This window comes from Myotis daubentonii, chromosome 3, assembly GCF_963259705.1.
Source record: "Myotis daubentonii chromosome 3, mMyoDau2.1, whole genome shotgun sequence".
Lineage (NCBI taxonomy): Eukaryota > Metazoa > Chordata > Mammalia > Chiroptera > Vespertilionidae > Myotis > Myotis daubentonii.
Genome location: NC_081842.1, coordinates 28,864,227 through 29,002,071, shown reverse-complemented (window position 1 = coordinate 29,002,071; position 137,845 = coordinate 28,864,227). Strand labels below are relative to the sequence as shown.

The following is a 137,845-nucleotide window of genomic DNA, read 5'->3' as shown; positions in this document are numbered from 1 at the left end:
CCCTTGAGGATCAGAACTGTAGGAGAATAAAGTTGATGAAAGAAAATTACTGTTAGACATTTCATGTCAAACAAACCTTGCAACCCTTGTTTTGTGCATCCCAGCTTGAGTGCATAAGAGAAAAATGCAAATTTTCCAATTGAACTACAACTCTAACAGTGCATAAATCTCAAGAAGACAGTAGGACACACTTATTAAAACTTGGCAAGAATCAGAAATGAATGACTTTCTTTCTGAAGTGCCAGCTTTTTTTCTTTTTAAGATGAGCTTTTTCCTAAAGCCGCATCAATTATAAATAATTGTCTACTAGCAAAATTGGTACAGCTAAACTTAAAACTAAGGAATTAAACTGATTAAAAAATAAATAAGAGGTTTTAGCTTTTTTTCTTTGGGGCTGGGGGATGACTTCAAAAGAATGTCAGATGACTTTTTTGTCTTTGTATATGTAGGGACATTAAGTTAAGTGACCAGATGCATACTAATGTTCTGCTGTTGTTTAAAAGAATTCCCCGTGAATCTGTAGTTTTGACTTGCCTTATAAAGAAAGTTGTTTTATATTACAATTCTTTTGGCAGCCATCTTAGTCAAGATTCTTTGTTCTGCACAACTGAAACTAAGTCATGCTAGTTTAAGAAACAAAGGTAGTCCTGGCCCATGTGGCTTCATTGATTGAGCATCCTCCCATGCACAGAGAGATCAAAGGTTCCATTCCTGGTAAGAGCACATGCCTGAGCACATGCTTGATCCCCAGTGAAGAGGTATGCTAGAAGCAGCCAATCAATGTCTCTCTCTCTCTCTCTCTCTCTCTCTCTCTCTCTCTCTCTTTCAGGTCACTAAAAACATATTTTTAAAAATAAAGAAAGAAACAAAGACAAATTTATTTTAAGTATACAGGAGTATATCTTGGAACCCAAGGGCTGGGATGTAGTTAGACCTCAAGAAATGGAAACTTTCATAAAATTCCCTCCCTTCCTCCTTTTTATTCTTCTTTTCATCATTTCTTTCTGTGGCCCACATGGCAGAATTGTTAAACCAAGAACCTCTCAGTTTCAATTCTGCACTCTCACAAGAGAATCTAACTGGTCCAGTTTGGACACCTGTCCAATAAAACATTGCATGAATGGGCTGAGTCATACAGGAAAACATTTCTGTCAAGACACACAGATTGCTTACAGGAGAAGGGAGGGATATAAGAGCCTGGTTACCAGAGACCATTATAGTTGGTTATCAATTTGTGGATGGTGCCAAGAAATACTAGTCTCACATTAAATTAGAGAGTGTAGCAAACACACACACACACACACACACACACACACACACGGTTATGTTTGAATAAAGTGTCTTTCTAAAGACCCAATCAAACAAGTTCTACCTTCACCTCTAGACCTGTTTACATGAATTGTATGTAGGTGAATGGATATTGGTAACAACTATTTTCAGGGACTGATGCCAGTTCATTTTTTATCACTGCATGTGGCACCTGCTTCCTGGCTGTAAATGACTGAATGACAGAATAATTGAGGACCACATTAATTAATTCATATCATCAAGCTCATTTGGTAGGATCTTGCAATAAATACTGCTGAATAAAATAGGCCGAGTAGGGGTTTCATATTGGTCTACATTAGGAATTCTGGGTCAATGTCTCTCTCAAAATCACCTCCTCCATAGTTTTTGGATTCTCCTCGGACATTTTCAATTCTTCCTTTAGCTTTGGTTACTCTCTATATGCTGATGACACCCTAATATACTAGTACAGGCCTGGCCTTCATCACTTTCTCAATAAGTAGGCCTATATTTTATTTCTATCATTTCCTATTGCTGTCTCAAAAGTAAAAACTTCAAAACTGAGCTCATTTCTGGGTCACCTCCTTGTCTCCACTCTCTGTGAACGGTTCCATATTCCTTGACAACCACATTTTTTCAGTCTTCAAGTCCTGGTGGAGGTTAAGAAATCCCCTTGAATCTATTTCACTTGCCCTCTGACTTGATTTATTCCAGACTCATCATTTCTATCTTGGACCAAGATAACCATATTTTTTTATTATTTTTAAAATATATATTTTATTGATTTTTCACAGTGAGGAAGGGAGAGGGTAGAGAGTTAGAAACAGTAATGAGAGAGAAGCATCGATCAGATGCCTCCTGCACACCTCCTACTGGGGATGTGCCCGCAACCAAGGTACATGCCCTTGACCGGAATCGAACCTGGGACCCTTCAGTCCCCAGGCCAATGCTATATCCAGTGAGTCAAACCAGCTAGGGCAAGATAACCATATTTTATTTTTATTTTTATTTATTTATTTTTTTAATTTTTATTATTTTTTCAAAAGCAAAGAGTCTTTATTCGAGCTAGCTTGGCTCCCCGACCACACTCACTGACGCAACAGCAAGCCAAGTGGCAGAGAGGGAGAACTCTGTGTGGAGAGAGGTTTTATAGGGGGGTTGGAGTAAGGGGAGGAGAAAGGACTATGGGCCCTGCCAATTGGCCAGGTGCAAGTCGGTGTCTTGTTACACAGGATGTGGTATATCTATGGCGCGTACTTCCCTTGATTGTCATTGGTTAGTTTAAAGAAGTCCTGGGTGTGCCTAGCAGAGGCTTAGGCTTCCGGAAAGAAGCTCCTTGCTGAGCACATGGCTGCCCCAAAATGGAGGATCCAGGGTAAGATGGAGGGTGTAGCCCTTACCCTGGGGCAAGATGGAGGGCGTAGCCCTCGCCCTTTCATTCCCCCCTTTGTCTTGGAACTTCCGGCTCAATCATGAGGCGGCCGCTTCTTGACAAATTGGACTAGTCAAGGGCCGGAAGTCCACAGCATTAGGAGGATTACAAGGGGTCCGGCGAGATAACCATATTTTAATCTTGTTCCTTTGTCTCCACCTTCTCCTTTTGTTCATTTTCATATTGCCCCCAGAATTAACTTTAAATGATGCTGCTATAAGTATACTGAGGTGATGATCTTCTGTTTTAAAAACAATTTTGGAGTTTTCATTGTGAACAGTCTAATGTCTAGGGTGTCTTTAAATTTGTCCTTCATATAACTTTTCATCCTTATCTTCATGTCACATATAACATGTTTGAACTGTATAGAATTCTGACCATGCTACAAACATGTCATGCTCCTATACACTGTGAATATATAGTACCTGCTACATTACATATTAATTTTTTTTTTGTAAATCCCCTCTTCCCTCAATAGACAGTGGGTTTCTCAAGGGCAGATATGTAATCTTTGTTCCTCTTTGTATCCATCTTAAGGGCAGAGCCTGTGATGGAACAGGTGTTGGATGGATTCTGGTTCAATGAAGCTACACCAATCCAATAAGCCTATACATTTATTTTTCAGCTGAGAAAGAATTACACATTATAGGGAGCAGAAATTTATCATACATTGTGATGGTTTTCCTACACTTGTGAAACATCAGTAATAATTGCCTTATGTTATGGAAATTTACTTACTGAAGAATTCTGTGTCATGGATGACAGCCAGAAATTACAGTGCTGAAAAATATTACAAAAGGACACTGTCACCTCCTAACTACAAGTTTCTCCTTTTTCCTTCAAGTTTAGCCCTTCAGACACATTTAAATATATTTATATCATACTAATTTAGGTTTTTATGAAATCTTTTTGTAATTTTATGTTGCCGCTAAAGCTCAACTATCCTTGATAATTTGAAAAATCCCATACATATGTAATAGGATGTTATATTTAGTACCTGCCAAGGCATGAAAGAAGTAGAGGCCCTGTTTCAAAGTGAGGGTACATTCCAGGGCTTGTAAAAAGGAGTTGCTAGTGAACTTGTTTTACAATCCTGCACTGACCACCAACTTCAGCCTATAAGAGAATTTGAGGAGCCAAGAAATGAAGTGGATATTAAAAGAGTCCTTTTGGGAAGCTGTTGGAATACTATGTGTCCCATCTCCCTTCAAAAGAGTAAGGCTTGGTACCATCAAAATAATGTCAGTAGTTAAGAACATGGATGTTTATACATGTAGAATGTACTTGTTCCAGAGTTCATTTAGTTCATTAAGGAAGGAACTATCAGAATGGTCATGCTGGTTCAAAAACATTTATAGGCTGACTACATAGGGACATGTACAAAAAATATTGGTGCATGACTTCCAGTTAGATACAAAACTAGTAAATGTGCTATAGGGCAGTAAAACTCGAAGATCTGGGATTATTTTCTCTAAAGGACAGTTACATATAAAATTTCAGAGACTTATGAATAGTAAATATCATCACAAAACTGCACATTTTCCTAGAGAATAAGGTAACCTTTGAGTGGAATCTTAGAGTAAACACTGAAAAGTGATATAGTTACTCCTTATCTTATGTTCATGCTTTGAACAATGTCAGTTAACAGTCCCTGACTGTCATTTGAAGCCTGGTAGGACATACATCAGTGGGTCCCTGCAACTGGGGACACCGTGGGCTAGCTTTTGACTCCCTTCTGGGGAATCAGAAATGCAATTGGTAGGCTGGCTTGTTGCCAATCTCTGAGCTAAAGAGAGGCAACTGTGTTGGCTGTCCCGCACTCCCACAGCATGGCAGGGCAAAGTACGCAAGAGCATTTCCTATATGTCACACATGGAACATGCAAACATGTAAGAGAAAGTGGGTTCTTTAAAATTCTGTCCAGGAGGACCAATGAGACCCTGCAGAGAGAAGTGAGAATGATCACTTGATGCCGGAGACATCATCTCATCTAAAGGGATTTAGGGAAGAGGTCCACTGTGGGTGGGTGGGTGAGCTCTAGGTAATAGACAGCTTCATTGACATAAGAATGCCTGACCCTATAGAGAGGCTTTATAAAAACTCATTGATTCAAACAGAGGATATGCCTGGAATGAAGATCTTAACAGACTGAGAAAAAAATGCTTCTTAAAGTGTCAGTTTGCAGCTTCTTCTATGCATTTGAATTAAGGAGGAACTGGAAGGTGGGAGAAAGCAAGGCAGGGATGGGATTATAGGATAGTGAAGATCATGAGGTCTCTTGAGGAGTCTAAAAGAGGGTATTTCAAAGGTGTGTTAACCTAGATGCACAGAAACAATGAACAGGGCTTGCTTAAGGCAAGGATGAGTCTTTAACTAAAAAGTTACATGCCTAGGGCATGACTATCCTATCTAATAATAGACAAACATGGTAATTAACCATACATCCGCTACGCTTCCTATTGGCTAATCAGGGTGATATGCAAATTAACTGCCAACCAAGATGGCGGCTGGCAGCCAGGCAGCCAGGCAGCTGAAGCAAACATGAGGCTTGCTTGCTCCAGTGATGGAGGAAGCCAAGGTTCCCTGCCTGCCGCGGCTGGGCTCTGAGCTGCACTCTAAGCAACAATGTTGCAATTATAGAAGCTAAAAATCCCCAGATACCTGCTTTCAGCCAGCCGGCCTCGGAGCTGGAGCCGCAACAAAATTTCAATTACAGAAGGTAAATAAATCCCAGAATAAAAAAAAAAAAGAAAAAAAGGAGAGACTGGGAGCTTCAGTTGCAGGCTTGGCCCACCTGAAAACAGCCCTCAGCCCTCATCCAGGCTAGCCAGGCACCCCAGTGGGGACCCCCTCCCTGAAGGGAATGCGGGCAGCCTGAAAACAGCCATCATCCCCTCATCATGGCTGGCCAGACACCCCAGTGGGGACCCCCACCCTGAAGGGAATGCGGGCAGCCTGAAAACAGCCATCATCCCCTCATCATGGCTGGCCAGACACCCCAGTGGGGACCCCCATCCTGAAGGGGATGCGGGCAGCCTGAAAACAGCCATCATCCCCTCATCATGGCTGGCCAGGCACCCCAGTGGGGACCCCCACTCTGAAGGGGATGCAGGCAGTCTGAAAACAGCCATCAGCCCCTCACCCAGGCTGGCCAGGCACCCAAGAGGGACCCCCACCCTGATCCAGGACACCCTTCAGGGCAAACCAGCCAGCCCCCACCCATGCACCAGGCCTCTATCCTATATAGCAAAAAGGTAATATGCAAACTGACCCTAACAGCAGAAAGACTGGGAATGACTGGTCACTATGACACACACTGACCACGACGGGGTAGATGCTCAATGCAGGAGCTGCCCTCTGGTGGTCAGTCAGCTCCCACATGGAGGAGCTCTGCTTAGTCAGAAGTCAGGCTGATGGCTACCAGTTCAGCAGTGGTGGTGGGAGCCTCTCCTGCCTCCTCAGCAGTGCTAAGGATGTCTGACTGCAGCTTAGGTCTGCTCCCCGCTGGCAAGTGGACATCCCCCGAGGGCTGCCAGGCTGCCAGAGGGATGTCTGATTGCCAGCTTAGGCCCAATCCCCTGGGGAGCAGGCCTCAGCCAGCAGATGGTCATCCCCCGAGGGGTCCCAGACTGTGAGAGGGCATAGGCCGGGCTGAGGTACCTCCCCCACCAAGTGCACAAATTTTTGTGCACCGGGCCTCTAGTTCTATATAATAAAATGGTAATATGCAAATTGACCCTAATGGAAGAACTACCAGAACGACTGCTTGACCAGTCACCATTAGGTGCACTGACCTCCTCTCATTCCCTTTTCCCAGCTTGCAGGCTCCCATTGCCTGATGGCAAATGGGGAACTGGGGATGGGTGGCTGGGGAAGCAGGCGGCGCCAGGCCAAGGCCCCCACCCAGCCAGTCGCCCCCCACACAGAGGGTGACCTAGAGGTGGGTGGCGGTGGGGACCGGGGCCGGCTGTGGGCAGCCAGGGAAGATGCCAGGCCTAGGGACCGTACCCGCGCACGAATTTCATGTGCTGGGCCTTTAGTTTACTATAAGATCTGCCCAGTTAGGAATTTATGATCATATCACCCTGTGAGGTTGTTTTCCGTAGAACTGCCTTTCATTCACAGCTTTAAACACCTATCAGGCACAGTACCAGCCAAGATAGGACTTCTCTGCTTTAAGCCTTATCCTTTACTGTCATCTTAATATAGGCAATAAATTAGACAGAAGCCAGAATGCATAATGCAGAATAGGAACATAAGCCTTTTTTAAAATTAAATTTATTGGAATGACATTGGTTAATAAAATTGTATGGGTTTCAATGTCCAATTCTATGATACATCATCTGTATATTGCATTGTGTGTTAACCACCCAAAGTCAAATCTTCTGTCACTACATAGTTGAACCCCTTTATCCTTTACTACCTCTAACCCCTTCCCAATGGTAACCACCACCGTATTATTGTCCACATTTATGAATTTTTGTTTGTTTTCCTTGTTTGTTCACTTGTTGCTTTGTTTTATATCTTACATGTGAGTGATATCATATATGGAGGTTCCTCAAAATAATTAAGAATAGAGCTACCATATGACCTCTTCTGGGTACCTACCCAAAAACTGTATTCACAAAGATATATGCACCCCTATGTTCATTGCAGCATTACTCACGGTGGCCAAGACATGGCAACAAGTAAAATGTCCTTCGGTAGATGTTTGGATAAAGAGGATGTGATATGTATACTGGGTGTCAACTGATAGCTCAATTTTGAAAGTGGAATGTATTTTAATAAATACTGCCTTTATAATTATTCAAAGTATATACACTTTTGGAATATATATATAATTATTCAAAGTATATACACTTTTGGAATATATATATATATATATATATATATATATATATGCATATATACACATATGAATACTACTCGGCCATAAGAAAAGATAATGTACTGCTGTTTTGTGACAATATGGATGGATCTGGAGAATATCATGCTGAGTGAAATAAGTCAGAAAAAGTCAAGAACCCTAAGTCTTTCTTAACAGGTCCTTTTCATGCTTGCCTGTCGTCAGCAGGCCTGATAACCGTGGAAGGAAGAAAACCTTAAAGCTAAATCATTTGCAAGGTTTTGACAATTATCTGGGACTGGACATTTTCCTTATCCATCTACTTTTATTACCTGTGAGTGACCAGAAAAAGTCTTGAGGCCTGCCACAGTTGTCCTCTAGGCAGCAGCCTACCAAGTACAAAATAAGGTTACTTAGTGAGTTGGCTGGCTTAATGGGTGTGCGTGTGTGTGTGTGTGTGTGTGTGTGTGTGTGTGTGTGTGAGAGAGAGAGAGAGAGAGAGAGAGAGCGCAAGAGAGAGATTTAAGCATGACCTTGCAGCTACCCTTTACATTCAATGTCTGTGCTCTCAATTTCTTCCTTGTGGATAAGTTTTATGTCTTTAAATGGAATATCCCTAGTTCAGAAAACTTGTGTTCAAATTTCGTCTTCACCTTGGCACAATAAAGCATGACTTTGCAAAAACCCTCAGGAATATTGTGCCTCTGGTACAGATGTGGAAAACTATTCGCGGAATCGCTGGTGTGTCAGTTAAATGCACTCTGCTTCCGGACATTGGCTCTCTCTAGAGGTGTCTCGGTTTTTAGATGTTTCATTTCATGTTGTCACTAATCACGGTCCTGAAAGGCAAACACTTCATATTTTTTCATTTTATTGCATAATGTGGCATGGGCTTAGTTGCTTTTTTTTTTTCTTTCTCTGCTTTGTTTTGCATAGCTGTGCATGAATTAAAGTATTTTCCAGAATATAATATAATGTTCTTTTAATGTTTTTGAAAAGTTCCAGAATATTTTATTGATTATTTTTATGAGCTTAATTTTACCAGTAAATGCTTTTTAACAATTCTTCTCTGCAGTAAAAAAAAAAAAAAGTGCTGTACAAAAGTGATCAGAGGTTTTATGTAAAATTCTGCTCTTGATGAGGTCAGAAATGAAGTTAGTTTACTGTTCCCTGTCTGGAATATTCCTTGCCCTGATTACCCCATGTCTTACTCCCCCCCCGAATTCAGAGGCTTCCCATCAATCGTTAATTAGCTGCCTCCTGCATGCCCACACTGGGGACCAAGCCAGCAACCCAGGCATAGTGCCCTGACTGGGAATTGAACCATGACCTCCTGGTTTATAGGTCAACACTCAACCACTGAGCCACGCCTGCCAGGATATTTTGTTTCTTTATTCTGCTCTGTCTTTAAAACACCTGGCATATACTTATGCTTATTTACTGACTTTCTGCCTCCATTAAAATATAAATTTGACAACAGGAGGGGCTATTTTTCCCCCCACTGCCATATTTTTGAACAGTGATGGCGAACCTATGACACGCGTATCAGAGGTGATACGCGAACTCATTTTTTGGTTGATTTTTCTTTGTTAAATGGCATTTAAATATATAAAACAAATATCAAAAATATAAGTCTTTGTTTTACTATGGTTGCAAATATCAAAAAATTTCTATATGTGACACGGCACCAGAGTTAAGTTAGGGTTTTTCAAAATGCTGACACGCCGAGCTCAGAAGGTTCGCCATCACTGTTTTAGAACCTAGAATGGTGGACCCCTAATAAAAATTTGTTGAATGAATGAATGGATGGAGCATGATGAAAACCTTTCCTGGTAATTTGAAGGGCACAGCTATCAGGGAAATGCAGCCCTGAACACGAAACTTCTACGAGTGTCATATCCATTTAAAACTTGTCACTGTATAAGATTTAAAGGAAAGACTCCATGAATTTATACTTTGAGCACTAAGATAACAAAAGCCACAGCCATACCACCAACCATCACATTTAAGCATTTATTAAGTACCTACTATGGGCCTGGCTTAGTGCTTAAAGACTTAATGGAGATTATTCCATTTACTCTTCCATGCAGATCATGTATGGACTAAGTGTAACATTACAGATTAAACTGGGTTTTATACCACGTTCAAGGTCACACAGCAGGTGAATTGTGGCAGCACTAGAAGTCAAACTCAGGTCTGCCTTAATTTCAAAGCCCAGAGTCATGACCACAGGCTATTATTGTTCTTTCTTATCTATTCTGGTTATAATCTGATACAATTGAATCTGCCAAGCAAAGCATTGTGTTCTTAAATGAGTATTGGCAGGTGCATTAGTGTGGAAAGCAGTGGTGCAGAGGGTAGCATCCTAACCACAGACATTATTAGTCCAGAAATAAAGGAGGATTCGGTGTGGATAAGCATAAAAGATTTTTTGACAACTGCCTGCAGAATCAGCCATGCATCCTCCTTGCAGAATATAAAAACAGCGATGAAAAACTACAGCATATTTCGGAAGCCAAAAATTAAGTTCACCTCAGGTGATTCTGGGAAGTGTGGGTTTATATTCTCTCTTTCTCTCTCTCATTACACCTATCCTCCCTCCCATATATTTGGTGTAAAGAAAAGAGTTCTGAGTTTGCCAAGAGACCTGGGTTCTAGTCTTGACTTTGTCTATTGTGACTGTGGCTAAGCAACTGAACAGGGCATATATGTGGGAGTTCTGAACTAGTTTGGATTAATTCTTCTAGGGTCTTTCCTTTGCTGGCTTTGTAATTTTGGGTTGTTATTCAAACTCTCTGTGCCTTAATTTTCTTGGCTATGCCTTAGGCTGCGGTGAGGGTAAATTAAATATCACAAATAAAACTCTTAAAATAGTGCTTGGAATACGGTGGGGGCTCAGGGTTAGCCAAGGGTTACCCATTCCAGCAGAACGTCTCCTGACCTGCAGTTTCCCAGCCCTTGATCCCCTCCCTCTCCTTTCCTTCCTCTTCTCCCTTCTCCTCTCCACAGATCCCCGCCCCTGTCCCCAGCCGGCATGGCTCCTTAGCTCCCTCTGCCGGCCGACAGCGGCAGGACCCAGCATTCCGGTTGCTATGGGTACTGAGGCCACGCGGTAACCAAGGAGACCAAGGCGGAAGCTGTGGGCGGCTAGCTTGGGCCGGCGGCTGTGACGCGTAAGGCTGGGGTCTGCAGGTGGGTGGGCAGGCGGCGGCCGGGGGCTGGGGTCTGCGGAGCGAGGGAGCGCGGCGGGTCTGCCGGTGAGGGGAGCGGGGTGGGACGGCGGGGAAGGAGAGTGGTGCCGGGCCAGAAGGTATTTGCTGGGCCCCTGCCGAGTGCCCGACCCCGTGTCAGCCCCGCAGGCTGCGCGAGGAGGCCTTGACCTCAGGAGGGGAAAGTCCTCTTTTCTGCAGGCAAACGACTTCTCAGCCCAGGATGTAAATGGGGACCTGAACCCTGGAGAGCCCCAGGCAGGAAACCGGGCCTTCAGCTATGGCACCCCTTCTACGGCCGGACCTTTTGAAGTGCCAGCCTCTTTTATTCTTTGAAGTTGTTGGCGCCTTAGGAAAAACCTGGTGCCTGAGAAATCATGATCACCTTCCCTCGCCTAGCCTTCTTTCTGCCTGGCGGCCTCCTGCGCCCACCTCATTCCTCCCAAGTAGAGGTCACAGAGAGGGATGCCAGATTCCCGATGAATCTGAAGCTGTGGAACTTTTTCCCTCCTTCGCCAAATCAGCATTTGAGGGGCTCAGTATATCGGTCTAGTTATGGATTGTTTTTTACCCTGATATTTAAAATCCAGAGAGAGCAAGTCTCAAAAAAGAAAGTCATATAAAGTTGAAACTTCACAGGATAAAATTATGCAAACTGTATGCTAATGGGAAATTAAAAACAAAACAAAACAAAAAACCACCCACAACAAAAACAAAATGGAAGACTCCAGCTCCCTCTGGCATCTGATCTTAGAGGTTACATAGAGGCACACCCTGACCTACCATAAAATATGCCAGTTGTATCACAAATTAAATATTTGAAAGTACCTCGGTCCTTGGTTTATTTCCTTCAAAACCCAATACTTTCCACAATTATTTTATTTGTTTTCAAATTTTTCTTAATTCCTTCAGCAGAGTGTAAGTCTAATGAGGATTGGGTTCTATACCTGTCTGGTCCACCTTGTTCAACAGTGTTGAACCTGATACCTGGCACAGAAGAGGTGTTTAATGTGTATTTGTTGAAAGCTTATCACAGTCTGGTAGGATACTGGGGGAGAAAACCCAGATATTTGTTGAAGTGGGAAAGAGGGTGGCGTGTTCATTTAATTTTTTTTCCCCCCATCGGGTTGATTGTGCAATTAATTCAAAGCAGTAGAGAAAAATTAAAACGTAGCATATTATTATTGGCAGTGCACTGTAGGCAAGCCTTCTACTAATTGCTGGGGACTCGAAGACCAAATATGAGAGATACTTGGGAAACAACACCTATATAAGGGAAGCAGCAAACAAGTGACAGGAGACAGTGTATAACAGCAAATGAATGTAATACACACGACATCCTCACAGGATGAGAATCTCATTTTTGATGGAAGAAATCTTCATGGTAGAGGTGGCCTCCGAACTGGGCATTGAATAGAATACAACTTGGTGAGCAGAGTAGTGGAAAATTAAGCATAAGGGTTAGGAAGATTGGGATGCATAATGGAGGATCTTACTAGTAAGTTCCCAGTGGAGAAAATGGGTATTTGTTGTTTTCCTAGGGCTACCGGGAACTGTTTAGAGGCAAACATTTGGGACCCCAGATTACATGGGAACAACCTGACACTCAATACATTTTCAATGGTGTTTGAATATATTGCTGTAAAATATTTGATGTCAAACAGTTCTTTTTCTAAATGTTCTTTTTTTATGGCAGATTAAGAGTATGAAAAGGGCAAGAATCTGAATGATATGAATGAATCATTTTAAGTAAATAGAACCATATTTAGATTTTGAGTCTTAAGAGGAGCCAGTAGGACTGGGAATAAAATTGTAATTCCTGGCTTTATTACCAATCTTGGATAGATGCCATAATTTGCCCATTCCTAAAATATTTGCCAGAGAGCACCTAGGGTATTAGTGGATTGTAAGAGTATGAGTAGGAGATATAAAATATAAATACAGGGTGTCCCAAAAACATGTATACACAGTTTAACAGCTGATGTTTCTTTCTCCTCAGCCAGACTAAGCTTTGGACAAAGGAAATGGATCCTAAAATGCTACTGGAAGTTTGAAAACGCAGCCGAAGTACAAACACTGCCTTTATAATTACTTACAGTGTCCCCGCCAAAAAAAAAAAAAAGTACACACACTTTAACAGCTGATAACTCATTTAATTTTCACTCTTTTCAAATTTAACTGATTTGAAATAATGAGTGAAGCCATACTAGGTTTTGAACAAAGGAAATTTATCCACTACACTTTTTTTAAGGGGAAACATAAAAGGTAAAGTTTACAGCACAAAACCGTCATCAGTTAATGAATTGCGGGGCACAAATACCTAATGAAATGATTCTTGATGTTTGTGATTCTGTTGCTTCATGTTATCAGCAATGCCTGGCCAGAACCCTCATCAGTTTGAAAAAAAGGCATTGGCAAAAAAGAAAAATCATTTCTGTAGATTCTTTTAAATTTTGAAGATGAACTATACGTTAATGTACACTGACTTTATAATCATTCAACGTGTGTATATATATTTCTGGGATACCCTATATATGAAAGCTTTTTTTTTCTGAAAGTTATGGTTTATAAATTTAATATTTTTATTGCTATTTATAATCAGATATTTCTAGTTAATACAGGATTAATAATAATTGTATATTACTTTACTGTCATGCCTTTCAAAATGTTTTTAAGCTATAAAAGAGTTTCTTTATATTAAATCTGACCCAGAGGTTCATTATGTAAAATAGATAAAATCAGAGAAGTTGTGGGTAAAGCAGAGCCTTTAGTGATCCCCCCATTCCCTTTGCAAGGTAGTTTCTAAGGTTACCCCCCTCTCTGTACCCCAAGCTCCCTGGAGGTTCCTTAGGAGCCCACTGTTTTACAGGCCACAGATATCCTGGAAATGGGGGCTGAGGGGTGGGATCCTCACCATTTTCATCATGTGGATAAAGCAAAGCTCAGAGATCACTCTGACACAAAGTCTTCTGAACTTAAACACAGTATCTTTTAATATTTTCATTTTTAGTTGGAAAGTATTTTAAAATGGTATCTTGCCCCTTGCTGTCTAAAGAAACTTTCTCAGTTGTTCTCAAGGGAGCCTGCACATAGAATATGAACCATGGGTGACCTGGGTAACATGAAGCCCTGAGCCAAGCTTAATACTCAGTTGGGTGGGCTGGTGGAAGGAGTGAGTGCAGAGAGAAAGTCAAGGCTTGTTTTGCTTTCAGGGCCTGTGCTAGAAGGAAGTGCCATGCATTCAATTAGCAGTACACGCAAGCACAAGTTATTATGCTAGGGATTACGTATTATCAGCTTTTTCTTTAGATTTTTAAGAAAATATTTAAAATATATATATCTGGAATAATGGTATCAGAGAAAATATTAAAATTACAACTCTGTTAACAGTTTAAAGCTACTATTTTTAATATGTATTTTCATTTAACATTTCTTGCTTAGGTCTCTGATTTCTAAGTACATGCTAAACATGTTAATCCATCCAAAAGAGCTTGCTTATTAGACCCTTTTAGAATATGTGCTAATATAAAAAAAATCCTGATTTATTGGCTTTTAACCTTTCGGGTTTAAGATTATCTGAATCTTTAGAAAAAGCAACTAATCTTATGTTTTCAGTTATGCAAAATGGCCCACCTTAAAAACAATGTTTCCCTAAACCTCCCATTCCGCCAGTGTCCTGATGGTAAATTCTTGGAGACCAGGGCAACTCTTTTATTTATTTATTTATTTATTTATTTATTTATTTATTTATTTATTTATTTATTTATTATTCTTTATTGATTAAAGTATTACATATGTCTCCTTTTTCCCCTATTGACTTCTCCCTGGCCACTCCCACCCCCCAGCACATGCCTTCATCCCCCTAGTGAAATGTATTTTTGTTGATTTCAGAGAAGGAGGGAGAGAGATAGAAACAGCAGCAATGAGATAATCTTTGGCTGCCTCCTGCACACCCCACACTGGGAATCCAGTCCGCAACCTGGGCGTGTGCCCTGACCAGAATCAATTCGTGACCTGGTTCATAGGTCTTGTTCTCAACCACTGAGCCATGCCTGTTGGACCACTTGGGCAACTCTTGATGAATGCTCTGAGTTTTTAGATGTATAGCTCATCCTCATTTCCTTGTTTCCATCTGATGGCAGCAGGCCTTGGTGCTTGGGTTGCATTCAGCATGAGAACTAGGTAGAAGGATCATCAAACCATCATGGACAATTTGGGGTCATATTGTTTGTAAATGTGTGGGCAAGAACAAGGTTGGGGACAGAAAAATGATGCAGCCTAATGAATCAGGTTACTAGAAAATGTCCCAAATAACTACTAAACTTTTTGGATTTAATGATAAGACAAAAAATGAGTGACCAGAGGACAGGCGGAGGTTTGCATCACAGGGATTTTATCTGCATTCCCCTGATTAGGCAACTGAAGTTTTGTGCTTTGCGATTCTTCTTGATGACATTGTTCTATCCTTGCTGTCCCAACAAAGGTGACTGATTCTCTGTTGGTTTTACAAAAGGAAACATGCAGAGCAGAATGACTCACAATTACAGTCTTTCTTTTTTTTTCCAGACAAGAAAATTGGCTTATGTGTGTGACTCGATAAAACATTCAATTGAGAAGAAACCTTACTAATTGCATTCAGTGAAGTGAAATGCCCTCTGAATAAGGCCATTTATTGGTTAAATCACATTATCAGCAGAGATATAAATCTGAATCATCTCGTGTTAATGAAATTCACTGACTTTTCTTCCATTCATTTCAGTCTTTCCGTATCAGATCCGCTTTATGCATATGTACATACACAAAAAATTGTATATCTCAATGCATAAATAAAGTCAGGGCACTGTAGATTATTTTAATTAATTAGACACATTAACTGTGGATTCTTTTACTTTTTTAATGATAATGATAATGATGAAGTATTACTTTTCTTGCAAAACTTACCAACAGTAGACTAGGGTCCAATAGTTGGATTTCTTGATTATAATAAAAAAGGGATATAGAAGCAGGATTATTCCTGGAGGTTTTATTAAAGGTAGCTTTTGTAGCCTCTGTTTGATAAAAAGGAGAGATTTTACCTACAAAGAAGATGCATCCTCCCCAAAAGCAAACAAAATCCTAGGTTTCTGTTCCTGTGGTAGCTTTAGTTCTTCTTGACACCAATTTTAGCTTTGAGAGACAGGAGGTGGTGGTTGAGAAATGAATCTGAGTTGGGTGTTCCTCCTAAGTCCTTCTGTTGGAAAGTCCCATGGTATTGCTATTGCTTGTGTGCCTTTCTCTTTGATTGTGAGTTCTTTGAGGGAAGATACCATGTTATTTACCATTGTGACTTCAGTACCAGTAACTGGTATCACAAAGGAGCAGCTACATAAATGTTGATCAAAGGCAGAAATATACATACTCCTATGATGCAACCACTCACTACACTGCTTATAATTTAAAATTATTTTGTGAAATTTCATTTTGTAGTTATCTTCAAAGAATAAATTCCTTCAGACTTTCCTCCAAGGTTGTAGAAGTCTACCCTTTCATGGTAGACTTGATTTTTGGAGGTAGGGTTATTTGAAACTAGATTTGAGTGAACAAAGTAGTTGCTTCTGCTGGGCATTTTTATTTTAAATGAAGCACAATAAAATAGATTTGTGTGTGTTTTTGAGGGTATGATGGATTCTGGAAACGGTTTCAAAAGAGACATTCCAAAAATGTTTTGATCAGTGGTTGCATCATTGAAATTATGTTTCCCTAAAGAACAACAATGAATAGTCATTTGGTTGTGTAGACTTTTTTTTTAAAAAAAATTTGTTTTATTGCTTAAAATTGGTTCTGTAGACTTTGAAGTCACAATAACCTCCCATTTGGTTATTCATATTCTGATGCCTACTCTTAAGTCTGTGCAAAGCTTCTAGTGTTATTTTCTATTCTTTTCTCTAAAACTTTCAGTGACTCTCCTAAGCTACAGAACAAATTCCAAAAGCTTTATGTTGGCATATAAAGCCACCCATTATTGGGCCTCAGCCTACATTTCCAAACTTATGCCTACTTTTCCCCCTTCATGTAACCTATACATCAATCAAATGGAAGCAGTCAGTCCCCATTTAAAAGCTGTACTTTCTTACAGTGTAGAATGATCATTCAATCCATATCATCACATATAAGCCCTGTTTCTACTTATAGCTATACTTTAAATACTAGTCAGCTAGAATTCTCTCTTTTCTCTTATTCCATTATATATATATAAAGTATATATATATATATATATATATATATATATATATATATATATATATCTTCCATTGTTATATATATATATAAGTTCTGTGGCCCTTATCATTTCCACCTTGTTTTATAGCTTTTACATATTAAATACCGTATTTGACTCTCTGCCATTTGAGCCCAAACAATAAATATTCTTGGGCCTTGACTCCTTCATGCCTTTCAGCCCAGTACTTTGCATATAGCACAGCCTTAACAAATATTTATAGGGATTTGAGCATATAAGCACACATATATAAACTGATAGTATCAAATGGTTTGAGCACTTAAGAGTAAGGACTCTATGATATTGCCTCTAATATTTCTAAAGAGTATTTGGAAATTTTCATTCATATAAAAATCTAATAGTTTTGCATGTGATTCAGTAATTCAGCATTGCAGAGTAAATTATTATAAGACCATGAATAATTGGGATACTCAGGAAATAGGGTGTTCTGAATAATTTAATTTTCTGGTTAACATAGAGTTAGGCAGAAAATCTATTTTGTTTCATTTCTTGTTGAAAATTCTTTCTAAAAATGCTAATTTATGACCTTAGGCTAAGAGCATCATTAAAATTTTCTTTGATAAATGAAAATATTAAAATGCCTTGGGGTAATCATTATATACCTTAATTCTCATCTTACATGACCATATATGCAAAAAAAAAAAGAAGTTTTAAGTTTGGATTGTATCTTTTTTCACTATATTTAGCCTTGGAAGTTATTTTTGGATGAGAACAAATACATGATATATATTTTTATAACCTTAACATAGAAAGAGCCAGAATATGTACTCTACTTGTGTTTATGAATGCTTTCGTCACTTTCAGTTGAATATTGCTATAGTCTTTTGCTACATAATTATTGGTAAAATTTTATTTCCATCAGAAATGTTGTATTTATAACTTTATTGGTATGTAAATGTATATAAATTATAATAATTTACCACATATAATTTTTTGTTGTTGTTTAACCTTTGATTTAGGCTTTTCTCTCCTAACAGTTTCTGAGTTATATGTAGTTTCAAATTTGTAAGTTAACCTCTTTACCACTGACATAATGCTTTTGTCTTTGTTGCCTTTTCAGAAGTTTCCACAAATAACAATAATTTCTAGAAAATATTAAGACAGTTATCATGAACAGCAAAGACTTTGTAGTTCTTCCATGGGGAAAACCTGGACATTCTGTGAAGCTAAAATATAAGTAAGTGCATACATATTTACTTAGGGAGAAATAATTCTAAAGTTTTTGTATATTTTAACTGAAAGCATTTTTACATAAGGCTGTTTAGAGTTGAACTCTAAATTTGTGAATTCTTATCTCTATTTTTCCACAGCTTTTATGTTCATCTATAAGAGAGTTGGCCTGATAATAGTTTAAAAAGTAAGGAATAAAATATTTAATCCCCAGGAATAGAAGGGAAACATTATAAATGAAGGTTGTGCTTACTAACTATTAAAACTATAACAGAAAGTTACAATTATTTTTGTGACACTTATATAAAATAAAATAAAACAGATATTTCTCTGAGAAAAACTGAAAGAAACTAAAAATTAAGGAGACTATTAGGGTGATTGACCTTTTAACAGGAAAAAGAAAGTCCTCACTAATTGAACACTTTGCATGGTTAAAAGATGCTATGTTGAATTCACGTTTCTCAGGAAGAATACCTTCTGTCCTAGATTGCCTGGTAGATGCATTCAGCCACAGCCAGTCAGCTCTGGGTATCCTGGGAATTTCATGACATGGCAGGGATGCCAGAAGTTCAGTATCCTGTTTGCCTTTGAGATCATCTAGAGTCCCTGAAAATAACCAAGATCTTCCTCTCCAATATCACTAAGAGCCAGCTAGCATAGGTTGGGAACAGACTGTGGGTTTTTAATTTTAGTTTCTGAGTTCCCTAATCCAGATCAATGGTCCTATGGTATTCAATGTCTTCAGAGCTTTCCTAATTCTCCCTTTACTGTAAAAGTATTGTGTAACTAGAAAATGCGATACAAATTTATGGCGTTATCCTGATAAGGATTCACATTTTTTATTTTTTTTTGGTGGGGAGGGGAGGTATGCAATTGCTGGTATTACCAATTTCCCTTTATTCTGCTGAAAGAGAAGGGGATGTGCATTTGATTTTAGTGATATGTTCCAAGTCTGTGTGTGCATACTTATAAACATTCATCCAACAAACATTTATTCAGAGTTCTAGGAATGGTGGAAACAAAAGTAGGAAGCCATAATCTGTCCTCAGGTACCTTGTAGAGGATGTTAGTAAACATAATTGTTCCTACAGTTCCAGGGGCTGGATATGTGCCCTTTCGGTATGCTCAGGTACCTCCCTGTACACCTCCAGTGAGCTCACCATCATACTATATCTCAATTACACTCATGCTTGTCTGTGTTCCTCTCTATACTAGAAGCTCCATTGGGTCTCATATTCTATTCCTAATTCAGTGAGTGTATGGTATGTAGTAGGGGCTGAATTACGCCTTGTAGAGCAGATATAATGAAGACAAGCCTTTCCCTCAGTATCTTTGCCACCTTCCCTAAACCCTCTGGCCAGCCTTTTCCTCTTGTCACTTTTTATATATCTCCCTGGATTGTGTTCATTTGGGGACATACCTTTGGCTCCCTTGCTCCTTAGGACTCCTCACCATCTCTATAAATTAGTTCTCTTTTCTGATTTTCATTATTCTTATTTTGGTTTCTTGTGATAGCATGTGTGGGTGCCCATGCTACATGATTATAGTAAGCCACTCATGTAATACAGAAAATAGAGATTTAAACTCATCATAGGTAATAAAAGATAGACAACGAGGTGAGCTCTTAGGCCCAATGACATGCTGACTAGAGAATAGAATGTAAAATGAAGGAAATGGCTATGTCAAAAGCTTGGTGGGCTTCAGATATTATTATCAAATCTATAAGGGGGCTCTTGTTTAAAAATTTATCTTCTTATTGTTTTTCTTCAGAGGAAACAATTGGTGGTGCTTGTCTCAGTTCCCATTTAACCTTTTCGACGGGTCCGGTACCAAAACACTAATAGGTGCTTTCTCCAAGCAGGCTCTGTTCTTTCTTTTTCATATTTAATTTTTTTATATGTATGACACAAAGATAGAAATTTACTGAAGATTTAGCAAAAGTATGTATTCTGCTTACATAGAAAAAGTGCTTATTTTAAACACTGTGCTTCAAAAACACTTGAATCCTTAGAGAAAAGACAGTATAAAAGTTAAAAATAATTTTCCTTTGTTTTCTATTGTGTACCATAGATATTTGTTCATATATAAAGGCATAGCTCATATATAAAGTGAATTATGATTTAAAACCTCTAGCAATGCAATGGGAAACATAAAAGCCTAAGATTTGCAGAAATACCTGCTTAAATAGAAAGTAAATGCTAACTTTAGAAACCATATTTTAAAGAACAAAGAAAGTATATAACATGCTTTGTCACTATTTATTACTCATAATTTTGCTTAAAAGAAAAAGTTGACATAAAATTACTTAGCTTTGATTTTGTTGGTTTATCCCAAATGAACATTCTGCCTTTAAATCTGATTCAGAAATGTCCGAGAACTGAAGATGGAGAAAGTGCAGTTAGAGTTGGAGAACCATGAGATGGAAAAGAAACTACAAGAGTTCCAATCAACAAGGAGCAAAGACAAAGAAGAAAGAGAGTAGGTGATGTTTTTAGATAATTTCAGAGGAATAAACTGAATTATGTGAAGAACTATTTTATGTACTCTTGTCATTCCAATAAAGATCTGTCCTGAATGAATAATTTCTGGCTTTTCCTGATGATCAAGCAATACTGAATTTCCCCTGTTTGCAATATTGAATTTCCCCTGTATTTTTCTTTTCTATTTGTGTTTCCTATATAAGACATGTTGCTTTTTGAAATCACCATTACTTTTGTATCTTCTGGACCTTATTTACTCTCACATGTTCTTATTTCTCTTCTATTTTTCTTCTGAATCATTTATAGTCTGGAATTTTCAGGACATTGATACAGAACTTTCCCTTTGCTCCCCTAAAATTGCCATCAATACAAGATTGCTACTTTATGTTTAGAGTCATTATTATTTATTAAAAAACTTTGGGGGGCAGGTGTTTACATGTACATACACATATAAGAATTATTCAAGACCATGAGTATGTCTGAAATATTTTAAACCAGTATGCTTTAGCTGAAATTTTATTAAAAGAAAATTCAACTGTTTATTATAGTTTCAGTAGAATTTATCTTTATGTCTATCTCTTTGAAAAATATTGATGACACCTGCACACACCCTTTCTAATGACCAGAACATCAGTTTAAACAAGGCATCTCAATAGTGTATGTCACCCCAGCTGACAAAGTTTATTGTGTATCTTGCTGCTCTTCTCTTAAGGATCCAATTACCAGTTTTATTTTTTGAAACTTCACTGCTTTGGACTTCTCAGGGGTTCACAAATGTGTCTGTGAATGAAAGCTTCTGTAATCAGCCCCCAAGAGTCTGTTTTATTTAGCCGAGGAACCTTTTCTAGATATTTTTAAAATTGTTCTGAAGCTTGACTGAGTTTTCAGAAGAATTAAATGCTTTACTGAGGTTACATGGATAGTAAATGTTGTCACCAGAATGAGAATGTGCCACTTACCGGTTAGGAAGTTAGAAGCCCAGTGTTCTCATCTTGGCTTTCTTATTCATTGTCTGTGACCTTGCGCAAGATTTTGTCTCATTACTTTTTAAGTGGGAATTGAACTCCCTGCTCTGTTGACTTAAAAAAAATGTGAGTCTCAAAGGTACTTTGAAAACTAAACTGTAGAGCAAACAGTTTGCCTTCTTTGTACTCTCTGTTACCTTTCACTGTGGGAGCTCATTTTACGTTTTAATAAGGAATTAATCACTTAGTAGATCTGCTGAATATTTTTTATTATTGTTTTACTTCCTTTTCCTCTTTACATGTGTGAACCCTTAGCTTTTAAAATTGCATGACAATCTGTAAAATTTCCTATAAATCAGCCAAGCTATCTATACTCATTATAATGTCCAAAAAAAAAAAATGGAATACTTCATCTCTCTGGACATTTCACTTTTATTCATTTTATCTCAAAAGTTCCAAATATGGTAGAGCTATATTTCAGAATTACCGAGGATGCTGTGGCATTATTGATATTTCATTTTCATTTTGTGGTGGTCTGTTACATGCTAAAAACTGAATTTCCATTTCCTGAAATAGGAAAAATATATTTGTTTTCATTAAAAGGAGAAATGTGTTTAGTTATTACATTTTATTTTCTGTTTATATGTATTGAAGGTCAAGTGACTATCACTGGAAATCTGGAAAAGTGGGAAAATTGGGTAATCAGTCACATATACTGTCACAAAATAAAAGAAATGTTATTAAGGTAAGAAAATACTATTTGATTCTCAAGCAGTTTGCTAAGCAATAATATATATAAATTATGTTTTCGGGTCTTGCATTCCTCTCCATACTTGAGAACTTACTGTTCTTGTTTTAACAACTGCATGTTATTAGATTTTGATTAATTTTTTATAGGTTATATAGAACTTTCATATACAGATATGTTTTTGTTTTCCATCTGCAAGTTGATATTTAGAAAGTCACTTTAAGTTGAATTTTTTTAAACTAATTTTTCTCATTCAGTTCAGTTCTGGTTTCAAGTATGTGAAATAGAACTATGTGGTCCTATATGCAGGTTATTTGATGTAACAAAGGGACAGATTTTTTTCTGCCTTTTCATTATATCACATTTGCTTAATATGTTGATGTTCTGCTTAAATAATAATTATTACCCATATCCTGTTGATTGTATTTGTGAAGATACCCGAGGGAAAACTACTTACAGGTTTCCCAGCTATAGAATTACTTGATCTTTACTATCCTATATAATAAAAAGGTAATATGCAAATCTACTGAACAGTGGAATGACCAGTCGCTATGATGCACACTGACCACCAGGGGGCAGACGCTCAACACAGGAGCTGCCCCCCAGCCTGCAGGCCCTAATTGTCCTATCTGGGCCTGCTGGCCAACCTCAGTCCCTTCCCCTGGCTGGCAGGCTCCAATCACCCAGGAGAGGGTGGCGGCGTGGGGGCGGGACCAGCAAGCTGGCGGGAATGGCCAACCTCTTGGTCCCTCTCCACGGCCAGCTGGCATTCTTTCCCTGGCCAGCTGGTATCCTTTCCTGCAGTCGAGACACAGGTTTGCCCACAGCTGCAGACAGTTGCTCCTCACTCCTCCCCACCTGCTCTCTGAAGGGGAGGGAGAAGCCTTTAGCAAGGTAGCAGGCGTTGGTTAGGTGGGTTGTTGAGGAACCTGTCTCCTGATGCTGCTGAATTCTAACCCTGTTCAGAATTCCGTGTCCTCTGCTTAAAGCACCTGATCTTACCCTCCTCAGTGGTGATGCAACCTGAAATCTAATGACACCTTTTTCTTTTTAAAATATATTTTATTGATTTTTTACAGAGAGGAAGGGAGAGGGATAGAGAGTTAGAAACATTGATGAGAGAGAAACATCGATCAGCTGCCTCCTGCACACCTCCCACTGGGGATGTGCCCGCAACCAAGGTACATGCCCTTGGCCAGAATCGAACCTGGGACCATTCAGTCCGCAGGCCGTCGCTCTATCCACTGAGCCAAACCGGTCAGGGCTAATGACACCTTTTTGTGGGATGGGTTGTCGTGCCCAAGGACTCTGCAAGTAGAATCCTCCAGCGATTAAACACAGTGAATGTTCAGGTGTGACCAGAATGACCATGATAGCGCCACTGGCCCCCTGGAACTCTCTCGGGCATTGGGCCCACACCCCATCCCTTACCATGACAGAAATTCCACACAAAAGCACCTCCTGTGAACAGGTCTCCACTGGGGGGATCACAGCCTCCTACACAGGCTCGAAGGATATCCTGGGCCAGGCCCAACTCAGGTACAAGATGGTGAATGTGGAACCAGAGGTGGGTGGCGGTGGGTGGCGGGCCGGCTGCCGGCAGCCAGGAAAGATGGCCTTGATCGCAGGCCAGGCCTAGGGACCATACCTGCTCATGGATTTCATGCACCAGGCCTCTAGTGTATTATAAAATAACATTGTATTATATGTATGATTAAAGCCAGATGAGTGCCTTTCTATAAAGAAAACTGTTTTGTTTCTGTATTCTTTAGTACAAGATCCATGACTTTGTGAGTTTTAACTTATATAGCTTTTATTTTGATATACTTGTTATTAAACTTTCATTGGGCTGTTGACATCTACAAACATGTTGCTGGTGCTTCTAAACTTTTTGGCTTTGAAAAAGCATTTTATATTTCTGAAATATGTTTCTTTAATTTTTGGATTAAAAGTTGATAACCCACCTTCCATTTTTTATTATCTTTCTGAGATATAGTATTCCATGTTTTGGATGCTATTGCAAATATAATGTATTAAAAATGCTGACTCTGTGATTCTTATCTAATTCATTCTTTAGTATTTATTTTTATTCTTAAAATATATTTTATTGATTTCAGAGAGGAAGGGAGAGGGGGAAAGAGATAGAAACGTCAACGATGAGAGAAATTCATTGATTGGTTGCCTCCTGCATGCCCCCTACTGGAATCGAGCCTAAAACCAGGCATGTGCCCTGACCAGGAATCGAACTGTTACCTCCTGGTTCATAGGTCAATGCTCAACCACTGAGTCACACTAGCCAGGCTATTCTTTAGTATTTATTAAGTGCCTTCTTTGTCATGTAGTGAATTATCCTTGTTCTCCAGGAGATCCTCATCTAATGTGGAAGACAATGACATATAAAATATTTATAGAAAACATCAGTATGTAATTTTTGCCATAACTATTTAGTGTATAGCCATCTGTGCTTGAGAAATAATAGTTTAGTTCTGCAAATATTTGAAAGTCTACTAGATGTGTTTGTAAGAAAACAGTGATGAATAAATCCTAATGCTAGTCCCCATAATCTTCATAATTGAGTTGAAGGATGAAAGCTTGGGGGGTTGGGTGCTGTAGAAGGTGAGTATATCAGGTGAGCTAGGACAGGAGGGAAAGCCTTAAATAACAGACTCAGGCTTCTTGATTTTTTTTCATTGGATGAATGGAATTCCCTGACAGCTTTGGAGCAGGAGGATAGCAAGATTAAGGTGATGCTTTATGATGGTTCATTTTGTTCAGATATCCAGTGCATTTTAAGTTTATAAATATAGAGCAAATATGATATCCAAACTGTTTTGATCATGCATTACATTAATAAAGAATATATTTTGAGCACAGCTTTGTGCCCATGAACTCTTTATTTATAAATAGAATTCAATTACATATATGTATATATGTGCATATATGTATATATACACACACATATATTTGTATATTAATATATCATGTGTATTATAAAGTATAATATGGATATTAATCAAGGATAATATGAACATAAATAGATCTTTCTTTGGTTTTCTCTGCTCTATTCCTGAGCTCCCTCAGATGTGCATACATGCTACTTTGGAGGCCAATGGTTATAGAGGCAGAGAGATCTTTAAAAGAATCTAGAGATTCTGATGAGAAGAGTCTAACTTAAAATGTAGCAGAAGAATTACAAAGGATATATGGAACTAAAAAAGCAGTGAGAAAGGAAAGGAAGAAATCAAATATATAATTGATATTGCAGCCTTAGGAGATAGAATAAAGAAAGAAGTTAGAAAAAGAGTTCTGGGATATTGATTTAGAACTTCTTCTCTCCCTCTCTCTCCTCCTTCCTTCCTTTCCCCCAGCTTTATTGAAGTATAATGACAAAATTGTAACATATTTAAAGTGTACAATATGATTATTCAGTATACATATATGTTGTAAAAGTACCCCCCGCCATGCTGAATTAATTAATAATCTATCACCTCACGTATTTCCCTCTCTTTTTCTTTTTGGTGAGAACATTTAAGTTCAACCCTTTTAACAAATTTCAGAGATTTAGAGTTTTTATTTGATTTAGGATATTTTTTCCATTGATTTTTAGAGAGAGTGGAAAGGAGGGGGAAAGACAGAGAGAGAGAGGGAAGCATTGATGTGAGAGAGACACACTGATTGGTTGCTTCCCACCCCAACTGGGGCTTGACCAGAATCAAACCCTTGACCCTTCAGTCCACGGGCTGATGCTCCCAGCACTTCTCAACCTGTGGGTCATGACCCCTTTGGGGGTCGAATGACCCTTTCACAGCAGTCGCCTAAATACATCCTGCATATCAGATATTTACATTACGATTCATAACAGTAGCAAAATTACAGTTAAGAAGTAGCAACGAAAATAATTTTATGGTTGGGGGTCACCACAACATGAGGAACTGTATTAAAGGGTCACGGCATTAGGAAGGGTGAGAACCACTGCTAAACACTGAGCAAAACCGGCTAGGGCAATATTCAGAGTTTTTATTTGAATTCTCATGTGTTCGTAGAAGCTGAGCTGTGAGAGTAAATGTGGTTCCTAAGAATCTATAAAAAGCAGAACAAAGGTATAAAGGATAAAGCTCAGGAGGGGCAGGTGTGAAGGGGAAAGCTCCAGGTATATGGAGGCAAAGGGAACTTGAATATTTACTCGCTGTTTTACACCAGTCAACAGTTTAGCTGCTTTGTCTGTTTTATCTCATTAAGTGCTTATATCACTCTTAAAAGGCACCGGTTAGTTTTCTAGTTCCACAGATGAAGTAATTTAACATCAAATGAGTAACTTGCTCAAGGTCAAGCATCAGGGCCAGGATTTGAAAGGCAGGCTCGCAGGCTGGCTCTAAGATAATTCGCCAGTTCTGCAGTGTAGGGAGCCTGAGGAGAGAAAGGATGGTGGGAGTAGAATCAAAATAATGTAATTTCATAGAAGGGGAAAGCGAAGGAGGGTGTTTTTAGAAAATATGGAGAAGTCAACCTTGTCTGATACATTGTGTAGTGGAAAGGTTTTGAGTCTAGTTTTAGGCCAGAGTTTCTCCCCCTCACCCAGGAGACACTGACAATGTTTGGAGACATTTGATTTCACTAATGAGAGTTTTTGTTTGTTTGTTTGTTTGTTTGTTTGTTTTGCTAATGGTATGTAATGGCTACAGGCCAGGAGTGCTGCTATACATCCTACAGTATAGGACAGCTCTCTTAGCAAAGAAGTATTTTGGCCAACATCAAGAAACCCTGTTTAGACTAAATTCCTCACTCATTTCATTTAGCTTTGTGATTTTCAGGCAAGTCATTTGACCTTTCTGAGTTTTTGTCACTATGTTGGTAAACATGCATAATGATACTTGTTAATTACTTCGCAGAGTCTTTAGCAATGTGTGAGATACTGGGTGTGAAACCAATTGTAACATCAACTGAAAATCACATTAAAATGTCTATTTATGGGGAATGAGAATTTCTAGAAACACTGAATTTGGTTTGATGATTGGGTCATTATTAGATGTAGAGGTGAGTCAGTTTGTAGTTGAGAGATGGATTCGCAAAATGGAGTAAAGATTAAAGATGCAAAGGAGGGAAGTGCCAGTTTCTGGGGGGTGTCATCTTTGAAGAGGCAGCTCAGTAAGGAGAACTCAACCAAGGGAAGAAGAATGCATTTTTTTCTGAGACCAGAAAGATGGACGGGCAAACAGGTGGCGGTAAAGGTAACATTTTAGAGGTTCTGTTTGACAAGGGGGTGAGGCAGAGGAAGCTGTGGAACACTCTGCCTGGGAAGACCTCAGCATTCTTAGTAACTTTGAAGGTAAGACCATCTGCTCAGATTAAGGAAGGAAAATGGGGTGAATTTAATTTTTTTGGAATGGAGAAGGTTTGGAGTATCCACTGTGGGAATCTTGATTGAGGATTAGCAGCAAATGAATACATGGATTGCTGAAGAGCCATAAGAGCTCACTGAGGTTGTTCAGCATGGATTTATAAGGGACCCAATTAGTATTATGTCATCACAGCGGTAGCAGGTATGGGGGTTAAGAGGAAGGAGGTAAGGTGATCATGGCTAGCACTGCGGAACTCGTGAGTTTGAAGGATCAGCCATACGGATTGCCACTTACATTCAAGGTTTGGTCATAATGGTCAAAGAGATATTTAGATGCTCATGCTTGTCAGTATGTTGGAGGGTTTCAGCTTTCGGGTGTCAGTTGAACATGGATATTGTAGTCTCCTCGACCATCACCCAGAAATATGATGGAGAGAAATACTGGGCAGATTGCTGATGTTCTGGTGGATGGAGATCCTAGATATTAATAAAGGCAGTAAGTGGGTGGGGATAACTTTTAGTAGAGGCAGAATGATGACAGCACTAAGGAGCAAACAGGGAAAAAAACACTTTTCTTCTGGTGAGTGAAAGGGAGTAGAAATGGACCTAGTTCCCCCAGAAAGTTCTGTGGAAGAGGTTGTGTCAGAGGAAAGGTGGGTCCAGGTAATGTGAACTTTTGGAAGAGAGAGTTTTTTGAAAGATTTAAAGCATAAGATAGTTAAATGACTCTCTCATAAGGGCTCTATGGAATAGCAGAGGAGCCTAAAAGGACAAACAGTAGAGAATGGCAAAGGTCAAGTAGCTAATTGGATTAAGAATATTTGTAAAGGTGGCTCGTGGGAGGATTGTGGGCCCAGCATGGCAGATGAGGGCATTGAAGGGAGTTTGGAGGCATCTGCGAATGCCAGGGAGGCCATTGATGACAGCACAGTCTGACCCCAATTGCCCAACTGGCATGTCTGTGTGATAGAGCCACTAAACTGCCCTGGTCCCTGATGGCACCCCTTCAACATCTGCTGGTGGAAGGTAAGTGGGTTAATAAGGCATAGGCTTTAGTGTATTGAATTTCAGTTATTTAGATATACATATATATGCATATACATATAGTTATATATATGTGCATGTGTGTGCATATATGCATGTGTGTGTGTGTGTGTTGGGGGTATCGCTAGTCCAGCCCTACTCCACCCTCAATGCTTCCTCAAACAGATAAAAACCAGACTTAGGAAGCCCTGGCCAATGTGGCTCAGTTGGTGGAGCATCACCCCATGCACAAAAAGGTCACCAATTTGATTCCCAGTCAGGGGAGATGCCCAGGTTGTGGGTTCCATCCCCAGTTGGGGTGCATACAGGAGGCAAACGATTGACATTTCTCTCCCACATTAATGTTTCTCTCCCTCTCTCTCTAAAATCAATAAAAATATATTTTAAAAAATCAATCTTAGGAGGAAATTCTATTTGCCTAAAAATAGCAGCTAGAAAAATATTTCATTGAAATGTTTTTTATTCAGTTTGAGTCATTTGAAATTAGTTTGACCATATTATAGAGCAGAAAAATATTGTTTACCATACTAAAAACAAAGGATAAAATATCCCTAATAATAGCTTCGGTTTGCTTTAGCAAATCCTCTGCCCGGGTAGCCTGTAACCACATTGATCATGTTACAATTCAGACATATCATTAAGGTAGAAATATTGGATACTTTGGTTGTAAACCTGAGATTAATTTATCTGTAACTTTTATAATATTACAAATTTAAAAATAAAAGTTATATTCATTAAGAATTGATTATTTCAATCCTATTTTCTTTTTTGCTGTGTTGGTACATAGCATCTGAGTAGCTACTTAAAGAATGTGAATAACAAATGCCCTTTTGAAGCAAAACCACTAGCTTCACTGAGAATAATTAGGCCTAAATTTTCACATGACTGTGGTTGGTTGGTATAGCCATCGACATAGAGGCAACTATTGTTCCCATATTCTCATGTACAAATTGGGCAATTGAGTTTGCAAATTGCAAATTGAAGAGTAGGCATGAACTGACACTGTCTGTGTAGCTGTGCACGCTCCTCCATGTTTACCTGTGTACTTCCAATGTTTGTTTTAATGACCAAGGCAAATATGTGCAATTGGCCAGTCTGTGTTATATATTTAAGTCTTAAGATCCCAGGATTTTAAGTGAATATTCATCTGAAATACTTAGCAGTTAGTCTTATTTACCCTTTTTTTTTCTACAATTGGGAAAGTCAAGGATCACAAATAATACATTTGGAGGTTAAGTCTATGATGCTTAAATATGTGGTCCTCTAAATTGGTCAAATAAGATAATAATATTGGCTCCTACAGTATATAAGCAGAGTAGCTCAGTCATAATTCAGTTTAGATCCAATATATGCAAATATTAGACTGTGTTTTTTAGAAAGATCAGAGCTAGAAAAGCTTTTATAATATTTGAATAGCAGTGCTTTCGTAAAATCATTTGGTGATATATAATGATATTTGTTTAACATAAGATAATTTAGTCTCATAATAATTTATGGTGTTTTAAAAGACTGTTTTTATATATTTCCAAAATTTATTTTCTTTTTTATAAATTTGTAGCAACTTAATTACAAGGTCTACTTATGCTTTAATGAGGATCTATTAATTTTATATTATTCTTTCAAAACATTTGTTTTGTTCAAGATGCACCAAAATTTTATAACTTTATTTTTGGTAATGACTTAAACTTTCTTTGAATAAGAGAATGTATACCTAACATATAGTATCTATTTCATTGATATAGCATTCTCCTGGAAAAGTGAGATTAAAATTACTGAAGGAGAAGCTTCAAGGTAAACAGTTTACCATTGTATTATTAGTTGCTACAGATATAATTTCTTTTACATTTGAATTGCATAGAAAATTAAAGTGCTAGAATTATTTATGCAATATAAAGATTCCACACCCTCAAATGATGACTCTCTATCTTTGATACTCAAAATACATTTTATATATGCTTGTTTGTAGTGGAGGGGGGATTCGTTTATTTACAAAGAATATCAACTTAGAATATGATTATAATATAGCATTTTTCACAGTGAGGACTTTCATAGCACTGGTCCTTAAAGTTTATTAATGTAATCTTTTAACTAGGATAATAATTTGGCAGTATAAATTATAAATTAAAATTTACTCTAGGAAATTAAGGCAATATTGAAAAATTCATTTATATTTTAATATATTTTGACAACAAAAACCTAAATCAATATTGAATATACAATAATTCCAAATAAAATAAGACTTTTTAATAGAGGGCAAACACATTTGATTTGAATGGCTAAGATGATTTGGCAGAACAAGTTCTAGAAATGTATAATGTTTAGTATAGAAGTTCTGTGTGGGCTTCAGTTTGATCTGGAGCTGTGACAGAATGCCACAGCTATTCTATCAAGAGCATAGTTTTTTAGTGTGTTTTTAAAAAATATATATATTTTTATTGATTTCAGAGAGGAAAGGAGAGGGGGAGAGAGAGAAACAATCAATGATGAGAGAAAATCATTGATTGGCTGCCTCCTGCACGCCCCACACTGGGATCAAGCCTGCAACCCAGGCACGTGCCCTGACCTGGAATTGAACCGTGCCCTCGTGGTTCATAGGTCTACGCTCAACCACTGAGCCACACCGGTTGGGCAAGAACATAGTTTTTCACACTCACTACATTCTATAATTGTACATGCCCAGTTTAAGGGAATTTGAAGCAGAGTGGATATGGGTGAATATGTGTGGCCCTACGGTCACAGGAAGGGGACTGTGGGTCCCTCAGCCTACTGGGAGGGTTAGGCGTGGCTACATGCCATGCATATTGGCCAACTAGTATTTAAACCGTATTTGATAACTTAGAAATATGCACAGTTTCATTAATTACCTGGCCATTCGGAAATCTAAACATCATATTGGAAAGTGATTAATCTGACTTTTTTTTTTTCTTCCAGAGCCAGTGAGACAAGCTCTTAATTATCAAATGGCAAATTTTTCTGAAAGAGAGAAGCCCAAGATAAGAGGGAAGGTTTGTGGGCAGTGTGAGAACAAAGCTGCTCTGCTGGTACGCACACTCTACTGAGATACGGGAGTAGAACTTACACGTGGTCTCAGATACTTGCCTTGCTGTGGTAGCGACATACTTTCCCTCTGTGACTCTTACTGTGAAGTGTGCATGCTGTGCCCCTTAGGATGAGTGTGCCTGCTGCTGGGGAAGGCCCACAGGGCACTGAGACGACGCCTCTCACTCCCGGGTGAGGCACTACTTGAACTTGCTCTCTCTGCCTTGGTTCAGCGCGTGCTCACGCGAACACACACACACACACACACACACACACACACACACACACACACACCAGTATCTTCCACCTACAACCCAAACCAAGCTACAGCAGACATCCTCCTTTGCCCCCCACATTTCTCTCTGTGCCCCTTATGGTAACACTTGAAGAGTTTGTTACCTTGCTGTCATCATATTCTCTCCTCTCGTTCTCTCTCTCTCTCTCCCTCTCTTTTAATTGAGGTATATTTCACTTACTCTGAAGTGGAAAGATCTTAAATGTGTACCTAGACACCTTCCTATAAATGCCTGCAATCCCGGCAAGATAACAGAATACCCTCGCAGGTTTCCTTTGCCTTTTCCAATTCATCCCCACTGCAAAGGCAACCACTGTTGTGATTTTTAGCACCTTACACTTAGTAGTGCCTGTTCTAAAACTTCATGTAAATGGAATTATAAGGTATGTACACAGGGGTGGGCTAAGGAGGTTTACAGGTGTGAGTAAACAAAACACAGAGTTTATTCTTGTATTATTATATATTTATTTATTATTGTTAACCTACTCTTGCTCACCCCTGTGTATGTAAATATTTGCGTGTGTGTGTAAGTTTTGCTCCATGCGGAGAGTCATTCATGTTACATTTATCAGTAGTTTGTTCATTTGTATTACTGACTAGTATTCCATGGTATAGATATACCAAGATGTATTTGTTTGTTCCCGTGTTGAATGACATTTAGGTTGTTTCTGTTTTCCCCCATTACGTCTATGGCTGCTGTGCACATTTATGTGCAAGTCTTCCTCCCCCAATGACATTTATTCTTTCTTTCCTTAAAAGTTCTAAAGCGAACTTAAAAAAAGCCCCCAACATAATGCTTTCTGACAGCTCACTAACTTTTCATTGGTGTCAATTTCATGAACTTTAAAAAAATTATCATAATTTAAAAGTTCCCATCTTAGCTATTTTAAATGCTCAGATCTGTGGCATTAAGTATTCACATTGTCTGAACATGCAGACATTTAAAAATATTGGCTTTTATTTGATTGCAGGTTTTATCATCTTTTAAATAAATAAATGATGAGTATTGCAATTAATGATAATAATTGACTTAATGATTAGTAAGGTGGGTTGTACTTAAAAGCTTAAGCTTTGAGCCAGAATGTGGGGTTGAAATTCTGGCTCTATTAATTATGCTACTTGACAAATTCTTAATCATTGTGTTCTTAATCACCTTCACATTGGAGATACAATGGTCATTGTCACTTTAGAGAGTTGTTGTGAGGATTAAATAAGATGAAACATGTAAAGCCCTTAGAACAGTGAGTAAATGCTCACTAAGCATTGTGAATATTGTTCTTTGATTCTAGCCTTTCTTTTTAGTTTCATTATAGTTACATATTTCTTACTCTTTTAACCTTTTTGTAGTGTTGGCCTAGTCATTTTATATATGATAAATCTGTCTACATTATTGTAGGTAACTATGTCATCATATGGGGACTTATAATACAATTTTTAAAAAATGGGCATAAAGGGTCTATTGAATTTTTAATAAGAGCTTAGTCTACTTTCCTATGTTTTATATATTCTAGTGCCTTATTACTCAGTGCATGCAGCTGAGAGCTTGGTATCTATCACCTGGGAGCCTGTTAGAAAACAGCATCTCAGGTGGCATTTCAGAATTCCTGAACCAGAGTCTGCATTGCAACAAAATCCCAGGTGACCCATGTGCTCGTTACAGTTTGAGAAGCATCACTATATTGCACATTTCAGCCCACCATTGGCCAGTACAAGGCAGAAGAGCTTGGTCAACCTCTCCCCAATCTGCCCCAAATGCTTTAGGCTTACAGTTCCCTGATAAGGGAAAGAGCAAGGAGGGGGAGAATGGTGGAGGGCACCAGAAAGGGAGGAAATGAAAGAGAGTCAAACGGAAAGTGAGCTGGAACCATCTTGTCATAATTTCTTATTTGCACTACCAGTAGTTCTTAACCTGGGCCGACTCAAGGAAATGAGGGATTCTAGCCATTTCTACTGCTTTTTGTCATAGTGGAAAGAGTGTTGAAATGATTGTACAACTGCATGGTAGTACTTTCAATTGCAGTAAAAATTCCATTTTCTTTTCTCTTCACTTTCAGTCTTGCTTGGTACCATTATAGATACCAGTACCTCACATTTTTCAATTTATCCCTAAACTTAAAAATTACATTTCAACACGTAAAGAATTTGAAAGATAAATGTATCCTTGTCCATAATCATTTCACCAGTCATAAACGTTGCTGACATTTTGAGGCAGTTCTATCCATATTTTTAAAAATAATTTTGTTTGAGGAATCTTCTAAAAATACTTTTAAAACCATATTTGGAGAAGCATCAGTGAAAGAGTACATTCAAGGAAGTGCATGGGGCCTTTTAGAGGCAAATTGTATGCATACCGTTTGAAACAGGTACTAAGTGTACCCTGTTAATCCATACAGAAAGATAAAAGAACTAACATTGGAGTGGTCTTCACCCAGAGATGGTGCTGTGTAGTTTTTACCAGGTCAAGAAGTTTGGCCTGATGCTGCCTACTGTTTTATGATTTATTAAAAAAGGTTACATACATACATTCATCTAACACACATATAAAACATTCTAGCTAGCATAGTTATTTTGATATGAGAGTAATTTGTTTACAAATTAGTTTTTCTGAGTTAAATCTTAACTGGGACAAATGGTTGTCCCAGTTTCCTTGGACTTCACTATAGGTATGTAATGGAAGAAATAAATATAATAGCAATAACATCTTTACACAAACATTTTATCAAAGTCATATTATAAGATTATGTTTTTGTTTGTTTTGTTTTTTTTAAATAAATATCTTTAAGGTATGTCTTGAGTGTGGAGAAGATTACTGTTCAGGATGCTTCGCTAAAATTCACCAGAAGGGGGCACTGAGGTTCCATAGAACAACTCTTTTGCAGGTATGACTTTAAAATGCTTTACTGGTAGTGTATTTATAGAACATTTCAACACAAAGACATTTAAAACATGCTTAATTATTGAGAATTTAGGAAGATTTACACTAATTTCTAAAATTATATTATGTACAGACAGTCTTTACATACTTGAAATTATTTTACTGAACACTAATCTGAATTCTATTTTGCTATTTAAACTGTGTTTTAATATAGTTCATAAAACACTTACCTTGATTAGAATTTTTATATTTTTATATTATGCATTCTATCTGTGAATTTGACATTTAAAAATTAGACCATATTTTTAACTATTGTTTTAATTGAACACATGATCTAAGTATTATTTCTATCTAATTTATGTTTAACTTTTTCTGTTTAGTTTAAAAATTATTCTTTTATTTTCCTCATTATTATGTAAATAAGCTTATCTCTCAGGTTTCCCCCTATATATTAGAAGCTTTTATTTATTTTCATATAGTCACTGGTTTTTGAAATGCCTAAATTCAAACCATGTGAGCTGGTCTTAAAATTCTCATAATTAAGCAACACATATGGTTAAATGTAGATATGACATTATATGAATTACTAGAGTCCCAATGCATGAAATTCATGCAAGGAGCTCGGCCCTTGCAGCCCTGGCTTCATCCAGAAGGTCGTCTGGAAGGACGTCCTGAAGTTTGTTCGGCTGTCTGGTCTAATTGGCATATTATGCTTTTATTATTATAGATATTTAATGATGCCTTGATTTGTCATAAATTTCACTCCTTTGACAACAAATATTCGTTGAGTATCTTTAGGAAGCAGTGTCTGTGGTAGGCAGTGACCTTGCACAGATGAGTATCACTAGGATCCTGCTCTTGGACCTGGAGATAAAACTGAGAATTAAGGAACTTGCAGTGGTTCTCAACCTGTGGGTCTCGACCCCTTTGGGGGTCGAACGACCCTTTCACAGGGGTCGCCTAAATACATCCTGCATATCAGATGTTTACATTATAATTCATAACCGTAGCAAAATTACAGTTATGAAGTAGCAATGAAAATAATTTTATGGTTGAGGGTCACCACAACATGAGGAACTGTATTAAAGGGTTGCGGCATTAGGAAGGTTGAGAACCACTGGGTTAAGGATTTTATTATTTCTTAGAGGCAAAGGGATGGGAATGATTGGATTCATATTTTAAAAGATCACGGGTAGATTTAAATCTTTACATTTAAGAAATATATATTTTTATTGATTTCAGAGAGGAAGAGAGAGGGAGAGAGAGATAGAAACATCAATGATGAGAATCATTGATCAGATGCCTCCTGCATGACCCCTACTGGGAATGGAACCCACAACCCGGGTATGAGCCCTGACTGGAACTCAAACCGTGGACTCCTGGTTTATAGGTTGATGCCCAACCACTGAGCCACGCCAGCCGGGCTTTACATGTTTCTTGAATATAAATATTGGTAGCTCTAAAAACCCAAGTCATGATAACTGCCAAACCTAAAATTGATCTTACTCATATTACTCATATTAATATTTGTCAATGTCAATTACTTTCAAATGGCTACTCCATGTTTGGGTCATCCTGGTAGAAATGCAGAAATGATGGAGGGAACAGGACAAAGAAACAAAAAAACAAACCCACCCAACCCTGTTATTCTCACCCCTCAGGTTGGTGCAATTGAACTGTCATAAGAAATAAAGGTTGACATATATAAAAGTGAGTGTAATTGCTAACATGGAACTAGCATAGAGTTTAACTAAAGACACTCCACTTTAAGGGGAAAAAGTATAATTACCCCACTATGCATTTATGTTAGGAATTTTCCATTCAATGATTTATTCAGTACTCGGTATGGAAGATAAGAGAGAAATGAGACATGGTTTCCCCCTCAACTTCAGGAACTAACCCTCCCAATTTAAGTCTGATTCTCTTCTCTCTTTCTCCCCTCCCCTCCCCTCCCCTCCCCTCCCCTCCCCTCCCCTCCCCTCCCCTCCCCTCCCCTCCCCTCCCCTCCCCTCCCCTCCCCTCCCCTCCCCTCCCCTCCCCTCTCCTCCCCTCCCCTCCCCTTCCCTTCCCTTCCCTTCCCTTCCCTTCCCTTCCCTTCCCTTCCCTTCCCTTCCCTTCCCTTCCCTTCCCTTCCCTCTCTCTTTTCCTCTCCCCACCCCTGCCTCATGCACACACACACATACACACATGGGGAGAGGGAGGAGGAAGGAGAGGGAATATACATTTCAATAAATTTTAACCTTTGTTAAATAATTTTCTGCCAAGTAAAATGCACGAGGGAAATTACTAAATTAACCTGCTTTCTCTCCTTGTTTCCATCCTCTCCCCTGTCTTTCTCTATGCGTTCAGGGTCCGGATGCTCTTCTGCCTTGGCCTGATGATCATGGCTCAGCGATGAGTGGCTATCTCTTTCTGTCTGTCAGTTATCATTAACCAGTCATAGAGTGTTTTTGGTTTTTCGCCCTTTTGGTACCATCAAAGCCATAAGAGGTTTTTTATTGAGTGCTGAATTCATACCTAATCTGAGACGTTAGGGTGGACATTTTTAGGGATTAAGCAAAGAAAAAAAAGAAAGCCTCATAGACACAGACAATAGTATGGTGATTGCCAGAGGGGAAGGGGGATGAGGGAAAGTACAAAAAGGTAAAGGGGGGAAAATGGTGATGGAAGAATACTTGAATTGCAGTGGTAAACCCACATTACAAGATACTGATGGTGTATTGTAAAACTGCATACCTGAAACCTGTATAATTTTATTAACCAATGTCACCCCAATAAACTCAATTTTTTTTAAAGAGTAGAAACAAAAACAAAGTAACAAGTGCTGGTGAGGATGTGAAGAAATTTGGTAGGAAAGTATTTGATTGCCTAACAACTATGCTGCACACCTGAAACTAATACAAAATAGAATGTAAACTGGCATTGAAAATTAAAATAAAAGAAAAAAAACACGGTGTAGCCATTATGGAAAACAACATGGCAATTCCTAAAAAAATAAAAATAAAATTACTATATGAGGGGAAAAAAAGCATTACTATATAAAAAGCAAGCATTCTAGGCTAATGGCTGCTATACTTTATCTTTTTAACCTGTTATTATAAAGCATAGCCAAATTTGAGTATTGTAAATCATTTGACCTCCATCTTCTAGCCCAGTGAGCCTGTATGAAGTTCACCGTCAATAAGTACCATTTTGTTCTGTCATATCTTGTTTTACTTACAAGAAAAATCTCTGAAAAACTGAAAGCAAACTATTACCATTTCCATATTGACTAACATGATAATTTCACAGGGCCTTTCTTTTGACTTATGATTGATTTAGACTTGGCAGTGAGCTTGACACAAGTTTATTTTTACCTCTCAGACTGTTAAATAATTACTTATCTGAAAAATAAAATGTAAATGTGCAATGGGAATTACTAAGGATGAAAATTCTACTTCTATATTTAGAATGATTTTCAACACTAACGGTTTAAAAAAGATGATTGTAGTGGGTGAGCCTCACATTGATAGAAAGTAGTTCTTAATATAGCAGGAATTTCTATTTTCTTTAAACAACATATAATCAAACAGAAGAGACAAGGTTAATCAGAGATAATGGAAGATAGGAGAAAAACAAAAGGCATTTTGATGTGACATACACAAAGGGAGGTTGGATTAAACAAATCATTAATATATTCTGGTATGTATATTTTCTTAATTGGAATGGAGATTTCCATAAATGGAAAGGAGCGATCTTGGGAAGTGGAGAGGTGAATAAGAATAAATAATTGAGGTAGAACTTCTATGTTTTCTGCTGTGAAACATTTATATTCAGCCTCTTTACATTTTTATTTTCAAATAAAGGTATGCCTATGTAAATATGGCTCTCAGTGGGAATATCTGCTTGCTTGAACATACCTACAGGAAAGTAATTATCAGGAAGAACCTCAGTTATCACAGTATAATTTATGCTTACTGACTTTATGGTAGAGTTTTTTTCTTTTAGTTGACAATAACCAATATTAGCTTATGGACTTACATTATCATCATTATTCTGTTACCGTTTAGAATAATACTATATATTCATTTTATTTACTTTTATTTAGGTATAATTTACATAATATATTAGTTTGAGCTGTACAGCATAATAATTTAATATTTGTATCCATTGCACAATGACTATCTAGTTAACATTTGTCATTATACAATTCCAAAAAATATTTCTGTTGTGATGAGGACTTTTAAGATCTACTCGCTTAGCAACTTTCAAATAGACAATACAGTAACTATTAACTATAGTCACCATGCTGTGCATTATATTGGCATGACTTATTTGTTATATTTTCGAATCATAGCTAGTCATTTTGGATAATATGGTTACTTAATTGGATGATCTTATAGTAGCCCATTTTATTATTTTTTTACAAGAGGCCCGGTGCACGAAATTCATGCATGGGGGTGGGGCCCCTCAGCCCAGCCTGCACCCTCTCCAATCCAAGACCCCTTGGGGGATGTCTGACTGCCGGTTCAGGCCCGATTCTGAGGATCGGGCCTGAACCGGCAGTCAGACATCCCTCTCACAATTTGGGACTGCTGGCTCCTAATTGCTCACCTGCCTGCCTGCCTGATCGCCCCTGCTGGCCTGGTCCCCTCACGCAGCCTGCTGTTCAGTTGTTTGGTTGTCCCTCACTAACCCCTGTCCCGGCCTGGTCACCCCACCCAGCCTGCTGCTCATTTGGTCATCCCTTACTGACACCCCTGATGGCCTGGTCCCCTCACGCAGCCTGCTGCTCAGTCGTTTGGTCATCCCTCACTAACCCCCCTGCCGTCCTTGTCGCCCCACTTAGCCTGTTTGGTCTTCCATTCAGTTGCGATGGTCCCTGGCTCTTTATATATATAGATTTTTAATTTTTGAAAATTCATTATAGAGAAAGGGAGAGGGAGAGAGAGAGAGAGAGAGAGAGAGAGAGAGAGAGAGAGAGAGAGAGAGAAACATTGATTGGTTGCCTCATGCCTCATGCCTCATGCACGAACCTGCAACCTGGGTATGCACCCTGACCAGGATCAAACCTGTAACCTTATAGTGTAGGAAACAACGCTCCAACCAACTGAGCCACTCTGGCCAGGGCTGGTGGCCCATTGTAAATGTTGTGCGTACACGTATTGTTGATGCTATGGTGTACCCCCAGATCCTCCTCTTTAGGACTGAGACACTCATTCCCTAACTTACTAGAGTGTTCCCTGTGGATGAGCCATAGTTGAGCCTCTCTCATAAATTATTTTGCTCAAAGGGAACGGCTACTTCCAAGCTTAACTCCATCTCTGGAGGCAGCCTGTTTTCTGGTCCAATTTCTGGTCTGTGTGAGGGTACATTGCCAGCAGCCCCCTTACCTCCATTGTCAACTCTGATGGGCTTTCAAAGCTCCCCGCCTTGGGATTGGCAGTTGCATTGAAGTCAGCTGTTCCCTCTACCCAATTCTCCTCCCTTCCCTTGTCCAGGTGTTGTTCTCAGAGCGGGAAAAGCCACGCAGGCAAAGCTCAGCATTTGTTTTCTGTCTGGGGAACAAACATGACATTATGCTATTCAGAGTGAAATTACAGATAATTGTTGCCCTAAATTTAGAGTAATTTAGTGCTGCTATTTTGAAGGTTAATATATAACATCTTTTTCTTTACTTTCCAAATTCTGAATTGAGAAATAGATATTAGATCCAGAAGGTAGAAATCAAAATATCAATTTTATTATTGATATAATCAAAATTGGTGGTTGTAGCATGAATGTGCAGACAAATCAACTCCCTGGTGCTTCCTTAAATTGAATCTTCTTCTGCTTCTTTTTTTCCACCTGCCCCACCAAATTGTAGACATTTATGTACCTTTGGCAGAGCAGAGCCTAACCGGTAAAACTCCTTAACAGGGTCTAGATTGGAACGCATCCCTCTATGGGCAGGCAGCTCTGAGAGAACCTAGAAGGGCAGGAGGCTCACTTTCTTCCCCCAAAGTCTCACTATATAAATAGAAGGATGGGAAGTAAATGTTCCTTCAAAAAGGAATTATTATAATTCACATGATTTGAGAATCCAGGTGATGTAAATATACTAAAATGCATACATTTGCTATTTATAACTATTAGTTAATATTACACTTAAGAGAAAACATAAAGCATTTAAAATACATATAAACCACTGAGTACCAGCATGTTTTACCTATTTTTTCAATGGGAATAATGCTTATTTCTTATGCCACAAGTCTGTGTTCATTGTCCTTCAATTTGATTATTACTTTGCACTTTATCAGGTTTTTTTAAAAACCATATAGTTATTAACTAGTCCCTCTTTTATATCTTCTGATAATTTTTTTTTCCAGGGAAGAAGGGAGAGGGAGAGAGAGATAGAAACATCAATGATGAGAGAGAATCATTGACCGGCTGCCTCCTGCATGCCCCCTACTGGGGATCAAGCTCAAAACCTGGGCAAGTGCCCTGACTGGGAATCAAACCATGACCTCCTGGCTCATAGGTTAACGCTCAACCACTGAGCCAGTATGACCAGGCTTTTCTGATAAATTTTAAATTCTGTGAGGATAGGTACTATTTCTGTCTTGATCATTACAGTATTTTCAGTGCTTAATATTGTACCTGGCACATATAAATCAATTTTTGAACAAACGAAAACGTGAATGAATCCCTAATGAAATGTTCAAACCCCCGAAATCATTTAAAACTATATTTTAAGTAGCGATGTATATTTTTCTCTGAATTTTGAAAACCAAAGGTTGGATAATTAAAAGAATTATTATATGTTAAGGTGCTATGTTAAAGGAGGGTTAGCAAAAGCCTTTGCTCTTTAGTATGAGAATTTGACCCTTAACTTTCTAGCTCTTTCCCCAGGATACAGATAAAGGTAGTGATGTCTACTATTTTGCTAGACTTACGGTAAATATGACTCCTGATTGATCAGTTGCCTCTAACTGGGAGAACCATAAACACTTGGAGCGAGACACCTGAGTGTGGTGAGCTGTACAACTGGCCTTACTGCTGTGAGGCTCTGGAAGATGTGCAGAAGGTTAACTCCATGGAGAATGGGGTTTCTAAGCGAGGTGCATCCCTCAGCTATCAGAGCTATGCTTCCGCATGAACTGCTGCTAGAATCCAACCCCAAAAGATACTGTCCTGGCGGCAATCGAATTCCTCTTCTTATCATTCCGAGTACACTGATGCCAAGACTGCTTTGCTGGCAGCCCTGGTAGTCTGAAAGTTTAGTTAATCCAGGAGGACTCATTGGTGGACATTGCAGTTAAGTCTTTCATTAACCAGAATGTCAAAAACCAGAATGATAGGATACCCGAAAGGTAAGTGAAGAACACTTGTATAGGCATCACTGACAAGAATTTTTTTTAAAAAAAACTTTCTTGGTATATAATTTACATACCATGCAATTTATTCATTCAAGTTGCACAATTCAATGGATTTTAGTATATTCACAGATATGTGTAACTCCCAGCACAATTAATTGTTTAGAACATTTTCGTCCCCTCAAAAAGAAACCTTTTGCTACTACTTCCATCCCCTATATCCCTCTTTCCTAATTCCCTGGCAACCACTAATCTATTTTTGCCATTGTAGGTGAGCTTATTTGGACATTTAATGTAAATTGGATCATATAATGTGGTCTTTCATGTCTGGCTTTTTTTTTTTTACTAAGTATAATATTTTCAAGGTTCATCTATATTGTAGCATGTATCAGTACTTTATTTCATTGTATGGTTATACCACATTTTGTTTATGCACTCATTGTCTGATGGACATTTGCATTCCCACCTTTTGACTATTATGATAATGTTGCTATGAACATCTGTGTACAGGGTTTTGTGGGGACATGTGTCTTTTCTCTCTTAGCTGTATCTCTAGCAGTGGGTCCTATGGTGACTGTCTACTTGTTGGAGGAACTGCCCAGTGTTTTCCAAAATGACTGCTCCATTTTGCACTTCCACCAGCAGTGTGCGAGATTTCTGCTTTCTCTGTGGCCTAGCGAACACGTGTTCTCAGTCTTTTTGATTTTGGCATCTTTTGGAAAAATGTAGTATCTCCTGGTAGTTTTGATTTGCCTTTCTCCGATGACTAATGATGCCACACATCTTTTCATTGCTTATTGGCCATTTGTATATCTTTCTTGGAGAAATGGTGGCAAGAATTTTTGAGAAGACTTAAGTATGGGCTGTTTATTAGCCTGCACTTCAGTGAAACTCCATGTGTGTGGTGATCTTTTAGATGTGAGTACTAAGAAAAGCTAGGGGAAGGGAAAAGACCACCTTTGACAGGGGTATGGGAAAGGGAGAGTAGGTGTCTGTTACCATCAGTGGATAGTTGGAAGAACAGTGGTTTAGGGAGCATATTACAGAAGCAAGTGACAGGCACAGTGGAGAGGGTAGAGGCAGTGCAAGGGTTTAGTGCAGAGAGGGCCCGAATCAATGTCAAAGGGAAAAGAAGGTGCTTCTGTGAAATTTATGCTGAGGGCATCTTTAAGATAAAGCTCATATATGCAAGCTCAGAAACTCCCAGGGTGGTTGTGTGGGTCAGATTCAATGACAGCAAGTATAAAAGTATTTTACTCATAGCAGGTGCTCCGTACACTAGGTTTTATTAGGATGCATTGCTAGCAGAAATTAAGTCAGGTCTTACACCATCTAAATTTAGAAATTAGAAAATAACGTAATATTAATGATAACGAGTCTAAAATATTAATGCAATGGTTACTTTTGGTTTTAGGGCTGCTTTTCCAAATTATTTATATTTATATATATAGAGAAACGCTTTGTGAAAAAACAACAGTGAAGTAAGATATTAGAGCTCAGTCTGTGAGAGTATACTTAAAAATACAGATTTTCTCCTTGTCCAAATTGAGAAAAATAGAATCTCAATTTTGGAGGGGACCATTCAGATCATTAGATTAATCACATGTCTGAACCTTTAATCAATAACATTGCAAATATCCATCACCGATGGAAACTTTATAATTTTCAGGTGACACTTACATTTTCTTACAGATTTATCATGGAATCTGACAAATTTTAGAGTAGTTTTATTGACTCTATTTTATGTTCATTGGACTCTGTGATAAAAACCATCTAATTATGATGTAACAGCATTACTAAATATAAAAATCAAATATGACAAATTATTTATTGTTAGTTTATTCTGCTCTGCCTAAAAATCTATCATTCAAAGAATTGCATATAAAATCTCTTGTTCCTCATGTAGCTCAACTATGAGTAATTGTTGACAGTAGCTAACTTATCTGGATGCATTTTACATGTTATATTAGTTTAAAACAATAGTGAATACTTGCAGAAATATTGTGCATAATTACATGGCATCAAAAGTGCAAATAGAAAGCAGGTTGCAGGTGTGAGTTTCCTGCATTATTTTCTTGTTGCTATTCTGGCTCACTTTTATGATTACTCTCTAAATAGAAATTTTTAATGTTGTAATAAAAGTTAAAGACACAATTATTTATACTGAGATTACATTCTGTTTTTTTCTTGATACCAAGAGATTTAAAAATTTTTTGACAAATATTACCTTTTCAGCTATTACATTTTATGCTATATTGCCTCATATAAAATATTTTAACTGCAGTGTTTTATTTCATTATTTTTACATGTTACTTTAAGATAATACTAAATATCAAGTCCAGGTTAGTTTCACTTGGCATTTACTATCTGTTGAACAGCAAGCTGCATTTATATCAGGGGGATGTGTCCAGGTCCCTGTTTATTTTTATTATCTCTTTATGTGTCAAGGGGGAATAATAATACATAAATCCTGTGGTTTCCATTAGACCTTTATAAGAAAGGTAAATCTGAGGGTCCTTTAAGTTCTACTTAAAGTTATACTTAAATGATACTGGAGTAAGCAGTAAACCAGCCACATGAATTTCACACATTCCTGTCTGGCTTGCAATAAGAAGTTTCTTATACCATTGATATTTTTGAACTACTCATGCACATTCCATATCTTTTTTTAGAACTTTGATGAGCAGAAGTGGATGTAAAATACAGTTTTGTTGTGAGTTCTCCTGTTGTAATTTTATTTTTTATACATTATATATAAAGTTTAATATATATATATATATGTTAGAGGCCCAGTGCTTGGATTCGTGCACACTGAAAGTAAATCAATTAGAAGGTGTCCAGCAGGGCAGGACTGGGTGAGATGGGCCGGACACTCCCTGGAGCCAACCTCCAGTGGTCCCTCCCCAGCCAGCCTCACCTGGGGAAGGGCTGGGGCTTGAAGGGCGCCTGCAGTGTGAGCAGGGTCCCTCCACCAGGTGGGGTCCCTCGGCCTTGCCTGTGGGAATCGGGCCAAAACCAGCAGTCCAACATCCCCTGAGGGGTCCCAGAGTGGAAGAGGACACTTTGCAAAGTTGCTGTCGCTCGGCAGCTCCTGTGTTGAGTGTCTGCCCCCTGGTGATCAGTGCACATCATAGCTACCAACTGGTCAGCCGGTCAGCTGGTCAGCCAGTAGGCCAGTCAGCTGGTTGGCTGGTTGGCCGGTTGCTTAGACTTTTATATATATATGGCTTCAGAATAGCTCAGTGTGTAATAATTAGATTTAAGGTCAGTACATGTGAACTCAGTGCTCAATAGCAGTGACACACATGTATTTCTCAAACCAAAGCCTGGGAGCAGCCAGTCTAGGGTGAGCATGGAGCTTCAAGGGGTTCAGGTTGCAGGCTCTTTATATTTTCTTGCTCTGCCATTGGGGACAGAGTGTTCTGTTTCCCAAATTACCTTACGGTCTGTGATATCTATAAAGCTTCAGTTAGCACTTGTTGCAATTTTCTTTCATCCCATAAATATTGTTTGCTTCTGTTATTCATTTATTTGTATGAGGAATTTACTCAAATTCTGTTTTTCTCTTTTAGTTTCTGCTATGTGGAAATTCCTGTCCTCTTTTTCTCTACCTTTCCAGCTGGCCTGAACTTAACTTTTTCTTTCTTATTTTCTTTTGATCCTAACAGTAGATGCAGCCTTTGGTCAAATAATTTATAAATATCTTTTTCTTTAACTTTCATGGAAAGTGCAGATTTGACTCTGTGATAAATCATAGGGAACAAATTTATACTAAGATTATCTTTAAAGATGGATTCATCAGAAAAGCAAATAATAATATGGTCTAAGAATAGAAGATATAGTTTAATACTATAGAATAATTAAAAGATACAGCTCATTTTCATTCTTGTTTAATGAATTAAGATGTTTAAAATTATGTATTTTATATTTAAACTAGAGGCCCAGTGCACAAAAATTTGTGCACTTGGGAGAGGGGGAGTACCTCAGCCCTGCCTGTGCCCTCTCACCATCTGGGACCCCTCGGGGGATGTCCACCTGCTGGCTTAGGCCTGCTCCTCAGGGGATCGGACCTAAGCTGGCAGTCAAACATCCCTCTTGCAACCCGGGAGCCCTCGAGGGATGTCCACTTGCCAGCAGGGAGCAGGCCTAAGCTGCAGTCGGACATCCTTAGTGCTGCTGAGGAGGTGGGAGAGGCTTCCACCACCACTGCTGTGCTGGCAGTCATCAGCCTGGCTTGTGGCTGAGCAGAGCTCCCCCTGTGGGAGCACACTGACTACCAGGGGGCAGCTCCTGCATTGAGCGTCTTCCCCCTGGTGGTCATTGTGTGTCATAGTGACCAGTCATTCCCAGTCGTTCTGCTGTTAGGGTCAATTTGCATATTACCCTTTTATTATATGGGATAGAGGCCTGGTGATAGGGTGGGGGCTGTCTGGTTTGCCCTGAAGAGTGTCCCGGATCAGGGTGGGGGTTGCGCTGGGGAACCTGGCCAGCCTGGGTGAGAGGCTGATGGCCGTTTTCAGTCTGGCCATGCCCCCCGGCGACCCAAGCTTGCAGCCTCTCCTTTTTTTCTTTCTTTTTTTTTTTTTTTTTTGGTGGGCTGGAAGCAGATATCTGGGATATGTTTATCTTCTATAATTGAAACTTTGTAGCCTTGAGTGTAGCCCAGGGCCAGCCCGGGCAGGTGGAAGCTTGGCTTCCTCCATCACCAGGGGCAACCCAAGCCTCCTGCTCACTCCAGCTCCATGGCTGCCGCTGTCTTAGTTGGGTTAATTTGCATACTTGTGCCTGATTGGCTGCTAGGTGTGTGTGGCTTGAACATAGCAGAGGGACGGTTAATTTGCATGTTTCTCTTTTATTATATAGGATTACATTTACTTTGGAAAGATATTTTTACTAAGTAGAAATTTAATGGGATTGTTGCATCTTGCCATAGATCATTGATAACTTAAGGAATTTATCTGATTGGTGATTTAGTATTTCTTCTTTTCTATGTAGTTTTAAACTAAGAGATTTATTCTGATTGTTAGTGTTGATTACAGATAATGGAATCCTTATACCCTCCACATGCAATGTGTTCAATGCAATGTATGAATTGAAATATACTAGTAAAATAATTTGTAGAGGTTTCTTTGAATAAAGAAATCTTGAGAAAATGTTTGATAACTTTTAGTAAACTTTACTTTGCTATAAATTAAAGCATAATTCTTTAGTGTACATGTGCTTGTGATATAAATTTGCATATTATGTTATGGCAGAAATACATATAACTAAAGATATGATCTATGGTAATAAAAGCGTAATATGCTAATTAGACCAGACGTCCTTCTGTCCTTCTGCATGAAGCTGGGGCCGCGAGGGAAGCCTGGGTCCCGGGTGCTGCTAGAGGTGAGAGGGAGGGAAGCCCAGGTCCTGGGTGCCAGGGGGAAGCCAGTGCTGGCAGCTGGGGAAGGAAGGCCTACTCTTGCACAGATTTCGTGCATCAGGCCTCTAGTTTCTGAATAAATTTCCCATTCTGGAAAATCACCATTTCTTCAACTTTTTCTCCTTCCTTCCTTCCTTCCTTCCTTCCTTCCTTCCTTCCTTCCTTCCTTCCTTCCTTCCTTCCTTCCTTCTTTCCCTTCCCTTCCCTTCCCTTCCCTTTCCTTCCTCCCTCCCTCCCTCCTTTCGTTCCTTTCTTTCCTTCCTTCCTTCCAACCTTCTTCCCTCCCTCCCTCCCTCCCTCCCTCCCTCCCTTCCTTCCTTCCTTCCTTCCTTCCTTCCTTCCTTCCTTCCTTCCTTCCTTCCTTCCTTCCTTCCTTTCTTCTCCCCACCCAAGGATATTTTTCCCATTCATTTTTTAGAGAGAATGGAGGGGGAGGGGGAGAGACAAACATCAATGTCTCTGGCCCAGGGATCAAGAACCTGCAACTGAGATATGTATCCTTGACTGGAATTGAATACCAGACCCTTCAGTCTGCAGGCCGGCACTCTAACCACTGAGCAAAACTGCTAGTGCTCAACTTTTTTTTTAAGGTCTTCATACATTGCTAAGGTTTTGTCTTTAATTGTGAGACAGCCTGCCCTTAATTGCCTTCTTACAGTAATGTGCTGGAGAGAGAGAAAAAAAACAACAACCTAAGAATCAATAAAACTCCACAGTTTTTCTGTTATCACACTTCTGTTTACCAATTGCTTATGAGGTAATTCATAGCAAAGAAAACAGAACAAACTGTTCTTGGGAAAATGTTCCCAAATGATATGTGAGGAGAAGCGTTTTTCTCAAAAAGAAGGCCAAAATTAATAAATAATGAATATATATATCAAATTTAAAAATTCCATTAGTGCATTTGCTATTCCTGAAATGACTTTATCTATTAAAGTTATCCAAGTCTGCCCATATTCAACCCTACCACTCACTGCAACTGATGAATTCGTAACGTTTCTTCTGCTGTAACACAATTTCTTTCTCTGTGTGTATATGTATCTCTTTTCCTCCCTCTCTACCTTTTTGCTTAGCATATACAAATGAGATAGCAGAATTCTCCCACAGAAATTAGTTTTTAGTTTCTAATTTCTAATGCAAGGCTATGGTTGCAATAAATCTCTTCTAAAACTCTGTAATTGGAAAATCAATGAAAGTTAACACCATGAAAAGAGACATTGCAGCATTTTCTTTGTTCACAATTAGGAAGTAACATAGGTCTAAATTGTGTGGGGAACTCTGTGAGCTGGAACTTCAGAATCACATGAGGAGGTACGGCTCTGTCAACATGGGCATTCATGTTCATGGCCGGGCAGCCATGGTGTGGGGTGATGATGGTAGTTGTGTTCTGAAGCACTGACACCGTCATAAAGTCTATCCTTTTTCTAACTAAACTAAAACTTTTGCTCTTAGAACTTAACTTTTGCAAGGTGCCATCCATTCCAAAATGTTATAAAATATCAACTCTCTTTACTTTGATTAATGATACATTGTCAGAGTGATGAATTCTTCTAGAGTGTAATTTGAGAGATAATATCATTCCAGGGAGAAAAAAAAAGGAAGTTCAGGTGAGAATTTAGAACAGTGACCAGATGAAATCCTACCAGCACTCAGTGTAGTGAAGGATGTGGGGGGACCTGGGGATGCTGGCAGTAAATCCCATTCTGGGGCTTTAGTTTGAGCTGTTCTACAGCACCCTGTACGGTGTGCCCCGGAGACTGTTTTGTTTTTGTTCTTAAACGTTTTTAGCACGTGGAGAAGTTGCACAGGTAATTTCTATCCTTTGCAGTCCCCTCTGCCTCCTGTTGATACCTTTTAGTATTGCTATATATAAACTTTCATGTTCAGAAGATGGAAATACGAATATCTTTGAGTTTTAAAATTGGAAAATATCTTTTTAATAGATATGCTACAGTGTTATGGTACTTAATATGCATAGTTATCTATTTGAAATATTTCATAACAATAACCTTCACATTCTTGTTCACAGACTACTTATTACTTAAAATGATAGTTTTTGTATTATCAAGTAAAAGATAATTTGTTTTGTGTTACAAATCCAGATGGGTCCTTCTGAGCAGAGAGAAAAGGCTGCAGAGATATAAACCAAGCTGATAATAACAGTTACCTTTGGAAAGTGCCACTCATGACTTAGAATAGACCTCTACTTCTTACTTTTTAATATGGTGGTGTTATGATTTATTTTCACCGTGTTTCTATAATTTTAAAGATGTTGCTAATATAAGGCTACATCTATGTATTTCTCTGTGGGGATGCTCTTGAGTATTTTGGGCAGGAACTTTTATTCTTAAACTCTCCATCCCTCACATTTCTGAATATTTATTAAACTTGCTGGTTTTTACCCATTAAATGTCAGTAGTGCTCTCCAATGATTGTGAAAACCAAAAACACCTCCCCACATTTTCAAATCTTGTTGCTCTAGTTGGGAAGTAGCAATCTTTGTATTAGTCAGATCTCTTACACTAGCTTGATCAAAAAGAATAATTTTTGTCTTGTTGCTGATGGCCTCACAGATGTCTTGTGAGGGAGTATGGATGAGGTGGCCGAGTCGTGGTAAGAACCAGGGCTGGGAATTGGAAAGCTGTTGAGAGCCCGGGGAGGCTCCTTCTCTTTGAACTTTGTATGTGTGTGTGTATGTATCTACTTTATTCTTTTATTATAATTAACAAATTATGAATTTACCTAACAGACAGACCAAATGTGACCTTCTTGATTCCGCATCTAAATTCTCATAAAATCAACCTGGACTAGATGCTCACTTCCTGTCCAATGAACCATGTCTGAGAAGGGCAGACATTTTTAAAAGTAAATTTACAAATGTTTGCAACAAGAATTTTAAAGTGCATAGTTCAGTATGTTCACATCCTTTACAATTGATCTCCAGAATTTTATCTTACAAAACTGAAACTCTATACCTAATGAATAGCATTCTACTTTGTTTCTACGAATTGAGTATATGCCTAATACAAGTGAAATTATTCAGTCTTTGTCTTTGGTAACTGGCTTATTGTATTTGGCATAATTTCCTCATGGTTTATTCATATTGTGGCATATGTCAGTTTTTTTAAGGTTGAATAATATTTCATTGTATCTGTATAGCACATTTTGTTTATCTATTCACATTGATGACACTTGGGTTGCTTTTCCTCTTAGCTATTATAATAATGCCACTATGAACATGGGTGTGAAAATATCTCAATTGTTTTTACCAGATAGTCAGAAGTGGAATTACCAGAATGGTAATTTAATCTTTAATTTTTTGAGGAGCCTTCAAAATTTTTTTACAGCAGCTGAACCATTTTAAATTCCCATTAATGGTGTGCAAGGGTTCGTCCACATCCTTGTCCTTAGCTTCTGTTTCCTTGATAATAGCCATCTAAAAATTTTGTGGAGTCCATCAAAAAAATATTGAGTATTTCATTCTATAAATATGATTTTTATTTCATTTATTTAGAACTTATTTAATTTCTCTTATCATTTTTAGTTTTTAGTGGTAAGCTCTCACAAGTTTTTGTTAAATGTTTTTCTAAGTATTTTATTCCTTCTAATGTTAATGTGGATATAATTATTTTCTTAATTTTATTTTTGGGTTGTTCATTGCTAACCGCTTAGTTTTTCACCATTAATTGTGATATTAGTCATAGTCTTTTGGTAGATGCTCTTATCAGAATACCAAGGGAGGAAGTCCCTTCGGATTCCCTATTGTGATTTTTTGCCTGCTCTTATTGGGATGATTATGTTGTTTTGTCTTTTATTAAAATGACTTATTACAATATTTGATGTTGGGATGTTCAGTTAACATTGCATTACTGTGATACAATTGTACTTGCTCACGATGCATACTTGGCATGTTGATGCTTGATTTGCTGATATTTGGTGAAGTAACTTTGCATTTATTTTCATATGGCATATTGGACTGTAGTTTTATTTATTTATTTACTTTTAATTTAAATTCTTTATTGTTTAAAATATTACATAAGTCTTCCTTTTCCCCCCATTGACCTCTCCCTGATCGCCCCCACCCCTCAGCACATGCCCTTATCTCCCACCCCACCCCCATTTGTGTCCATTGGTTATGCTCATACGCATGCATACAAGTCCTTTGGCTGATCTCTTATCCCCTTCCACGCCCCCCCACCCCAATTCCTTCATAGGTTGGACAGTCTGTTTAATGCTTCTATGACTCTGGTTCTATTCTTGTTTGTCAGTTTATGTTGCTCATTATATTTTACAATTGAGTGAGATCATGTGGTATCTATCTTTCTCTGACTGACTTATTTTGCTTAGCATAATGCTCTTCAGTTCCATCCATGCTGCTGCAAATGGTAAGAATTCCTTCTTTTTTATAGCAATGTAGTATTCCGTTGTGTAGATGTACCACAGTTTTCTAATCCACTCATCTGCTGATGGGCACTTAGGCTGTTTCCAAATCTTAGCTATTGTAAATTGTGCCGCTGTGAACATAGGGGTGCATATATCCTTTTTGATTGGTGTTTCTGGTTTCTTGGGATATAGTATTAAAAGTGGGATCACTGGGTCAAATGGAAGTTCCATTTTTAATTTTTTGAGGAAATGCCATTCTGTTTTCCACAGTGGCTGCGACAGTCTGCATTCCCACCAGCAGTGCACAAGGATTCCTTTTTCTCCACATCCTCTCCAGCGCTTGTTTGTTGATTTGTTGATCATAGCCATTCTGACAGGTGTGAGATGATACCTCATTGTTGTGTTGACTTGCATCTCTCAGATAATTAGTGAGTTTGAGCATGTTTTCATATGTCTCTTGGACTTCTGCATGTCCTCTTTCAAAAAGTGTCTATGTCCTTTGCTCATTTTTTTAAAAATATATTTGTATTGATTTTTTACAGAGAGGAAGGGAGAGGGATAGAGAGTCAGAAACATTGATGAGAGAGAAACATCAATCAGCTGCCTGCAACCAAGGTACATACCCTTGGCCAGAATCGAACCTGGGACCCTTGAGTCCGCAAGCTGACACTCTATCCACTGAGCCAAACCGGTTAGGGCATTTGCTCATTTTTTTTGATTGGATTGTTTATCTTCCTTTTGTTAAGTTGTGTGAGTTCCCTATAAATTTTGGATATTAAATAAACCCTTATCAGAGATCACATTGGCAAGTATGTTCTCCCATGCAGTGGCTTTCTTGTTTCGTTGATGGTTTCTTTTGCTGTGCAGAAGCTTTTTATTTTGATGAAGTCCCATTTGTTTATTTTCTCCTCAGTTTCCATTGCCCCAGGAGCTGTATTGGTAAAGATTTTGCTACGACAAATGTCTGCTACTTTGCTGCCTAAAGCTTCTTCTAAGATTTTTATGATTTCTCGTCTTACGTTTAAGTCCTTTATCCATTTTGAGTTTATTTTTATGTAGTTTCATTTTTTTGTAATGTGGTTATCTACTTTGCTATCAGGGTTGTATTAGCCTCATAAAATGAGTTTAGAAATATTTTTCTTTTGTTTTCTGAATGTGTTTGTGTTGGATTGGTATAATTTTTTTCTTAAATATTGGTTATAATTTATTAGTGAAACAGTATGAGTCTGGGATTTTTGTTTCTCATAGGAAGATTTTGAATTACTAATTCAAAAAATTTCCTTATTCTATTCCAATTTTCTAGAGTCAGTTTTGGTAACTTGTGTCTTTCACTGGATGTTGGCATCATTTTTTTTTTTATTCTTCTATAATCCTTTTAATTTCTACAGAATAGTGATGTTCTGTATTTCATTATTTATTTTGTTAACTTGTATTTTACTCTTTATTTTTCTCAGTCACTCTAGCCACATCTTTATAGTTTTTCAAGTGTACTTAACAAACCCAGTTTTGATTTCATTGATTTATTCATTTTTTTTTCTATTCATTGACATCACATATATTATGTTTTCATGATCAATTGAAGGTATTTTCTAATTTTTTTATTTGGCTTATTTTTTTTTTCATCCAAAGGTTATTTAGAAGTAGTTTGTTCAACTTCTAAATATTTTGTTTCACAAAATAATTTGTTGCTGATTTTTAATTTTAATTTTTTATGGAGGTCAGAGATCATGCTTTCTATGATTTTAATTCTTATGAATTTATTACCATTTATTTTATGTGGAACATATGGTCTGTCTTGAAGAATGTGTCATGTGCGCTTGTAAATAATTTATATTATGATTTTGTGAGGCTGAGGGTTCTTTAAATGTAATTTAGGTTAATTTACTTAATGGTGGTGTTCAAGTTTTCTATATCCTTACTGATTTTCTGCCTAGCTTTTTTATTAATCTCTGATAGGGGGTATTAAGATTTCGAACTGTAATTTTTTAATGGACTTGCTATCTTTTTAGTTACTAGCATGTCTGTTGTTGCTTTATGTACTTTAGGGCTCTGTTGTTAATTGCATATGTAATTGTTAGAACTTCCTGTTTCATTGACTGTTATTACTATAAAATATCCCTCCTTGTCTTGTTATATTTCTTACTAATATAGCCACTCTAGTTTTTTTTATTGTTATTACTTTCAAGGTATATATATTTTCATCCTTTTGCTTTAAATTATTTGTCTTTGAATTTAAAGTTAGTTCATAAATGGCACATAGTTGGGTCTTGCTTTTTTAAAAAAAAATCAAGTCTGACTCTTAATGGTAGTATTTAGTTCATTTACACTTAATGTACTTATTGATGTATTTGGGTTTACATCTTCTGTGATGCTATTTGTTTTTCATATGTCTATGATTTTTTGGTATTTTATTCCTCCTTAATGCTTTATTTTGTATTAAACAAAGTTTTTATTGTACTATTGAAATTACCTTTTTGATGTGTGTATGAGTGTGTGCATGAATAGATATACATATATTTATTCAGTGGTTGTACTAGTATTATAATATACATCTTGTAACAATTTACTTCACATTAACACTGACTTATTGTGGTAAAATATTGTGTAAATGGCATAACTTAGTTCTATTTTTCTCCAGTTCTTTGTGATATTGTTATACACAATACTGATTTATATCAATGTTGTAAACCCACAGCAGTGTTAATGTTATTGCTATATATAATTTTGTGCCCTTAAAAGAAATTAAGAGAAGAAAAGATAAACTAAATATTTAAGCATGTTTTACATTTATCCATATATTAATGTTCCTGGAGTTCTACTTTTCTTCTGGTAAATTTAATACCTTTTAGACTTAAAATCTTTTTTTTAGTATTTCTTTTAAGGCAGAAATAATAATGCTAATAATTAATTATATCTTACTTGTCTACTTGGGAATGTCTTAATTTTTGCCTTTATTTTAGAAGGATGGTTTGCTGACTATACAATTATTTTTTGGCATTTTTTTTTCTTTCAGCGTTTGGTATCATTCCACTGCTGCCTGGTCTTCATTTTTTTTCAGATGCAAAATCAGCTGTTACTCATATTAATTCATGCTTATATCTAATGAGTCATTTTTCTTTTGTTGCTTTCAAGTTTTTCTGGTTGTCTTTGGCTTTCAGTAGTTTGTTTATAATATGTCTTGGTTTGAATCTCCTTATGTTTATCTTCAGGTTTGGTGAATTTCTTAGATTTTTAAAGTAATACTTTTCATCAAATATGAGAATTTGGGGACATTCATTTCTTCATATATTTTTTGCTCTTTTCTCTCCTCTGATACTCCCACTAAATGTATGTTGGATGCTTGATGCTGTTCCCTAGGTCTCTAAGACTATATTAATTTTCTTCAATCTTTTCCTCTTTGGTTTTCAAATTGGATAATGTATCTTGATGTATCATCAAGTTCACTAAGTCATCCTTTGTGGGGAAGCATGGGACTTGGTTGGAAAGTCTGTAAGGAAGAATCTCCAAAAGGTCAGGACCCCTATGGGGACCTTGCCAAAGGCAGAAACCCCTGCCTTGTTTTTTTCAAACAAGTCTGAGCCCCTGTGTGTTTTGCTGGAATCTCTATGTTTAGTCTTTTTACCTGACCTTGTAGAAGCATGTAATGTCTTAAGGATACTTACCCTGCTGATTGTATCTGGAGGTTAATTTTAGTTCAAGCTGTTGTTACTATAAAAGCCTAAGGAGGCAGGCAATTGGGGCTGATTTGGTGCCTCCTACCAAGCAGCCCCTTAGCCCTCTCTTTCACAGAAATGTGTGTCAGAGTAATCCACTCATCCGTCTCTCAGGGTCTGCTGGTCAGTCCTGGCAATCCTTCTTCCATTTTATATCTCTTCTTAACCTATGTAGGTCATACTCAATAACTTTCATTTTGTTCTCCTTGATGATTTTCATTTTTTAATCAGCCTTTCTATAGCACTCTCATTTTCAGGATCATCCCATTAAATGTTTGGCTGGCCTACTGCTTACCCCAACTGGGACCAGAACCTCAGGCTTTCAGAGCTATAGGTTTTCCCCATTCACTTGTAACCAAATTCACTAGATTGTTGATAATGCCACAGAAACTTCAAGATTCTGCTTTCTGCTGAGAATCAAGCACACTCCCTATTGAGCAAGGCCAGTCTTGCCCTAGTTACACTGATAGAGTTGGGAAGGGAAATATAAAATAGGAGCAGCCCCATGCAAGGCAGCTGGACACTCTTCACTAATGGCACAGTCTTTTTCTTGACTGACTACTTCCTGTTGTTTGCTTTTGGTTGATTTCCTGAAATAGCTTTTAACAAATGTACCCAATATAATATTTGTTTTATGAAGGTACAATTATTTACTGACCTCTCTATTATACCCTAGTCTGAAATCCCACTTCTGTCTAATAATTAGGGAGAAATTCTATTTCCTGGGTATTTTAACAATTTATTTTACAGAGAAGTAGTATATAGTGATCTAAATAAAATGGTAGCAATCGTTTGAATGCACTATATCACTTTGCAAGGTGTTTTTCATTCAGAATGTATATTCACAACAGCTCTGCAAGGTAACTATTGTCTTCATTTTACGGGTACAAACATTTAGGCTTAGTGAGGTACATAATTTCCCCTTTTGTACTCTTATTGATAGTGCTATTTATTTTGTCTGTGTCGACATTGACTTAGCTTGGGCATAAGCGACAAATATTCAAATGGAATTTTCAGTCGTTTTTATCTCAGTAAATTAGTTAAATTCGATTCAACCAGCAATGTTCTAGTTGCAAAGTGTGAAGGACAGGGCTTCCGGGAGGAGAATTGAAAGAAGGCGATGTAAAACATTGTGTATCAGGCAGAATGAGACATGGTTCCCTCTCTCAAGAATTCACAAAAGGGAAGACAGCTGTATTCAACCAATTGTAACACTACTGACTGATGAGTGTTTTGACACAGAGATGCTCGAAACTGAATGTGCATTCGAGTTACCTGTGAAACTGCAGATTCTGAGCCAGTGAGTCTGAATAGGACCTGACAGTTTGTGTTTTTAGAAAGTTTCCAGGGATGGAGATGCTGCTGGTTTATGGGTCACACATTGAGCAGCAAAGCTCTGTGGATGTAAGCAGGGTGTATAAGAGCACACAGAAGATATGCCCATTTTGCTCCAATTAGTTGTCTCAAAGAGATTAAACAGTTTGCCCTTTTAAGCGACTTTGAATAATGCCTTTGGATATACACTGGAACTGGATAACATTTGATCTGGGCCTAAAGTGATAAAGAGAATTATAATAGGAGCACTCATGTTTCCAAGTACGGAGGAAAACTTCAGCAAGGCATGGAAGTAGCGTATTTATGTACATTATTAAAGGGAAACACCTTTTTAAAACATTTTCTTTTTGTTAGCTCAAGCAATACCCAGTTAGGGGTAGTTTCCAAATATGCTTGCTATAGTAAAAGTTATTTTTACTCACCTAAGAGTTTAATATGCATGTTCCTAAGACATCTTCCCTCTTAAGCAATGATTTGGTGACTTTTACCTGTAACATTCACCGTATTCAATATGTTACTTCCAAAGTCACTATACACCATACAGTGAAAAGGATAGAGAAGGCACATTCGTTTCTTATCACCTTGCCATTGGAAACGTATTACTGTTTCTCACATTCAGTAACTATCACAGAGCTCCATTGGCCATCGGATTCAAGGGGAGAACTTCCCTAAGTGGGCAGGTGAAAGTATCTAGCAATTAGTTGTCAGTTCTTCTCTGGAGTGAGTATGGTGATTGGGTCTGGAGACCAGGAAGCGGTAAGTTATTAATATGTGTGATATATTTTTCACGTATCTGGGAACTTTTAAATATTGTAAAATAGTATGTTACTGTACTATGGTGAATTTCTAGGCTTACTGATCCTGTTAAATGTACACCTCTTAGTTAAGAGATAGATGGTTTAAGTTTGTCCTATAATCCTACTCTTTTCAAAGTTTATGTTGCCCCCAACCCTCCCCATATATGTGGATAACAGAGAAGACGAGTAAAAGGAGAATCTTGGGTCATCCCTCCAATTGGCTAGTGCTTGCTCAAACCTGAAATAAACAAGCAAATAAATTAAAAACAAACAAAAAGTAATCTTATTTTCAAGAAAACGTAAGTAAAGCACATTTTCTGTGTTAATTCAGTAGGGAACAGGATTAGGCTAGAAGAAGAGAAACCTTGGCTCTAAATCATTTTGTACCCCTTGGCTTTGACCTAAGCTTTATGAGCTAGGGTTTCCTTGTCCAAGCAATGGGGCTCAAAATATCTGTTCCTGTATTGGAATGATTACTTTAAGAATAAGAGAGATAGAGTATACATGTACACTTTTAAAACTGAGGAAAATAGTATTTAAATGTTCAATTTTCTGAGAAAGAAAATTCCAGTTTATTGGCATTTTATTTATCCTGAATTAACAGAACTTTAAGACATCCAGATAAATAGCATTCCATTTGATCAGTTATCCACGATGTTTACCATATTTTTAATAGTAAATTTAATATAGGAATAAAATCATTTTTTGGCTATTTCATAGTCTTTTAAAATGCTCCCTTAAATGTTACAAAAATTATTGTAACATTGATAGCAAGATTCCTTTTAGGACAAGAATAATCTTTCTTTTGTGCTATTTAAATAAACATATATACTTGAATGATGATTCTATTGTGATACTTTTATATAAAATTAATACCAGTGTTTTTTATTTTGATATTTGATAAGGTGAAAACTAGATATTTTAACCACTTTTGAAATCAACAGACCTTTATTCTAGGAAATATAAAATCAGGCTTAGATAGGATTATGTTTAGAAAATATTTGCTAAAATGCAGTTATTTCTGGAAGAATAAAGTAGTATCATTGGCTTGAATATTTTCTTTTGTCTTTCTTTCATGTTTTTCCTTGTTAAATCAACTGTATTCAGCTTCAATTTATAAACAATAACATGCACTCACCATTTCTCATATAAACAATAACATGCCCTCATTGTTTAAAATTTGTGGTAAAAAACAAATAACATAAATGTTTTCATCTTAAACATTTTTAAGTGTACAGTTCAGCAGTGTTAAGTGCAATGAGTAGTAAATAAGCCATAGAGATCTGGTGCACAGTATAATGAATATGCACCATAATATTGTACTATATTTATGAATGTATTTTTTTTTATAAAAGGACTGCATGGGTGTAAATGGGCTTTTGGATGATCATTGTGAAATTTGGACTAGATACTATAGACCTGTATAAGCACAGCAATTACGTGCATAGGTCTCCTTAGTCATTTTTTCATATATAACTTATTAATTCAGTGTGAAATAACACCAGTTAACTTGATGTTCACTGATTTACTCAAGAATCACATTGAATCTTAACAAATTTTCAAAAGGTCATACTGGAAAGTTTCCATGTAATTTTAGCTACTTAAATAGGTAATTAGTTGAAAATTTAAAAATAGGAATATTTCCATGGGAGAGTCCGAATGAATTATTTCTGATCCCTGCCAGAGTTTTCTCGTGACTTGAGGAGATTTGCTAAGAAGTTAAGACCTGTTGCTTTTGCTCCCAATGCCAGACTGTCAGAGAGCCTCGGAAAGGCCTGAGCCTCCCCCTGGAGTTTGTTGGATTTAAGCTCAGATGGTATTCAGCATCCTGCAGTGTCCTGGGCAAACCCAGGGAGTTCTGATAGGAGACTCCTCAGAAGAGGGCCTTCCCGAGATTTGCCTGTTCCTTTTCACTCTGAAGAAGGCTCTTGGAAAGCTTTTTTTGAATTATTTTTCTCAATCATTTACTTTTATTAATCGTTATTGTTGAAAGTATTACATATGTCCCATTTTTCTCCCACTGGCCCCTTCAGGCCCACCCCATTCCCCCACCCCAGGCTTCCACCACCCTATTGTCTGTGTCCATGGGTTATGCATGTATGCATACAAGTTCTTTGGTTGATCTCTTCCCACCCACCCCCACCTTCCCTCTGAGATTAACAGTCTGTTCCATGCTTCTATGTCTCTGGATCCATTTTGTTCAACAGTTTATTTTGTTCATTAGATTCCACATGTGAGTGAGATCATGTGGTACTTGTCTTTCTCTGACTGGCTTATTTTGCTTAGCATAATACTCTCCAGATTAGCGGTTGCCAAACTCTTGGACTTCATGGAGCTTACATGGTATCATGGGATAGATAGACACCAAAAGATGATGTAAAATTACTATAGTAGGGGCTGGTAGGAAGAGGGTACGGAGAATGGGCACTGCACACAGCTGGAGAAGGAAGGCCAGGAAAGGTTCCTGATGTGGGAGTAACTGGGGACAAATCCAGGAGAAGGAGAAGTCTCACAGGCAAAGAAAATTGTAGAGGATGGAGGGCCTTCCTGGTAACTGAAACTCATGAGCGAAGGTGCAACATGCGGAGAAACTTGAAGTGCACTCAGGAACTACAGGTAGATGCACTTCCTGTGTTTCCACTTTTAAATAGTTAATAGTTTCTAAAGATGTTTTATCACTGAGGAATACTTATTACTGCTTATCCTGGCTCCTACCTGATAAACTATATTTAGTTCTTTAGCCATGGTGTGCATAAAATTACCCATCTACTTATTTGGGGTTGGAAAGGCTATGAGTCATTAGAATTATATACACCTGGGTCACTTCCCAGCTCTGTCACCCACTCACCATGTGACCAAGGGCAAGTTAGTTAAACACTCAGAGCTTTTGTTTCTTTATCCCTGAAACAGATAAAAATAGGTATGCTTCAGAGTTGACTTTAGGATTAAATAACATGTTTGTAAGGTACTTAGGCTAATATGAGCCCAAACTAGCCCCTCTAAACATTGGTAGCTGTCACTATTATATTGGTTGATATAAATGTCAATTTGTATTTTTAAATATTAAGTAAAATACATTGAATTTAGTAGGAATGGAATAATGAAAATATAATTTCATGTATCTAAATTACTGAGGCTTATGTATTTGGCTTTTTAATCATATTTTGTTCATTTATTAACAGGCAAAATCTCAAATATTATCCAATGTATTGGATGTTGCCCATGGGTTTATAAAGGAAGTTAATCCAGATAAACCCAAAGGGGAGCATCGCTCTCCAAAAGAGATTAGTAAGAGTCAGCATCTACCCAAACCTCCTCCGCTGCAGGAGAGCAGCTCCCAGGTAAGCTGTGGGAGACGTAGGAGACATTTCTGTCATATACGGTCGTGGAGACGGTCATGCGTATACTTAGCGAGTGCTGTAGGGTTTTGCAGATTATTTTATCACATTGTTATTTAAATATAAATTTTTTTATTAATCAAAAACATCTTGACTATAACAATCCCTTTAAGGAGATTGCTTTGATTGCACTGGATGCTGATTTCTTAATGAATTATCCTTTGACTCTGTGGCTTTCTGGGCATTTCCACCATTTCAGGAAATGAATGAGTATTTGGGAGGAACATAAAAATAGATAACACAACGCAATATAATGACTTTATATTAATCAGGACTTCAGAGGCTAAAAGTACAAAACCTTGCCACGTGTTTTAAGTGACAGTGAATCTCACAGCTTTTTATAATCAGATTTATACCAAATACTGGTAGTTATTGAGATTGATTACTGATCCCATGATGTGCTAGATAAGTTTCATCAGCTCATGTCCATATTTTTATAATAGAATTGCTGTATTGACTTTTTTAGCATAAGACAAACTTCCTCAAATTTTGATATAATCTGTGTGCCAGATAATGTCTTAAATATTTTACCTGTAACATCCATTTTTATCCTTTCTTAATTACATTTTTTTCTTTCCAGATGAGAAAATAGTGGCAAAAAACAGTTTTTATATATATTGCCCGAGGTATTATTGATAGTGGAACTTATATATGAACCCAGATATTTTGATTCCAAATTACTTGCTTTTAACCACTACTCAGAGACTATGATTTTAAGGTTTTTCCTTCATGCCTGCCATTTTATCTCATTTACCCTATCAATAATAATGATGATAAGTCAACAATTAACTTTTATTAAACATCTGATGCTGGGCATTGTGCTTAGTTACTTACCTGCCTTACCTTATTCAAGAATCACAATAACCATATGAGTTTTGCATTATTATTACCCCATTTAACAGATGAGGACAATGGGGGCCTAAGGAAGTAACCTAAGAAAAAGCAATAGAGCTTATTTCTTTGCCTGTGCTTCTAATCCCTAGAATAAGTGCTGCCTCTTAGCCACATAGGTAACTGCTGTATAGACCCTCACCTCTTGTCTTAACGTAAGAACCTTTAATTCAGTGGTTTCATCCGGGTATATATACATTTCCTCAGCTGGAGAAACCTTAAAGAAACACTCAGCACTGAGTTCAGCATCTCTATGGGTGGGGCCCAGACATGTGAGGTCTTAGCAACTGCTCAGTGATTCTGGTGAGTATTCCTGGTTGGGAGTCACTGCTATGGACCCTCAGGTGTGCACTGGTCTGTAGTCCATGCACTGAAGAGATGTCCCTGTCTGGTGCTTGGTAGTCAGTGGTTCTCCAACTGTGATAAGCATCAGAAGTATGGGATGTGCATTCCTGGTCTGTCACTCAAATTTTAATATTATTTTTCACATCTGGGTTAGAGTACAGGAATCTGATTTTTAGTTAGCCTACCAAGCAATTCCAAAGCCTGGAAGAGTCAAAATGGTGCTAATGCCTAATGTCTGTCTTTGGGCTTTTCTTATGGATTCAGGCCACTGGATATCCTGGGAAAGGGGTGCCGTTCATGGACGAGCTTTCATGTTAGAGACCGGAACCTGGATTTGAAATACTGACCCTGATTTTCTTAGAGCTTTTATAACATCCAGCATTTTACTTAGCCTTTTTGATCCTCTGTTTCTTCTTCTGGAAAGTGGCACGTATATATGAAAACGGGAATAAACATGTCTTGCAGGGATATCACGCGGCCCAGGGGGGTAATGAATGTACAGCACCGATTCATCAAATTTTCTAGCCCTTTTAGAATTTCGCAGGGTCATGGGCTCTGAGTGGAAGTGACATATGACAGTCTAGGCTGAAACATTTAAGAACCAATGTACAATCTGCTGGCTTTTTCCTATTCTGTCACTACTATGTGGAAGCCAAGTATTCCAAAGGCACAGCTATAAAATGCAAATGTCTTATAGCTCTGATTCTGATTTGTTGCTTGGAAAGGAGCCTCCCTGGGGAGTTGCTGCTATCACCTCACACTGAAACCATTGCACTGACTTTTCAATGCTTCTTCATTAGTGCAAAACACACACACACACACACACACACACACACACACACACATTGCTTACTGGATGCCTGTAATTAATTACCTTCCCACATATTTCTGGAACTCAATATTTTCCAATCAAATTCATTATTTCTCTTCCAATAGATGTTACTATTGGTGTCAGCCGATCTCCCAGCTTCTCAGCTTCCCAAGCTGGCAAGAACAGTTATTTTTAATAGTCCTGTCTCTCCTGCCTCTGCACATCCAATCGTTACCATGTCCCATGCAGTTGACCATCTAAAGCTTCTCTTGACTGTTTGGTCATTTCTATTCTTATTGTTATTCTTAATCCTGAAATTAGCTCTTTCTTAAAGTGAAAAAATGTTTATAGGCTGTAAATTTCATTTCATTCTCTCTCCTTCTAGGGATCAATAATATTTCCAATTTTGTATGTAGGTATTTATTGAAACCAATATTAATATACTTTGCAAACTGCTCTTAAAACATGCTTTTTACACTTAACAAAATATTTTCATATCAATTTAAGTGCATTCTAGAACCTTCTCATTTTATATAATGGGTAAAAAATACTCCATTTATTAGACTTTTTAAGATTTATTTTCCACTGATCAACATTTAACCTGTTTCAGTCTTTTGCCAATACAAACTATAGTAAAAAGAATGTTTTTGAAAAATGTTTTGCATACATATGTATATTTACATAATAAATTCCTGACATTCCTAACTGAAGAGGGTTATGCATTTGTAATGTTGATATTGCCAAATGGCCATAACATTTTCCTTGCATCCAAATTCACTATCTCCCCTTCTTCCCCCCATTTCTCTCTTTCTGTGTGTGACTCTTCAGTGTCTTTGTGTTTTCAATAAGTTTGTCTAATTTTCTGTGTGGCAGGCAGGATTCTTCATGATCTGCCCCCTCTTTGTCTTCCCACTCTTTATATTTTTTCATATCCCACTCTGTGCTATAACAATATAAACTACTTCCAGTTTCATGCCATATTGCTGTTTGGCTCCATGTCTCCGTCTATGTATCATCCCCTCTCTCTGGAATCCTGCCCGTGCCACTTTTTGCCCACGGAATTCTTGTTTATCTGAGTTAAATACCTGCTCTTGCACCTGTCTCTGTTGTGGACTTATTAACCTGTGTTCTGTGGCCAGCAGCTAGCACAGTGTCTGGCAGGTTCCCAGGTGGTTTTTCTTTATATTTAAATTTTTTATGCACTATTTAATCATCTTCTCTCAATTGTACTCTAACAATCTGCCTGTTTATTTTGCAATTAAGGACTGAACATAAAAGATCCTACTTGTGTATCTAGAAGATACACAATGCCGATTTAGCAATTTGATATTGGTATAGGTAATCCACACTTGGTGATTTAACATTAGTTTGGAATTTATTTTTCTTTGGCTTCATCATTTGGATTTCTCTGATTCAATGGATAACTGCCAATGCCAACCTTTCTTTTTTCAGTGTGTTCACAGTGGATTTATATTTTATACTGAATTCATCGTTTCTCCCATCTTTACGCTAAGCAGCATGCAATGTTTCACATGCATTTATTTATTCATTCATTCAACCAACTTTTAATTCGCATCACTTTGAGCCTGGATCTTGGCACTGAGGGAGGAAAGTATCTCCTGATTCCACTGCATTCTAATGGTTTGAGAGACAATAAACAAATACACATGTAGGGTAAATTCACACAGAGATGTTATTTTTAGAAAAATAAAGCAGATAAGAGATTAGAATGTGTGTGGGGAGGGGTCTATATTTTTAGATCATCAGCAAGGTCATCACCTACTCTCTGAGTAGGTGACATTTGAGCAGAGGATTGATTGAAAGGAGTACAATGACTGTGTGGAGTGTGGAGAAGGCTCACTCCAGGCATTGGGTAAAGGTAGCGCAAAGCCCTTAAGTGGGAAGGTGCTGGGTGGGTTCCCAGAACTGTAAGAATATAAGTTTGTCTGGAGCAGGGTAAGAGAGGGGGAAAATTGAAGGAATTGAACTGAAAGGCAGGGGCTACAAGGTTGTGTAGGCCCTTGTAAGTCCTAGTAGGGCTTGGGGGCTTCATACAGAGTCATTGCAGGGTTTTGAGCAGAGGCTTGCCCTGATCAAATTTGCAAGTTATGAAACTGCTCTTTCTGCTGTGCGGAGATGGCAGGAGCAGGAGATTGGAAAAGTAGGAGGATCATATACAAGACTGTTGTCACTTTCCAGGGAGAACACTGGTGCATAATAATGATAAATCGTCAGTCTTGTGGGCTCCAGTTGTAATAATTTCTGAAGAGACCATTTATAATTGCGGACACAGTTTGAAAGAAACCAGTAGAGCATAGACATAAGTAAAACTTTAAAACATTCTACTTGTAAGTTTAAAAAACGTGTGACTTTTAATGACTAACAATTAATGCTATCTTCATTTTATGATCCGGAAAATTTAGAAAAGCATACTTAGATACATTTTTTAATTGGTTTAGATGGAAGTTTCAACAACACAAAAAGGAGAGTGTATAAACCCGAGAGAGAGGCTCTTGTGTGAAGGGTCATTCGATGAAGAAGCTTCTGCCCAGTCCTTTCAGGAAGTTTTAAATGAATGGAGAACTGGACATCATAATGACAGTGGGGAGCCGAACTTGCCTGCAGCAAAGCCAGGTAAAGCTATTTTTATAAAATGAATGCTGTAAATAAAGCTGATCTTAACTTTTTTATCTGTGAATATAAATGCAATATTCAAAACTATTAACATTGGGATAGCAGTTTGATATAACTCCTCAAAAAAATATTCACTGTATGACCAAAGGTTAGTGGTTTAATATTTAGAGAACCCATGATATTTATCCATGAAGATGTGCATAGCTGTATTTCATTCATTTTCACTGCTTAAGAGTCTTCTGTTATATGAATACTAGAGGCCCGATGCACAAAATTTGTGCATGGGCGGGGGTGGGGGGTGGGGGGAGGGTCCCCTCAGCCCAGCCTGCACCCTCTCCAATCTGGGACCCCTTGGGGGATATCCAACTGCTGGTTTCCGAGGATCGGGCCTAAACCGGCAGTCAGACATCCCTCTCACAATCCTGGACTGCTGGCTTCTAATCACTCACCTGCCTGCCTGCCTGGTCACCCCTAACTGCCCCCCCGCTGCCTGCCTGATTGCCCCTAACTACCCCCTGCTGCCACCCAGGTCTCCCCCAACCCCTCCATCCCTGCTGTCCTGGTTGCTCCTAACTGCCCCCACCCGGCGGCCAGGTCACCCCTTGTTGCCCCCCTCTGCTGGTCTGGTCACCCCCAACTGCCCCCCTGCTGGCCTAGTCGCCCCTCACTGCCCCCCTCTGCCAGCCTGGTTGCCCCCAACTCCCGCCCCCCCACCAGCCTGGTCACCCCTCACGGCCCCTCCTGGCTGGACTGGTCACCGCACGCAGCCTGCTGTTCAGTCATTTGGTTGTCCCTCACTAACCCCCCCTGCTGGCCTGGTCGCCCCACACAGCCTCTTGTTCAGTTGTTTGGTTGTCCCTCACTACCCCCTGCCGGCCTGGTCATAGGCAACCATCTTGTGAGGGTGCGAGGGTTAATTTGAATATTACCTCTTTATTATATAGGATAGTACTATCTGCCTATTTGAATGTAGATGGTTATTTGGATTGATTCTCATTTTTGCTATACAAATGGATGATGCTGTTGTGAATATTCTTGTACAGGTCTCCTGGAACACATGTGCACACATTTCTAGGGTGTCTATTCCTGGTAGTGGAAGAGCTGGGTCATTGGGTGTGCATGTACTCAACTACACTAGATAAAGCTGAATTATTTACCTAAGTGTTTGTATCAGTTTACATTCTCACCTGCAGAGTGTGAAAGGTTGGGTTGCTTCCCATGACCACCACTTAAATAATCAGATTTTTAAAGTTTTGCTGGACTGATAGAGATAAAATGGTATAACTAATTTTGCATCTCATTTCAAATGACATGAGCATCTTTCCAAATGTTTTTTGGCCCCATTTCGTTTAGTAATGTGCTTTGAATTTCCAAGTTTTCTAGTTTTTTATTTCCCAGAAATCTCCATCAGTTTTAAATATCTCTGAATAGTGGTTTTAATTTGGTAGTACTTCAGGAACATCTGAGGCATCTGGAAGTAAATTGCCATGTCGACATCAATTCATGAAGAAAGTTGTCTCCTCCAGGTGCTACCTTCTGAGTTATTTCCTTTCTGTTTCCCATCTTCTGTAAATATTATTGTCAGTGACTATAATACATACCTTTATGTTTGTGTGTGTTTATGGAATATATAATGAATCTGTTTTTATCTGTTAGCATTTAAAAGAATTAGTTGCTTTTAAAATCCTTGTGAATCATAAGATTTTTTTAAAAAATAATTTTATTGATTTTAGAGAGGAAGGGAGAGAAGAGAGAGATAGAAACATCAGGATGAGAGAGAATCATTGATAGGCTGCCTCCTGCATGCCCCACACTGGGGATCAAGCCTGCAACCTGGGTAGGCATGTGCCCTGACCGGGAATCGAACTGTGACCTCCTGGTTCATAGGTTGATGTTTAACCACTGAGGCACTCTGGCCAGGCAATCATAAGATTCTTTCATTTCAAGGGATTATGGAAGAAAACTGTCTACACAGTTATTTGATAAATCATCAATATTTAAAACTTGCATTATTTAAGCCCAGAACTATTGATTATAGATGAATATCAAAGCATATTGACAAGTTCTGTATCTTGGGAGAAGTTACAATTTATAGACTAGGTTATATTAACTATGTATGTTATATTTATTGTTATAGACTCATTGGAAGAATGTGAGGTACAAACCAATCTGAAAATTTGGAGAGAACCACTTCATATTGAATTTAAAGAAGACAGTATATCCTATATGGAAAAATTATGGCTTAAAAAACACAGAAGGTATTTTCTGAATTTTTATATTATTAATAAGTAATATAAAATTCTATTTATATTTTTGCTTGTGTGACATGCTTTTCTGTAGCAGTTTTATATGTCTGCTTTATATTTGCATAAATAATTTTAAAGCAATATTAAATCCACATGAAGCTTCTACTGTTCTAATAAGAATTTTAATCCTATTTATATATATGATGCATCATTAATTTAGGGTTTCCCTTGAGAAATTTAAATGTAAAGGTGGGGAAAAGGCATAAAACAATATACAATTTTTAGAATAATAGTAAAATAATGTAATTAATGAAAGACTACTTTGAGAAGGTATTGCTCTCAGACATTTGAAATTAGCATAAACTTTTGAGGCTATATTTTTCAGAATTTACTTTTAAGTTTACTTAGACCTTTAATTTTATAATTTTATCAAAAGTATTCAAATATATTTTATACAAAGACTATTACAGTAGATTCACCATTTCATACACTGTTTAAAATTTAACATTAAATATTAATAAACAACATATATTTTTCACAGTTCTTAAGGCTGGGAAGTCCAAAATAAAGGTGCCAACAGATTCAGTGTCTGGATCGAGCCTGCTTCCTGGTTCAGAGATGCCCATCTTCTCATTGTGTCCTCCTCACATGCAGATGGGAGGGGTCTTTGTCTGGTCTCTTTTATAAGGGCGCTAATTCCATTTATGAAGTCTCTACCCTCATGATCTAGTCTCCTCCCAAAGGCCTCGTCTCCTAATACTATCACCTTGGGAGCTAGGATTTCAACATATGAATTTTGTGGGAACACATTCAGAACAGAGCTTTCTGCTCCTGATCCCTCCAAGGTCATGTCTTACTTTCATGTAAAATATATTCATTCCATTTCAATAGCTTTAAAATTCTTAACTCATTCCAACACCAATTCAGTAGTCTAAAGTTCACATTGTTATATAAATATCATCTAATTCAGATATGGGTGAGACTCAGTGTATGATTCATTTGGAGGCAGATTGCTTTCTAACTGTGAACCTGTGAAATCAAAGATGATATATGCTTCCAAATACAAAGGTGCGACAGGCATGCAGTAGATATGCCCTGCCCACCAGGCCCACTGGGATGGAGGTCCCACCTTCTAGATACACTGTAGTAGGGCTCCAACCTCTTGGATACACTGAGGCAGCAGACCTTCCCTATAGCTTTGCTGGGCAGAGGTTGGGCTCCCAAGTTTCTGGTTGGCTCTGCCCCCATGGCTTTGGGCAGTCTCATTTCTATGGTGGCTGAATGCTGTATTGCATCCCAATGACGCTCCAGCATGGAACCCAGTGGCACTTGTAGTCTAGGGTCACACAGGTCGCCTTATCCCTACAGTTTCTCTGGGCATTGCTTTCTGCTGTAGCCTGGGCCTTTCTTGTTCTGTGATGGGAGGGATAGATTTCTGATTTGCCTTCAGGGTCATTGTTCCTTTGTCTTGGATAATAGGCCCTGGCTAATCTCCCCATCAGATGATCCTTTGGCCATTTACTTCCTGTTTCCTCCTGAATAGGCTCTCATTATTTTCAGTGTGGATAGTCTGAGAATGTTCCAAATTATTGAGTTTTGCTTCTCTTTTGATTAATAATTCTGTCTTTAAGTCATTTCTCTCTTCTTGCATTTTACTATGAGCAGCCATGAGAACCAGGTCTCTCCTTCAACACTGCTTAGCAATTGCCTCAGCCATATATATAATTTCAAAACTCGCAAGTTCTACCTTTCATAAAACCCTATGACAGAAACAAAAGTCAGGAAAGTTCTGTGCTGGTTTATGAATATAGATTGCCTTTTCTCCATTGTGTAGTAGCATGTTTCTTACTTCCATCTGATACTGAAACAGAATTTTTGGACTGGAACATGTGGTGTTCTCCTGGACTCAACCCGGATTCTTCGTCCACCAGAGTTGAAGAATGAATCCACAGACAGAAGATGGTATAGCAAAGATGGAAATTTATTGAAGAACAAGTACAGACCCCCAAGTAGGGAGGGGGAAGAATCCCACAGAATGGATTCCCATGTGGGGAGAGGGAAAGGGTCCCACTGAGTTCTTTTTCCCTGTGGTTCATAAAGGCTGCAGATCCTGGTGCCTTGATATCCCCTTTGATTGGTCACTATTCCCTTAGACTGGTTACTATAGTAACTCCTGAGCTCAAAGGTCAAACCTCACATGGGACATGTAAGGTTCCCCCCACCCCCCCACCTTCCTTATTGTTTTCCTATTCCCTTTGGGTTTTCTCCTCTTTCTGGATGAAGGGCTTCCTTCTCTTTATTTTGTAAATATAGACCTTTTTCTGTTCCCAGCTTCCTCATTCTATGGAAATGTACCCTTTGCAGCTTTTCAGCTCCCCTATTCTATGGAAATATACCTTCTGCTGCTCTGCAGCCCTGTGCTTCCTCCATGGTCCCCTTAATTTCTAAAATTTAAACCTGTCTTTTTCAACCCCCAAAATTCCTGTTTCAATACCTCATCAGAATGGCATTTACCACCCTTATTTCTACTGATACAGATCACCAGAATTGTCTTTATAGGTCCATTCATAGCAATGTAGCTTATTTGTAGTTTCTTTTGCCTACAGTGAGAATACTGGCTCTCATGGTCTGTGATATATTTATTAATTTATCAACTTCAGTATATGTATAAAGTAGTTTCACATGACTAATACCACTGTGAGAAACAGACTCCTCACCTGAAGCACATGTGTATAGTGTTTTTATGGTTAGCCCACAGTGTCCAGTCTAAACCTTGTTTTCCAAAGTTGCTCAGGACATGACACCCATTTCTTTCCCACCTTCTTTGGAATGGCTTTACCATTCATTGATTACTTTTTAAAATTGACTAGCATAAACTCCCGTACAGGTCTATGAATTTTTATTAATACCTCAAATCATGTGTTTGCCATTGTACCAGATAGCACACTTTGTTCACTCCAACATTCCTTCATGCTTCCCCTCTATAGTCAGGTCTTCTCCCCTGACCTGTGGCAACCATTGGTCTAGTTCACTCTTTATACATTTACTTTTTCTGAATGTCATGTAAATGAAGTCATATAATATGTAGACCTTGTGTCCTTCATTTAGCATAATATATTTGAGATTCATCCATATTCTTGAGTGAATCAAAATCCATTTGTTTTTATTGTGGAGTATTAGTTCATCATTGTGGTGTACAGTTCACCTATTCAACTGTTGAAAAAAAGGGTGCTGATTTCTAGTATTTTTGTAATTATGGTTAAAGCTGTTATAAATATTTATATATAGGTTTTTGTTTGAATATAGGTTTTAAATTTTCTGGGTAAATACCTGGGACTGGGATGGCTGAATTGTATGGTTTAAGTGTATGTTTATCTTTATGAGAAAACTAGAAGCCCGGTGCATGGAAGGGGTCTCTCAGGGTGGCCTGTGGGGATCTGGCTGAAACCCGCAGTCCAACACCACCTGCAGCATCTATAATTAAAACATAAATCAATAACTAAAAAAAAAAATCACTGTTAAAAAAAATAACTGTAAATAGGACCCTAGTGAATATATTCACTAATCATTATTTTCTAACAAGGAAATTTGCCAACATTTAGTAGTCAGAATAGCTCAGGATTTCATGTGTGCATGATTAAAGCTTTTTGTATGTATCCAAGCAAATGATGGCACTCATTTAATAATGAAATTTCTATGTCTCCTTTAAAGTGTGATGCCTTAACAATTCTTCATCCCGGCCCCACTCATCCCGGCCCCACTGCGCCAGCTGTGGGCATGTGACCAATCAGTCCCTATCCGGAGAGGCTCGCACTGCTGCAACAGTGCTTGCCAGCCATGAGACCTGCATCTGGCAGCTTCCTGAGGGGAGTGGCCTGCAGGATCAGGTCGAAACTGGCTTTCCAACATCCCCTGAGGAGTCTCAGATTATGAGAGGGCACAGGCCAGGCCAAGAGACCCCACTGGTGCATGACTGGTGCCGGGGAGGGACCGCGGGAGGGCTCCCGGGCATGTCTGGCCCATCTCGCTCAGTCCCATTCAGCTGGACCCCAGCAGCAAGCTTACCTACTGGTTGGAGCATCTCCCCCTGGTGGTCAGTGCACGTCATAGTGACTGGTCAACCAGTTGACTGTCTGAACCCTGGTGGCCAGTGCATGTCATAGCAAACAGTTGAGCTGCCTTAGCATATTATTAGCATATTATGCTTTGATTGGTTGAATGGTTGACCAGATGACCAGGCACTTAGCATATTAGGCTTTTAATATATAGGATTACAAACTGTTTTCCATAAGACTGAATAGTTTTGCATTCCTTCCTTCAATCTATGGGAGTTCTAGTTGCTCTCCATTCTTGCCAGTGCCTGGTATTTTCAGGTTCTTTTCTTTTGGTGGTCACTTCAATAGGTGTGTAGTGTATCCCATTGTGGTTTATGTGGCAGGGTTTTAAGTTCTTCATATCAAATTCTGGTTATTCCTATGTAACTATTGTTTAAGTTTTCTATGTCTCCTTTAAAGTGTGATGCCTTAACAATTCTTCACCTGTGAAACTCAAAAATTCTAATTTAAGAATTAATATATAATAGTAATATCAAATTCACTTATCTTTTATTGTGGTTGCCTTTTGATGCCTTTCACATTCAGTTTGTTATCCAATAAAAATACAATTTCATTATTAAATGAGTGCCATCATTTGCTTGGATACATACAAAAAGCTTTAATCATGCACACATGAAATCCTGAGCTATCCTGACTACTAAATGTTGGCAAATTTCCTTGTTAGAAAATAATGATTAGTGAATATATTCACTAGGGTCTTATTTACAGTTATTTTTTTTAACAGTGATTTTTTTTTTTAGTTATTGATTTATGTTTTAATTATAGATGCTAGTGTGGGGCAATCTATTTGCAATTTACAAGTTTGTGATTGTAAATTGATTATAACATTTCTGATGCTGTACTTCTGAAAAGTTTCCCTTGTTGATAATGATGATCATGGTTAAGACTTTATCTTTGCCTATCTTTGTCATGTTTTATGATAGGTTTTTATAAATATACTAGAGGCTGAGTGCACAAATTTGTGCATGGGTGGGGTCTGGCCAGCTTGGCCCCGATCAGGGCAGATCAGGGCAGAGCCTGTGGGGAGTAGGAGCCAGTGGGAGTTTGGCCAGCCGGCCCACCCCGATTGAGGTGATCAGGGCCAGGCTGGCTAGGGGGAGGGACTGCGGGCGATTGGCCAGTGGGCCCTGATCCTGATTGGGCTGGAGCGGCTAATTGGGGGCAGGGCCAGCAGTGGGGAGAGTATGTGGGTGGTGGGCTGGCCGGCCCTGCCCCTGATTGGTGTTGGGGGGCCAATTGGAGGCGAAGCTGTGGGTGGTGTTGGGGGGCCAATCACTGGCCTCGCCCCTGATTGGAGTGGTGGGCCAATCAGGGGCAGAGCTGGCTGGGGGGAGGGTATGTGGGCTGATAGGGGTGGTGGGGGATGATCAGGGTGGGGCAGACCTTGGGGAGGGGCTGTGGGTGGTTGGCTGGCCAGCCCTGCCCCTGATCAGGGTGGGGGGCAAATCCGGGGTGGTACTGGGTGGGAGGAGGGACTGCAGAAGGTTGGCCAGCTGTCCCCACCCTCTATTGGGGTAGGGAGTCAATTAGGGGCAGGGCCGGCCAGAGGGAGGGGCTGTGGGCCAATAGGGGTGATGGGGGCCCATCAGGGGTGGGGCTGGCCAGGGGGAGGGGCTGCAGGAGGTTGGCTGGCCGGCCCCACTCCCTATTTGGGTAGGGGGTGCGATCAGAGGCAAGGCTGGCTGGGGAGAGGGACTGTGGACTGATTGGGGTGGGGTGGGCCGATCTGAGGAGGGGACAGCCAGAGGGAGGGGCCACAGCAGGCGCACCACCATCAGGCCTATTCACTGGCCACAGTGGGCGTCATAGCGACCTGTCATTCCGGTCATTATGGCGTTCCAGTTGCTGGCTTTTTATATATATAGAGGTTCCATTGCATTTTGTTTTGTTTTTCTTTTTTAAATTGGGTAATAACATTTGTATTTTATGTGCAACCAATACATGTGTTTTAAGAGCTACTTTAATATCTCTAGTAGATCTATTAAATGCTAAGAAAGTTTCATGAAATAGAGCATGAGATTTGGATTTAGAGTATTTTAAAGGTGGATATTAGCAGTTAGCTGGTTTTCCCACTCAAATTCCCCTACTCTTTTCATTACATGTAAGTGTCAAGTTTAGCTAATCATCAGAAGTACCGGGGCAAGTTTTAGAATATTGATTTATCTACCTAACCTCAGGCAAATCTAAAAATCAGTGTTTTAAAGGATGAATATGAGACTACATTTTAAAAATATCTTTCTTGGTGATTCTGATGCAAAAAGCCTAACAGATTGACAGAATACATTTAGAACTGCTCATCAAAAGTTTCCTCAAATGAATTGGTCAATGTTCAATACATATTTATTTAAATTTTGAGGTAATTCTATTCTAAAATATATTTTATCTTTTATTTATATAGCATGATCTTTTTTTTTTTAAATATATTTTATTGATTTTTTACAGAGAGGAAGGGAAAGAGATAGAGAGTCAGAAACATCGATGAGAGAGAAACATCGACCAGCTGCCTCCTGCACACCCCCTACTGGAGATGTGCCCGCAACCCAGGTACATGCCCTTGACCGGAATCGAACCCGGGACCTTTCAGTCCGCAGGCCGAGGCTCTATCCGCTGAGCCAAACCGGTTTCGGCTATATAGCATGATCTTTAATAAGGCATGGGTGCCAGGGTTTCAATATACAGAATGCAGACTTGTTTATTGACTAAATGGTTGCTTGTTTATGGGCAAATCTCAAATTCTCTTGGCCCACACTTTTCCATCTGGAAAATATTGAGTTTATAATGAACATTCGTAGGGCTCCTTACCTCCATTGCTTTACTATATAGACTCTGTCAGTCTTTGGTTCAGGGCTTTATTCATAAAATTAGGTGTTTTTACTTCATGAAGAAGTATCTGGATAATAGTACATTTATGTGTATCTGTGATTGAATTTTAATATAGCATATCCATGTCAAACTGGAAAGAGATTTCTGGTTGCCAAATGCCAATTTGTCTTTGACATTTACCCTTTAATATTTCTATCGCTTAGTTCAATTATGGATATAAAATGACACGTTCATTAATTATTTTTGACAAAAAGCTGAATAATATAAATATTTTGAAATATTCTTATATATAGATTACCTGTATTCAGAAAATACACATAGCCATAGATTTCCATGAAATTATAAAATTTTTAGTGCCTTTGAAAATTGAAAGAAAGGCAATATAGAGTAATTGTTATGAACATGGGCTTGGGGAAGCAGCAGCCTTGGGTTCAAATTCCTTGTCTGCATTTATTACCTGAATGACTTTGAACAAGTTGGTTTACTTCTTTATGCCTCAATATTTTCATCTGTAAAATTAAAATAATACTAGTGCCTATTTAACACATCTATTAAGATTTAATACCCCCAAATTAGTTGAAAAAGAGCCTGGTACATTTTAAGTTATGCATTAATCTTACCTATTAATATCACTAAAAATGCTTTGACTTTTTATATGTAGACTTCATGAGCCTGTATGGTTTTCAAGGGCTATAGTTACTTTTATTCTTTGTTAAAAAGTGACCAGCTCCCCAATAAGTTGGGAATGACCTCTGGGACACTCTTGACCTCTGAGAAACCCTGTGCTTCATTGCCTTCCTTATGAGATGGGGTTGGCCACACCAAACCTCATTGTTAATTGGGTGACATATGCATTGCCAGAACACTTCATATTCATATAGTGGGGCCCTATGTTCTCACCCTCCTGGCTTGGTGGAAGCTTAGAATAATGTCTTCAGGTTCTCTTAGAATGTGTCAACATAATGCACAAAGCTGTGGGAAACAACACACATTCATAAATTAGCTTTTTAAATAGGGTGGTATGTTTAATGGGCTTCATGTGGCTTCTGCAAGAACACTGACTTCTATCATAACTTTACTTTTCACTCTAAACAAAAAACAGTGGGATATGCAATTTAAAAATCTTATGTGCTGTTAATTTGATTTACAAAATTATTTTAGTGAATTAAGATTCTGTTATGCAATCATATTTTTCTTCCATGAATTAGAGGTACAGCTATGATTTCATTATTAATTTTGTAGACTCACTCCTCTGTGAAATAAATCAAGATCTTGTCAGGGAAGTTTTAGATAATGTATTTTAGTCTTTTAATTGCTTCCTTCTTGTTTTGTAGAACTCCACGGGAGCAACTTCAAAATATGCCACCAGATATATTCATACCTCAGTGTACAACCATTAATGAGTCACAGTGTTCTCAAAGTGAAAGTGATGAAGATAATGATGGTTAGTTTAGTCTTGATTAGACATTTTCGAATTTATTATTTCAGATTATATACCCTAAGCATTAATCAGCATCTGCTTTTGTTTTTCTTTATTGTATGATTCTCAACTGGACCATGTACCCTTTATCTCCTGATCAAAATGCATACTTTCTTCCATTTTTTAGATTCACTTTCATTTAAAAATTGAATATTAAGAAAACGTATATTTTACTTGAACTAGGAAAATTGACAGCATTTATATATTTGTGCGGACATACAGGAGAACATTATCCTTTTATTTTGGGCTATGTTATTTAAAGATAGGAAATTATCAGGTAAAGTATATGCTTTGATGATATTATTTTCCAATTTCATTCCCTAGTTGAGGAGACGGAAGTACAATGCCCAGCTCTTTTCCTGCCAGTGGAAGAATTAAGAAGGGAGAGACCTGAAGCCTCTGTAGAAATAGTTGAACTGGATGATGTGAGTGCTTAATGACCAGTTTATTTAACAAACAGGAAATTCATAACATATAGTTACAACTACATATTATTTTCAACAAGAATCTTTTATAATTCAACATAGTTTAATATGAAATTTATAAGTGTTTGAATTTAAACATGCTGTTAGTAATAAAACTATTATTTTACTGCTGACAGTAAATTTCTGAATTGATAAAGTGTCATTTTTTGGGAAGCATACGGCATGAAAGATGAAAAGACATTTTATTTTTTAACTTATAGACATGTAGTTCACTGTTCTTTTTAAAAAATATATATTTTATTGATTTTTTTTTCAGAGAGGAAGGGAGAAAGATAGAGAATAAGAAACATTGATGAGAGAGAAACATCAATCAGCTGCCTCCTGCACACCCCCTACTGGAGATGTGCCCGCAATCCAGGTACATGCCCTTTACCGGAATAGAACCTGGGACCCTTTAGTCCGCAGCCAATGCTCTATCCACTGAGCTAAACCGGTTAGGGCTTTATTTAGTTCTTTATGTTATCAGGCTTTTAAACAAAGATTAGTGTGGTATTTCATTAATAAAATCTGTATATAGTTAGTTTTTATTAATGTCATTTAATATTTTTTTCTATTTAAGGGAAAATATTGTGAAGATTTAAGGGGTTTAGTGTATAATAACTTGAATACAGACCTCTAGAAGACAACACGTAGAGCCAGCTAAAGCTAGAGCTAGTCAGAGCTAGAGCTCCGGGCTGAGAGTCTAAATTGTGACAAACTGTATATTTCTGACTTTCTAATCAAGTAGCTGAATATAGCACATATACTTGATATTTATATTACTGTGATTGTGAAAGAAAAATACTAGAATGTAGGAAGTACTTCTTTAAATACTACTTTTTTCTTTAGGTTAATAGCCCCTGGTGTGTGTGTGTGTGCGCATGCACGCACATGCACCTAGCAATATTTTTATTTCCCCTCTGGATACATTTAAGCTATTGAACAAATAAATACACAAACACACATACACACACATGTTACTAAATTCTTGATGTATACAGTAAAAAGCTTATGCCAGAGAACTAACCTACTTGGCACTTAGTAGTTACAGTATAAAACATGAGTTGGCATTATTGTTTCTGGGTGTGACAGTAATGATAAAATGACTGACAAAGCAAGTGCCCTCAGCAAATTTATTTTGAATTTGTTGGATTCTTCTAGAAACTCATGTTCTATGACATATAGTCAGAGAATTCATGACATTATTAGTGAAAGAAAATTCTCTAAATATCACCTACAAGTTAGCTGGTTAACATATAATGACCCATTTATTGAATATACTAATATTATACAACATGCATTTAATAAGACTTATGAAGAAGAATTTGAAGAACAAGGAAAGATCGTGCCTTACAAAGTCGAATTAGCTGATGCAGTTAGTCAACAAAGGTAAGGTCTTTCTAATTCACTTTTGATGCTATTAAAAAACCCACCAAAAATCAACTCTTTATTTAAATGAGACATACATAATATAAAAAAACCAAGTAAAGCCATGTTTAAATTTGTGTACAATATTGCTAATATTAGTCAACATTCAATAATTAGAAAAGTATCCATAATGATATATTTATACTCTTATCTAATATCTGGATTACTTAATAGATGCTTCTGAATTTAAGAATTACTATTATTTAAAGTGACTGACCAAGGCCAATATATTTTATATGAACCTTGTTCTTTTCTTCAAAGATAACTCTGGATTTTTCTCACTTCAGTTTTCTATGAACCATAAATAAAAACAGGTATATGAATAATTAGCTTGAAAGAAAAAAAGAACTCCCAAACTATGGATTACATCCTAGATAGATTTTATTGTGTGATAAATTAAGTATAATGTTTCACTTTGCAACTTGCTTTTGGTAGAATTTTGTCATTTCAAATGAAAAATAATATTTAGCTGTAATTTTTGTTATTGTTAATCCTTACCCTAGGATATTTTTCCATTGATTTTTAGAAAGAGTGGAAGGGAGGGAGAGACACAAAGAGAGAGAGAAACATTAATGTGAGAGAGACGCATTGATTGGTTGCTGATTGGTTGCCCAACCAGGGCCAGGGTTTAAGCCTGAAACCCAGATACATGCCCTTCACTGGAATTGAACCCAGGACTCTTCAGTCTGCAGGCTGACGCTCTATCCACTGAGCCAAATTGGCTAGGGCTCTAGCTCTATTTGTTAATAAATTTTACTCCAAGTCCGCTTCACTTTAGCAAGGATTTCAAGGTGTTTTGACTACAAAGTATTAAATTGGTTAAACAGCAGAATGAAGTTTCTATCTAGTAATCCTTCGGCCAGTTCTTTGTTTATATGTTCAGATAAACTTGGGCCCTTGTCAGCATTTAGGAATAGCAATGCTCCTATGTGATGCACTCAGATGTGAAAAGCCCCATGTTTTGACACAGAGACCCAGATGTCTAGTAGCAAATGTGCTTTTGCCATTTGACATTTTGACAGAAGGCAGTAGACAACCTCTGGTCAGTAAATAAGAGGTTTATATCCTCTAATATAGCCCCAGGGAAATGAATGCTATCTCTGCCTTTTAATTTGATTATTTTATATATGTTATCACAAATCTTTGCTTTGACCTCCCTGTATGGTATTAGAGAAGGCAGAAAAAGTTACTGACCATTGTTTAGCAACAGTTTAGCATCTTGGGTTTTGAAGTGCCCATAGAGCTTCCTATTTTCTTAGAAAAATCATAAAGAATCATAGGTGATTCAAGAGGATCTTTTTGATTAAGCGTAATGCATATGTTTTTTACAATGGTACTATATAGAGTTTATGTAAATTTAAGGTGTTATTAAATATATTATTCAATACATTGAAAATGTTATTTAAATTGTAACTATGCTTATATATATGGTAAGCATAATTAAAAATGAAACAAATACCACATATGGTATTTTAACTAAAATAGTTCATTTATGAACAACTAAAAGTTTATTTAAGTATAAAACCTTGATTTGATGGGAGGAGAATTGACCTGGGGTGGTGAACACATCATATAATATACAGATGATGTATTATAGAATTGTATATCTGAAACCTATATAATTTTATTAACCAATGCCATCTTAATAAATTCAATTAATTTAAAAAAACACCTTTGATTTCATTTTAATGAACTTAAAAGATTAACGCTTCATCTTTTGAAGAAAGAATATAAGGAACCACATTTATTTGAGAATATAAAAAGAAAAACAACTTTCAATTAAAATTTTGTAGTAAAACCAGTGTTGGCCCAGTTGCCTATTTCTTTTAATTCCATAATACTACTTAGTTACTTGTAGCTTAGAATGTGTCCACAGCAAGGCTGAAACAAACATTAAATCAATGTGAATACCCCTATTTCTTTAAGGTTTTATTATATTTCTTTTAATAAGTTGGGACTTTTTACTTTTTAATATCATTTATTTCAATGCTATTCTTTTGCTTTTCCATGAACATGGAAGTTGCACATTTTATGATTATCAGAATACTTTTCCATATAAAAATGATATCCATCAGCATCATGCTTTCACCAAGGGAAAAACAGACCTCTTACATCTTCATCTAAGCAACCGCCCTTCTTATTGTGAAGATAACTCGAAAGGTAACGTTTTTCCTTGTTGATTACTATTATTAACAATAAATGTTGGTAATTTAATAGAACCAATTGGTAGTACAGTATACACAAGCTTTGACTATTTTGCTGTTTATTTTAACCCCAGAAATTTTAGTTCTCAGAAGAAAATTGGTTGAAAGTATATTCACATGGGAGTTTAGGACTTTTACACAGCACCAGATCTAGTCTGGAGGATATTTTTTAACTTAACTGTAGCATAGTGTTCCAGTTACCTGCATGAAAATGCTGACTATAAATGTTCATTAAGTGTTACTTTAAAGATACTTAATTTATTTAAATAGGCTTTATTTATTTTTTAAAAAATATATTTCTTTATTGATTTCAGAGAGGAAGGGAGAGGGAGAGGGGGAGGGAGAGAGGGAGGGAGGGAGAGAGAGAGAGAGAGAGAGAGAGAGAGAGAGAGGGAGGGAGAAAGAGAGAGAGAGAGAGAGAGAGAGAGAGAGAGAGAGAGAGAGAGAAACATCAATCATCACAGAAAATCATTGATTGGCTGCCTACTGCACGCCCCCTACTGGGGATCAAACCACAGCCCAGGCATGTACCCTTGGCTGGAATTGAAACTGGGACCCCTCAGCCTGCAGGCCAACACTCTATCCACTGAGCCAAACCGGCCAGGGCTAGGCTTTACTTTTTAGAGCAGTTTTAGGTTTGCAGCGAAACTGCAAAGGAAGTAGTGTCCATATACCCTCTGTCACCACAAACTCATTACTTCTCCCACTATTAACATCTCACACCAGAATAGTACGTTGTCAAGTCAACAACCATAGATGGACACATTGTTGCCACCCCAAATTCATAGTTTATGTTAGGGTTCACTCTTGGTTGTACATTCTGTGGGTTTGGACAAATGTATAATGACATGTGTCCAGTATTATATTTTATACAAAATAGTTTTACTGCTCTGAAAATCCTCTGCGCTCTGATTTCTTATATCTCCCTTCTTCCTAACCCCTGGGCACCACTAATCTTTTTACTGTCTCCATAGTTTTGCCTTTTCTAGAAAGTCATAGAGCTGGAATCATATAGTATGCAGTCTTTTCAAATTGGCTTCTTTCACTTAGTATTATGCATTTAAAGGTGCCTCTATTTTTTGTACATGGCTTGATAGCTCATTTCTTTTTAGTGCTGAAGTTCCATTGTCTGAATGTACCACAATTAATTTATACATTCACTTATTGAAAAATAGCTTGATCAGTTCCATGTTTTGGCAATTATGAGTAAAGTTGTTATATATATCTATGTGTGGGTTTTTGTTTGGACCTACATTTTCAGCTCATTTGGGTAATAATACTCAAGGGATTTGATTGTTGGATCACATGTTACGTGTATATTTTGTTTTGTAAGAAATCACCAAACTGTCTTCCAAAGTGGCTGTACCATTTTGCATTCCCACCTGCAATGAATGATGGTTCCTGTTCTCCACATCTTCATCAGCATTTGGTGTTGCCAGTGTTTCAAATTTTTGCCATTCTAATAATTGTGTAGTGGTATTTCATTATTGTTTGTATCTTCAATTTTCTAATGGCTTATGATGTTGAACATCTTTTCATCAATACTTATTTTCCATCAATATATCTTCTTTGATGAAGTGTCTGCTAAGGTGTTAGCCCATTTTTTCAGTTGGGTTTCACATTTTCTTAAGATTTCTTTTGTTATTTTGGATAACAGTACTTTACTAGAAACATATTTTACAAATATTTCTCCAAGTCTGTGGCTTGTCCTCTTACTCTCCTGGCAGTGTCTTTCATACAACAGACATTGTTAATTTTAATAAAGTCCAGCTTATCAAGTAATTCTTTCAGGGAATCTGCTTGGTATTGTATTTGAGGAAGTCATCATGATACCCAATATAACTTACATTTTCTCCAGTGTTCTAGGAGTTTTATAATTTTGCATTTTACATTTAGGTCTATCACTCATTCTGAGTAAATTTTTGTGAAGGGTGTAAGGTCTGTGTTCAGATTGACTTTTGGGGCATGCAGAGGTCTAGTTGTTCCAGCCCTGTTTGTTGAAAAGACAGTCTTTTCTCCGTTGTATTGTCTTTGCTCTTTTGTCAAATATCAGCTGACTATATTTATGTGGGTCTATTTATAGATTCTCTAGTCTGCTCCATTGATCAATTTTTTTATACTTTTGCTAATACCACATTGTCTTTATTGTATAGTTGTATCATAATTATTGAAGTTGGATAACATCAGTTTTCTGACTTTTTCTACTCCATCAATATTGTGTTGCTTATTCTGGGTCTTTTGCCTCTTAATATGCCGGGGTCCAACCCCAGCAGGTCCAGGGGTTCCCAAAGGCATAGACGGAGTCGGCGAAGAAGGAAGGACACGGAGACAGCATTCAGTTGATCAGCAGCCTAGCCAGGATCTCTAGCCAGGATCTCCAGCCAAGTTCTGGTCTGGATCTCCAGAGAGGTTCTGCTTAGGATCTCCAGCCAGGTTCGGTCACCAGGTTCTAGTCAGGTTCTCTTGACATATTTCTGTAGTCAGGTTCAGTCCAGGATCCCCTACCATGTTCTCTCGCCAGGCTCCACCTCCAGGCTCCGAGGCCAGTCCCTGTCCAGGATCCTCCGGCATGCTCTCTCCAGCAAAGTTCTTCTGTCTCTAGAGAACGTTCTGTGTAGGTTCTGTGCCTAGTCTCTGTCTCCCTTGGTCCCGTCTTCCAAGTCCTGTGCTCCAAGTTCTGTGTTCTAAATTCTGTCTTCTGAATTCTGTGTTCTAAGTTCTGAGTGTTTCTGTCTTGTTACAACTGTATTTATACCAGTTGATTCAATCCTATCAATCTCTATTACAAAGGTTAGGGCGTTTCTTATCTCCATTCCAGGGAGAAAAGATTATGTAGTTTAAGCATGATTGTTTGTAGTTAAAGGGATTAATTACCCGCCTGGCACTTAGTTGAGGGGTTTTATTCCCTCCCTAACTTCAGGGGAAAATCCCTACCTGGGGATTCAACCTTTCTCGGAGAGGTGACCTTGGTTAAAACACAGTGCCAAGAAGGTGAGCAAACATATTAAGAAACGTATGCCATATATGCCAGGTCCCTTGAAACAGCAAGGATGGACCGGCTCCCGGCAAATTCCCCCTTTTTTATTTTTTAAAAGCAAGCATTAAAAAGAAAAACCTGAAACGCTCTCTTGTATCCATTTTAAGAGTAGGATTGGCGCTTTCTGCTATTACCTGAGTCCTGATCTATCACCCCAGGGAGAGCTTGCCAATCCTGCACTTTCCCGGGGTGGAAAGGCTGCAGTGGGGTTAAGGATAAGGCTCCTTGGGCCTACCTTCTCCCATGCCTCTACATTTACCTTTCCGGCACCTTTCCTTCCTCAGAAAAGCATGGACGTATTTCTTGTATAAAACGTTCTGTCTGACTGGGAGTAACCTTAATTCCTCTGCTAGCAAGCACATATGTTAAAAGATCAATACAGAGTCTTTTTTCTTTAGACTCAGTATGGCACATCTTCTTAATCTAAAGATCAATACAGAGTCTTCTTTCTTTGGACTCAGTATGGCACATCTTCTCAATCTAAGGATCAATACAGAGTCTTCTTTCTTTGGACTCAGTATGGCACATCTTCTCAATCTAAGTTCTGTACTATCCACCTTCTTACCCTACTTATCCTCTATAGGGGGGTCTGTAGCACCCTGGTGGAGTCCTATCCGTCCCGAGTGTGGGGGTTCTCAATGGGGGGGGCTTACCTAGGGGAATCCTTTTCCAGGGGTTCCCAAAGGTGTGGACGGAGTCGGTGAAGACTATCCACCCTCTTCCTACGGTGGAGTCCTATCCGTCCCGAGTGCGGGGCGCTTACCTAGGGGAACCCTGTTCGGGCGCCAGATGCCGGGGTCCAACCCCAGCGGGTCCAGGGGTCCCCAAAGGTGTGGACGGAGTCGGCGAAGATGGAATGACACGGAGGCAGCCTTCGGGTGATCATCATAGCCAGGTTCCTCTAGCCAGGTTCAGTAGCCAGGTTCTAGTCAGGCTCTCCTGCCAATCTCCGCAGTCAGGTTCAGTCCAGGATCCCTGCCATGCTCTCTCGCCAGGCTCCACCTCCAGGCTCCGAGGCCAGTCCCTGTCCAGGATCCTCCGGCATGCTCTCGCCAGCGAAGTTCTTCTGTCTCTAGAGAACGTTCTGTGTAGGTTCTGTGCCTAGGCTCTGTCTCTCTTGGTCCTGTCTTCCAAGCCCTGTGTCCTTAGTTCTGTGTTCTGAGTTCTGAGTTCTGTCTGAAGTTCTGTGTTCTGAGTTCTGTGTGAGTTTCTGTCTTGTTACAACTGTATTTATACCAGTTGATTCAATCCTATCAATCTCTATTACAAAGGTTAGGGCGTTTCTTATCTCCATTCCAGGGAGAAAAGATTATGTAGTTTAAGCATGATTGTTCGTAGTTAAAGGGATTAATTACCCGCCTGGCACTTAGTTGGGGGGTTTTATTCCCTCCCTAACTTCAGGGGACAATCCCTACCTGGGGATTCAACCTTTCTTGGAGAGGTGACCTTGGTTAAAACACAGCGCCAAGAAGGTGAGCAAACATATTAAGAACCGTATGCTATATATGCCAGGTCCCTTGAAACAGCAAGGATGGACCAGCTCCCGGCATTAATATAAATTTTAGAATCAATTTATCTATAGCCACAAAATAATTTGCTGATATTTTGATTGAGATTTCATGGTGTCTATGGATCAAGTTGGGAAAACCTGACATCTTGATGATATTGAAGCTTCCTATCCATGAACATGGACTATATATTTATTTAGTCTTTGAGTTCTTTAATCAGATATTTCTAGTATTACTCCTATAGATCTGTGCATAGTTTGTTAGATTTATACCTAAGTATTTCATTTTTGTTTGCTAATGTAAATGCTATTATGTTAATTTCAAATTTTACTTGTTTATATTGGTATATAGAAAAGTGATTGACTTGTATGTTTAGTTTGTGTACTGCAATCTTTCAATAACTAGTTATAGGAGGGTTTTTTTAATTCTTTTGGACGTTGTATGTAGACAATCATATTATCTGTGAACAATATCAAATTCATTTCTTCTGAATCTGCATTTATTTTATTCCCTTTTCGTGTTTTACTGGGTAGCTAGGTTTTGCAGCTCAATGTTGAAAAAGTATTGGTAAGAGGGTAAAACCTGGCCTTATTTCTCATCTTATGAGTAAAGCTTTTAGTTTCTCATCATTAAGTATAATGTGAACTATAGTTTTGTGTGTGTGTGTGTGTGTGTGTGTGCGCATTTGTGGTTTTTTTCTGTAGCCTTTATCAGATTGAGAATTTCCCTTTATTCCTAGTTTGCTGAGAGTTTTTTATCATAAGTGGGTGTTGGATTTTGTCATGTTTTCTGCATCTATTGACATCATCCTTTGATTTTTCTTCTTTAACCTATTGATGTGATAAATTAAATTGATTTATGAATATTGAACCAAGGTATTTAATTTTTATGACTTAACAGGGCTTCCAATGAATAGAGTAAATTAAACCATACCTGTACATTCTGTATCACGTTTTAAACATTCATAAATGGATGTTTTGTCTCATTTTCAACAACAAAAGATCCTAATAATGAAATTTTGCCACCTTAGGTGAATATCATAGAGATTAATTGCAGACATTTCCATATAACAAATTTCATGTGTTTCTACAGGAAAAAAATCAGATAACTTCTATTTAAGTGTAGAAGGAAAATACAGCATTATTGTGGAAGTTTCATTAAATTGAATAGCCTTTATAAAGTTTTTCTTATTAAAACATTTCTATGACATACACATTATTGCATTTCTGATAGTATTTGTGCAATTTGAGGTGATAGTTGTTGGATGTGAAAGTTCTAAGTAAATACTACATGTAATAGCTGAGCTATATCAACATTGATTGCAACAAGTCCTTTGGGCTGCAAGACAGAATTTACATCACTGGAGATTATTTCAGTCATAGCCCCTACTGTTTTACACAGTATATTTATAGAGATAAGCTGTTTATATTAGAAAGCTAATAAGGGATAATCAGATGAAGCTGTATTCATTCTGGAAAATATATGTAAAATGAAAGCAATGTGGTGCAAAAATTGTTAAATGATTTTAATTCCTCAGAAAATATAGACCAATGTTCACAACCCGAGCTGCACATTATAATCACCTGGAGAACTTGTAGAGGAAAATAAACCAACAAACAAAGACAGTGCAGTGCTCCAGTCCGACTCCCAGTGTTTGATTCAGTTGGTTTGGGGTCAGGCCCCCACACTGACAATTTTAAAGAGCACCTTCAGATGAATCCATTGTGAAACCAGGTTGAAACCAATAATCTCAAAACCAAGTGATATGTTAAAAGCAGACATGATGAGGTGGTGACTCATAAAATCTTGCTCATATTGTAGCTTTCCAGAAGCAGGTGTCCCAGCTTAAACATTTTCTATGCCTCTAACTGCTGCTCATTTATCTGGCAGATTTCTTTTTGCCTTCTCCTCATCACTAGCATGCTGTGGAAAAGAGGTGAAATGTGGAAATAAGACTCCCTCTGCATTATTTCTCATAAATTGCTGTTGTAAAACTTGAGTGGGAGAGGAGGTAGGCAAGTGGGAATTGAACCAAAGGCTGAATAAAAATTTGCATCAATTTCAAGATTTCATTACAAAATAAAATCTTGCCTCACTCCATTAGTCTCTAGCTCATTAAGGTTTGAATGCCTAAGTAAATCATGATTATCATTTAGGAACAAAAACAGCATAATAGTATCTTAACACTGAGAACTCAGTAAAGAAACATTGATAAAGTAGGGTTTATTGATACAGGTTTACATCACAGAACATTTGGTTTATGAACAGATTAATCAATGTATTTGTTTATATTTATTTATTTAACTTTTATAAATGTGTGTTTTCAACAGCAGGAACTTCAAATAAAAAATTTGGCAACAATGTGGATCCTGATGTATATTCTTCTGCTGTTGAAAAATTAGGGGAAAGCAGCTTTTCTGAAAGACATTTCAAAGAGAAAAGTACAATTGATATGGAATGTAACCAAACTCTGAATAATTCCTGCATATCATTTGCAAACAAGGATTCTTTTCCAACTGTAGATTTAGAAACACCTTCCATTAAGGAGAAATTGTCTCAAGACATCAAAGAATCCTTGGAATTTAGCAACTTTCTGGAGAGGCCAAACTTGGAAGATTCAAAAACTACAGAGTCACCACTGGTAAATTTCTATTATGTTTGTTATATTAAAATTTTTATAAGAAACATCGTAAGAAAATTTTATACTCACACAATACATTCTTAAATGTTTCCTCCAGTTGAAGTTAAAATGTACTACCATATATTATCACGAGTTATATGGGAAAGAATTGAGTTATATGGGAAAGAATGTTAATGACTTACAGGACATCTCTAATATGGTAAATGCCATGATAATAAATGGCTTCTATAACAAATAAAACTTTAAGGCCTATCTCATGCACCGTATTTATAGTGCTGTTACCTTTCTAAATGAAATTTTTTGTTATGAATATTTTAGTATAATAAATCCTTTCTAGATTTTTACTGTATAGTCACTGGCTAAAATGAAATAAAGGCATATATGTAGATAAAGTCAGTTTTTGTGGCTTAATGTAAGTATAGGAGCTAAAGGTATCTGTCAGGAACATGGTTAATAAAGAAACAGGGGTGAAGTTTGTGTTTCTCCTTAGGAAAAATGGTAAAGTAGTTATTGGCAATAATTATTGCATTACCACCAAATTTTAAAACTATATTTAAATCTCTGTCCTACATACTAAAAGTGTTAGGTAATAGTGATTATTAATAATAACCTCTTGGGAAATTGAGCAAGACAAATGTTAAATTCTTTGGAAATGGGCAAGTCCAGCATTTTGACAGCCCTTTAAAGTCATTGGAAATGAATCTCTATGGTGCCTAAACTGAAGGTGGTACCAAAAATTCGGACCGGATATTGAGCTGCTGCTACTTCTGTTTGGAGATTGGATTTCTGTGCCCACTTTGTCCCTTTTTAACGTGGCAAACTGGAACCGAGACCTCTGCAAAGCCTTAGATCCCTAAAAGTCTGCGCGGTCTCTGAAGGGCTTTGCCAGGAGACCCATTCTCTCCCCTCTTCCAGTGAAGAAAACAATTGGTGATAGATTGAATTTGTGCAAACAGCACAAACCAGAACCAAACTGACCATTTTCCCCAGCCCATCAGGAAGAGGGCTGGTGACACCTGCACATGCATGTGCTGTGTTAGAGGAGAGGAATCCTGAGCAAAGAAACCCAGTGCTTTTACACTGGGCATAGGCCTGGCGGACCTTTGCCCTCGCAGGAGACATGGCCTTCTGTTAAAATAAATAAAATAGAACTATTTTTATTAACATGGATACATCTCAAAAATATGATGAAAAATGGAAATGTAAAAGGGTACATAGAGTTTGATAGCACTTTTGGAAACATTTACAATATGTAACTTTTTATGGATACACTCAAATCTAATAATATTAAAATATAATTAGAAAAGAGAATGTCAACTTCAATGAAATAATACAATTAATTTATAAAGATTAATATATATTGTGATATAGGAATTTCTTATAGGTGGAATCTAGTGAATAAAATAAACTGATGGACAAAATAGAAACAGAGGCATGAATACATGGAACAGACTGACAGCTGTCAGAGGGGAAGGGGAGAAAAGGGACTGGATGAAAGAAGGTGAAGGGGATTAGCCAAAGAACATATAGACATAACCCATAGACACAGACAACAGCCAGAGGGAAGGGGTGGGATTGGGTGGAGGTGGGCACAGAGGGTCATGTATAATAATGTCAATAATAAAATGAAATAAAATAAAATGTAATTCAGTTATATGTTCATTATATCTCCACAAAGCTGGACAAATAAAAAAGGTAAATCTGAAGCAAATCTTTAAATTACTGATATTAAATTGTGTATTCAAGTTGAATCATGTGTTTTACATATCTATATATTTAAAGCATTTAATAATTAAAATTTAAATGTTGAAAAAGCTACTAATTATATTTTGATCTCTTATGGTACTACTAGAGGCCCAGTGTATGAAAATTGAGCACTGGGGAGGGGGGCGTCCCTCAGCCCAGCCTGTATCCTCTCACAGTTCGGGAGCCCTCAGGGGATGTCCGACTGACGGCTTAGGGGAGTGGGGCTAAGCCATCAGTCAGACATCCTTAGTGCTGCCCCGGAGGTGGGAGAGTCTCACACCACCGCCACTGCACTTGCCAGCTGTGAACCCAGCTTCTGGCTGAGTGGCGCTCCCCCTGTGGAAGTGCACTGACCACCAGGGGGCAGCTCCTGTGCTGAGCGTCTGCTCCCTGGTGGTCAGTGCGTGTCATAGCAACCAGTCATTCTGCCTGTCAGTCGATTTGCATATTAGCCTTTTATTATATAGGATTGTAAAAGAAAAAAGTGTTAAATGGTTGCATCATAGAGAACAGTGCTTTATAATCTACTAAAGACTACAGGAACTGTTTTTATGCTCCTCCTGCCCTAGTAAAAGCCATTCCCTGAGCAGAAACTACTTGGACATTTGTTGTGCTCCAGTGGAAAATTCAAGCATAAGCAATAGGGGCAATTTTTAGTAGTGGCATTACTTGACTTTGAAATTGACTGTATGGCAGTTCATTTTGCACTTCAGTTTCCAGAAACTGAGTTATTTATAAAGCTGGGACCACTGATGAGATTAAGTACTAGTTGTAGAGCAGCAGCAGTGAGATAAAGTCAGGTGCCGGGAAGAACGTGGTCTAGTCAGGAGCTCTTGGTCTGGTTCTGAAACAACCAAATTAACTTTGTGAGTTTGGGAAGAACAAACATACTTTCATTGTTCTGCCGACCAAGCTTTTAAAAAACTTTCTAGATTTGTAATTGTCTAATCCAAACATGAACTCCACTACGGCTGAAGGGGTTCTGTAGACTGGTTTCACTGTCTGGGGGAACCAGTGAAGATATGAGTAGAGTGGACTTGGACTTATCTTTGAATGAGATGATTTATTGGTCACTACTTGGTTTTGTACATTTTAGCATTTGTATGATTTATGTATTTGAATCAAGTTATAATAATTCCTTTTGTGTTGGTTACCAGCTTGAACAGACCACATTAGGGCATTCATTAGATCTATTAGGGAACTTTTAAAATACTGATAGCCACTCTGATATATTGTAAGCCCATCTGGAGCTCTCACTTCAAATCTCTAATCTGTTTCCTACTAGACTCAATGTACTTTTTTTTAAAAAAGTGCATATATTTTATTGATTTTTTTTTTTACAGAGAGGAAGGGAAAGGGATAGATAGTTAGAAACATTAATGAGAGAGCAACATCGATCAGCTGCTTCCTGCACACCCCCAGCTGGGGATGTGCCCGCAACCAAGGTACATGCCCTTGACCAGAATCAAACCTGGGACCCATCAGTCTGCAGGCTGACACTCTATCCACTGAGCCAAACCTGTTAGGGCTCATGTACTCTTTAATCTCACTTGTACTCTTCCTTAGGATGAAAGCATATAAAAACTGAGTTTATAGAGTGATAGAGTAAGTCTAGGCATCAAATGAGATAGACTTATATTCAGAACCTAGGTCTGCTACTTTTGAGCTATATAAACTCAAATTACCTAGCTTGTTCCTGCCTCAGTTTCCTAATTGCTTCATGATGAATATTTTGTTAACTTGGACTTTGTCTATGACCATGGTCTGATCATATTTATTCCCTTTTACATTTCATCTTTGAAATGATATTATGTTTAGAAAAAGGCACTAGTTCAAAAAGCACAGCATATGAGAGAGATCCTGTTTTCCATATAATGGTGTGCAATGACATTGAGGGGAAAAAAATAAAGGAAAGAAAGGAGAAAGGAAAATTTTGTTTCATGAACTTCTGTACTCCTTGGTTTGATGGCAACTTTCAGATAATTACTGTAATTGTGGTTTATACATTTCTCAAAACTTATTATATATAAAATGCTATTATTTATGTCTCCTTTACTAGAAATTAAACTTGAGGAGGGCAGAATCCATCCCAAGAACATAGTAGGTACTCAATGAATGAATGTGCTGCTTTGTGTTGATGAGATAAATAACTTAATTTTGTTGAATATTTTTTCCTAGTTGTTACAAGAAATAGCCCTCAGAAATAAGCCTATTACTGAAAAATATCAAGGACTTGAACGATTCTTTGTTTCTGATAAAAACGAAAGACTCAACTCGCTGCCTTCTCATAGTTTGGAATGCAGATCTTCCGGTACTAAGGTAACAATTGCAGGTAAATTCAGACATGAGATCAGTTGGCCTATTGACCAGTCTAACAATTTTCTAACACATTTTTTAAAGCAGTCCATCCTCATCTTAGGAAATATTGGGCAATTCTGTTCAACGAATACAATCATTATATTCTTCTCTAGCTGAAATTATTAGTCCCGTGTGAGTTGCCACATATTTATATTGAAGACAGCTATCAGAATGAGAGATAACACGACTATTATGAGACTGGGGAGAGATTATTTTTAGAATTTAGAAATGTGTCCCTTAATAAACTATGAAATATAAATCTTTTGAATCAATTTATTAACTAGCAAGCATTATATGATGATTCTTAAATGTCAGCTTAAAGGAAAATCCCAAAATCTCAGGATCTGTGCGATTTCTGAGACATATCTATAATTTTCTTTTAAAACTAGATTTTGGTTTCACGTGAGTTCTTAAGATTCCTCTGTATGCAAATGTGTTTATTCACATACAAACAATTATGCTTTATGTAATATTGTTAAATAATTCTTAAAATATTTGTTTCTCTTCAAACATGTATAATATCTTTGCAATTTAGAGTTTACTTTTTTCTCTTTATTAAGCTATGTGAACCTAATGGTTTTTATTGTGTAATTATGAGATTTTGTCTTTCATAATATATACCAAACTGTTATAAATGTTCCTTCTTTAGCCAAATATTATCCAGTAAGATAATATAGTTTTATTAACCAATTTCACCCCAATAAATTCAATGCTAATAACAAAGAAAAAGAAATAAAGCAACAGCATGAATTTTTCTCCTTTTCAATGTATATAATTGTACCATTTTTCTGTTTAAGGAGACAGAGACTGGATCCCAGACCAGAGCATAAGTCCTAACAGTGCAGTTGCTTCGGGTGCTGTGCAGAGTGGCCAGAACCCATCATCAAGAAGAACACAGCAAAAGATGGGTGAGATGAACTGTACATACTAGACAGTGACATGTTGGTGATTCACGCTATTAGTTTGTTTTAGCAGTTTACTAGTCACCTGAAAATTAATTTTTGCAGTGTTATAATTTAAACTTAGTCATTTTAACTAACTGTCATATACTTTTCTCCCCAAACCAAAAAACCTAGAGTCGTCATTATTCCTGTCAAACCCATACACACACAAACAAACTGAGTTGCAACCTTAGTTATTTGCTGTAGCGATGTATTGGAGCATAATGTTCTAAAAATGTAGCTCAGGATATGGTGTATACTTTGGACAATCCTTACCTACTCAGTTTCATTATGCTCTGAGGAAAACTGTATTCATACTGGGTTTTGTGTACTTCTCCACTTGGCTTATATGATGGTCAAATATAGCCATTTACATAATGAATGGTTTAGGCTAAGATTATTGCTGAGATACCTCCATTCTAAACCTAATGTTGAGGGTGTTAACCTGGGGCTATTGATTTAGTTCACTTACTCTATTCTCTAACCTAAATAATTGCAAGATTTTCTTTTGACATGTTGAATGTGTGTTGCAATATTTTCGTAGAGAATTTTGACATTATTCCAATCAATAGTATTATTAGTTCATTGTTGTTATCCAATAATACCTGCTAAAGTAAGTTTGATTTATGCCAAATTTTATGTGAATTTGCAGTAGATAACTGATGAATTAAGGCAATTCAACACAGATGTGTTGACTATGTTAGCACTGGGCAGGACTAGGGGATAAAGGATGCATCAGTAAGGTTCCCTGAACAATTTAGGAGGGACACTTGAAAAAAGGGGCTTTTTGCCTTTGTCTGAAAGCCATCTTAAAACCAGAAATTTAATTACATATAATTTGTACAGATATGTAAGACTTTTATGTCTCCCTTGCCCTAATCCTATGATTAAAGCTCCTTGGCTAGATTAGATATTTTCCTTATGCATTTATGTTATGAAACTGTCAGACATGAGATATTTTGAGTGCAAAAATCATCCATTTATGACAAAGATTTTTTGGCTCTATTGTTAGGTACCCATACTCATATCAGAATCTAGATCATCTTCAAAAATTCTGGTTGCTTCCTTCTGAGTCAGTCAAAGGAAATGTTCTAAGTCACAGTATATTGATGAACACAAATTCACATGCAGCATGCTCTGAGAAACTTGTTCCTAAGACAAATCTTCATACATAATTACCCAAATGCCTTTAAATATCCATTTGGAATGGTCAGTTGAAATCAATAATTTACTATTAAAACATCTGTGAGAGCACCGACTTCAGGCCAAGCACTACCAGACACAGGTGATATGAAATGGCCCTCCTTACCGTGGCCCCAGAGCTGAGTCTAGCATAGTGGTTCTCAGATGTCAGTGGGAGCAGAATCATGGGGGAGACCTATTGTAATACGACTCTCCTCACCTCACTCCTAGTGATTCTGATTCATTTGGGCTAAAATAAGCTCCAGGAATTTGCATTTATTTTATCGACAACTCCAAGTTATACTAATATAGTTGTCCAAAATCATATATTGAGAAAACTGCTATATAGATATGTAAGCATCAATTACATCATCTCTATGTTTTATAAAAAGACTGTGAGTGACATCCTTTTGGGGATTAAAGTGTAATTAATAATAGTTATAATAGAGGTAGGTACCTGTGCAGTCTTTTAGGCATGGCAATGGTAAAATAATTGTTTTGACACTGAAAAGTGTAGATCTGCAAGGTATTTGAGACAAAATGACATTTCAACCAAAGATTGAAGAATTCATAAGATTCACCAGTTAGGAGCATAGAGAAATGGCTTTATGGAGACAAAAATGGCTTTATCAATGGCCTTAGGTAAAACAAAATTTTCTTGGCTATGCCATAACTTGTGGAAGTCTTACATTCTGAACTGATGCCAGTGTATAAAGTAATTCCTATTTCTGCAAGATTTTTTAGATTTGTGAATGTAAAACACGATAGTTATGAGAGATATGTGTGTGTACCAGCAAGTCCATTGATTCTACCCACCTCCTCCTAAAACCTACTCCTAGTCCTCTCCCAACCCATCTTTCTGTCTCTGTAAATGGTACCACCATCCAAACATTGCTAAGTCTGAGCCCAGAGAATCTTCTTGACTCTTACTCATCACATCCTACTTATCTGTAGATTCTGCTGTTTTCAGCTCAAATCTAACCACTTCTATCTGCTCAAGATGAACCCAAGCCAGTTGTTCATCACCTCTTTCTTGTCTCCCCAAAATTCACTTTTGCCTTTTCATAAAGCTATGATTAATTTCCATCAAATTCTACTACTTATAGTCAGTGAATGAATTATTCATATTTGTTGTCATAAAATTATTTATAATTTATAGGGAGTGGATCGTATTTCCCATAAATTTAAGTCATAGATTGTATCATGTCAATCTTTCTGCTTAAAAGCATCCCATATCCTCTTAGAGAAGATTGAAAAAAATCATATTCCTTGCAGTGCCTCACACAGCAGCACCTGTATTGGCCCTGCCCGTCTTTTCTAACTGCAGCTTCTCCCACATTGCAGCTCCACTGGCTTCCTTTCTTTTCTTAGACAAGCCACACTTTTACCTTATGTCTTCGCTTTAAACGGTGCTCTTCCCTCTGACCCAGGATGCTCTGAAGCCTTCATCTCCATCTTCATATCCTCATTCATATGATTGATTCTTTTCCATTATTCAGTCTCAGCCCAGAGGCTGCCTCCTTAGAGAGAGGCCTTCTCAGACCACCCCATCTATTTAATGCTGGTCTCTTGAGTCCCTTAATCACATTTACCTTCCTTTATCTTCCTCATAGAACCTATCACTAAATGAAATTATTTTCATTTACTTGTATATTTTCTGCTGATCCTACCCACAGTTGGGAAATAAAAAGCAAGCACCTAGCCTGTCCCGTTCATTGGTGCATCTTCAGTGATGGAACAGACCCTGGGTCATTGTAAGCACTTAGGCAGTGCTTCTGACTGAGGGAAGCTGGAGTGTAGGACTGTCTGTTAGTCTGAAGTGCAACTTGAGGGTGGGGCAATGTCTGATTCACTTATGAATAACCTGGATCCTGACACAGTGCCTAGTAGTTTTAGGATTTGACACATGATTTTGTAATTGAATTGGATAGGGCGTGAATTTATAAGTTCTCAGAGTTGGAAGGGATTTAAGACATTATTCTGTCCAACTCCTTAATTTTACTGGCAAGATATGAATTTTCATGTCTCAGGTCAGAAGCTGATTTCTAATTCTGGGAGACGAGACAGGTTCTTGCTTCCCAGTTTAGCATTTTTCCACTAAACCATGCTGCTGAATAAAATATCCATATGTGATTCAAGAACTGCTGGAAAACATATTTCTATGTTTTATGTACAAATTCTCAGTAACTTACACAGTTGAGCAAGAATATCAATAGACAATAATGTTTTGCAACCTTTGTTCAAGAATGAAATATTGGGTCTTATGACCAGAATAGAAATTGTTACTGAAACACTGTGCAAAAACCATGTTGCCCTGATGATGCTTCATCAATTCTAATTTGTAATTAGAATAGCAACCATGACTATTGTTGTTATTCAGTGAGTGATTCATATTTTCATACTCCTATCGGCATTCTTGTGCCCATTAATATAACCCAAAGGCATCCTTCAATTTTATCTTTCCAATATTTGGCGTTGTCTCATTAGTAATCATAGAACATATATTCTTCAGCTAATACCAAGGGTGATTTCATGTGTTATATTTAGAGTCTAACTGTGATCAGTGTTAATCTATAATTTCCCAAGATTACATTGCCAGTGATGGCACAAATTACTCCTAAAGTAATTTCTTATATTTATAATCTACCAACTGGACGGTGAAAAAGTATGGAATGATCCCTGCAATAGTGGCATTTTTCATTAATGCCAGCCTTAACTGTGTCTCAAATCTTAACCCTACCAATAACATTAATAAGCTTATACAATAAACATGAAAGAGAATGACATACCCACCTACATGAATAAAATAAATGACTAAAGTCAAGGACCAAATTAGAGCATCTTCTGTCTCTGCATGTTGGTTACTCTAAATTGCATTTTGAATGTATTTTCATTAAGAAAGATGGTCTGTCTCCTTGCTGTGTGCTAAGCATAAGTCTGATTCATTTCTGGTATACTTTTATTTTTTTCTCAATTGGGTTCAATTGCCCTCAAGTATTGTGGCAACCAGATGTTGTTGTAAGAGTTTGGAAAGTATTTGTACTCTCCTGAATTTTCTAAAGGACATCTACGTTATGTCAAAATGTTTTCACCTCATATCTATCTGTGTTGGCAGAAGTCCAGTTCTTGTTAATAAATCTTTTGTTTGTTTTATTTTCATAAGCATTCTAAACCCCTTTAAATTTTACTTGACTGAAACCTAGCACAATACAGATAGATGGGTGTGGTTTTCCCATAGACCTATGCCGGAAGCCAATTCCAGCATGTCATAATTCTAAGAGTTTCATTGAAAGGTTGATGGAACTGGGGGACTCAATAAGGGCTGAGTCACATATGTTGTCACCTGTTGGGAATGGCTGATGGCTTTTCCCCAAACCTGAAAAGGGATGGATTGCTTGCTGCCAGACAGCTCAGGGCATTTTAATCTACATGTTATTGCCTCCTACTTGCCAAACACCTGAGCAGCTGTAGGCTAATTTCCCCCAATCAGACAATGCCTCTGTATAGGAAACGCTGACCCTTTGATGTGTATATCTCTGCCTCGCCTCAGGACAATTTGTGTTAATAAAAAGCATGGGGTCCTGAGACAATTCCTTTTAGCTAAGCTCCTCTGACCCCCAAATGCCTTTCAAAATTATATTTCGTCTCTGCACTCTTTAAGTTATACAAAGCCCCCTTCTCCAGATTGCTTAACCCTTCTTGATGCTGGAACAAGAGCACCAATAGATCTAGAACTTTTGATTTATGTAGGTGAATTGTTGTTACATGCACTGACCTGTGCTTCTATTTTTGTTCCTATCACTGCTTCATTATGCAGGAATGAATGGCAAATTTGCTTTTATAGATGGCTATGGATAAAATATTGGTTCGTTACATATTATAGGTAAAAGGGCAAATCATTTTTAAATTCTTGCCATTAAAATAATTCTTAGGGATATCTACATTTATTTTTCTTAAAACATAGGCAAATTTTTGTCAGATATTTTTTTCTAGAATAGTCCCCAAACACAAATAGACACAAAAGGTCAGGATCTTGTTTTAATTTATTCATAATTTTATTCCAACAAAAAGTGTTTTCAAAATTGATTTCTGAAGTGTTTATTAAAATTGATGCCCTTTGGGACTTACCTTAGTCAGTTTTAATTGCTTAAATAATTACCCACTGCATTAAGATTCTTCTTAGGGTACTAGCTACATTCAGAGTAGATCTGTAAATTTTAAAAAATAACTCAATAGTCATTAAATATTTAATACATGCCAACTGTCTGTAGCCTCTCTTCTGAATTTTACATTTTCCTTTGAGTCAATAGATTGGGCATAATGCTATATGGCATATGTTCAGTCAAATCATAATTTTTATGATAGTGACAATAGCACTTCTCTAAAGATTTTAATATTTTACACAATGCCAATTTGTGTTAAGGGAATGCAAGCTTATCTTCTAATATAAATCATTTATACTTAATATAAATATATTTATCTAAATCAGAACAGTGATTCAGTATGGTTAAAACTTTACCAGTTCTATGCATTTCTAAATTTGTACCTTGAAAATTCCCTTTATTAAAGAATCTTGGAACAGTGCCAAAGTATAAATTAATTATGTTGTATTAGTATAAAATTTGAAGGGATTATTTTCTTCATACTATGAAAGAGACACACTTGTTGAAGAAACCAATGAAACCAACTTTTGAAATAAATCAAGCCCTGCCTGCCCTGGTTGAACACAGTGATAACCTGACTTAGATTTGTGCTTCGGGACTTTTCCACTGAGTGCCCCATAAGGCAGCAGAGAGTGAACTCGTGTTTAGGAAATTAGAGATGTGTTCTCACTTTCTTTAAAGTCTATACTTTTCATTTTTTAAAATAATTTATACTAATCTATTTTGTCTTCATCTTTGTTCTTTTTTAAAAATGTATCTTTATTGTTTTAAGAGAGGAAGGGAGAGGGAGAGAGAAATAGAAACATCAATGATGAGAGAGAACCATTGATCGGCTGCCTCCTGCATGTAACCCACTGGGGATCGAGCCCACAACCCAAGCATGTGCCGTGACCAGGAATTGAACCGTGAGCTCCTGGTTCATAGGTTGACACTCAACCAATGAGCCACTAGGGCCGGGCTCCATGTTTGTTCTAATATAAAAATAAATTAGATGCCACCAAGTAAAATTGGCTCACTAGGAAGTGGTACCATAATTATCCTTGGGTTGTTTTCCTCTGACAAGGCACAGTGTGGTATTGTCCTAGAATTTAAGAAACATGCACAGCGGTTGCCTAGGAGATAGATGATATAAGATTGAGTGCTGTACTAGTCTGGAATTGACTTAGTCTGCAGATTTTTTGCTTTAGTTAATATTAAAATTATCTAATCTTTTTCTGAATATAGAAAAATTATGAAAAATTTACCGAGAAGTATTTTTTATAACATGGGAAAAGTAATTTGGGATTAGCAAAGTATGGATGATAACCTAAAATTTAATTTTTCATACTCTCTCTTGCATGAACTGAACTGCTCTAAGTTTAGGGGGCTGGTATTTTGTATCTTTAAGCACTCATTCAGAGTTTAAAAAGAAGTTGATTAAAATATTTTTTTTTCATTTTAGGCAAGACATCACAGAGACCTTCAACAGCAAATTTACCACTTGCCACCTCTGTTAAAAGAAGTTCCAACTGTAATTCCTCCTTCTATCCTCCACCAAGAAGTGCCCCGGCTCAATCTTTATCTAGAGCTGCTTCTGAAATTTCAGAAATTGAGCACATTGATATTACTGACCACAATGAGCCTTTTTCAGACAACACTGCTGACCAACAAGCCTTCGACAGTCTGGAAAAGGAATTGAATGGGCTGAGAAATCTTGCAGGTAATGCTGTGTTGTTGTTGTTGTTTTCACTGTAGACAATGTTAACTCTGCCCTCTGCCTGATTCTTCATATCCTGCTCCAAGAAAACAAGCTAACAAACAAAATTTACCTCTTTTAACCATCCAAGTTCTGTGTCTATTTTCTTGAATATCACTTGAGGTCACTCTGAAAATGTTGTGTGTGGATGCCAGCCACACAAGAGATGGTCCCCCCCCTTAGGTCACATGATACCTAGTTATATTTGTCTTGCATAAGAACCTTCATGTGGACAGAAAAAATAAATTTGTTCTTCTTTCTGCAAACCCAGTGAGTGGCTAATCCAGGGGTGGGCAAACTTTTTGACTCGAGGGCCACAATGGTTCTTTAAACTGGACCAGAGGGCCGGAACAAAAGCATGGATGGAGTGTTTGTGTGAACTAATATAAATTCAAAGTAAACATCATTACATAAAAGGGTACGGTCTTTTTTTTTTTTTTTTTTTTTAGTTTTATTCATTTTAAACGGGCCGGATCCGGCCCTCGGGCCGTAGTTTGCCCAATCTCTGTAAGCTGTATGAAAGCTGCTGTCCAACATCCCTGTTGGAGAATTAAGCTGTTAGCTGTTTTAAAGCAGTATTTCTTAAGCTTCACCTTCTACAGAGCGCCTCTGGGGATCTTGTTAAAATGCAGGTTGTGTCACTGTATTATCTGGGGACGGGCCCGAGATTCTGCACGTCTAACAAGTACCCAGTTGAGACCGATGCTAGTAGTTGGCTGACCAGTTTGAAGAGAAATTATGTCTGTGCATTCTACTTCCTAAACCTCCGTGGATGGAGAATAGTAAATCATAACCACATTCTTGAATTTACAAAGGTCTGGTTCAGTAACAAAACATCAGGGGAGGAAATCTTAATATTCGTCAGAAAGTTGTTCACTCAGTTTGATGGAAGCCGCTGCAAATCTAAGAGGCAGGCCAGAAACTTCTCTGGGCCTGTGGATTCCACCCATGGCTCCCCCCTTGGTTGTTTTAGTGATATTTACCTTAGAATAATGACTTTGTTGTTTTCCTAAAAAAGGCTACATCTTGGTTTTGAAAAATTCAAGCAATACAAAGAAATACAAAAGAAAGCCTAAATCCCCACAAAATTTTACTATTCTGAAAACAACTATTATTAATATTTTATGAGCTTCATTTTAAACTTCTCTGTTTATATCATAAACATACATATAAGAACTTATAGTTAGGAGGATAGATTATAGGAAATACAGTAATAATTTTTTAAAAATAAACTTATATTCTGCATAATTGTTTTTAAAGTTATACATTTATTTACCCAATATAATAAAAATAGTTGAACTGAAACTAAAGGATATTGTACATTTCAAATAAGTTTTTTAAATCACAAAAATGTTTAATCACAAAAAGCGATTTCATGTAGCTCGACTTAACATTTTGGAATATTTCCAATTTTTATGGTCCAATCAGTAAATTTAAAAATTAAGGAAAAAGGTAAAAATAAACAGCAATTGAGACCATTTTTTCTTTATGATTTATTTTAGACAGTAATAAAGTATAAGAACTCATTTATTTCTTATTTTTAACCACATGTAATTATAGATTGCATTGAATACATCTCTGTTATAGTGATATTATAACTTTTCATTTTTTCAAGGTATCCTTTTATTTCTTCTTAATGAAAATTCTTATGGATTAAATGATCAGTACCAGCATTTTTGCTATGACTTCCCAATTTTGTGCCTTTTTTTTATCCTCATCTGAGGAAATGTTTATTGATTTTGGAGAAAGATGAAGGAAGAGAGAGAGGGAGAGGGAGAGGGAGAAGGAGAGGGGAGAGAGAGAGAGAGAGAGAGAGAGAGAGAGAGAGAGAGAGAGAAAGTGAAAAACATGATTGGCTGCCTCCTATACATGCCCAGACCAGGGACTGAACCTGCAGTTTAGGTATGTGCCCTGATCTGGAATTGAACCTGCAGCCTGTTTAAAGTATGAAATTAGTGGATCACAATTTTTCCCCTTGCACTTGGACATTTCTCTAGTCTTCTGTCTACAAATATGTGCTAGTTCATCCCTTAGCACAGTTTTCCTTTTAAATTTTGTTTGCTTGAATGTGATTGTCAAGTAGCTTTACCCCTAATTAGGGCTCATGGTAGCTCAATTTCTTGAGGTTTTTCATGCTTCAGAATGCCTGCTACCTTTATATTTGAATGGCAAATTGGCTGAGGCTAATTTCCCTGGATCACTTTTATCTTAAATCTTGTACATACTGACTCATCATTTTCTGGGCCTGAATTCCCCTCTGAAGTAGTTTGAGGTCACCTTGATTCTTTACTTCACTCTCTCTCTCTTATTTTCTCACTGGATATTTGAAAAAAAATTCATATCTTTGAAACTCAGTAACTGAACAAGGATTGTTTCAGTTTTAATAATCCAGCCTTTCTTAAAATAGAGGGTTCTCTTTCTGTCTGCAAAATAAGTTCCTCTTTATTTTCAGAGAAATTTTCTGCTATTGTATATTTAAATTGCTTTTCTGTTCCATTTGGTTTTCTCCTGCTGAGAAACCTATTTTGTTTATGTTGGATCCTCTTTGTACAATGCATTTACTTATGTTTTCTTCAACTATTTAATCCATTTTTTTAAACTTTCTTTGAATTTACTGTGATTCTCTCAAGGGTAGCTTCTATGTCAGAGTTACAGTTTTCAGGGGGCTATAGGCTATTCCTTATTGATCAACTTAATAAATTAGCTCTCTAAAGGAATTGCTTTGACTTTCTTTAGTAATTTTTTACATTGGTATAATTTCAAACTTACAGAAAACTTGCAAGAATGCAAAAATCATGCAAGGAACTTCGGTATATACTTTATCCAGTCACCACCTGTTTGTCTTTTGCCCCCATTGCACATAGGTACTCACACACACACACACACACACACACACACACACACACACCTCTTTTTCCCCCCCTAAACAATTAAAGAGGAAGTTATAAACATCATGATCCTTTTACAAAAAAAAAATTGGGGGTGCATTTCCCATGAACAAAGACATTCTCTTACACAGCCATAGTAAAATACTAAAAATTTGTAAATTTAACATTTATGTAAGAGTATCTAATACATAGTGCATATCTAATTTTTAAAAATTGTCATGATGTTCTTTATAGCTTATTTTTTCCTGGTACAAAATTTAATCCAGAAACAGATCAACATTTGATTTTTTCCTTTTTTGCTATCTACCATGTTTTATCTTTGATACTAGTTTTACTCTTTTTAAAAATATTGTTTTTGCCAAGTTGATATTGCTCAATGGTTGAATGTCAAACCATGAACCAAGGGGTCCCAGGTTAGATTCCAGGTCAGGGCACATGCCCAGGTTTTGGACTTGATTCCCAGTAGGGGACATGCAAGAGGCAGCCAATTGATGGTTCTCTCTCATGGATGTTTCCTTTCTATCTCTCTATACCTCTCCCTTTCTCTCTCTCTAAAATCAATACTAGTAAAACCATATTTTTAAAGAATTGTGTTATTATTACTTTTTGTAGCCAGAAGACTTATGGGAATTTTCTTATGGTCTTGATCTGTTTTCTACCACATTTGTCTTTTATTTACTAAGGAGAGGCGCAGTGTACAATATTCATGCACTGGGGGGCAGGGAGTCCCTCAGCCCAGCCTGCGTCCTCTCGCAGTCCGGGACCCCCAGGGATCAGGGCTAAGCCAGCAGGTGGACATCCCCCTCACAGTCCCTGACCCATCGCTCCTTACCACCCGCTTGCTCACTGCTTCTTAGCGCTGCCCCGGAGGCAGGAGAGGCTCCTGTCGCTGCCACTGTGCTCGCCAGCCATGAGGATGGCTTCTGGCTGAGCAGTGCTCCCCCTGTGGGAGCGCACTGATCACCAGGAGACAGCTCCTGCATTGGGCTTCTGCCCCCTGGTGGTCAGAGCACATCATTGTGACCAGTCATTATGGCCGTTCCATTGTAACAGTCACGTAACCTTTTATTATAATGACTAGAGGCCTGGTGCACAAAAATTTGTGCACTCGGGGGGGAGGGGAGGTCCCTCAGCCCAGCCTATGCCCTCTCACAGTCTGGGACCCCTAGGGAGATAACGACCTGCTGGCTTAGGTCTGCTCCCGGGTGGCAGAGGGCAGGCCCAATCCCTAGGTGCAGCCCCTGGTCGGGCTCAGAGCAGGACCGATTGGGGAGTTGGGGCACCGCCCCCTGTCATGCACAGAGCAGGGCGGATCGGGAGGTTGCGATGCCACCCTCAGTCATGCTCAGGTCAGGGCCAATTGGGGGGTTGGGGCACCGCCCCCTGTCACACTCAAGGCAGAGTCAATGGGGAGGTTGCGGCGCCACCCCCTGTCACGCACAGAGCAGGGCCAATTAGGGGGTTGGGGCGCTGCCCCCTGTCACGCACAGAGCAGGGCCCATCAGGGGGTTGGGGCACCACACCCTGTCACCCACAGAGCAGGGCCTATCAGGGGGTTGTGGCCCCGCCCCCTGTCACACACAGAGCCGCAGGGCCATCAGGGGGTTTGGGCGCTGCCCCCTGTCACACTAATCCCGGTGCTTGGAGGCCTCTCAGCTCCGCTGATCCCGGTGCTGGGAGGCATATTACCCTTTTACTATATAGGATAGAGGTCTGGTGCATGAGTGGGGGCTGGCTGGTTTGCCCTGAAGGGTGTCCTGGATCAGGGTGGGGGTCCCCACTGGGGTGCCTGGCCAGCCTGGGTGAGGGGATGATGGCTGTTTGCAGCTGGTCACACACCCTTCAGGGTGGGGGTCCCCACTGGGGTGCCTGGCCAGTCTGGGTGAGGGGCTGAGGGCTGTTTTCAGGCTGGCAGCTGACTGAAGCTCCCAACTGCTCCTTTTTTTATTTTTTTATTTTTTTATTCTGGGCCAGCTTTAGCTCTGTCTCCAGCTCTGAGGCCTCTGCTGCTGAAAGCAGGTATCTGGTTTGTTTCAGTTCTATAATCGAAACACTGTATCAACTCCAGCTCTGAGATCCCAGCCGGCTGAAAGCTGGTTTCTGGGGTTTTGTTTAGCCTCTATATTTGTTACAATGTTTCAAACTGCAAGCTCAGAGGCCAGCAAGGCAGGTGGGAAACGTTGGAGTCCTCCATCACTGAAGCAAGCAAGCCTCATGTTCGCTTCCAGCTGCCTGGCTGTCGGCCGCCATCTTGGCTGGCAGTTAATTTGCATATCGCCCTGATTAGCCAATGGGAAGGGTAGCGGTCGTACGCTAATTACCATGTTTCTCTTTTATTAGATAGGATTCTTTACATGCTATGGATTTGTGGATTCTGGTTTGTTTGTTTGCATAGCTAGTTGCTATCATTTCTTTGTATCTTACTTGCTCATACTCATTGTGGGTAGCTTTTCTCATATCCTCTGTCTTTTCTAATATAGTGAGAATCCATTTTTCTTGAAGTGCTTTATACCTGCACTGAGATTTGTCACTTTTCTCTTTGGAGATATACTTGTGGGTTGACTATTGCAGTCTTCTGTACCCTGCTAGCTCAAAGTCCAGGAGAGGATAGATGAAGGACTGGAGAGCTCAGCCTCCTTTGTTGGAGGATCTAGGTTCTCTTATCGTTTTAAAAAATTGTATTAAATGGCAACTTTCATTGAACCTGGTTTCAAGTGCATTCTGTCCCTGTGGGGACACCTGTAGGTTTACAATTTACTTGCCTCTGCTTGTCAGTACTTTTGATATTCTCATGTTCCTATGATTAGCACATTGGGTGGGAAGGGGGTTGGGATGCACAGCAGTAACACTCAGCTACGTCTCAATTAATCTTCTGTTTATGTCTTTGCTTGCCCCTTGTCAAAGTTTATTATGTCAACTTGTAGCCCTTTCTTTGTGTGGTTCCTCTTACAGTTTTATTTAAATATGTTTTTTTTGATTTTAGAGAAAGAGATGGAGCATGAATGAGAGAGAAACATTGATTGGCTATCTCCTGCATGTCCCTTACTAGGGATCTAGCCCCAAATCCCGGCATGTGCCCTGACCAGGAATGGAACCTGGAACCTCCTGGTTTATGGTTCTGTGTTCAACCATTGAGCCACACCAGCTGGGCTGTTCTGATTTTATTTTAATTTTTCTGCTTTTTCTATTTCCTTATAAGTTGAGGGAGGAGAGTTTATGATTCATCTTTACCCATCTGCCCTTCATTTGCTTTACTCTATATTTCTAAAAATCAAATGTAAATCTTCTGGGAGGTAATACACTGAAGGCAAATTGTAATATAAAGCATGTCTGGTCTGACCTGGGTCTAAAGGGATAAGTTTTTAATCAGAAAATAAAGGGTTTCTTCTTTTGATAGATTGATAAGTTCCATTATTTACAAATGAAATCCAGTACTTACAAACAATAGTCTTATTGTATGTGTTTTTCTAACCACTGAGATTTTTTTTTGATTTTTTAATATATTTTATTGATTTTTTACAGAGAGAAGGGAGAAGGATAGAGAGTTAGAAACATCGATCAGCTGCCTCCTGCACACTTTCTACTGGGGATGTGCCCACAACCAAGGTACATGTCCTTGACTGGAACCAAACCTGGGACCCTTCAGTCCACAGGCCGACACTCTATCCACTGAGCCAAACCAGTCAGGGCCCACTGAGCTTTTTATTTGCCTTTATCACTTTCATTCTTACATGCTTCCCTTTTGCCCTGTGTCTCTCATCTTCTCATACACCAACCCCTGCATTTTCACTGGAATACATAATTTTTCACATATGAAAGCAAGCCTATGGCTCAGGAGCAGGAGGCCATCGCTTACACACACTTGACCCCGGCACAGCTCTCTTTTCATCTGGGGAGATTAGTTTTGGATGAGTTCACAGCTTTGAGGCACTCTCCTAGAACTGAGGATGGAAGAAGATGGCCCATCAGCTGAATCAACCCCACAGTCAGTGAGGTGACAGATGCTGGAGTGAAATCAGGCCCTATTCTAGAAAATTCACTGATTCTGCACAAGCGTTTTGTATTCTGTTTAGCATCAATGGGCAGAAAAATTCCACCCACATTTTGCCACTTATGATGCAATCTGGTAAAACTTCTGCGATTTGGTCTCATGCAGACACAGCTACACAATTTGATGCTTATACAAATGTAAATGTGCTCACCTCCCTGTGAAAGCTGTGTGTTTGTGAGCAGCTAACCTTGACCCATTTCCTGTTAGCTCTAGGATGCATCCACTTCCCTAAGTTCGGTGGCAAACAACCTGGCCAAAGAGCAGGGAGAAGAAAAGACAGAAAATAACTACATTAAGTAAAGTGTTTCTCCTCTGATTCAGATTGCTGCAGCTGATATCAGAGCCATTTCAGAAGTAGGCTTAGGGGAGGTGGGCACAGCAGGGTATGCCTGTGTGCAGACACAGCTTCCTGCTGAATCAGGAGAAAAGGGGCAGCAAAGCCTCCAGGCTGGTGGGAGGTGGGGGGGGGGGGGGCGGGGCCAGACGGGGGAGCTGGTTCTGAGATAAAACACTCCCTTACTAGCTTTGTGACACTGGGCAAATTATTTTCTTAATCTCACTTTGCATCAGTTTCTATATATGGAAGCTGGGTATAGTAATAGGCCCTATCATAAAATTGTCCAGTGATTGGATTTGAATTCAAATGTGTATTAAATATTATATTTAAAAACATTTATTTCTGTCTACAATAAGGAGTTTGGATGTCATTCTAAGAGTCCTGCCAAGCCACTGGGGGTTTGAAGTAGGGACACACACACACATAAACACACACAAGCTAACTCAGCAGTGCCTACATAGTAAGTCCTGGGGGAAAAAAAAAGTTCAATTGTATAAAGAATCAGTGGGTGGTGCTTTCTACATACAGTAAGATAAGGTACTCTTGGTAAGTCTAAATTTCAGGGGAAAATACCTAAAAGCTATTTTTATTCTACAACTATGTTTTCTTCTAGGCTGCTTTGAGGATTATAGTTAGCTATAGCTCATGCCTTATTATCTCCACACATATTTTTGTAAATAATACTACAGTAATTTCCTTAATAAGCTCAACATATCAGTATAACCTACTTATTAAGGCACCTTGACAGGTTTCAGATGTTATGGCCTAAAGAAATTTGGAAAGTATCAGAAAAGATGCATTATGAGAAAGTAGCAGTAATGAAGTACTTTAAGGCACGTGCTTTTCAATAATTAAAAATGATTTGTTTGCTTCAAACTCATTCTGACTTGTGGTTTAACATCCTTGTTGGTCCTTTAATTCCCATGCAATCATTTGTGTGAGTTTATAGATAGTTAACTGAACCAAACAATTAAAGAGAGGAAATCACCTTCTTTTAAACAAGAAAGACTAAATGTCTACCTGATATTATCAGATGTGGCCAGCTGTCTGTGATGTAAAATAGTGAGTCAGTGGCTTCCTATGTAATTGGAGCCTCTGTTCATTGGTTGACCATCAAACATGATATTAACTTGTAGAAGGCCTACTTGGGGTTTATAGTTAGCAAATTCACTAGATAAGACAGCCAGGTAATGATGGGCTAGAATGGAAATCTTTTTGCTTTGGAGCAACATCGAATTTCAGGGAATAAATAGAATGCTCCATGTAAGTGAAAGTCAACATATTAAAAATGTTCTGATATAAGGAATATGAACCCTTTCAATGAGTAATAATATTCATTATTTGTTTTTATATATAATACTAGAGGCCCAGTGCACGAAATTCGTGCACCCGGGAGGGGGAGTCCCTCAACCCATCCTCCACCTTCTCCAACCTGGGACCCCTTGGGGGATGTCCAACTGCCGGTTTAGACCCATCCCACAGGAGCCTAAAATGGCAGCCAGACATGCCTCTCGCAATCCGGGACTGCTAGCTCCTACCCTCTCGCCTGCCTGCCTGCCTGGTCATCCCTAACCCCTTTGGCTGCCTGCCTGATCGCCCCTAACCACCTCTGCCTGCCTGCCTGATCACCCCTAACTGCTCTGCTGCCAGCCTGATCACCCCTAACTGCTCCCCTGCTGGCCTGATCACTCCTAACCACCTCTGCCTCAGCCTCCCACCCAGGACCCAGACTTCCCTCCCCTTGCTGGCCGCAGTCATCTGGGCTTCCCTCCCTCTGGCCAGCCGCAGGCGCCTGGGACCAGGGGAGGGCAGCTTCGCCCGGGCCGCAGCCACAGGTGCTGGCGCCCAGGACATTGGGCGGGCGGCCTGCTTCGGCTTCTCTTCTCCCAGGTCACAGCTGCAGGCGCTGGCACCCAGGACTGTGGGAGGGCAGCTTCGCCCAGGCTGGCTTTGTCAGGAAGGACATCCAGAAGATGTCTAGTCTAATTAGCATATTACCTTTTTATTAGTATAGATTCCTTCATTTGCTCTTCATAGCTACTCTGGAATTGGACAGGTGCTATTTTTTATTTCCCTTTTGTGGGTACTGGCTCTGGACATGGTAACTGCCATGGTCTCCCCTTTGTACATAAGCGCCCAGGCACAAACCCAGGTAGGTCTGTCCTATATGCCTTTGTCTTACCACCATATCAGAATGCCACTCAAATAATTTGAAATCCTTACTTCAAATCAATATTGTGACCACTAGAGGGGTAGAATGAAGGTAAAGGGAAGAAGGTTTGGGGGGGGGCGTAAACAGGCGAGATCCAGTGGCAGAGCAGAAGGGAAATGGAGGGACAGGAGAGCAGGAGGCTGAAGAGCTGGGGAGGGGCTCAGGGTGCAGAGCGCGTGTCCTGGTTGTCACATCCTCCTAAACACTGGTCATTCGTAGCTATGCTGCACAGTTCTTTAGAAATGCTTATTGTTTTTGGTTCCTTATGTAAATAACCATCTACTATGTTTCCATTCTTTGAAGTTTTTAACTTTTTAATGTTTTTAAACTTTTAATGTTTCTTTGGTCCTTCCTTTATTCTTTCCTTTATTTCTTTACTCATATTTGATTATTTTTGTGTGGAATAAAGTTATATGAATATGTTTTAAATTACATGAGTTTTAGAAATGCACCCTAGAAGTTTACATTTAACCAATATTTTTGTCTAATTCTTTTTTTAAATTAAATTTATTATTTCTCCATCACCATTTATCTCCCCTCTTCCACCTCCACCCTACCAGTCCCTGCTCCCTTTTCCGTATTATTGTATTTCAGAGATATTTCAATGATCAGAGAATATACTCTTACTCTAGGGATAAAAAATCCATTTTTCAACAATCAGCTGACCTGACAGTTATAAAGTAAAATTTTCAATATAAATATCAATGCAGTTTTCCTCGCTCTCCATGAAAAGGTCAGGAGACTTGGGTTTTTGTACAATTGACCTTTTAGGTTTAGCACAAACTAACCTGCAACAGGACTTTATAAGCAGTTTTATATTTTTTCTGTCGTGAAAAGTCAAGTGATGTCACCTTTGCACCTGTTACCTTGACAAGATGTTTTGAAATAGAATTCTGAGAATTAATAATTATACAAAAAACCAGGCCCATTTTATGTGCACAATTTAAATTAGTTCTGTGTTCATTTAATTAAAACTCAAATACATAACAGAGGTTGAATACCTTCCTGGTGGTATTCTTCAATTCTAAGCATCATTATTGAGTTTTAGTACCCTAACCCACCAATTCCAAATCCTGAATTGACTATTTTCCCACAAGTAATATTGCCTATCATTGGGTCATGTAGAGGCGCCTGGCATACCCATATTCTTTTACTTAGTGGAAAACTGGGAGAGAAGATAGTGGCCTAAAGCTAGAGAATTAGATTCTGGGACATAAAGTACAGTGGGGCCTTGACTTACAAGTGTCCCGACTAACGAGTTTTTTGAGATACCAGCTGCATTGAGTTGATAGAGTAATTTGAGTTAATGAGCTCCTTAACGAGCTCCTTGATGAGCTCGGTCTCTGAACGAATTAAACTCGTAAGTCAAGGCCCCACTGTATTTTATGACATAGGTGAGCTAAAGGAGCTCAGGTCTAGTTCTAGTTCTTTGACTATGTGTCTGTGAGAATTTCAACAAGTTGCCAATCCTCCATGGGCCCTTAATTTCCTAATTTCCAGCAAGTGGGGATGAGACAAAAATTTTAGCTGAGAAATCTTTTGTTTTTCCTCCAAATTAATCTTAATTAATTCAAATTATTCAAATGTAAATAAGACCAAGAAAAGCCCTCCTGATTGCTTTAGCAGTAGCTTCATCCTTAAGCCTACTGAATTTCTCCATGTATCAGAATATGAAAGTCAGTGGGCTAAATAATTTTTAGGGCACTTCCAGTTATACATGCATTGAGGTCTATCTTACCTTAGAAGAAATAATCTAAGTAACTTCAAATTAATACTAATGACCAAAAAACCAAAAAAATCTCTTCAGTCAAGTATATGATACATTGTGGTTTTGGTTCCGGTTGTTTTTCCGGAGCAGGATGCAAGGGTGATCTCTTTCCCAGGTCCTTGTCCAGGTGGATTCAAAGACTGAAACCATGGACAAAAGGCGGTAGATGAAAAGGGTAGAATTTTATTGGAAGCAAGTACAGACTCCCACTGGGGAGGAGGTTCCAAGGGGGTAACCCACTAAGCTCCTTTTTTCTAAGGTTTATAAAGGCTGCAGTTCTTTGTCTCTTGATATTCCCTTCTCATTGGTCACTCTTTGCCGGGAGCCGGTCCATGCTTGCTGTTTCAAGGGACCTGGCATATATGGCATACTTTTCTTAATATGTTTGCTCACCTTCTTGGCACTATGTGTTTTAACCAAGGTCACCTCTGAGAAAGCTTGTTTCCCCAGGTAGGGATTTTCCCCTGAAGTTAGGGAGGGAATAAAACCCCTCAACTAAGTGCCAGGCGGGTAATTAATCCCTTTAACTACGAACAATCATGCTTAAACTACATAATCTTTTCTCCCTGGAATGGAGATAAGAAACGCCCTAACCTTTGTAATAGAGATTGATAGGATTGAATCAACTGGTATAAATACAGTTGTAACAAGACAGAAAGACTCAGAACTCAGGAGACAGAATTCAGAAGACAGAACCTACACGGAGCCTAGAGACAGAAGAACTTCGCTGGCGAGAGCATGCCAGAGGATCCTGGACTGGGACTGGCCTCGGAGCATAGAGACAGAGCCTAGCGGGAGAACATGGCAAGGGATCCTGGACTGAACCTGACTACAGAGATTGGCAGGAGAACCTGACTGGAACCTGGACACTGAACCTGACTGGAGAGCCTGGACAGAACCTGGCTGGAGAACCTAGCGAGGGAACATGGCTACAGAACCTCGCTGGAGATCCGGGCTGGAGATCCTGGCTAGGCTGCTGATCAACTGAACCCTGTCTCCGTGTCATTCCTTTTTCGCCGACTCCGTCCACGCCTTTGGGGACCCCTGGACCTGCTGGGGTTGGACCCCGGCATCTGGCGCCCGAACAGGGACCCCTAGGTAAGCACCCCGCACTCGGGACGAATAGGACTCCACCATAGGAAAAGGGTGGATAGTCTTCGCCGACTCCGTCCACACCTTTGGGGACCCCTGGACCTGCTGGGGCTGGACCCCGGCATCTGGCGCCCGAACAGGGACCCCTAGGTCAGCGCCCCACACTCGGGATGGATAGGACTCCACCGTAGGAAGAGGGTGGATAGTCTTCGCCGACTCCGTCCACACCTTTGGGAACCCCTGGAACAGGATTCCCCTAGGTAACCCCCCCTCCCCCATTGAGAACCCCCACACTCGGGACGGATCAGACTCCACCGTAGGAAGAGGGTGGATAGTCTTCGCCGAATCCGTCCACACCTTTGGGAACCCCTGGAACAGGATTCCCTTAGGTAAGCCCCCCCCATTGAGAACCCCACACTCGGGACGGATAGGACTCCACCAGGGTGCTACAGACCCCCCTATAGAGGATAAGTAGGGTAAGAAGGTGGATAGTACAGAACTTAGATTGAGAAGATGTGCCATACTGAGTCCAAAGAAAGAAGACTCTGTATTGATTCTTAGATTGAGAAGATGTGCCATACTGAGTCCAAAGAAAGAAGACTCTGTATTGATCTTTAGATTAAGAAGATGTGCCATACTGAGTCTAAAGAAAAAAGACTCCGTATTGATCTTTTAACATATATGCTTGTTAGCAGAGGAATTAAGGTTACTCCCAGTCAGACAGAACATTTTATACAAGAAATACGTCCATGCTTTTCTGAGGAAGGAAAGGTGCCGGAAAGGTAAATGTAGAGGCATGGGAGAAGGTAGGCCCAAGGAGCCTTATCCTTAACCCCACTGCAGCCTTTCCACCCCGGGAAAGTGCAGGATTGGCAAGCTCTCCCTGGGGTGATAGATCAGGACTCAGGTAATAGCGGAAAGCGCCAATCCTACTCTTAAAATGGATACAAAGGAGCATTTCGGGTTTTTCTTTTTAATGCCTGCTTTAAAAAAAATAAAAAAGGGGGAAATTTGCCGGGAGCCGGTCCATGCTTGCTGTTTCAAGGGACCTGGCATATATGGCATACTTTTCTTAATATGTTTGCTCACCTTCTTGGCACTATGTGTTTTAACCAAGGTCACCTCTGAGAAAGCTTGTTTCCCCAGGTAGGGATTTTCCCCTGAAGTTAGGGAGGGAATAAAACCCCTCAACTAAGTGCCAGGCGGGTAATTAATCCCTTTAACTACGAACAATCATGCTTAAACTACATAATCTTTTCTCCCTGGAATGGAGATAAGAAACGCCCTAACCTTTGTAATAGAGATTGATAGGATTGAATCAACTGGTATAAATACAGTTGTAACAAGACAGAAAGACTCAGAACTCAGGAGACAGAATTCAGAAGACAGAACCTACACGGAGCCTAGAGACAGAAGAACTTCGCTGGCGAGAGCATGCCAGAGGATCCTGGACTGGGACTGGCCTCGGAGCATAGAGACAGAGCCTAGCGGGAGAACATGGCAAGGGATCCTGGACTGAACCTGACTACAGAGATTGGCAGGAGAACCTGACTGGAACCTGGACACTGAACCTGACTGGAGAGCCTGGACAGAACCTGGCTGGAGAACCTAGCGAGGGAACATGGCTACAGAACCTCGCTGGAGATCCGGGCTGGAGATCCTGGCTAGGCTGCTGATCAACTGAACCCTGTCTCCGTGTCATTCCTTTTTCGCCGACTCCGTCCACGCCTTTGGGGACCCCTGGACCTGCTGGGGTTGGACCCCGGCATCTGGCGCCCGAACAGGGACCCCTAGGTAAGCACCCCGCACTCGGGACGAATAGGACTCCACCATAGGAAAAGGGTGGATAGTCTTCGCCGACTCCGTCCACACCTTTGGGGACCCCTGGACCTGCTGGGGCTGGACCCCGGCATCTGGCACCCGAACAGGGACCCCTAGGTCAGCGCCCCACACTCGGGATGGATAGGACTCCACCGTAGGAAGAGGGTGGATAGTCTTCGCCGACTCCGTCCACACCTTTGGGAACCCCTGGAACAGGATTCCCCTAGGTAACCCCCCCTCCCCCATTGAGAACCCCCACACTCGGGACGGATCAGACTCCACCGTAGGAAGAGGGTGGATAGTCTTCGCCGAATCCGTCCACACCTTTGGGAACCCCTGGAACAGGATTCCCTTAGGTAAGCCCCCCCCATTGAGAACCCCACACTCGGGACGGATAGGACTCCACCAGGGTGCTACAGACCCCCCTATAGAGGATAAGTAGGGTAAGAAGGTGGATAGTACAGAACTTAGATTGAGAAGATGTGCCATACTGAGTCCAAAGAAAGAAGACTCTGTATTGATTCTTAGATTGAGAAGATGTGCCATACTGAGTCCAAAGAAAGAAGACTCTGTATTGATCTTTAGATTAAGAAGATGTGCCATACTGAGTTGAAAGAAAAAAGACTCCGTATTGATCTTTTAACATATATGCTTGTTAGCAGAGGAATTAAGGTTACTCCCAGTCAGACAGAACATTTTATACAAGAAATACGTCCATGCTTTTCTGAGGAAGGAAAGGTGCCGGAAAGGTAAATGTAGAGGCATGGGAGAAGGTAGGCCCAAGGAGCCTTATCCTTAACCCCACTGCAGCCTTTCCACCCCGGGAAAGTGCAGGATTGGCAAGCTCTCCCTGGGGTGATAGATCAGGACTCAGGTAATAGCGGAAAGCGCCAATCCTACTCTTAAAATGGATACAAAGGAGCATTTCGGGTTTTTCTTTTTAATGCCTGCTTTAAAAAAAATAAAAAAGGGGGAATTTGCCGGGAGCCGGTCCATGCTTGCTGTTTCAAGGGACCTGGCATATATGGCATACTTTTCTTAATATGTTTGCTCACCTTCTTGGCACTATGTGTTTTAACCAAGGTCACCTCTGAGAAAGCTTGTTTCCCCAGGTAGGGATTTTCCCCTGAAGTTAGGGAGGGAATAAAACCCCTCAACTAAGTGCCAGGCGGGTAATTAATCCCTTTAACTACGAACAATCATGCTTAAACTACATAATCTTTTCTCCCTGGAATGGAGATAAGAAACGCCCTAACCTTTGTAATAGAGATTGATAGGATTGAATCAACTGGTATAAATACAGTTGTAACAAGACAGAAAGACTCAGAACTCAGGAGACAGAATTCAGAAGACAGAACCTACACGGAGCCTAGAGACAGAAGAACTTCGCTGGCGAGAGCATGCCAGAGGATCCTGGACTGGGACTGGCCTCGGAGCATAGAGACAGAGCCTAGTGGGAGAACATGGCAAGGGATCCTGGACTGAACCTGACTACAGAGATTGGCAGGAGAACCTGACTGGAACCTGGACACTGAACCTGACTGGAGAGCCTGGACAGAACCTGGCTGGAGAACCTAGCGAGGGAACATGGCTACAGAACCTCGCTGGAGATCCGGGCTGGAGATCCTGGCTAGGCTGCTGATCAACTGAACCCTGTCTCCGTGTCATTCCTTTTTCGCCGACTCCGTCCACGCCTTTGGGGACCCCTGGACCTGCTGGGGTTGGACCCCGGCATCTGGCGCCCGAACAGGGACCCCTAGGTAAGCACCCCGCACTCGGGACGAATAGGACTCCACCATAGGAAAAGGGTGGATAGTCTTCGCCGACTCCGTCCACACCTTTGGGGACCCCTGGACCTGCTGGGGCTGGACCCCGGCATCTGGCGCCCGAACAGGGACCCCTAGGTCAGCGCCCCACACTCGGGATGGATAGGACTCCACCGTAGGAAGAGGGTGGATAGTCTTCGCCGACTCCGTCCACACCTTTGGGAACCCCTGGAACAGGATTCCCCTAGGTAACCCCCCCTCCCCCATTGAGAACCCCCACACTCGGGACGGATCAGACTCCACCGTAGGAAGAGGGTGGATAGTCTTCGCCGAATCCGTCCACACCTTTGGGAACCCCTGGAACAGGATTCCCTTAGGTAAGCCCCCCCCATTGAGAACCCCACACTCGGGACGGATAGGACTCCACCAGGGTGCTACAGACCCCCCTATAGAGGATAAGTAGGGTAAGAAGGTGGATAGTACAGAACTTAGATTGAGAAGATGTGCCATACTGAGTCCAAAGAAAGAAGACTCTGTATTGATTCTTAGATTGAGAAGATGTGCCATACTGAGTCCAAAGAAAGAAGACTCTGTATTGATCTTTAGATTAAGAAGATGTGCCATACTGAGTCTAAAGAAAAAAGACTCCGTATTGATCTTTTAACATATATGCTTGTTAGCAGAGGAATTAAGGTTACTCCCAGTCAGACAGAACATTTTATACAAGAAATACGTCCATGCTTTTCTGAGGAAGGAAAGGTGCCGGAAAGGTAAATGTAGAGGCATGGGAGAAGGTAGGCCCAAGGAGCCTTATCCTTAACCCCACTGCAGCCTTTCCACCCCGGGAAAGTGCAGGATTGGCAAGCTCTCCCTGGGGTGATAGATCAGGACTCAGGTAATAGCGGAAAGCGCCAATCCTACTCTTAAAATGGATACAAAGGAGCATTTCGGGTTTTTCTTTTTAATGCCTGCTTTAAAAAAAATAAAAAAGGGGGAAATTTGCTGGGAGCCGGTCCATGCTTGCTGTTTCAAGGGACCTGGCATATATGGCATACTTTTCTTAATATGTTTGCTCACCTTCTTGGCACTATGTGTTTTAACCAAGGTCACCTCTGAGAAAGCTTGTTTCCCCAGGTAGGGATTTTCCCCTGAAGTTAGGGAGGGAATAAAACCCCTCAACTAAGTGCCAGGCGGGTAATTAATCCCTTTAACTACGAACAATCATGCTTAAACTACATAATCTTTTCTCCCTGGAATGGAGATAAGAAACGCCCTAACCTTTGTAATAGAGATTGATAGGATTGAATCAACTGGTATAAATACAGTTGTAACAAGACAGAAAGACTCAGAACTCAGGAGACAGAATTCAGAAGACAGAACCTACACGGAGCCTAGAGACAGAAGAACTTCGCTGGCGAGAGCATGCCAGAGGATCCTGGACTGGGACTGGCCTCGGAGCATAGAGACAGAGCCTAGCGGGAGAACATGGCAAGGGATCCTGGACTGAACCTGACTACAGAGATTGGCAGGAGAACCTGACTGGAACCTGGACACTGAACCTGACTGGAGAGCCTGGACAGAACCTGGCTGGAGAACCTAGCGAGGGAACATGGCTACAGAACCTCGCTGGAGATCCGGGCTGGAGATCCTGGCTAGGCTGCTGATCAACTGAACCCTGTCTCCGTGTCATTCCTTTTTCGCCGACTCCGTCCACGCCTTTGGGGACCCCTGGACCTGCTGGGGTTGGACCCCGGCATCTGGCGCCCGAACAGGGACCCCTAGGTAAGCACCCCGCACTCGGGACGAATAGGACTCCACCATAGGAAAAGGGTGGATAGTCTTCGCCGACTCCGTCCACACCTTTGGGGACCCCTGGACCTGCTGGGGCTGGACCCCGGCATCTGGCGCCCGAACAGGGACCCCTAGGTCAGCGCCCCACACTCGGGATGGATAGGACTCCACCGTAGGAAGAGGGTGGATAGTCTTCGCCGACTCCGTCCACACCTTTGGGAACCCCTGGAACAGGATTCCCCTAGGTAACCCCCCCTCCCCCATTGAGAACCCCCACACTCGGGACGGATCAGACTCCACCGTAGGAAGAGGGTGGATAGTCTTCGCCGAATCCGTCCACACCTTTGGGAACCCCTGGAACAGGATTCCCTTAGGTAAGCCCCCCCCATTGAGAACCCCACACTCGGGACGGATAGGACTCCACCAGGGTGCTACAGACCCCCCTATAGAGGATAAGTAGGGTAAGAAGGTGGATAGTACAGAACTTAGATTGAGAAGATGTGCCATACTGAGTCCAAAGAAAGAAGACTCTGTATTGATTCTTAGATTGAGAAGATGTGCCATACTGAGTCCAAAGAAAGAAGACTCTGTATTGATCTTTAGATTAAGAAGATGTGCCATACTGAGTTGAAAGAAAAAAGACTCCGTATTGATCTTTTAACATATATGCTTGTTAGCAGAGGAATTAAGGTTACTCCCAGTCAGACAGAACATTTTATACAAGAAATACGTCCATGCTTTTCTGAGGAAGGAAAGGTGCCGGAAAGGTAAATGTAGAGGCATGGGAGAAGGTAGGCCCAAGGAGCCTTATCCTTAACCCCACTGCAGCCTTTCCACCCCGGGAAAGTGCAGGATTGGCAAGCTCTCCCTGGGGTGATAGATCAGGACTCAGGTAATAGCGGAAAGCGCCAATCCTACTCTTAAAATGGATACAAAGGAGCATTTCGGGTTTTTCTTTTTAATGCCTGCTTTAAAAAAAATAAAAAAGGGGGAATTTGCCGGGAGCCGGTCCATGCTTGCTGTTTCAAGGGACCTGGCATATATGGCATACTTTTCTTAATATGTTTGCTCACCTTCTTGGCACTATGTGTTTTAACCAAGGTCACCTCTGAGAAAGCTTGTTTCCCCAGGTAGGGATTTTCCCCTGAAGTTAGGGAGGGAATAAAACCCCTCAACTAAGTGCCAGGCGGGTAATTAATCCCTTTAACTACGAACAATCATGCTTAAACTACATAATCTTTTCTCCCTGGAATGGAGATAAGAAACGCCCTAACCTTTGTAATAGAGATTGATAGGATTGAATCAACTGGTATAAATACAGTTGTAACAAGACAGAAAGACTCAGAACTCAGGAGACAGAATTCAGAAGACAGAACCTACACGGAGCCTAGAGACAGAAGAACTTCGCTGGCGAGAGCATGCCAGAGGATCCTGGACTGGGACTGGCCTCGGAGCATAGAGACAGAGCCTAGTGGGAGAACATGGCAAGGGATCCTGGACTGAACCTGACTACAGAGATTGGCAGGAGAACCTGACTGGAACCTGGACACTGAACCTGACTGGAGAGCCTGGACAGAACCTGGCTGGAGAACCTAGCGAGGGAACATGGCTACAGAACCTCGCTGGAGATCCGGGCTGGAGATCCTGGCTAGGCTGCTGATCAACTGAACCCTGTCTCCGTGTCATTCCTTTTTCGCCGACTCCGTCCACGCCTTTGGGGACCCCTGGACCTGCTGGGGTTGGACCCCGGCATCTGGCGCCCGAACAGGGACCCCTAGGTAAGCACCCCGCACTCGGGACGAATAGGACTCCACCATAGGAAAAGGGTGGATAGTCTTCGCCGACTCCGTCCACACCTTTGGGGACCCCTGGACCTGCTGGGGCTGGACCCCGGCATCTGGCGCCCGAACAGGGACCCCTAGGTCAGCGCCCCACACTCGGGATGGATAGGACTCCACCGTAGGAAGAGGGTGGATAGTCTTCGCCGACTCCGTCCACACCTTTGGGAACCCCTGGAACAGGATTCCCCTAGGTAACCCCCCCTCCCCCATTGAGAACCCCCACACTCGGGACGGATCAGACTCCACCGTAGGAAGAGGGTGGATAGTCTTCGCCGAATCCGTCCACACCTTTGGGAACCCCTGGAACAGGATTCCCTTAGGTAAGCCCCCCCCATTGAGAACCCCACACTCGGGACGGATAGGACTCCACCAGGGTGCTACAGACCCCCCTATAGAGGATAAGTAGGGTAAGAAGGTGGATAGTACAGAACTTAGATTGAGAAGATGTGCCATACTGAGTCCAAAGAAAGAAGACTCTGTATTGATTCTTAGATTGAGAAGATGTGCCATACTGAGTCCAAAGAAAGAAGACTCTGTATTGATCTTTAGATTAAGAAGATGTGCCATACTGAGTCTAAAGAAAAAAGACTCCGTATTGATCTTTTAACATATATGCTTGTTAGCAGAGGAATTAAGGTTACTCCCAGTCAGACAGAACATTTTATACAAGAAATACGTCCATGCTTTTCTGAGGAAGGAAAGGTGCCGGAAAGGTAAATGTAGAGGCATGGGAGAAGGTAGGCCCAAGGAGCCTTATCCTTAACCCCACTGCAGCCTTTCCACCCCGGGAAAGTGCAGGATTGGCAAGCTCTCCCTGGGGTGATAGATCAGGACTCAGGTAATAGCGGAAAGCGCCAATCCTACTCTTAAAATGGATACAAAGGAGCATTTCGGGTTTTTCTTTTTAATGCCTGCTTTAAAAAAAATAAAAAAGGGGGAAATTTGCCGGGAGCCGGTCCATGCTTGCTGTTTCAAGGGACCTGGCATATATGGCATACTTTTCTTAATATGTTTGCTCACCTTCTTGGCACTATGTGTTTTAACCAAGGTCACCTCTGAGAAAGCTTGTTTCCCCAGGTAGGGATTTTCCCCTGAAGTTAGGGAGGGAATAAAACCCCTCAACTAAGTGCCAGGCGGGTAATTAATCCCTTTAACTACGAACAATCATGCTTAAACTACATAATCTTTTCTCCCTGGAATGGAGATAAGAAACGCCCTAACCTTTGTAATAGAGATTGATAGGATTGAATCAACTGGTATAAATACAGTTGTAACAAGACAGAAAGACTCAGAACTCAGGAGACAGAATTCAGAAGACAGAACCTACACGGAGCCTAGAGACAGAAGAACTTCGCTGGCGAGAGCATGCCAGAGGATCCTGGACTGGGACTGGCCTCGGAGCATAGAGACAGAGCCTAGCGGGAGAACATGGCAAGGGATCCTGGACTGAACCTGACTACAGAGATTGGCAGGAGAACCTGACTGGAACCTGGACACTGAACCTGACTGGAGAGCCTGGACAGAACCTGGCTGGAGAACCTAGCGAGGGAACATGGCTACAGAACCTCGCTGGAGATCCGGGCTGGAGATCCTGGCTAGGCTGCTGATCAACTGAACCCTGTCTCCGTGTCATTCCTTTTTCGCCGACTCCGTCCACGCCTTTGGGGACCCCTGGACCTGCTGGGGTTGGACCCCGGCATCTGGCGCCCGAACAGGGACCCCTAGGTAAGCACCCCGCACTCGGGACGAATAGGACTCCACCATAGGAAAAGGGTGGATAGTCTTCGCCGACTCCGTCCACACCTTTGGGGACCCCTGGACCTGCTGGGGCTGGACCCCGGCATCTGGCACCCGAACAGGGACCCCTAGGTCAGCGCCCCACACTCGGGATGGATAGGACTCCACCGTAGGAAGAGGGTGGATAGTCTTCGCCGACTCCGTCCACACCTTTGGGAACCCCTGGAACAGGATTCCCCTAGGTAACCCCCCCTCCCCCATTGAGAACCCCCACACTCGGGACGGATCAGACTCCACCGTAGGAAGAGGGTGGATAGTCTTCGCCGAATCCGTCCACACCTTTGGGAACCCCTGGAACAGGATTCCCTTAGGTAAGCCCCCCCCATTGAGAACCCCACACTCGGGACGGATAGGACTCCACCAGGGTGCTACAGACCCCCCTATAGAGGATAAGTAGGGTAAGAAGGTGGATAGTACAGAACTTAGATTGAGAAGATGTGCCATACTGAGTCCAAAGAAAGAAGACTCTGTATTGATTCTTAGATTGAGAAGATGTGCCATACTGAGTCCAAAGAAAGAAGACTCTGTATTGATCTTTAGATTAAGAAGATGTGCCATACTGAGTCTAAAGAAAAAAGACTCCGTATTGATCTTTTAACATATATGCTTGTTAGCAGAGGAATTAAGGTTACTCCCAGTCAGACAGAACATTTTATACAAGAAATACGTCCATGCTTTTCTGAGGAAGGAAAGGTGCCGGAAAGGTAAATGTAGAGGCATGGGAGAAGGTAGGCCCAAGGAGCCTTATCCTTAACCCCACTGCAGCCTTTCCACCCCGGGAAAGTGCAGGATTGGCAAGCTCTCCCTGGGGTGATAGATCAGGACTCAGGTAATAGCGGAAAGCGCCAATCCTACTCTTAAAATGGATACAAAGGAGCATTTCGGGTTTTTCTTTTTAATGCCTGCTTTAAAAAAAATAAAAAAGGGGGAATTTGCCGGGAGCCGGTCCATGCTTGCTGTTTCAAGGGACCTGGCATATATGGCATACTTTTCTTAATATGTTTGCTCACCTTCTTGGCACTATGTGTTTTAACCAAGGTCACCTCTGAGAAAGCTTGTTTCCCCAGGTAGGGATTTTCCCCTGAAGTTAGGGAGGGAATAAAACCCCTCAACTAAGTGCCAGGCGGGTAATTAATCCCTTTAACTACGAACAATCATGCTTAAACTACATAATCTTTTCTCCCTGGAATGGAGATAAGAAACACCCTAACCTTTGTAATAGAGATTGATAGGATTGAATCAACTGGTATAAATACAGTTGTAACAAGACAGAAAGACTCAGAACTCAGGAGACAGAATTCAGAAGACAGAACCTACACGGAGCCTAGAGACAGAAGAACTTCGCTGGCGAGAGCATGCCAGAGGATCCTGGACTGGGACTGGCCTCGGAGCATAGAGACAGAGCCTAGTGGGAGAACATGGCAAGGGATCCTGGACTGAACCTGACTACAGAGATTGGCAGGAGAACCTGACTGGAACCTGGACACTGAACCTGACTGGAGAGCCTGGACAGAACCTGGCTGGAGAACCTAGCGAGGGAACATGGCTACAGAACCTCGCTGGAGATCCGGGCTGGAGATCCTGGCTAGGCTGCTGATCAACTGAACCCTGTCTCCGTGTCATTCCTTTTTCGCCGACTCCGTCCACGCCTTTGGGGACCCCTGGACCTGCTGGGGTTGGACCCCGGCATCTGGCGCCCGAACAGGGACCCCTAGGTAAGCATCCCGCACTCGGGACGAATAGGACTCCACCATAGGAAAAGGGTGGATAGTCTTCGCCGACTCCGTCCACACCTTTGGGGACCCCTGGACCTGCTGGGGCTGGACCCCGGCAACTCTTTTGCAGAATATCAGCTTCAGAGCCCAAACCCCACATGGTACCCACCTCCCTTTCTCTCCCCCTTCAGTGGTAGAATTCTCTGTCTCCTGTGAATATCTGTTTTCCTCTTTTTCCCACTTGTTGGCATTTCTCTATCCTCTGTGAAAGTTTGTTTCTTTTTTCTCCCCATACCCTGTGGCTTTTCCTTATCTTCTGTGAATCGATGTCTTCCTCTCCCCTTATCCCATGGCACCTTTTTTCTCTCTCTGTGAATGTATGCCTTTTGGCAGCTCCAAGCCCTCACCTATGCCTTCCTCTCCCATAGATCCTCTTTATTTCTGAATCTCCCTAAACAGCCCTATTTTATCCCTGAAACTCCTTTCAGTTTGGTGTCTGGTCATTCTGATCAGGAGGGTGTTTACTTGGCACTGTCATCAGAATGAAGGGCAGAGGAGCACCCAGGAATTTAACAATTTTAAAAGTCAGCATAATCTTATATACAAGTTAGATGACTCTTAGAATTGTATCAATGACAGAGAGAAGGCATTATGGCCTTTATAATATAGTAATCATTTTTTTTATACTTGACTTCTTAGTAGTTTATATAAAGACTAGAGTCCCAGTGCACAAAATTCATGCATGGGGGGGGGGCCCTCAGCCTGGTCTGCACATTCTCCAATCTGAGACCCCTCTCAGACATCCCACTCACAATCCAGGACCACTGGCTCCTAATGGCTCACCTGCCTGCCTGCCTGATTGCACCTAACCACCTCTGCCTGCCTGCCAGATCAATCCTAACTACCTCTGCCTGCCTGCCTGATCACCCTTTACCCCTCTGCCTGCTGGCTTGATCACCCCTAACTACCTTTGCCTGCCTGCCTGATGCCCCTAAGCACTCTCCCCTGCAGGTCTGATCACCCCTAACTGCCTCTGCCTTGGCCCCCGCCACCATGGCTTTGTCTGGAAGAACATCCAGAAGACATCCGGTCTATCTGGTCTAATTAGCATATTATCCTTTTATTAGTATAAACTAGAAGCCCAGTGCACAAAAATTTGTGCACTCAGCGGGGAAGAGGGGTCTCTCAGCCTGGACTGTGCCCTCTCACAGTCTGGGACCCCTCTGAAGATAATGATCTGCTGGCTTAGGCCTGCTCCCGGGTGGCAGAGGGCAGGCCCAATCCCTAGGTGCAGCCCCTGGTCAGGCTCAGAGCAAGGCCGATTGGGGAGTTGGGGCGCCACCCCCTGTCATGCACACAGTAGGGTGGATCGGGAGGTTGCGATTCCACCCTCAGTCACGCTCAGGGTAGGGCCGATTGGGGGGTTGGGGCACCGCCCCCTGTCACACTCAAGGCAGGGTCAATGGGGAGGTTGCGGCGCCACCCCCTGTCACGCACAGAGCAGGGCCAATCAGGGGGTTGGGGCGCTGCCCCCTGTCACGCACAGAGCAGGGCCCATCAGGGGGTTGGGGCACCGCCCTCTATCAGGCACAGAGCAGGGCCGATCAGGGGGTTGGGGCCCTGCCCCCTGTCACACACAGAGCTGCAGGGCGATCAGGGGGTTTGGGCACTGCCCCCTGTCATGCTGATCCCGGTGCCAGGAGGCCTCGTGGCTCTGCTGATCCTGGTGCTGGGAGGCATATTACCCTTTTACTATATAGGATAGAGGCCTGGTGCACAGATGGGGCCCGGCTGGTTTGCCCTGAAAGGTGTCCTAGATCAGGGTGGGGGTCCCACTGGGGTGCCTGGCCAGCCTGGGCGAGGGGCTGATGGCTGTTTGCAGCTGGTCACACCCCCTTCTGGGTGGGGGTCCCCGCTGGGATGCCTGACAAGTCTGGGTGAGGGGCTGAGGGCTGTTTTCAGGCTGGCGGGTGACTGAAGCTCCCAACCGCTCCTTTTTTTCTTTTTTTAAAATTCTGGGCCAGCTTTAGCTCTGAGGCTTGGCTCCAGCTCTGAGGCCTCGGCTGCTGAAAGCAGTTATCTGGTTTGTTTGGGTTCTAAAATTGTAACACTGTTGCGGTCCTGCTCACTCCAGCTCTGAGATCCTGGCTGGCTGAAAGCAGGGATCTGCATTTGTTCTATAATTGAAACAATGTTGCGGTCCTGCTGGCTGAAGCCCGGCTAGCTGAAAGCAGGTTTCTGGGGTTTTGTTTAGCTTCTATATTTGTAACTATGTTTCAAACTGCAAGCTTAGAGGCCGGCAGCGGGAGGCGGGGAACATTGGCTTCCTCCGTCACTGAAGCAAGCAAGCCTCATGTTAGCTTCAAGCTGCCTGGCTGCCGGCTGCCATCTTGGCTGGCAGTTAATTTGCATATCGCCCTGATTAGCCCATGGGAAGGGTAGCAGAGGTACGGCTAATTACCATGTTTCTCTTTTATTAGATAGGATATGTTTGCTTATATTTTTGCTCACATAACTTGCACTATTTTTTCTTACCTAGGCTGAACCATAGGCTAGCTTTACAAAAAAGGAGAAGGATTTAAGACTTCTCCCCTTTCACATACAAATGGATATTTTATACCCAAACAAAGCCAGGAAACAAAAACAAACACAAAAGGGCAACTTTGCCAAGACTAACATTTGCCTCCCACTGTATGGAGGTAAAGCTTTTATTTCTTAGAAGACAAAAAGGGATCATAAAGTGTTTAACATCCAGATAAGTTGAGGAGTTGACAATATTCTAGCTTTAAGAGGATCACTTGGTTTTCTTTGTATTTTATGAATTCTCAGTGCATTGGACACTTTTCTTAGGTATAATGTATATTGTAAAATTAATATGGCTGTTTGAAATAAGTCAGACAGAGAAAGACAAATGCTATATAATATCACTTACATGGGGGTCTAAAACAGCCAAACTCATAGAAACAGACTAGAATGGTGGTTGCCAGGGGCTTCGGGGTGGGAAAAACTGGGAGATGTTGATCAAAAAGTACAAGATGAGGAGTTCTGAGTATCTGACATACAGGTGGGGATTGTAATTAATACTACTGTATTACATATTTGAAAGTTGCTAAGAGAGTGGATATTAAATGTTCTCACCACAAAAAATAAATGGCACTTATGTGATGTGATTGAGGTTTTAGCTGACACTGTGGTGGTTATCATTTCACAATATATGTTTCAAATCAACACATTGTACATCTTAAACTTAAAAAAATGTTTCATGTCAAATATATCCCAATTAAGCTAAAAAGTAAGATTGGGGATTTACTAAACAAAAAATCAATATGGTAAAAGTGACTTGATACCCATGCCCTAATCTGGAATCTCAAAACAAATTTACCTCATTCTGTGACCATCCTACAAACATTAGAAACTTAGAGATGATACAACATCTATGATCCTCTTTATACTAGTTATAGTTTACTCTGGATACAATGTCAGAACCATATGCTGTGCATTTGTTTCTTGAATTTATGTGTTGACAATTCATGAAATAAAATATTTCAGATCCTTCGGAAAAAAGTTACAGCCTAACCTCAGAAGAGTCACCAGCCTTCAACAATGGTTCGCTGAACATAAGTCAGGCTACCCTACATTTCTTTAAGACCTCACATTCCAGGGACCCTTGTGGAATTAAGGAACTGAGGTAGGTTATATGTAAACATAATGCATAGTAACAATTTGGACAAGCCCCAACTAATTCTCTTTGCTATATGAAGAAAGATTGTCCCCATGTGTGTACTTTATATGGCTATTTGTGTAAAATTTTTGTCTCCTTTGCTGACCTATTTTAGGGATTTAGTAAAAGGCTTATGAAGACATTGCTTTATTATAAAGTATAACAATTACTTATAATACGAAAGTATATAATTCTCTGCTGTAAAACATGTCAGAAAAATGTAAAAAATGGAATTCAATAACCACCCGACATTTCTTTTTAAATTGAAAAGCAGTTGCCTTACTTTCATTAATTAACCTAATACTTTTAATTTTAAATAAATTTTAATACTTTGCATTAGTAGAATCTTACTCAATGTGAATAAAGTTTTCAGAATGCAATATTGAGAGGTTTCTTTCTTGAAATCAACTCCATGCTGTTGATGATAGCATAATTCAGTTTGTTACCATTTTACTCGTTCCTCACATAAGGTAAGAGCTTTTAGGAATGGTGACCAGTTTATAGGGAACATACTAATATACTAATAAATGCCTAAGAAATGTAGTTTACCATGTCACTCTACTATTGACATACTGGAACTCCTTGTAAAAAGAGGAGGGTTTCTCATATGTCTGTGATAAATGTAAATAAAAGCCCCTTGTATTATAAATTTCTTTGATTAGTTTGAAGTCTGATATTGCAGTAAAAGGAAAGCACGAGTTTTTGTTTGTTTGTTTGTTTGTTTTTTGAAGAAGGAGATAATTTAGCTGTGGTTCTTGGCTTTTTGCATTTCTAACACTAAAAGTTTATTTTTAAAAGGGGTAAATCTAAAGTTGCCATTCCCCCAACCCCCCACAAAAGTAATTAAAGATAAAAGAAACCTACCACTTACTGTCACCACCGTTTCACAAAATAAAGAACAATTAGTACAAAAACGTAAGGGGAACACATTAACAGAATAAAACACTGTGCTTTAAAACTAAGAATGTTATGAAAATGCCATTACAGTCAACATTTTTTTTAATATATTTTATTGATTTTTTACAGAGAGGAAGGGAGAGAGATAGAGAGTTAGAAACATCGATGAGAGAGAAACATCGATCAGCCGCCTCCTGCACATCTCCTACTGGGAATGTGCCCACAACCCAGGTACATGCCCTTGACCGGAATCGAACCTAGGACCTTTCAGTCCACAGGCCGACGCTCTATCCACTGAGTCAAACCAGTTTCGGCACCAGTGAACATTTTTATTCACAGTTAGATCTGCACTGGTTCACAGACGAGAGTGTAGGCTCTGCTATTTAGCCAGTGTTGGACATAAAAAAAAAAATCCAAAGAACAGTTATATCCATCATGGAATGTTAGGCAAGTATTTTATATTTAGTGCCATACATGGACTGACAATTGAGATCATTTAAACCAAAACATCTGAGTGGTGCAGGCCCCCCACTGTTCCCCACTCTACCTCTTCTCCAACTCTGGAATCTTACACGCTGGAGCCTCCAACAGAGCTGCCTCTCCACAATAAAGCACAAAAAATAAAATAACTCAATAATTATTGTCATTCATTCTGGTTTTGGCATATCTTGACTGGCTATCCACATAGTCCTAATTTACTGTACACAAAAGAGTTGATTTATCTGGCAGTCTACATTCATTGGGATTCTATTAAACAGCCAATGTAATGATGAATGTCCTTAATGTTGACCCCGAGGCTCAGCAAGTTTCCAAAGTGCCTTCTGAATCATCGGTGAAAGACACAGTCAGAGACTGTAAAACCTTCTCTCCTCGGTACCACTGTGACTTTATTTCTTGGGAGAGGGAAAGTGATGAGAATTTCTCATTAAAAGGAGGCTTGGTATATTGGGCATGTTGAAAATTATGGCCCCAGTCTGAGGCGGCCCCCTCCCATCTGCCTGCCTCCAGTGACTTCTACGTATGTAGTATTGATCAGAAGATAAATGAAGAGTTCAAACCTAGTTCTGTATATTGTGTATTGATCTTTTAATGTATTTCCAGCTTTTCTGAAAAAGATACTGAGATTCAGTCTTTCCTGACACTTTCTGAAAACAGCAAGGACGAGGAGGAAAAGGACTTTCTTGACAAGCAACATGTCATCATACTACCATGGCCGAAGAGCACCTAAAGGTCATTTGTTCTTCACTTTTTACCTTTTGTACCCAAAGTAATTGGAAAAAAAGTTAACAACTAATAAAAGTAACCAAGAAATTACTTCTCTAGTGCTGGAGATTTTCATTAATGTTTCTGGTATTTCAAGATTTTCAGACTAATAAAAGTTAGTAAAATTAAAATTTTAAGAACTTTGTCTTCCAACTAATATATTGTGTATCAAACAATCTATATCACAGATCCTATGAGTTTAGAAAAGTAATAGTTACCTGCAGGTGTGACTCAGTGGTCGACCGTGACCTATGAACCAGGAGGTTGTGGTCATTCCCGGTCAGGGCACATGCTTGGGTTTTGGGCTTGATCCCCAGTGAGGGGCATGTAGGAGGCAGCTGATCAATGATTCTCTCTCATCACTGATGTTTCTATCTCTCCCTCTCCCTTTCTCTCTGAAATCAGTAAAATATATAGTATAATAAACTAGAGGCCCCATGCATGAAATTCATGCAGAGTAGGCCTTTCTTCCCCCGGCTGCTGGCACCAGCTTCCCTCTGGCACCCGGGACCAGGCTTCCCTCGAAGGCCAGGCTTCATCCAGAAGGTCATCTAGAAGGATGTCTGGGCTAATTAGCATATCATGCTTTTATTATTATAGATGACAGTTAAATCTGTGTTTATAGAACCTACCATAGACTACAACATAATTACATTTAAAGTAATATTTAATTGTCAAATTATATTTTAAGTAGTTATGTCATCAGTAAGAGTACACATTTGAGGGCCAAGTAATATTTGGCAGTATCATCAAGTGTGTCTGGAATCCTTTTTTTATTTTGATAATTATAGGTATTTTTTTTTTCTGTTAGTGTTTTGGCATTTATAGAAGTTATGATAGCTTCAAAAGTTGCTGCTAGAAAACATAAAAAAGGGACCCCAAATAAGGTGGGAATAATACTTTGTTCTCTGTTCTAGTAAAACACACACACACAAAAGGCCCCCAAAGCATGTTATTTTAAGAGGGCCAGGGACAGTGTGATGGTTAATTTTATGTGTCAACTTGGCTAGGCAATGGTACCCAGATATTTGGTCAAATATTATTCTAGCTGTTTCTGCAAAGGTATTTTTAGATTACCAATTAAAACAGCAGATTTTTGAATAAAGCAGATGACTGTCCAGTCTCATGCAATCAGTTTAAAAGCCGTAAGAGAAGAAAGACTGAGGTCCTTCAAGGAAGAGGGAATTTTGCCTTCAGACTTCCTCCAGACTCAGGTTGCAGCATCAACTCTTCTTGAGTCTCCAGACTGCCAGGCCGCCATGTAGATTTTGGATTTGCCAGACTCCACAATTGATTCTTTTTCTCTGGAGAACCCTAATTACTTGGAAAGACTGCTATGATAGCCAGTGAAAATAGCAGTTACTTGGCTTGGTGGGTGTTCAACGTTTTATAGGAACTGAGAATTCAGGGTCTCAAGAGCAGAAGAATATGTGGAGAGAGACTTTTACAGACTTTTTAGAATGACTTCCCTTTAAGGAGTCCGTGGATTTATCAGAAAAATATCCCTGCAGGTTGGTTGTGCCATCATTTTGTCTTCTCTGTGATTCTGGATAGTAAACCCTTACACAAGACAGATGGTTGTTGAGTGTAAATTCATCTGTGATCCTCTTTCCACGGCATCGATAAATTGTACTGACATTCACACACATCATTTACTGAAAGGATAGAAAATGATGAAGAAACCTATAGCCATTGGTATGTCTTTAAATCTAAAAATGCCCTTTATTAAAAGTGACTAACATAAATGAACAATAAGAAGTCAGAAAAGTTAATCATACTATCAGAATAAAAAATTTCACAAAAGAAATATCTTAAAAATAAGAGTGTGACTCTCCAGTATTTTTACTGTCTTCTGGGCACTTCCTCTGTCATAATCCTGTAGAGACAACAGTGAGTCACCCTTGAATCTTCATCATTTGTCTCAGAAACCTCCTGGCATCTTGTCCCGAGGCTGCTAGCTTTCTGAATTATCTGTAGCTAAAATGGGGATTGCCTGTTCAAATACATTATTTTTCTTTTTAGCATGCTTGCTCAGGTTTAACGTTTCTTGACTCTCCCTACACTCCTGTGCTCTGAGACAACATCATCCTTATAGTTCTGATGAAGAAGATTGTTCCTCTGGATGCAATTTATAAAACTCATGTTTTTCTCAGACAAAGTGGAAGATGTTTTTCTATTCTCATTAGGGAAGAAGACCACCAGTACTCTTTCTGTGTTTTCACTCATAGCTTGAGTCATTCATGAACTATCTCAGAAACACATTTTATAAGATGACATTGCCTTTTACAACAGAAGAATTTTAAAATAAGAAATTAAGCTGATAATTAGTTGTCATCAGTGCATTTCTGGCCAGAATTTGAGATGAAGAGTGGACCATTGACTTTGTCATTTATTTTGCAATATGGCATTGAAATGAAACATGAGGGACCTCATTGCAGAGCAGATCAGACTCCCTTCTGTCTTTATTTGCTTCCCATAACCACACATTTAGGAAAGTTCCTTAATTCCTTTGCCATTAGTCTAATGAGGAAATAAAAACTAAATAAGATTAGAGCCTGTGCCTGAAGCGGCTGTGATGTGCTCTCTCATTTTGAAGCTCAAGTTTAAAATTGCTGTATAAGGCATGCGTCCAGTTCTGGCTGTGGAATTGAGTTACAGATATTCCAGGTACATCATAGCCACATTCCTGCTACTAGAGTTAGTAGGGTGTGCCTGTCACAACTATTAGACAAACAACCACATGATATTACATGCATGTTGGCATTTAGTAGTTTATGCTCAAGTTATTTGTGTGGTGGCATAATAGGCTTATTAAATTTTGTAATTTTACAGTTGTGGACATACACATGGTGGAATCAAATTGACATTAAATTATATTTGACTAGGGGCCCTGTGCACAAATTTGTGCACCTTGAAAGGAACTGTAGGTTGTGAGGCTGCAGTGGGCACAGGGGCAGGTCTCAGCCCATACTCTGTGCCCCTGCCCAGCCCCTCCTGCCACGTCCCCTGGTCCTGTGTCTGCAGACAGCCCCGCTCCCACTGCCACCACTCCCACATGCTAGCCCTGCTCGCACCCACTGATGGCGTGGAGCGATTGGGGCTAGTGCCAGCAGCAGGTGTGAGTGGGGACAGCAGCCACCACTCCCACCCACTGACAGCACTGGGTACGAGCAGCGGCTTCAGTGTGGCAACAAGTGCAAGTGGGGCTGGTGCTGGCAGCAGATGTGGGCGCTGGAGCAGGTGCGAGCACCAGGCTGGACCACGGTGCATAGGAGCAAATAATTTTCACTAACCACCAGAGGCTCGCCCCAATGACAGTGACTGACACCCCACTTTGGTCTGGTGCCCCCACTCACCTGCTCCACCATCCCGCTATGGTTGATGCACGCCATGTTCCGTGCACAACTCCTGGTGGTCATCACGTATCATAGTAACCAGTTGTTCAGTTGTTTGGTTATCCTGCTGTTTGGTCTATTTGCATATTAGGGATATATATATATATATATATATATACCAGGGGCCCGGTGCACGAAATTCGTGCACTGGGTGTAGGGGGGGGGGGGAGTGTCCCTCAGCCCAGCCTGCCCCCTCTCACATACTGGGAGCCCTCAGGCGTTGACCCCCATCACCCTCCAATCGCAGGATTGGCCCCTTGCCCAGGCCCGACGCCTCTGACAGAGGCGTCGGGCCTGGGCAGGGGACCCTCATTTCCCCCCATCACTGGTTCTGCCCCAAGCCCAGGCCTGATGCCTCTGGCCCAGGCGTCAGGCCTGGGAAGGGGACCCCCAGACCCCTCCGATTGCTAGCTCTGCCCCTTGCCCAGGCCTGATGCCTCGGCAAGAGGCATAGACCCCCATCACCCTCCGATCGCCTGATCGGCCCCTTGCCCAGGCCTGACGCCTCCGACAGAGGTGTCAGGCTTGGACAGGGGACCCCCATCTCCCCCTGATCACTGGCTCTGACCCCCACCCAGGCCTGAGGCCTCTGGCCCAGGAATCATGCCTGGGCAGGGGACCCCCATCTCCCTCTGATCGCTTGCTACACCCCCCCCCAAGCCTGACGCCTCTGACCCAGGCTTTAGGCCTGGGCAAGGGGACCATCATATCCCCCCAATTCCCAGCTCCGCCCCCCACCAAGGCCTGATGCCTCGGCCAGAGGAGTTGATCCTCATCACCCTCCGATCACCAATCACCGGATCGGCCCCTTGACCAGGCCTGAGGCCTCCGGCAGAGGTGTCAGGCCTGGGCAGGGGACCCCCAGCTCCCCGCGGTTGCAGGCTCCGCCCCTACCCAGGCCTAACGCCTCTGGCTGAGGCGTCCGGCCGGGGCAGCGGGGACCCGCAGCGGCAGCAGTGCCACGATCTCCTGCTCTGCCCCTGCCCAGGCCTAACGCCTCTGGCCGAAGCATTAGGCCTGGGCAGGGGACCCCCAGCTCCCTGCGGCTGCAGGCTCCGCCCCTGCCCAGGCCTAACGCCTCTGGCCTAGGCGTCTGGCCCAGGCAGCGGGGACCCGCAGCTGCAGCGGCCCCGCAATTGCGGGCTCCGCTTTAGGCCCAGGCAAGGGACCCCTAGCTCCCGGGACTGCCAGCTTCGACCATGCCCAGCTCCCATTGCTGGCTCCACCCCTACTTCCTGCTATCACTGGCCAGGGTGGCAAAGGCGCCTGATTCTCCGATCATTAAGGGTATCTTTACAGCTAAATATCTAAATTCATCTCATTAAAAATATTTCTGAAACATTGTTCACTATGTTTATAGATTTCTTCTGTTTTAAAAATTCAGAGTTTTTAAGTGTTAAAATTCTACTGGTGCTTTATAAACACTCTGTGCATGGTATTTTTCAGAGAGGAGAAATTTTAAAAACATACTATTTATACCTCCCCAAATCTGTTTTTATGGGATATTCTGTTTCAGCATAATTTTCATCTCTGGTTATTTATTGCTAGCCACATTTTCATAAAAGCAATCTTTATTTCCTCAGAGTTCATCTCTGCCTGTATTTTATCCCCCACCTAAAGTCATAATTCTTTGTTAGTGACATCCTGATTGTTTGCTGGGTAAATGATTATGATGTTGCAAACAAGATTATGACTTTAGCTGGGAAATAACCAGCATGCATAGATGAACTCTAAGGAAATAAAGATGTTCCTTTTTTAATGCAAATGTCTTTCATAGTTAAGGAAAAGGGGTGGATATTCTTAAAGTTCTCTGTGAAGTGACAGTTACATTTACAGTGAAAATAATTGATTGATGGAGTTATCTTGTGTGGTTTTTTTCAAGTACAGATAATATACAGTAACTATACAGAAACATAGTTCTGAAGGGTCTCTCTATTTGCTCTTATTTCTGAAAGAAGGAAGCCATAAATGTACATAGTTATACAGAAAACAAATATACCATTTTCTAGATACAAATGCTTAGAAAGATTTCCCAGGCGGGAGTATGTACTTCACCCTTATTTTAAAATTAACTAAACCTTATATATTCAACAGAAGTTAAATATGAAAGAGATGTCTAGGGTAAAGTTTAATGTAATTTCACATTTCTAAGGTAATCATCATATTTTTATAGAACGATCATTTTGCTTCTTCAAACATGGCACAGTTCTTAACTTCTGCACTTAAAAAATGAGACCTGCAAGTGCAAGTGGGAGATGAACAGATGCATCTTTAATTTTTCAAAGTAATCATCACATTTACTTTCTCCTCTGACCCCTTATGGCCTACCTCTGGGAGAATAGCTTGGAAGTTAGGCTATTGAGTCAGTTAGAATTTGGCTTAATTTATATTACTGGAAACACCAGCAACAAAATAACAGCAGTGGACAGAAGTTCTGAGAGCAGGCGTCTCAAGAGCTGGTATGGCCACCACATCTTACTATGTTATTGCCATCCTCGAGGTCACCTTGTCATCCAAGATGGTCCTAGATCTCTAGCCATCACAATCTACGCTTGAAGCATCAGAGTGAGGAAAGTGAGGAGAGCAATATAGGTGATAGGTGACTCCCAGGTTGCTTCCTTTAAACCAGTCTTCCTGGAAGTATCACACAACTCTTCTGCGTATAGCCTTTCTGGCCAAATTTAGCCATGTCTAGATCCAAGGGAATTGGGGAATATAATGAACACATTGCTGCTCAGAATAAAATCACAGTTCTGTGACCAGGCAAGATGGGCAGAGTGGATCCTGAAGGCACTAACACCTCTGTCACAGTCTCTAATGCTATAATTTCTAATCCACAGCTGCTTGGTTTCAGAATACAGTATATAGATGTTGCAGTAAATGTGGTTTGAAATATGTGGTAGAAGCCAACCTTTTGAAATTTAAGTAAGTCAAATTTAAGAGACACTATTATATTTAAACCACTCAATTCTAAATACAAACCATGTCTCTTTTTCAGTCTGAAAGACACAGTTAAGTTACACAAACAGAGACCTCATCATTATTCAGCTTCAAGTTTTCACCTTAGAACTTCTTGAAACACTTTCAACATCTCTTTAAAGTTCAGTCTTTGGGCTGATGTCCAAATCCAATCTGCGTTGGCAAAGGCGTTCAATGTGCTCTGTTAAAAATACTGCGATATGAAATATTTGTCTCAAATGAATGTTAAAATACTAGGGAATTTGAAACCGATGATGTTGAAAATTTTTACAAGATTACACAGAGAACAAATATAAAATACTTTCTTATAGGAATGTTGAATATTAGTTTGGTAGAGCCAGAGATTACAAATGATCTCAGAGATAAAGCCTCATGGTTATGTTCCCATACATGTGACGGTCAATTTGCATATTATCTCTTTATTACATAGGATTGATAGTAGTGCTCAAATACTTCATAGTCCACATATAAAATGAGAGATCAATTGCCTTTAAATTGAGTTCTGGGGACTTTTAAGGTTTCATGATTAAGGGGAAGAGTATAAAAGGGGACTGAGTTGCTAAACAAAAGCATCTATGCTTGGATATGTTTTATATAAAGGGTTTTTCTTAAGATTAAAGAAAACAATCTACCACAAAAGTTAAAGATGAACCATGGGAAGAAGATAGTTTCTCTTTCTCAATTCATTGAAAGCTAAGCAACAATCATCCAACTTGACTCAGCCATCTGTATTGGTAACTCACTTTAGTTAGATATTTTTTCTTCAAGTATAGAAACCCACACAACATATGAAATACAATGAGTTTATTTGAGTAAGAAGTTTAATTGTATGGAAATCCAAGAACAAGAACTATGGAAGTGTGGACCTCACAGGAATTTTGAATTCCTAGACCTGAGACACTTCTCTCTCAGGATGGTATGGACCCCCATGGGTCCCTGCTTTTGGGGGGCATGTTAGCTCTATCTTCCCTAATAGCTTCTTATATTCACTCATACACTCTGCCTATGGCCAATGATTTAATTTATTATGGTTTAATCAGGCCTCTCACTCTGCCTCATAGCATCCCTCTCCACTAAACATTTCAGCCGCTTGGATTGGCTTTTAAATTCTATATCAAGAGAAAAGTTGGGTTGGTCCAGTTTATATTTTCTTTTTAAATTTATTTTTATTGTTGACATTATTACAGACGTCCCCCATTGCCGTGACCACATTGTTATCGGTGTCCATGGGGTATGCATATCTGATTTTTGACTATTCTCTTCATCTTATTTCCTCCTGCCCCCACCCCCCAACACCACTTCTCCTCTGACATCTGTTTGTCTGTACCATGTATCCGTGACTGGGTTTCATTGTGAGTTTATTTTGTTCATTAGATTCTGCATGTAAGTTAGATCATATGGTACTTGTCTTTCTCTGACTGGCTTAATTCCCTTAGCATTATAACCTCCAGTCCATCTATACTGTCACAAAAGGTAAGAGTTCATTCTTTTTAACAGCCATGTAGTATTCCACTGTGTAAATGTGCCACAGCATTTTATCCACTCATCTACCAATGGGCACTTCTTGGACTGTTTCAGATCTTGGCTCATTGTTTGAGTCTGACTCATCGCTGGGTCCTCCTTAGGTCACCATCTGCCTGGCTTGAAAATATAAACTGGAGCCATGGTGGCCTAAGGAGGGCCCAGAGATGAATCAGATTCAAACAACATTGCCAGGCCATGGTGTGGAGCGAGGGAAGAACAACAACGTGTTATAAAATGTGGCCTCTGCATCTCAGCAAGCCCATGACAATGATTTAAGTCAATTTTTAAAAAGTGAAATGGTTTTGGTATACCATCAACTTCTCTGAAAGACAATGAGGTAAGGAACTCAATGTGGGGATAAGGTTTGTAAGATCGTGGTAAATGTTGGGGGGGAGGTGAGGATGTGGACAGTAAAGGAAATTCTATTTCCTAGAATATAGAAAGCGTATTAAGGGTTAGTGGCACGTCAGGACCACCCTGACTGTATGGGAACAATGCAGGTGGTGCCGTCAGTCTCGAACAACATCAACCTGAAGTGCAGGTGCTCCTACTAGCCGTCCCCAAGGTCATCTTCTCACATGTGACTCGAGTATAAATTTTACTCTATTTTCAAAGAGCCGTTGCTGGAAATGAGTAACCAGGAGCTCCATTCTCATTTTGTTCTCTAATGTCCTCATCATAGACGCTTTTTTATTTCCAGGACTGATCTACTTGACAACAATGAGGCAAAATTTCACACCAAATTTCCCTCGGGGAAGAGTATTCTCTAGAGGTCCCGGAAGATTTTCAAAGTAATGTTACAAATGTGGCAGGTGCTTCCCTTGGCTCCCCCGGTATCCAGAACCAGA

The 137,845-nt window shown here is 39.7% G+C and overlaps 1 protein-coding gene across 2 annotated transcripts; it reads left to right on the top strand.

Annotated features, from left to right (window-relative positions):
- Positions 1 to 18,145: 18,145 nt before the first annotated feature.
- On the top strand, positions 18,146 to 129,131 carry ZBBX (zinc finger B-box domain containing). 2 transcript variants are annotated; one of them, XM_059685970.1, is made up of 19 exons: positions 18,146 to 18,228; positions 20,586 to 20,699; positions 22,321 to 22,411; positions 30,539 to 30,587; positions 31,728 to 31,837; positions 34,914 to 35,009; positions 61,172 to 61,330; positions 65,894 to 66,068; positions 68,206 to 68,326; positions 76,587 to 76,696; positions 77,057 to 77,157; positions 78,506 to 78,585; positions 80,645 to 80,784; positions 87,704 to 88,014; positions 91,939 to 92,092; positions 92,916 to 93,026; positions 99,846 to 100,103; positions 126,768 to 126,906; positions 128,938 to 129,131. In XM_059685970.1, the coding sequence occupies exons 1-19, from the start codon at positions 18,161 to 18,163 to the stop codon at positions 129,062 to 129,064; spliced, it is 2,514 nt and encodes an 837-aa protein (XP_059541953.1). In that variant the 5' UTR covers positions 18,146 to 18,160; the 3' UTR covers positions 129,065 to 129,131. The 2 variants fall into 2 exon arrangements, with proteins under 2 accessions (XP_059541953.1, XP_059541952.1); XM_059685969.1 differs by lacking the exon at positions 92,916 to 93,026 and having other exon boundaries at positions 18,161 to 18,228.
- Positions 129,132 to 137,845: the final 8,714 nt, after the last annotated feature.

Bases quoted from the DNA above. Each gene is read 5' to 3' on its own strand.
- ZBBX (XM_059685970.1), top strand. From the start codon at position 18,161: ATGAACAGCAAAGACTTTGTAGTTCTTCCATGGGGAAAACCTGGACAT. The intron at 30,588-31,727 runs GTAAACAGTTTA...TTTTTCTTCCAG, and splicing joins ACTGAAGGAGAAGCTTCAAG to AGCCAGTGAGACAAGCTCTT. The intron at 61,331-65,893 runs GTAAGCTGTGGG...TAATTGGTTTAG, and splicing joins TGCAGGAGAGCAGCTCCCAG to ATGGAAGTTTCAACAACACA.